Here is a 105564-nt window from a genome sequence, read left to right as displayed (position 1 = left end):
GAATAGATTTCGCCCTCTATTGATGCATTGTTTGTCTAAGTTCAACCTACATAATAAAAATACTGGACAATTTTAATTTAAACACCAACGAAATATGCTATATTGCTAAGTGTATTTAATTTAAGTTTGAATATCATTACAATAATTAATAATATCTTAGTATTAAAAGTTTGAAATATAGTAGGGTAGATATGTCTCAAAAAGGGTTTGCTTCTTTTGTAATTTTTGCTTACCTTTAATTTTGTTTTAGTTGCTTTCCTAATTGTCCAACCAAAAAGAAAATGAAAAAGAAACTAGAGAAGTAGAGAAAATGCACATGGGTTTGTGAAGTACAAACCACAAAGAATACCATATTAAATACATAATACTTTATATATTTTAACTAACATTTTATTTAAATTTTGTCAAGTTATTTGTACTTCTAAGCTGATTAATCATTCAAAAAGATTTTATAAGTAAAGCTGATTAATCATTCAAAAAGATTTTATAAGTAAAGTAATTTTGAATTAATTATTAGTTAAAGTAGACAATTAAGGCTATTGCATGCCCTTAGCTAAGTGCTAAGTCAGACTCTAATTTGTCATCTTTAGTGATTAAGCTAAGTAAATAATTAGGTAAAAAAGAGGAAAGAATGTTTGAGGTTGATAATTAATTAAAAACCTCCGTTTTAGACCCTATATAATGCAAAGAGTATAATGTCAATTTCATAAGCCGAAAGTTTTGCATATTTTAACAACTCATTTGGCTGCACTGAAATCTTTGAAGTTGCTTTAAATGATCTAGGATTAAAGCCAAACAACATGTGACAAAATTAGCTTAGGTATTACTCGTACATTACACACCAGTGACACCACTTTATTACTAAGTGTATATAATTAATAATCTCTCTATCTACTTGTCATATTTTCAAAGTTTAAAATTTCTCTTTTGAACAAAATCCTAATTATATTAACAAAATTTTAATCTTTTGCATGATAATGAGGTTAGCCAACCCTTTAATTTACTTCCAAATAACTTTTTCATTATATTATAATTATAATTAATCATCATTCTGGATCGTCATTATCTTCCATTCATTATATTCAATAAATTACCCTGTAATACTTACAATAAAGTGCACCATCCGATCCTCTAAATATATTTTTCCTTGGAAAGCTTTTACTTGCACTAACCTAATCCATAATTAACTTTTTATGTTTGATACTTCCTGCAATTTTAATAGTAATTGAAACGCTTGCTCTTTTACATACAAACATGTCAAACCTCAAATATTGATCCTAATCATAAATTAGGATAATCTAGTCTAGTTAACTATAATCACCTAATCTTTCCCTCTATTGGAATTTGAAATCACAATAATACTCCGGAGTTTAGTTTTTGTTGGGTCCAAGAAATAAAACGCCAAACACAATTCTGGTTCCTCATCATTGCAAGAAAAATGGAGGTGTTTGGACTTATATGGTTTATTTTGTCTCTTTGTTACTCTGATATTACAGTATATTACCAGTTCTTGGACTGATTTCCGCTGAAATTGTACAACGGCCAGAACTAAAAACAGCTAAAAATTAGTCTCAATTCCCAAAGAGATTATCCATGAAATTAATCAATTCATATCCTTAACAGAACTATTTACCATATAATTACAATTAACACATGCCAATATTGCCAAATGCAATAATTATACTCCAATAATAGAATGGTTAAACTAGGATTAGATCATTACAGATTGGTTTAATCACTTTAATGCTGTTTTCTCTCAGATTTGGGGGTCCCTTAGAAGTAAAGTAGTCATATTGTGAAGAAATGCTTGTCCTTTTTACTAGCAAAAAGACTTGCGTGGACCTGGTCCACAATAATATTATTGTGGACCCGAGGTCTATACACACGCAACTGACATTATATTGAACATAGTGACCATTATTTTTGACATAGTAACCTTATTTTTAACCTAGTAACCTTTATTAAAACTACTACAACGTTTAATAATATTGTGAACTTGAAATATGACGCTATTACCCTAATTTTAACATAGTGGCCTTTATAGTGGTCTACAATAAATTAGTGTGAACCAGGTCCATTTAAGAATTCGTATTTTACTAGAACTAAGTATCATGAAATTATCTCTTTTCCTAATAGGGAACCAACTTTAATTTTATGAATTGTACGAGTTTGCCTTTAATAATTTCAAACCGACAAATTTAAAGCGCGGTTTCATCCAATAATGTAAGTTACTTTGGTGTTCACGACAGTTCTTCGAGCATAAAGTAAGCAAAGTAAGATTGTATCACAATGATTTATTGTAAAACTACATATAGGAGGAGTCTTTTTAAGTTAAAGATTTACTTTTACTGTTTTAAGTAGTAAAATTACTATTACTAACTAACAATAATTAAACGAAAATGCTCACTCAGAAGTTTGATAACACTAAAAATGTTTAATCATAATTAGGTCGTAGAACGTAAGCTAGTTAAACCCCTTCTCAAAACAAATTCTAGTAAATGACTAATGATTAGGTACAACGATTTCATAGAGATAAAAAGTCAAGAACCTTTGAAATTTATAATACGTTGACAAATAGCTACTCTACTATAAAGTCAACAATAAAATACTCCAAAGGTCTATATAATATTTGGTAGGCTTCGCAACTAATCAAATTTTCAAATCTTTCAACATATCTCCCCATTATTCTATTCATGCTTACTACCAAGAGTCAAGAAGCAAGTGAAAACTTCATGGTAAGCTCAACATATAGTGACCTGGAGGCTGGAGTTCATAGTCGGGTAATTTCTATCCTCGCCCTAACATTACTACAGAACATATTAGGGACCAGATAACTTTTTTTCGACATCTTTAAGGACTGCTTTGTATATTGGTTATCCACACGGAGGAGAATCAAGCTATATATCTTTCCCTTTCTAAATAGCATCAACTAATGCACAAAGTTTGTCCTCAAAAGAAGGGGAAAAAAAAAACTAATGCACAAAGTTTTCTCCAGTAGTGGAGTTGATGGGTTAACAATTGACACCATAGCATTACAGCTGAGGTCATATAGCTCCTATACAACAAATGATTCAAATGGTGAATTTTCTAAAAGTATTCGGGACATACAAATTTTTAGGGGTTGTTTGGTTGCCAAAGAAAACCATGGGAATTTGGAAATCCTAAGAATTGAAATTTTTTGAAGTTGTTTGGTTAACAAATTCATAGGAAGTAGAAATTCCCATGAGTTTCCTTAGTTAACCAAACAATTTTTAGAATTTCCTTGGAAGTTCAATTTCATGGGAAATCAATTTTCCAAGGAATTTGCAATTCCTACATTCAACCAAACGAGCCCTTAGATAAAACAGAATCTTTTCAGAAAACAACATTGCGACTTCATTCCATGAATAAGGTTATACAAATAAAAATGTCAACCTATGTATCATTAGTAAACTGTTTGTATTTGGTGGTTTTCTTTCTGCTAAAAGTGTTTGTATGTTACAAATAGGTCTACAGAGCTAAATAACTACAATTACAGACATAAGAGAAAGATAATTTACCAGGCAGAAAAATCTTTGAAGTCTCCTACTTGGCCTGCTTTCCTTTTCTTGGAACCAACAGCTGGAATACTAATGTCAGCAATAACTGGTTCGACTGGGGCAGTTTTTGATTTAAGGTATCTCCCAACACCGCTACCAACAGCACCAGAATCTGTTGCACCAGTGCCTGGGTTGCTGTACCAGGATCCCACCTTTTCCTAAAGTTCACAAAAGCAATATTTTGAGACTCGGTTTTCAAATTGCTCACCCAAAAAATAGAGTACTAAGAAATTAAAGAAAGAAATAATAAAATAAAGAGGGGGTGGAGAGGAAAGAAACGGGTGATAAGTTTGCATATGAACATGAAAAAATAAAATAAATATATACATAAAAAGAGAGAGAACTGCACACTAATGTACTTGCAGTTCTGTAATGAAAATGAGATGATAGGTAACATAAAGACACAGGAAAAGTCTCCAACACTTACATTTTCTTCATCCTCAGCCTTATTTTCTTTGGTTTTCTCTTCATCCTCTTCATCAGGTTCAGCATAAGGGTTGACAAAAATACTTACTCTATTTATTTTAATCTCTTCCTGGTAAAACAGCACAAGAACAAAACTGTTAAGATCAACAAAAATGGAAAGATCCTTGCAGTCAATACATATAAAAGGGCGAAGGGAGGGCAGGCAGAGGGGTCAGGTCACCCATAGTTGCATCGCTTAAACCGAATAAATGAGCCTGAAAAGTGACACCGCTAATAAGTTCAGGCATGAAACCAAGTTTTCAGAAGCAGTCCATTACTCAGCCAATTTGGAAGACACCCTGTGTTTGTTAGTTTTAGTGACCAAAATATAGGTAGCAATAGCATACGTAAACACCAGGATCTTTAAAACAATTTAAATTTTTTTATACTTCTATGAGATTTGCCAGGCAGCCCAGGTTTACGGTTTCCTTTATATATAAAAATAATTACCAGACACTTCTGGATTCATTGAGGCTGCGATGAGCAAAGTTTGTAAATTACCCTTGTAGACTTATCATTTTTCATTGCTATGATAGACTGATAGTTAGTCACTAGTCACATGGATACAACCACCAAAGCTTAATCCCAATATGATGGGTCAGCAGCAAGAACCTAGATTTAATCTCCCTCCACTCCCTTCTACCAAGTCAACTCAAAAACACTAACAGATGAGTCTATCATGAAAGAAACCAGATAACAATTTGAGGACATGTTGACATTTGACCAACCCAGTTTTCTTATATGATAATCAATCATTTCACATAAGTATCCATAAGTGTTACTCGCAAAAGAGAAATTGCCAATCAACTTAAGCTATTACAACTTGGAAAATCATCCAGCTATGGCACTGCTTGATCACAAAAAGATAAATTACGACCAAAGAAAAATTGAACTCACCAGAGGTCGATCTTCATCATCCACAGGAACTTTTTCCAATGTTGTAAGTGTTGTCATGCCACCAACTACCATTCCAAATACAGTGTGCTTATAGTCTAGATGCTTTGCAGATTTGTACATGATAAAAAATTGAGAGCCATTTGTGTGAGGTCCACTATTTGCCATACTAACAACACCTCTTCCAGAGTGAAGAAGCTTTGAGTTCACCTCATCCTTGAAAGGCTTACCCCAAATCGATTCACCCCCTTTTCCCGTACCAGTTGGATCACCTCCTTGAATCATAAAATTCCTAACATTATATTACCAGCCTTTAGTTTGAGCATAACAACAATAAAGGCAGTAAAAAAAAATTGAATATTTACATACCTTATGTTTCTGTGAAAGATTACCCCATTGTAGTATCCTTTCTCACAAAGACTGATGAAATTTTCACATGTCCTAGGAGCAATATCACAATGCAACTCAATATTCAAATCACCATGAGATGTATGCAGTTGTACGTATCCTTTTTTCTTGGGATTTTTCTCAACTTTGATGTATTCATATTCATTTTTGGTGACAGGATCAAAAGAAGTCGACGTGAAGGATCTTGAAGCAGCACCAGTTGTGTAACGGCTTTTCACCTGCGTCACACCAGAAGCAAGTTGATGACACCTTCTCTTTCAAAAAGCAATTGGACACAATATTAAGACACTGGAAGAATAGATGAAATCAACCATGAAAGTAACAAATAAAAAAAAAAAACAACTCACTCTCACCCACAGCATGAATAGGAACATGTGAAAATATAAAGGGGCGGATGGAGTAATTGAATTGGAATGTTGGATTACTGAAGGTTCTAACAAGAGTGAGACGAGAAATAAAGGCATTCAGGTATAAGTGTGTTGCTGTGTTAAGAGGCAGATCTAAAAGCTGGAAGAGAAGGATAAGCGCAACCATAGACAGAAAACCAACATAGATGGAAAGCCATATAACTAAGAGCCAACAGGAATGGAAGAAATTGAGAGTCTTAGGATGAGCAGGGACCCACCAAATTGCAAACCTTACAAAACCTTTATTGAAGACACAAAAGGTCGCAAAAACATCTCAAAAGCCAACCTAAAATTTCTGCTTAAGGCATTTCGGGTAATTCATAAATAGAAACATCTCACTATCTCAGACATATAAATAATACAGCAGGGAGTGTTTTTCCATGCCTCATGCATGAAAATATCATCAATAGCACAAAAAAGAAGAATATTTACAGCTGAAAAGGCTGTGTCGCAAAGCCAGCAAGACAATGGCACGTAATATATGTAACAAAAGCAGCACACCAAAGATCTAAGGAAAGCAAAGGGGAGAAATCTAGCTTAATAAAACTAACCAGCTTTGCATTCACAGGAGCTCTCTCACCAGCCATGTGGGAAGCTATACGAGCAGCAGTTTTATCAGCTGAGCCAGATTTTGCAGCAGCAGCACTTCTTCCGTGTACTGAAGCAGATGCAGCATCTACAACACTAAACCCCTGTCTGCTTTCAGTCTTTCCATTAGATTTAGAATCATCTACAATACGTGATCTTGCATCTAAAATAGCAGCAAGTGCTGCAGCTCTTTCTTGTTGTGCCTTGCTTCCGCCTCCTCCAAGCAATGCTGTTTGTTTTCCTTTCTCAGTTCCAAGTTCTGCAAGCATTTGCTTGATGTCCCCACTAACATTTATGTTATATGTTGGATCCGATTCCATTTTTTTCAGTTCTGACAGAGAACAAACATGTCAAATGTGACCGCAGAAGCAAAACAAGCCAAATGCAAAAGAATTTTTACACGAAAAGGATACCTTCATCATCAATTTTCAAGCCTTTCTTGACATGGTCAAATTCAGCTAGAGCTTTTTTGGTATCAAGTTCATTAGGATTCTGCATAGGGATAACAGAAATGTCAGTGTGGGGCTTAATGGTGACTAGGGACGATATGAGTAACTTAAAAACAGGCAAGTAGAACATAATAATTACTCTAGTTACCTGGATGGTTATGAGATCATCTCTAGTAAATGGTTCATCTGTGAGTAGCTCCTTCCAATTCTTTGTTTTAATATTCAACTCTTTGATTGCCTGTAAAAGAAAAAGCACAAAAATTAAGGCCAGCTACTGTGAACATGAATGTAACTCAAAAGTGTATGTGTATCATTAGAAGCAGCAATATCTCTGCTACAGTGGTTTTCTATAGATTATATCCATCTAAACCCTGAAAATTTCGGTAAATTATAAGTATTATGCCTTGTCTAAGAATGTTACACAATTATTTGTAACGTTTGTGTTTATATGCAGGGCAAAGAAAAGAACCAACCTCATAACAGAACACGTTTCCAGTGGTCTTCACAGCAACTATGTGGGTGAATTCAGTAAAAACCTTGTTCAAAACCGGGCAATGAAACTCCCCTAGGAAAAAAAAAAAAAAAAAGAAAAAGATCAACAGATAATCAAACTCAATAAAGACACAGACACACACACACACAATGCAAACATCACACAGACACACACATATATGAATTTAATCATCCAAATGCAAACATATAAAAACAAAAACACTGCAGTCATCTGGAATATGAAGTCATTGCTCAACCATCTTCTCCTCACTCCTTTCCGTCCCATACAAACTACACAAGTAGTAAACTCTTCTCCTCACTCCTTTCCGTCCCATACAAACTACACAAGTAGTAAACAATTTGTATAAATAAGAAACCCTTCAAAATCATAAGTCAGTCAACATTCTCTGTTCCTAAGCCAACAATGAACCCTGCTTACCATGATGGCAATAGCTCATCAATGCATTAAGGAAAACAAACTTTAAGCGCTGATGGCTTTTTCGTTATTTAACAACGGAATAGCTAAACCTTCACCCCCCCCCCCCCAAAAAAAAAAAAAAAAAAAAAAAAACCCTGGCAGTGTGCAGTGATCAAAATATGAAATGCACTATAATCCCAATTCGAAATTACCATTGATCGGTGATCGAATACACACTTATCTATTCTAGGGCTACATAATTAAGTCTCATTCATGTTGAAACAATGAAAAACAAGCAATAAAAGGCATAGTAATAATAATAATTATTATTATTATAAATATAATGTATAATACCTTCAGAATTCTTATGGAATGCAAGAGGAATAAGATCCGCAAGCTTAAGTGGAGCTCCAGTAACTGGGTTTTTCCCATACTTCCTAATATATGGTATTATATGCCTATCACCCAATAAATTCACACCAATTAAACCTTCAAATTAACTCAAAAAACAATCGAATTGCGAATAAAATTAACAAATTAAATCGAAAAACTAACATTGTTTCAAAAACGCAGCCATCCTGAGTGCAAGTTGGAATCTCAAAAGGCGTAAATGTGAGACTGCAAAATCAAATTCAAAAAAAAATCTGGAAATTATGACTTGAAAATCATAATCAAACAATAATAATCAAATTGAAAAGATAGAGAAGATATAATTACGCGCAGCAATAGAAAGGAAGACGTTTGAAGGGAGTACGAAGATCTTTGGACTTGGCACCTCCCCATTCAGTAGCCCACTCTGTCTTCGTAATGTACATACGATCTTTGCTATGCTGCTTCTTCCCCATTTTTCAATTTCTCTTTCAATTCCTCTCTCCTAGGTTTTGATTTGGGGAAAAATTGAATTAATAAAATTTTCTAGGGTTCCGGTGAGAAGTCACCGGATTTATTATGTTTACGATGAGGCGGTTAAGGTGACCTTGACTAGCTAGGCGGCGTTTACTTACGAACAACGAGACAAGTGAACAGCGGGTTGTTTCGAGTCATTTTGACGCAATTTTTTTTTTTTTCTTTTTTAATCTATCTATCTATTAATAACTTATACTAAAAGCGAACCTATAATGACACTTGGCATAATGTCATTCATTTTTTTTCCCGCCAATTTCATTATTTCCTTAATTATTATATTATATTTTAATTTTATTATATAATTATTTCCTCATTTAATTATTATATTTTATTATATTCTTATATATTCTTATCATATAATATTTATGTATACATAGTAAATATATACACCGTATCAACCATATCATTCACAAAACAGAAATAATGTGAAAAGTAGTATAAAATCTTTTCAAATTTCCAATATTCACAATACTATCTACATATAGTTTCAATTCACCATTAAATATCAAATTTATGCATGATTAACAATGCATACGAGTAAAAAAATTAATTTTACATATTTATATAAAAAAAATTCTCCAACTTTTATCATGTGATAAAAAAAATTATTTTAATTAAAAAAGAAAATTCATTTTGGTAGCATAGATTCTTTGTATAAATTTTAAAATTATACATAAGGTTTATAAAAACAAAATCGCTAGCAAAAGTATGCTTCATACAAACGTACATAACATATATTGGAAAACTAAATCTAATTATTTGATTGAGTATAAAACATATTTTTTTGGGCCTTAATCAAAACCTTGAACTGAAGGTTTCTAAGGATAATTTGACCTAAATTTCATATTTCATAATTATATTAAGTTTTACACTATTTTTGATAGTTTCTAAGCATAACACGAAAGCAAACCGAAATCTGACTCGAACTCGACCTGCTGACCCAAATTGCCACCCCTAATTGGTTTAAACTAAAATTCAAGTTATTTTTATTATAACTAATTTTTTTGGATAAATTATTGTTGAATTAACACCACTATTTATTATTTATTTGTTCTAAAATTTAATTATAACCATGCATGGCACGGGACTTAAACAAGTACTATATTACTATATACTAAAAGACACACCAGTAATGACATGTGTCATCTCCTGGTGTGTCCTTAATTATTATTATTTTTTATATAAAAAAAATCTATTAATTAAGGAAACAAATCAATTTCAAAAATAATTATTATTTGTGGTACATATTCCATATTAATGTAGTATATTTAGAATAAAAAGATTTCACAAATACTTTTTCTAAAATAGAAAATTGGACAACTATAAACCAAAAATTATATTCTTAAAAATATTTTGTGATTTTTTTTTACACCAAAAAAAAAATGCTCGGATGCCTACTTTTATTTTTAATTGTGTATTAGAAGCTACAATTAAAATTTAACATATCACATACTTTTATTATTCCTCGACTAATTTGTGATTATAATAATTATCTATTAATAATCAATAACGATCACCGTGCATGGCACGGGATCTAACCTAGTATATATATATATATATATATATATATATATATATATATATATATATATATATATATATATATATATATATATATATATATATATATATATTTACAAAGTATATATATTTTGAGAAATTCTAATTAACTTTTTTGTATGATTTTTTTCTTTATTTGGAAAAGAAAGATAAAAAAAAGTGAGGATGACCTATTTTGATTTACTGAATTGAACCGAATTGATTGGAGCTGAACTGAATAGAACTGAAATGAATATTATGAGGAAATTAGGAAGTAAACTGAATAGAACTGAAATTAAGCTAAAGAGAACAAGTCATGTATCCTAACTTATTTGATGAATTAATAAGACAAATTTGAACGTCTATGAGCTAATGTTTTAATTTGCAAATTGATGGCTTAAAGCTGCAACATAATTTGTTGCTCAATTGGCTTTTCGATTAGGTTACTTATTACAGACCAACTTCACAAAGAGACTTCCTTTTCCGTCCAAGTCATTATGATCAATGGACCAAGTTGCCGAACAAGTGGATGTGGTTGACATGTTAGCCTCAAAATCATGTACTAGTATAACTTATTTACCTCAGGCCTAATCAAGTAACCATTTTAGAGCTTCTCAATTGACATTTCTCATGTTACTAAACTTTTATCAACCAAACAAGCACCGAAACAATACACTTAATTAATAACTATTAAAAAGTCTCATTTTCGAAATTTTTTATATCAACAAAACAAAAACCGAAACCATAACACTCAAGCCACTCTGAAAAGTCTTGCGTAACCAAGCTTATCGGGTTTGTTGATGGAACCGGACTAGAATAAGCCCAACAAAGAAAAAAAACAAGGTGGTAGAGACAGCAGCATACTCCATCGAAGAAAATGGAAGAAGAACCCCACTGCAGCAGCAGCAGTGATGACGAAGACGGTGATGATGAATGGAAAGCCGCCATTAGCGCCGCCGCCTCCACCCTTCTGGGTTGTGCGCAGCCCAAACAAACACCCACTCCTGCGCTTGATAACGATGATGAAGACGCCAAAACTCTTCAACCCCAGCCCATCAAGCACTATCAAATCAAGGTCATTCCCTCCTCCTACCTATTTCATCGTAATATCATCATCAATTTCTTCTACTTTTATGTCATTAAATATTGATTCTTGTTCATATTTACCTGCTTTACAAATTCCCCATTTGATAGAAGTTATCAAAATTGTGGTAGTTTCAACTCTTACCATTTATTGGATGGTATTTTATTTGTTTATTGGCTTACTTATTTTCAAAATGTATCTAATTGTTAGAACTGTAATTGAATTGAATGTAAGCTGTTATTAGTCCTTATTACTACACTAAGCAGGTTCAAATTAGTTAGCAAGGTGGTATCTTTGAAGCTTTTTGGTTGAAATTAGGGTGGTGATTGACTGATTGTGAATGTGATTGTGATTATCTTTTGATTGGTGATTTTTTAGTTGATTTAAGACTTGAAATATAACTTTGAGCAACTTCCCAAGAACTGAAAATTGCAATTCCATTAGGTAGAATAAACAACTACTTTGGTGTCTCAATCTAGTAAGTACTAGCAATAAGCCAATAATCCTATTTTATATTTTGAGATGTATAATGCCATAAGTGGCTGAATGTTTACCATATGTCCTTAACTAGTTAACTAGTAGTAAAATGAAGTTCCCAGTTCATCGAAGATATTCCTAAGAAACCCCAATATTCGCTTTGCAAGTAGCTGATGTAAAATGAGCAAGCTTGAATAGATCCGTTTGGTTCAGAACAAACTCGGTGCAAAGAGCGCTTATCCCCTGGCTCATTATCTTAGTGACATCCTAATAATCTCTTTTATGCCTAAACCAACCTATAAGACCATCTCTGTTATCAGCCGCAGCATCAATTGATCCTGATTAGGGTTTTGTTCTCGGTTAGGATACTGATTCCAGACCAGCTTCGCTAGGAGACTTCCTTTTCCATCCCCAAGTCATTCCAAAGATCAATGGACCATTTTTGTCACTTTTCTGAGAAAAGAAAGTCTGGTTGACATGTAATACTCCTGTTCCTTAAGCTTAGCCTTCTTAGAGCTAGGAAACTAGGAGGGGGACTTGTAGACGAGTAAATATATGGGGGATTATCTTAACAAAATTGAGAAATTTGTCTTCTTGACTCCTAAATTATTCTGTATATAATAAGATGCCTTAGGTTTGTATTGACCAGTGAAAACTGAAAATTAAAGATGCCACTGAATATGTACTGACTTAGTGAAATACTAAATAGTATGCCATGCTCATTAAGTTGTTATGAGTATAGTGGAAGCTCTCAATGGAAATAGGAGAGGAAGCCTTCTTAGACTATACATGATCAGATGGAACCGTGTATGACAACAAGCTACGATTGATTGACCTAATGATTAGGATATTATCATGCTAAAGCCATATTATTCTTCAAAACCCCTTTTGCAATACTATACCTAATGTTTGTTAGAGGCTAAGAAAAGAAATGTTCATCTGATTTGCGTCTTTTGTTTTTACTCAGACTATTTGCTATGCAATGAAAATGAAAAGAGTATAGGGACTTGAAGCCTTGAAAGAGAAAACTCAAGTCCAGGCTATCAAACTAGAACAATATTTGCATGTTCAAGTATAGGGACTTCGAGTGTCATTGAGAGACCTTTTTTTTTTTTGAACTACTGGGAACTTATTTGCATGTCTCCTAAGTAATCACATTATTCAGCAAGGAAAGTGGTCTGAGTGACCTGAGTAGGTCATTGTTTAAGCTGTTTGCTGAGAATTTGTATTGTAACTAACAGGCACAGAAGACCTTGGATGAAATAATGAGAAAATCTTTAGATGTGGTGAAAACTTCAGATCCCATCGACATCAATGATGATCATCCTGTCGCAAATGACGGTGGGGTTCGTTTATTCAAGCAAGCTCCTGTTGGCATAGTGTTTGATCATAGAGGTATAAATAGTTGAATACGTTTCTCTTGTATCTTTTCCACTTGTTCAAAGGCTCAAATGCTGGAATTTAGATCTGGAAATTATTCAGTCAGAACTATTTCTTTGTTATCAGTTGAGCTAAAGGGACCAAAAAAGAAACCAAGAATTCTCCCGGGTGAAGCAATTAATGAGAAATCAAAGAAGGTTTTTATTCTTCTTACTCTCATTAGCCTAACTTCTCCCCCTCCCCTATAGAGAGAATATACGTTATGTAAGAAGGGCTACTGATTCTCTGGCTTTATTTATGTTTGCCTGCAGTTTAAAAGAGAATTGCAGTCTGTTGTGGTTGAGGGAATGGATATCTTAGCTACTGCAAAGGATGCAAGCTTAAAATCTCTATCTAAATTGAAAGCCAAAGAAGCAGCTGCAAAAGAAGCTGCTAAGAGAGAGGAAGAAAGAGTTGCACAGCTGAAGAAAATCAGGGGGGAGAAATGGCTGCCATCAATCGCTAGAGAAACGCAGAAGAAATATAAAGTTCGTTAGTTTAAGCTTGAATATGAGATTCCCTACTGATTGTCTCCTTCTGCCAAAAGAATACTTGGTTCCTTGAATGCACCTCCTGTCTGATTTGGGACATTAGTTGTATTAAACTTTTTGTAGGCTAGGAAAAATGTATTTGAAACAAAATTTTTTGAAATTGAGTTTCCTAAGATATCTAGTATAATCAGGTGTTATCCTGATTTCTTGACTAGTTGACTTGTTGCGTTTCAATCAGTCATATCTACAATTTTTTTTTTTTTCGTTTTGGTGCATTCAACAATGTGCTTGGAACATGTCAGTTTTAATTACCTTTAAAGAAAGATATTATAACAAATTGAGATCGGCTAAGAAAAAGTGTTCCTCGGTTCCTCTTCCTCTACTTCCTCCTTACTAATTCAGAATTTTACTTCGAATTCTATTTATACTTTTCCATCTTGTTATGGATTCTTTATCATCTTGAGATAGATTGGTTTCCATTCATTCATTCCATTATAAATTAACAATTGTAGACTATGAAACTAAAATCAACTTTGATTGGTGTTGAGTGACAAACACAAAACCAATAGAGTATTATAAGTAGTAGTACAAATAACCTATGTTATTTATTGGTTTTATGGAGAATTTGGGTATAATTAATTGATAACACAATGAAGACGAAGGATTTCCAACACGTTAATATGATCTCGGGATGCCAAGTTGCTGATAAAAACAATCATCTCAATCTTGCAACTCATCACTACAATTGTAACATAATTTTGAATTTGCCAAATAGTTTCATGGCTTGGGCTTGCATTGTCTTGGCTACAGTTGCTCTATTTATCTAACAGGATCAATTATGGTTTTTTTTTATGTAATCCGTACAATAATCTAACCTAACATGATCAGTTGGCAACAAAAGAAGAGAATCCAATTTTCTATTAGTGGTAAATAATTAAACTGACATTCTGACAAAGACTTCTAAAATAAAGAGCTGAATGAATATTTCCGGGAATGAAAATACAAAAACGTTAAATTATTAGTGGTAGAATGAACCCAGGTGTTGATTAATCCGATAAAAATCAAACAAAAAACTGAAGGAGCACAAAACAAAGCATGTGGCATTGCATTTCTCAAGTCAAGTTAACAGTTTTTTTTTAACATGAATTTTGCAGATTTTAATGATAAAGAAACTGATGGTCCCATCTCTCAATTTAAAGTCACTTTCTTTGGAACACAGAAATTGCTAAATAACAAAAATTTTCAAGATAATATGCTCCTAACAATTAATTATTACGGCAGACCAAAGGCTCTCTTTAGTGGAGTGATAGTGTTACTAATCTTACTATAAATAATTCCGCCTTTTTTGTGTCTTCAACCCCATTTTAGGTGAAAGAACTCACAGAAAAAAAGCCATCTTATGCTTGAGATTTAAGCTATCCAATATATCATCTTCACCCTCTTAATATCTGTCTCTCTTTAAGTTTCTCATCAAGTGAAATGGCGATCTTGCTGTCGAGTGTGTTTGGAGGTCTGGGTTACTGCATGAACACACTGTGGGGGCTGCAAGAACGGAGATTTTCTGCTGTGTTTGAAGCTGTACGCTCAGGTGCAAGATACATGACTATGGGGCTCATTTTCTGTTTCTTTTCGCTTCAGACTAGAGGGGAGCTGAGTTATGCCTTCATATGATCCTCTGCATGTCTGTGCAACCAAATGTAACTCTTTTGCAGCCTCTGTTGGGTGTCTGACGGATTCTGAAGTAAAAAGTAACAGAAAACGACTCCGGCGGTTGCTCCCTCCAGTTGTCTATCTGATTTGGCAAATAGAATTTTCTTCATGTAATAGTTCTATGCATGGCAGAAGGATTTTGGCCATTTTGCTCATAGCAAACTAAAAATGACTGTCACACCCTTCCCAGCTCAAATATAGATTGTTACTCATTAATTTACTCATACAATTGTAATGCAGTCAGTAAACAGTTGGTATGTTCGCATCTTCATTGCTGAATTTGGATTCCAAGGTAAATATAATTTTATCAGCATTTTCATGTGAAGCTCACTTGTGATACTTAAGCGTTTATTATTATATGGATACAATAACATACGGTCGATACAGAATGTTACATAAACTAACCACAAATAATTTCTTTTATTCATGCATCCATACATACAGAAAGTATTGATTCTCTGTTATAATCTCAAGCTACAAGAGATTTTAACACAACCAAATAAATTAACTACAATAAATGGATTTAACATGACGGGACGAGAATAAAGAACTTGCCTAAAATTACAGGGTGTGGGAAACGAGTAGTTTCCAATTTGGCATTTCAAAAATCGGTGGCGAAGAGGTTTATTTCTGATATAGACAGGTACAGAGGTCTTGCACCAGGACATAATGATCGCATTAGGCCTGCAAGTATCCATGACCTTCCAAATACGATACTACAGTTTCGGCCATTTCACATGGAGAAGAGCAAGCATCTGGCTTCTGTTCTAAGGCGATCTGCAAAATTAGCGTTCATAATTTCATAAAGAATGAGGACCATGACCTTGTATAGGACTTGTAAACAAAGAAACAAACAAAGATGTCTATCTATTTTAAAAAAATTGTAAGCTGATTTGTTGGTCAGCTGAAAAACTCAAATGAGATCAGGGCCTTGAATAAATAAGCATTAATGCACTGTCGAGATAATTAGAACAAAGTATAACAAAGAGATTGTACCTCACAATTTAGAGGTTGTTCATAAGGATCATCTATCCCCGTGAAATCTGAAAGTTATGCACAGTGGAGTTCACTCCGTCAAAACAACAATATGAAGAAAAAAAAAAAGCTATGTGCCATTGCCTTACAGTTACAGACTTGCCAAAAGCAATCGAAGAGGAGAATCAATGGCAACTGTAATATCAAGAAAACACAAGCTAGAATAGAGGAGACAAAGGCATTGATCCAATCATGTTCTCTAGATAACAACCATAGCACAGAAAGAAGACAGGAAACAAAAAATAGGTCAAGAGGCTCAGGTCCCACAAAATTACCCTCAAAACATTCCAGGGGCTGCACGTAGAGCAATTCATGGACAATCTAAGAACAATTAGCTAAATGTTTAGTTTGATTAGCTAAATATTTCAAACTTCAGCTTGACTGTGAGATATTGACTATACAGGCTGAAATCAGGATTTGCCGGAGCCTGGTTAAAAGCTAGCAAAACCAGATCTCCTATACTATATCCACATAATTCAAATTTTCCAAACATTTATAGAAATAAACATATCAGGCTTTATCCTTTTTATTGCCACTCAAGTACAAAAAACCGGAACTAGTATATGAACCTGAATTGAGTTTAAGTATGACAAGTTTCGGCGTAGAGCAGAAGCTAACAGAACTTGACCCTTACCTTGTGCAAGGTACTTTAAAACTGAGCTCCAACTCCATTCCAGGATTAGTGAGAACCGACCAACACTCATCTAGTCATGGCCTTCCTTTAACCATTCTGGAACTTCAGTCAGCAATTCAATCCTTACTAGTTACCACTAATGCAGATTAAGACTCCATATGGCTATCTTTACAGTTTTATTTAGGAAAACTCTCTTGGTTTTACCTTACTCTTAAAGTGAGATTTTACAAATGAACTTTAATTACTATTGGACTTATTATGGGTGTCTCAGGCTTTTAATTAGTTTCCAAGGTGTGAGGGTTAATTATTGGCTTGAGTTCATTAATCAATCCACTCGTTCGATAATACCTATCCTTTTATTTAGTGAAATGTAATTACCTGAAAATATAAGTACGTTTTGATAGTGTTCCACAAGACCAATATAAACAACCATATCTAACTTTAGGCCTAACCCTAATGATCAATATCCTCATAGGACTCAGACACTCAATAAACACCTCTGAAATACCCAGATAGGTTCTCATCTACTAAGTTTACATAAAATCTTTTTAGTCCATTAACTTTCATCTAGCTTTGGTCAAAGGAGAATCATAGAAGAACAATGGCAAGCAGTGAGACAAACACCAACGCACACCATTTAAAACACACTACAGAAAGTACCTTTAATTTTTCCAGCTCGTGCCAACTTGTACAAGCCCTTTGGGTCCCTGGCTTCACAAAGTTGAAGTGGAACATCCATAAAAACCTGTGAGTTGATAGCTGAGTCATTATATAAATAAGAGTATGGCCTTTCTTTATCGTTTTCAGACAAGCAAAGACAGCAAGAAGAGAAAGTACCAATAAAGGAGAAGAAATACCTCGATGAAGTCCCCCTTTGGTAATAGGGCGCGACAAGCATCTCTGTCCTTTCTATAAGGAGATATCAAACTAGCAATGCAGATGACACCAGCATCAGCAAAAAGCTTGGCTACCTCACCTGGAAGCATAATAACTTAGTTATGGTTAAAGAACGGGAATAAAAACAATTTTTGGAACAAAGAAAATTAATACAGCACCCACCAACTCTTCTAATATTTTCTGCTCGATCTTCCGCTCCAAAGCTTAAATTCTTGTTTAAACCATGCCTAACATTATCACCATCAAGGACATAACTTAACTTTCCCCTTGAGTGCAAGCTATGACTCAATGCACAAGCTAATGTGCTCTTCCCTGTGACAAAATATGAGGTCAGAATGAGGAAGAATCAAACAACAATATAACAACTTTTCAAAAATGAGGAAGGTCCATAGAGTTAAAAAAAACGTGGATTATACACCATAAAATCATAGTTTCGACATCACCAAGCGTTATTAAGTATGGAATCTATGGACTATGATTGCAAAATGTTAAAATTAGATTCATTGATTCAAATAAAAAAAGACGGCATAAAATTGTCCATATGCTAATAGGTACAAGATTGCAACTTTCAACATAGAAGGGTACAAAGATTGCAACTTTCAAAATAGGAGCCTACAGTAAAGTGCATTAAAATTGAGTAATGGTGATTTACAGCTTCTATATAGATCAAACGATCAGATAGCATTAAATATGTTATAACTAGAACCACCAAGTTAATTCCAGCACAGCAGAGCAAAACAACACCGAGCAACTAGAATTCATTTCCTCAATAGTTTATCCGAAAATTAACCAAGGATAAACAAAACCCATCGTTTTTAGTGCTTAATTAACTCATACTATTAACCTATTTTTTGTAGGGTAACACTGTAACATGAACAAACAAAAGTGTTCAGAAAGTGCAAGCACAGTGATGGTTAGGTGAATCAATGAAAATTATACCAATAATACAACTCAAAACATGTGGTGCAAATAATACAAACGTGCAAATAAAATTGTACCAATAATATAAGTGTCAATAAGATAAGCAAACCTGAACCACTGAGACCAGTTATCCAGATGACACAACCTTTCTGTTGTAGTAATTGTTCTCTATCATGTTTGTTGACCGAGCATTCATGCCATAAAATGTTGGTAGATTTCTCAATTGTTGACATCTGCTTTCGAAATGTACCTAGTCATTAATCTCTTATCAGTTCCTCTAATCATTAACTCGTAATTCATCCAAATAATCAAGTATATATATAGGCATTACAGTCTGCATTGAGGCGATGAAGAAAATACAGTGCTTAGGTTGATCTATACAGTGTTAAAACCATAAAAACCCTTTTGCAACAGCATACTCAAACTAACTAGGTCCACAACATAACTACATAATAAAAACAGCAAAAATCAACCTAAATCACATAAAAATTGAATCTGAAAAATATGATAAACTCATAATTTTTAATTAATTGGTGAATGAAATTCAATTCATGTGATAACAAAGATCTGGAATATATTCTAGAAACATAATAAAAACGAAAACTTTGTAATAATTTAATGTTGACCAGAAAAATTAGATTACAAACAGAAAAACCCATCCAAGAATACGACAAGATTTCAGCTCATCAACTAATTTCCTATACCAGATACATAAAAAAAAAAAAAAAAAAACCCCAGATTAAATCAGCAATATAAAAATCATTCAAAAAATATAAACAAAAAAATGATAAAAACTAACCCCAAATCCAATTTCGCTTAATTGACAAGCAGTAGAGGAAAAACAGAAATGTTTTTGCCAAAGATAGAGGAAGTCAGACAAAATTCGATTTTTCCTTTTTTATAAAGAGTAAGTTCTAAACGAATCACTAAAATTCTGGAATATAATTCAAAAGTAAAAAAAAAAATGGAGAAAAAAATAAGTTACCCTTTCCGTTAGGAAAACCGTTGGTACAGTCACAATCTGATTGACCATTAACGTCATTTAACGACGACGTTTCATCTAATCTCCCCACCGCTTTGACCAGCTGCCCAAATTTCGATTTTCGATTATCAAAATGAGTACCAAATCGGATCCTATAACGACCCGAATTAATCGGAAACCCTAATTCCGGCGATACATTTCCGATTAACGACGGCAGCAGCTTGAAAGCCACCGTCATCTCTCTGACGCTTACTCCCTAAATTATCGGCGGATAGATCGGAAGATTGAAAAGTGCCGACAAAAATCGGAAATCCAATCAAAACATTAAAATTGAGAGAGTGAGTGAGAGAGAGAATTGAAGACGGAAGATTAGGGGAAAACGCCTGGCGGGAAATTATTTGTCACACACCCATTTTATTACAGATTATTACTACTTCTACTTCCGTACCTAATTAGAGATTTAGAGCTCGTTTTCCACGATTACAAAATTTATCTTTACAACCTTTCATTTTATAATGGGTGGTTTATACACACGGTTGTACGATGCGCATCGTACACACGCCCCAAAACGACACCCCTTAATAAGTGAAACGCAAAATAGTAATTCATGGTTAAAAAGGCGGAAAGAACATCAGTAACAATGCAAAGAACATGTGGATTTTAAAGAACATTACGATGGAAACAAAGAACGCGTGAAATAAGGAGGTAATTTTGGGTAGTTACGGCCCACGTGTTACTGCCCACAGTAATTGTAAAAAATCATTTGGTAAAAATAATTTCCCAAAAAATCTTTCTCTCTCTAGAAACTCTCTCTCTATATTCTCTCTAGAATTCTCAAAAATTCAAAACCCTAAGATTTTTTGGGTTTTTGAAACAATAGTATTGAACAAGAGAAGGGAAGTGAGCATGAAATTGGAGCTACGAATGAACCTCAAAACGCAGACGCAAGGGTCGAGGTTGAAGACGATGCTACTCTAAATCAGTTTCTGCAAGGTAGTGGTAAAAAACCGTACACTCCATCTGTAATTGGTCCAATTGTAGATCCCGCGCTTCTAAATGAGATTGCAAAAGAAGATGATGCTTCAAAGTGAGTTAAAAAAGTTCTCTTTTTGGATTTATAGTATGTCCTTGTTTTGTTTTTTTTATGTTTTTATTTTTTAGTACTTCAATGTACTGTCAACTTCATTAAAAATGGTAGATCTGTATGGTAGGGTCAATTTTTAAAGTATTATTTAAGTGTATGTTCTCTATATGAAGGTGTTATGTTCTTTTGTTAAATCGTTGTGTACTTTTAATTTGAAAACAATTAGTATTGTTCAATTCACTTTTGATGTTCCCTAAAATTCAGCATTCTATTCTTTTTAGTAGGCATATATGTTCTTTTAGATTGAATCTATGTGTATTCATTTTTTATAAATTGATTGTTCTTTTTAATGCATATGCTATGTGTGTTGGTGGTTTTATGGGTTTTAGGTTGGGGTTGTGGCTGGGTAGGTATGGTGGGATTTCGAGTTGGGTTGGGGTGAGAGGTGGAGGTGGTGGACTGGTAGGGGAGTGGTGGGTGGCTGGTTTGGTTCAAGTGCAAGGGAGTATTGGCCCCTCAATGGTTTCCAAAGATAATTCCTTGAAATTCAATTGCAAGTTCAAGTTATATTCCAAAGTAGTGGTTCACAAAAAATTCTATCCTAAAGCATAAAATAATTTGACACTGTGACTACATTTTAACATAGTTTACTTATAGTAATCTGATCAAAGTATGCTTTGTCATAGAATTTCATGTGATGACTTATTAATTATCAGATTAGCTTCTGTCCAAAACTTGAAATTCCACCCTAAAGTTCATAGTCAACCATTCAAGGAAGACAATATCATGGCATGTCTGCCGCTAGAATCCCAAGTCTCCTACTGAGTCTATTCCAAAGTAGAATCCCAAGTCTCCTACTAAGTCTACATGTATGTCTTGTAATGCCTATGATATATTAGTTCTTTTGTAATGCCTATGTCATGTATGTTTAGTGTTCCTTTTTATTTGGTTTTACACATAAGTTGAGTGCGTTTTTAATTGTTGTATAAATATTTTTAGGAATTTAGATGTTCAACCATTGGAAGTGAAGGATGAAAAGGCAGAACAACAACATGAGGAGAAAGGTTCAAAGAAGAAGAAAGACTATCATTTCAAACAAATTGCTACTAAAAAAAGGTGTGTAGAATGTATATAATTTTCTTTTTAATAGGTTTGTATGTTTTTTTTATTTTAAGACATGTTCTTTATGATTTCATGCACATAGCAAATATATTTAAAACATATGTGTTCTTTTTTTTTTTTTTGTTCTTAATATTACAGGAAGAAAGTTGTTGAGCATACCACTGAAGAAAAAAGGCAAACTGTTCAACATGAAGGAAAAATAATGCTGAAAAAGAGGAGGGCTCCATTGGGAGAGCCTTACTTTCCAGTCAAGGAGAAGCCTGAAGTTGGTGCTGCTCAATCAGCTTCACAATCTAAGGCTCAAAGTACAATAGTGGAAGTGTCAAAGGACATTCCAAGAAAGAACAATAAGGATAAAGGACTTGTTGTTAGAGAGAAAAAAACTGATGTAGCTGAAGTGGATGTGGGTGAACAAGGAGAAATAAAGGAGGAATTTACAACATCCCAAAGGCACACTGTACAACCTTTGCTGAATCTAATAAGGGGATTGGAGGAACAAGAAGAGAAGTTGCAGGCTATAAGAGATATGGGATTTGGAGGTATACTACACCTTGATATGCCTAGGAGCTCCCCTAATTTTAATGCCACATTGGTTCTGAATGTGGATGCTAATGAGGTGTGCATTGTATGTGCTAGAAATAGGACAATAGACATCAAACCTGTTGATGTTCATTTGGTGTATGGTTTACCTATGGGAGGGAAAGTGATAGTTGAGGCTGCAAATGAGAATGAGGAGATGGTGATGGTGATGAGAGAATTGAAAGCTTATCATGGTGGTGGTGGAATTCCAAAATTCTCGGCTTTGGTTGATGACTTGTTGGAACCAAACAACCTACCAGATGATAGATGGAAGAGGAGTTTTTTATTGCTAGTGGTGAATTGTTGCATTAAGTCTGTGGCTAACACACAACCCTTATTCAAGTAATGTTCTTTATTCCCTAAACTAATGTTTTTTTAGCTAATTATTTGTTATGTTCTTTTATATACATAACATGTTCTTTATATGTAACTGTAATGTTTTTTAGAATAATATATCTGTTACTTATTATATATTGTATGCTATGTTCTATTTTATAAAACTATATGTTCTTTTGTTAATTCTGACATGTTCTTTAGTATTATATATGATGTTCTTTCTTATATTTTGTTATTTTATTGGCTAGATTCATGCACACAGCTGTTGACACAAGTCAAATTTCAAGTTTTGATTGGTGTTCTTACACAATACAAAGCTTGATTGACAGTTCTATTTACTATCAAGGAGATGTGAAGAGATACTTTCTTGGTCCACTACCATTCCTTATGGTAGTTTCCACTTTTATTTATTCTTTTATTTAAATATTTTGTATATAGATATATATGTGTTTATCGTACTGGGTTTTTTGTTAACAGGTTTGTTACTTTGATCGACTACAAAGGAAAAATATCATTATGCCTAGACAAATTCCTTTAATCAAAGAATGGGATAGTGATAAAATAGCAAAAAGAATTGTTATTGAGAGGAAGCTTGACTTTGGGCTTGGCACACTGTTGGATAGAATTGAGATCCAAGATGGTTGTGGCCAGCCTTTAGCTATTGAAGGTGTAGTGGACCAACAACAGCAACCGCAGCAACAACAGCAGCAGGAGGAACAACAGCAACAACAACAACAGCAGCAGCAACAAGTTCAGGAGGAACAACAACAACAACCTCAAGAACCTTCTAATTTACAGGTAAGCATTTTATAATTAAATATATAAAGTATGTTCTTTAATGGTTAAATATTATGTTCTTTAATGGTTAAACTTGTGTTCTGTAATGGTTAGACTTATGTTCTTTTCCAACTAATTACATGTTATTTTGCTTTCTAATTAAGCATGTATTTTTTTTAATTTTTAGTGTTCTCTAATGACTATGGTTATGTTTTTTTTTTTATTCCTTACATGTTCTTTTATTTTCTAATTCAGCATGTGTTATAATTTTTAGTGTTCTTTCATGATTATACTTATGTACTTTTTTATTAATTACATGTTCTTTTTTTTCTGTACTTTGTTCTTTTGTAGGAATACACCCATTTGCTACGCCAAGCAACAGAAACAATTGCTTCTGGCTTTGTGAACCTCTCCAAAATTCTTAAGATGGGAGAGAGGTTCCATAATAGACCTATTGATGGGGATGCCACACTGTACAATGTAGCTGCAATGTGGTCCAGACTTTCTGGCATTAAATTGTCGGAAAAAGTAATAAATAATGTACCTTCTCAAAGGGTTGAGGGGAGTTCCATCCTGAGCCAAGATACAGAGTTCTTTGCATCTGACTGGTTTGGTGAGATGGTTGACAATGTTGTCAAGAATTCTGGAGTGGAAGGAATCACTGTGGAGAAAGAGAAAGAAGGAGGTGAAGAGGAGGATTCTCAACCCACTGAGTTGGAGCCATTGGTATTCAGTGTGGTTACCCCTTTGACTCCACCAACACAATATACAGGTGATCTAGACCTGAAACTGGCATTGAGCACAACAAGTCCCCTCAATCTGGGAAACCAACAATTTTCTGACATCGGTGAATTTGATTCAGCCTTCACTGACCAACAGTTGGAACCAAGTGTACCAGAGGAGATGTTAGATGGTCAAAAGACAGGGTAACTAATAATCTCAAAATGTGATTTCAGATTTGTGTGGTATATTTATTTAGATTTGAATGATTTAGAATACAAATCTGTAATATTTATGTATTATTTAGATGAATGTTGTAATGTTCTTTATGATTTCCTAACTTGTTCTTTACAATTTCATATGTTGTTCTATGTGTTGTCATATAATATTCTATAAAGTGTAATGTTCTGTTTGATGTTATATAATGTTCTCTGAGATTTTATGTGATGTTCTTTGATTTTTTATTTGATGTTCTTTATGGTATCATATCATTTAATGTATGTTTTTTTTTATTATTATTAATGATGTATAATATAACTACCTTTGAGTGTAAAAAGGATGCCAGATGAAAACAAGGATCAAGGTAAATTTGAGAAGGTGGTAGAAGAAAATGTAGCTGAAAATCAAAGGTATATACATATATACATAGACTTTATAATTATTATGGGTTATTGTTGTTACTTCATAAATATTTTTTGCTTACAATTATTGATTAATACAGTGATGCAACCGAAAAAGAGATGGTATATGTTAGAGCAAAAAGACAGAAAGGAAAGGAGAAAAATAAGGAAAAAAGGTATATGTTCTTTTATAAAAACTGTATGTTCTTTACGTTTTGTTCTTTGTTCTTTTTATAAAAATTTTATAAAAAAATCTATAAAATATAATTATTATACTGAATAGTATGATTAATTATATATGTGTGCCTTTTTAGTGATGCAACTACAGAAAAGGTAGATTGCAAAAAAAAGAAACAGAAAGGAAAGGAGAAAGTGGAAGAACAAAGGTATATGTTCTTTTTTTTTAGAACTATATGTTCTTTTTAAAAGTATTGTTTGTTATTTCAAATGATATGTATGTTCTTTTACATAAAATTTTATTTGCAGTGTTGGTCCAACACCTACAAAGAGAGCTAGGAAGTTGGGAAAGGTGTACATGTCTCCTTTCCTAGTGCAATATTCTCATTTGATAGAGGGCACTGATGAGTTCAAAGAAGCTATACTGGAATATGCTTTTTCAGATGTACTTGATGAAGAGTATGATTTTATTCCTTGTACTAAACTATGCTTTTTCATATGAAATTGATGAAAAACAAGCTTTATTACCCTTATTTAATATTTCTATATTTTTTCTTTTTATATTTTTTTTCTTTTTATGTAGTGAGTTATTTTATGACGATGGATTTGCACATTTGTCAAGAAAATTGATTAAAACAATGGGCGACAATGTATACATCTACAACGATATAGTTGACGCTTTTTGTCTCATACTTAATGCAAAAAATTCTGCTGATGACAAAAGGAGGATTTTCTTCCCAAATGCAACCATTGTAAGTGTAATTCAATTGGTTTTGATCCCTATTTTTTTTAAGATATATTATTAATTTGATTCTAATCCTTTTGTTTTTATAAAACATAGAACTTGTTATGCGTGAGCGATGCGTATGTTGATGATAGTCAAGAAGCTACATATGGTATCAAATATGTTAAATTCGAAGAGACAATCAGATATTGGCTAATTGATTGCAATATAGAATCAGTTAAAGGATATCAGCTAGTAAGTCATATAATGTTCTTTTATTTTAAAGTAGTGTTCTTCTGAATTTAGTATATGTTCTTTAATTTTTAAGTAGTGTTCTTCTGATTTTAGTATATTTTCTTTTCATGGATTAGTTACACATTTTCTGTGACTTCCTTCACTATGTTCTTTTTATTTCTTTGATTGTTCTTTTATATACGTGTGTTGTTCTTTCATGATTATATCATGTTCTTTATAGTATATTCAATGTTTTTTTTTATCTACCTGTTTCAGTTGTTTTTCCCTGTGTATGCGCACGACCACTTTTATGTGATGGTCTTAAATACAAAATCAAAGGCTGTGGAAATTTTGGATAACAGACCACTTGTAGAGGGTGTTCCTTTTTCAGAAAAGTACCATGACTATCCAGAGAAGTTGGTAAGGATGTTATTTAACTTTTATAAATAATGTATGTTTTTAATTAAAATATATAGTGTTCTTTTTGTCTAACTTTTATATTCTTTCGTTGTGTATGGTAGAGGCATGCCTTCTCAATGTACCTGAAACAACATGGGATGAAGTTATGGGAAAAAGTCCTCAACTATGAAATAAAATTGGTAGACATGTCATGGAGAACATTGGACAACAATGTTGATTGCGGAATATACGCAATGCGCCACATGGAGACATACTTCGGGAAGCGTAAATGGAATTGTGGCTTGAGGGCTGATAATGTAATATTATCATATTTTGTATTTTTTTTTATTTAAGAAAATAACAAACATTAATGTTATTCTTTTGTTTTTTTTTTCTTTTTTGTGGGTGAACAGTTTGATGCATTGAAGGCACTTAGAATGCAGTACGCATATGAGATTCTTGTGGATTAAGTGAATAAGCGCCATGCAGATTTTAGCATGAAGGCCAAGAAATATTTCAAGGAAATTAGGAATGATTAGAGACACTTGTGTTAGTTTTTGAACAAGTATGTCTTTTTGAAAATTTGGTGGATGTTGAACAATTAGCACTGTTTATTTTTTGTATAGTTGGGGCTAATAAACTTTGGAAGCATATTGATTTGGAAGAAAGAATAGAATGAACATGTACAATGTTCTTTATACAACATGTGTTCTTCTGATTTTATGCAATGTTCTTTTGATTACAAACAATGTTCTTTTATTAACATATAATGTTCTATTGATTACATATAATGTTCTTTTAAAAACATTTGATGTTCTTTTTGTTCAGTGAAATTTTATTTCTAGTTATTTTGCATCATATGTCTTATAAACTAACACAAAATATGTCTTTTTATAGGCCACAGTAACCACCATTAATATGCAAAATATGTCTTGTTAAAAAAAAAACTGAAATAGAGTGTTCTAATTTATAAGATCTTATTAAAAAAAAATTTAAAAAAATATAAGGACAAATATGAAATAAAAAAAATTGTTAACGTAGACTAAATAGTACATATCATTTATAATTCTCTAATATTCACTCCAAAATAGTCATCAGGCTAAAAAAACTCCAAAGATCCTCCAAATTCGTTGGAATGTGCCAGAACATTTCCATCAGGTACAGGGAGGAAATCCTTCCAAAAAAAAAATAAAAAATTATTTAAGTAAAAGAACAATATGTATAAAATGAAAGAACAAGTTGTAACCATAAAAGAATGTAATATAATATAATTAAGAACAATATATACCTTAATCGTAGCCTGTGCTTTTTGTTTCATCTTTGAAACACCCTTTGCGCTTTTCTTTCTCCATGACTTTATCTTTTGACCTTTTAGCTTGTTGGAAACCTTTTCCTGTGTGCTTTTCCACCTAGTATTCTTTTGACCTTTTTTCCTTTTTTTGATAGGATCCTTGACATCTACCTGAACCGTGTGTTCTTTAACAATGCCTCCATGTTCTCTTTCAAAACCTCCATGTTCTTTTTCAAGTCCTCCATGTTCTTCAGCCAATTCCTCAAATATTACTGCTGGTTCTAATAGACTGCCATCACCTTTTTCTTGAGTAACATCTTGTTCATTCGTTTTTGATAACTCAGGTGGCATATCTTTATCTTCTCCCATCAAGAGATTAATCCTAGCAGTGCATTCTTCAATTGCTTCCTCAATGACAGCTCGAGCACTCAAGTCATTATGTGCTCGATCTACAAGTGTGATAAATGTACGAATATGATACAATCTCCATACACTACAAGGAGTGACACCCATTTCAGCAACATCATTGTCATCAACTCTAGTGCACATAGCAGCTTTTGTCCATCTCTTGCAAATGTATCTTTTCGGGATATAAGTAATGTTGTTTAAGTGTAAGACACGAAGTGAGTGCTTGCACAACAAACCTACCTCACCAAAATATTTGCAAGTACAATCAACTGTAATTGTTGTTTCATCAAATGCAACAGTATGCATGATCAAATCCTTTTTTGGATGTCCAACATGATATTCATAAAGTGGAGGTTGAAATCCTATTACCTTTGTCGTGCAGGGAACACCATTGACAAAATTGTCTTCAAAATGTAAATAGATTTGAATAGTATAAATCTTCCTTGCATGCTCCAACAATCCAATATCTGCCCAAACTAAATGACGATTTCCAGTCATACTATCATAATCATTACTACCTTCTCTACTCCTCCACTCATCAACAACCTCAATAAAAGTAGTGTAGAAATCACATAGACCATGAGTGGCATGTAGTCGACGGGAAACTGATTTGTTAGTAGTTTCACTCCTCTGAGATGACATAACACCGCCACTAAAATAATCTTTGGAATATGCAGGACACCACATCTCTTTGATATTATACAGATTTTGCAGCCATTTATTATCTGTGCATTTGTACGTTTTCTGCGTGCTGTAAAATAAAAGAACATCATACTAAGTGAAAAGAATGTCAAATATAATAGAAAAGAACATCTGTCTACTTAATTCCAGCACATTAAGTTCACTTCAGAAGAACATCAAATATATGATAAAAGAACATTAAACGAACAACACAAGGAACATTATTTTAAGTAAAAAGAATGTCACATGTAATAAAAAAGAACATCTCTCTATATTAATCCAGCATATTGGGTGTACTTGAGAAGTACATCAAATAAATTACAAAAGAACATTAAACATGAAAATAAAGAACATCGTCTAGCAACTTAAAGAACATTGAATCAGTAAAATATTTAAATAACATAATTTTAAAATTATTAATTCATAGCGTTACCTTGACCAATAGTGCTCGAATTCTTGAATAGTATCGGTATACTTCAAAACAATATCAAACAAATCATTAAAACCTTCCTTTGCTCTAAGTCCTTTGATATTTTTCTTTGCATTCTCCCCAATATGCCACGTACATAGTCGATGTCTGGAATTTGGGAAGACAACCTTAATTGCTTTGGCCATTGCTTGAGCTTGGTCAGTCATTATTGTCACAGGATGTTTGCCACCCATGGATTTCAAAAAAGTATTGAACAACCACTCAAAAGATTCCCATTTTTCATTGATCAAGAAGCCAATACCAAACATGCCATTATTGTTATGATGATTCATACCAACAAAAGGTCCACAAATTTGTTTGTACGGTACGTTGTATCATGGACTAATAAATCACCAAAAGCATCATAATCTACCTTCATTCTATTATCACGAAAGAAGAAAGATTGCAAATGGCCTTTTTCATCAACATCAAAGTCATAAAAAAAGTCATACTCACTAGATTTCCTCTCCTTAAAATAGCTAAGCAAGCGCTTTACATCACAACCGTCAAACATCATTTTCTTATGTTGGGATAAAGCACCATACGCATCCCTACAAAGAAATGAAAGATTTGCCTCTCCACCAGCTTGATGTTTTAAAACACGCACTGCATCAGCAACAAGTATACTACTCTCAGTCAAGCTACTCATCATCACAACTTGTTCATTAGTAACCTGTGTACATACAAAAAAACACATTGTTTCAAAAAAAAGAACATCATGTATTTGTTAAAGAACATATATTGCGCATTTAAGAACATGATTTAAAATAATTTTAAAAATTGTACCATTACCTTCCTATGAGACCTAATCAAATGTCTCTTTGAAACAGGAACCCTACTATGATTATGAACCATAGTGTGATTGACCACGACATACAAACCAGACACCTTATCAATATCAAACTGTATATGAGCCTTGCAACCTGTGCGGAAATTCCTCTTTTGGTAAACTTTTGATTGTTCACCATGCTTCTTCTCTTGCTTAAAGCCAGCAAAAGAACACACCAAAAAGCGTTGCCTAGGTGTCCTATCTTTGTCATCTCTACGATTCAACCTATCTTTACGTATACCAAAACCATGTTTAAATGCATAACTATTATACAAATCATAAGCCTCTTCATCAGACTTAACTTTTCTGTCAAATAATTCTGATTCAGTTGCCTCGGTAAAACCTGAAATAGGATATCAAAATACATATATATTAAGCTGATGTTCTTACATAATAACATGATGTTCTTTTAAAGGTATAAAATGTTATTTAATATATTTGTAATGTTCTTTATTAAATGCACATTGATAACGGCACATTAATTACAGAAAATACAAAACAGAGTACAACAAAAGTACACGACTCTTTCAGGAAAGTACATTCCATTACAATAAAAGTATATAAAGAGTACTACAAAGTACCTATATAATTAACAATTGCACATGCACTAATAAATAAAATCAACATTGATTTCAAATTACATATAATAACAAATAAAAAAGAACATATGTAAATAATAAAAGAACTTCATCTTCAACCTCATGAAAATCACTGTGAAATTAAAAATATAAAGTAATTCGATAATAAAATTAAAATTATTAGTAATAACTAAATCTAATAATCAAAATTAATGATTAACAAATGAAAAATATAATGAATTAAACAATTCACCTTCATTGAGGTTTACGATACCCTCGACTTCACCTTCATCGTTGATATCATAATCATTTGCATCATCGACAAATCTAGCATTAGAATCATGGCGAAATTCAGATTGATAAACCATTATTAACTTCTTCTACAATGAATTCAAATGATTGATCCTCAAAATTTTCTCTGTAATTCTCTCTCTGTAATTTTCTCTCACTAAAAAGTTTGAAATCTCTATGATTTTCCCTCTCTAAATCTTTTTTGAAAATATCAGTTAACAAAAATTAGCAAAAACTGAAAGCTATAAAATCGGCAACAATTTAGCAAAATCCACGTGATGTTAAACTGTCTCCTTTTTTTTTTTAAAATTCCCGTAATTAGAAATTAATGGAATTAATCCTTCCAACTCAGCAGGTGTACCATGAGCATGGTACACCCTTGTGTACTATCAAACTTTCATCATTTTATATGGTACGAGTACTATTTATCATAACTAGGGCCACTAACGTGCACGTCATAGACTCACCACTCACCAGGCACCAACTAGCTATGTTTCGGGAGCTCTTTTGGATTGGTAGCATTAATTAATTGATATATATAAAGAAAAATGTTTATGGGTATAAATGACTGCACACTATTCTTAAAAGCTTAAAAAAAATTGATGATGGTAAATAAGTAATAATTATATATTTATATTGCAAGGTCTAATTATCCAAACAGTATTTATAAGAGTGGTGTTAAAAAAAATACTATTTATAAGAGTCATCTCAAACTTTTATAGGGGGTAGCAGATCGATTGAACTTTAAAGTTAATTTTCGCCCAACGTACTCTTGGACATCTGTGCAACCAAATATATATTAAATATTTCCCACCATTATTAATTCAATTAAGCTTATTTAATGAACAGGGTCGTTTCAATAAACATGGAGGCCCTGTGCAATTTAGACAAAGGTGCGCCCTTTAATTATTATTATTATTAATTTTTTTTTTTATCTATACTCCCTCTTTCCCTTTTTTAGATTCCTATTTTTAGCATTTAACAAAATAAATTATGTTTTGAGCTAGATTTAAACTCGTGACCTCCAACACATAAAGGTCATATATTTATCATCTTAACCAACTTTTATTACTGTTTTGAATTTCACATAATTAACATTATTATATTTCTTCATTTATTAAGTAAATTAGTGTTTATATAATTTTATTTATTTTCACAAGATTAGAAAACAAATACATATGGAGTTAAAAGAAAATAAGAAACAATAGAGGCAACGCCCAAACCACACACCAGCAATACAAATTGTTGAACATAATTATCAAATTAAAAAAGTATAAATTAGCAATTTGGGGCATCACTTTCGCCATACACTAGTTCTATATTAAAGATATGCACATGCCCTCATATATTATTGCCCTGGGACGTCCCCGTTCATTTAACATGACTAGTTAGAAATTGGCTAGCAACTAATAATGGTGGGAAATATCTAATATTTGGTAGACCAATAAGATCTCATGCATAAATAATGCAGTGTCAATTGTCAAATACAGACTTCACACATTCCACAAGCTTGTGAGTTGTTTTATTATTGGAGTTGAAACCTCTCCAATTTTGTATTTATGAAAAATAATTGGTTTATATAATTATATTCTTTAGATCAACCGCTAGAAATGCATGAAATAAAATAAAATAAATTAAAATTATACGTTATATTATACTCTAGATTTATATAATCTTTGCTATCTAAAGTTCATAATATTAACGTAAACAATCAAGATTAAGAAAAGGATGATGACCGGCCTTATACACACGTTTAATATGACTTTGTTTTTAATACTCCTAGCTAGCTATCAATTATATTCTTACACATACAACATGTATTTTGCTTTTAAGGTCATTCGTTTTACAATAGTAAATTTATATTACGCAAAACATGAGCATTAATTAAGCAATCAAGCATGTACTGTACGAGTGTACGTCATCAGATCATAGGATTATTGAATTGTAGATTATTGTAAATTGTTGTATAGTGAATTCTGCATATTTTTCCACTTATTAGTTGGATGATTGCATAATTGTTATTTAGTGGTGTCCCCACTTAAAAGTTTTATCTGAAACCATTTTTATATGTGACAAACAAAAGTTTGATGAAATGATGATCGTACAAATTTGTTGAAGTCTTATATTTTTTTATTAAAAAAAAATAATAAAAATACTCCAAAAAGCATGAGTCATGAGAATATGAGATTGAAGAAATATAATTGTAGGATTTAATTAATAAGCATAGATCACATGAATTATGAACTTAATTATGTACATTTGTTGATTCAATGTAGACAAGTAAACCCTTACGTAAACGCAAAGACAAATCGAGAGATATATATAATTGAAAGTGAGAGAGAATTATCTATGCATTTGTATTGATGATTCATGCATATTGGATTTGCCCAAACAAATGCTTCAATTAAAAAACACGGTAAGATACTGTTCTATTGAGGTTATTTGTCTCATTAATATATAATCATTTTACAATTTAGCTTCATCTTGGTAGCATGCATCTTCATTATAGACACAATTTAGCTTAGCTTCAAATTAGCTAGTGTGTAAGTGTGTTTTATTTTGATACTTCATACTTTGCATGTCTAATTAATGTGGAAAAAACTATCTACTAGGTATAAGATTTTTTTTTTCCAAGATTTTGAAGCAATTCAAATAATTCATATAATTTTTTTACAAGTAAGCAAAAAGAAGGGCCATACACGTCAATTAAAGAAAAACAATAAAGGTATCTATGTAGTACTTGTATATTACCATATTACCTCGCTTTATTTTATAATTTTATTAATCTCACATGACCTAAGGTATCACAAGTATGAAATACTATAGAGCTTTTTTTTTTCAAAAAAAAAAATGAGACAAGTAATATGGGACAATAGGAGTATCACTCTTAAAATTATGGTGCTTGTTAATTGGGTGAATTGGTTTAAGCAATCCCTTCAGACTAGGTCATCATTCCTTACGTGCTCAGCCATACGGACTCGTTTGGTTGCAATGGGAATTAACTTCCCATGGTAATTTTCAATTCATGGGAAATTATTTCCCTCCTCAAATTCCTAGGAAGTTGTTTTAGTTTGTTTGGTCAGCATTAGGGAAGTCACAATTCCTAGAAAATTTGAATGATCTAGGGGGAGGTAGGTAAATGAATTTCCTCCATTTTGCAATTTTTTGGCTAACTAAACAATAGTTCAATGTATTTCCTAGGAATTTTGAGTGCCTACATATTGATGCAACCAAACAAGGCAGGAAATCTTAAGCTGAACCTCAAGTTGGACGGATCATATATATGGCTTAGTTGCTCAAAGTTGGAAAGCCCAATATCGTGATGATTTGGGCTAACATTCTGTTTTAAGCCTGTAGCCCCGTTAACTGTACATGTGACAAGAGTTGATCCATAAAAGTTGGGCCTTTGCGGTCAGGCCCAACTTTATAATTGGAGGTTTTTGTGAAACAACTCAGCTAACTTCAAAAATGATCTACAAAGATGTCAAAATTAAACCAGTACAGGGTATCTATTGTTTAATCTCTAATGGTATGGTGTACATTAGTGAATCTCAAATACTTCACATCATCATAACGTTATACTCCATACTTCGTAAATTGTACTCCATAATCCGAACTCGTATATAGATAATGCATTTTAAGATATTGTACATAGTATTGGATGCAAAGAAAATATGAAATACGAGGTTATGAGATACAAGAGTTACAATATTATTATCTGAAATGTAACATAGAGTCAAGACATATGTATACACACATGAAACATGCAATAAGACTACTAGACGAAAATTGTAAGTTTTAAATCAAAGCAAAACACACTCAAATTTATCATTGTACTTACATTTCCCCCCTGAAAATTTGCTTTTATACTACAAACTAATTCAACCAATGGCTCAAACAAAGTAATTAACACAATAATTAACCCAAAGAAATCAAAGAGCCTTCAACTAATTCAGTCTAATACTAGCTAGCTATTAAGAACTCTTCCTCTTCTCACCCCTCCATCAAATCTCCCATTGTCTTTAACCTTAGAATTACTACTAGAAACTCCAAAAGCATTTCTTAAACCCCTAATTAACCTCTGCCTTAAATTCCTCTTCACAACCTTATTATTATTCTCTTCACTATTGTCATCCAAACACGAAGATGATCCCATATTCATATCACAAAATTCACCATTATTGTTATTATTACTACTCCCTCCGAACCTCAAAAAACTCGAAGAAATCGACCCTCTTTCTCCCCTCTCCACCTTATTATTATTAAAGCGACAACTCGAAGTCCTCCTTTGATCATCCATCAATGAAGCACTACCACCACCCTTTTGTTTCTCTCTTTCAGACTCCATAAGAAGCTTCTTCATACCACATAATTCCTTCTCTAGGCTTTGTATCCTTGAACACGTCGTGTCAATTGCTGATCGTAGTTGTGTAACCTGGCGTAGGGCTGCATCCCTCTCTAGGATTGCTCCTAGGGTGGCCGGGGAGTCGGTCCGTGGGTCATATTGGGAGTGTTGTAGGGGATTCGTAGTTGTGTTAGGGTTAATGACGGAGAAAAGAGAACGATGAGTGTTGAGTTGTTCAATAAGCATGGCTTGGACTATGAAACGAAGAGGCATACGTGGGTTTTGTACGGCGTGCATTAGGAGTGTTGGAGATAGTATGCTACAATCTATGCAGCTTGTTATTTGTGTCTTCTGTTCTTCTGACATTTTTCCATTGTATACCTGTGTAATGTAGCATAGACTCATAGTTGTTGTGTAATGATTGAATTTATTTAATTTACATGATGAAGATATGAAGAAAACGCATGGATGCATGACTAGTGATATCAAATATTTACGTATATTCTCTATCACACTTATTAGTTGTTACATGTTTAACCGACTCATCTATATATCATTGTCATAGGTACTGTATTGTCAAACGTTGCAATTAATGAAATTGCATGAGTATATAGTACACTTTGAATTTTGAAATTTTGCAAAGAGACATCACATCACAATGATATAGAAACGCATGAAAAGGGGAATTAAAAAAAGATGATCAATAATGCAAAATTTTTTTCCTGAAATTTGGATGTGGATTGAAAGTTGAGATTTTAGAGAGCTCTCATGAAACACAAATTTTGGTTTGTAAAATGGGATGAAAGGTAAAATGCATACATTCAATAATCTATATTTGTACACACGATAAATGATGGACAATGTACAACTTATTCAGTTATTTGCGCCATGTCCAATAGTTGTTGTACACCTTAGAAGTGTAATTCCTAGAAGTTTCTCATGCTCTCTCTTAACAATAATATAGTACTGTACATCTTTCATTTATGCTATTTTGTCTACTCTAGTACTTCACTAGTAAAAAAACAAACAGTAGATCGAATTCCTTCAACTTCTCAATCAAGTCAATTATGTTTCAACCAAAAATTGTCAATTGTCATATATACAATTTATTTAAAAACATTCGTATATAATTCTACTTGTCATGTGACACTCTCATTAGACTTCTAGAACATGTGATCAATGTAAAATTGTACATTCTAACGTTGTCAATTATTCTATTATATGGTCACACTGTAAATGATAACACGAGTATAAGAGTGTAATGTATAAGAAAACTTACCAGAAAATAAAGATCGATGACTCTATAGAGAAGATCATGACTAGCCGTATATCTCCCCTGCATAGAGTCCGCAATCACTTTGATCCCCTCAGGCGAAACCGTCTTAAGTCCGTCAGCACAACTAACAGCTCCATCTCCTTCGCCGTCATCCAACAATGCTTCAATACATCTACTAGGAAGAAACGCCGTTTGCTCTGCCTCAGGAAGCAACGACAAACTCGAACGAAAAACGTTACATATTAACGTTCTATTTACAATAACCACCTCACGGAAGTAAGACTCCGTTAACTCACGGAGGCTTTCTTCACCTACAATGCCGTCCATTTCTAGGAGTTGGGCCGTTATACGAAGAGCAACGAGATTGGACGGTGTCATAACGGCGAAATTGCTGTAACAGAAATCGGCAACTTGTTTGAAGGTGTCTGCCGCAACTTTTAACGGTGGAGAAAGAGTGAGTTCGGAAACCCTTGTTAAATGGCGCTTAAAGTAACCACTTTTTGAAACTAAAACATCCTGTTACAAAAACAAATAAACAACTACTTTAATATATACGTACTGAATTTGTATTTATTTCATTGATAGTGATTTTTCATTTGCATTTATTGCTTGAAAGTACATTGGTTTTCACCATTTTTTTTGGCCCCTTATTGTTTATGTTTGTTTTCCATGTAATAAGGGTATGTTCTCTTCTTATTTTCAGTTCAGTTCAGCTTCAATAAGTTTAATTCAATTTTTAATTTTCTTCTCTCACAAAATATTCAGTTCAATTCAGTTCCAATCAGTTTAGTTTAGTTTAGTTCAGATCAGTAAATCAGAACAGACCCTAATTCAAATGATCGATCAATTTCCCAAATTATGGAACTACAACCGATTCTCCTATAGCCCTATACTCCTATTCATACATGATTGCATTTGTAAATTGTTGTATATGCTTTCTCCGTGTTTTAATTGCACAATTTCCCTCATTAAAGTTTGACTGTAATTTTATCGATGTGGAATCTTAAATCAAATCAAAGTTATCAATACAAACCCTACTAATTGGTTCATAACATTATTTCATTATGATCTATCATGTGATGCAACATTGTAACTAGTTCTATATCGACTACATGGTCATGTGATGCAACATTGTAACTAGTTCGCAAAACTTATTAGCTTGTGTTTAAGGCGTAATTAGAAATCTTAGGTATTAGTCATATTACTACTATACATTCATTAGGTAACAAAATGAAATTGCTTGTATACTTATTTGGGAATTTGATACTGTAAAGATATGAATCAATGTAATAATGAATTGACCTTACATGCAAACAAATGATTACTTAAAGATAATGAGAACATAATGAAAGACAAATTTGGTTCTTAATTTTCAAAAAATGTCAACAGATTATAACAGCTTTGGTAATGACACTTAATGAGACAATTTTCTATATTTGTTAATCTTTCATATTGTCAACATCATACAATTTCTACTCTTCATATTTTCTTGTTTTTTTGCCCTTCTTCCTTAATCTCTTGGGTTCACATATGCATCCCAATTACACATTTACATTAATACAATCCTTTAATTAAGTATATAATCTTATTTATGACATAACATATTAGCAAAATTCTCATTATAATGTGAAAACAACAAGATAGACGTGGCTAATTTAGTAACTTGAGATTTACAAAGGGCTAATGAACATAGTATGAATTTTGGAAAATTAAGCTTTATCACAATAATAGTACTATTAAAGTATTAAATCAAATTTAATAATATCAGTTTCAGACTTTAAAGGTCATATTAATTTATAATTAAGTAAAATATTATTACTATGAAGTAATTTCTAAGGAAGGGCAAACGTACAGTACACACACCTTGTGCAAGTGAAAACATACGCCTCGTACTTGTATCTTAACGTCTGGTTTCCTTCCCGTTGCTTCCGTCCTTAATTAGAAAAAAAATTAAATTAAATTACAGCAATTAATTAAAGAAATGCATAAACATATCACAAATATAACAAAAATATAATAATAATACAAATAATTAGTATATACTTTCTCCGTTAAAGGAATATTTTATATCTCACAAATAATACCCCTTTTTGCAAATAATAGTTAACAGAGGTAGTAATAAAATAAAATAAACGTACCAAGCGTCAACACCGGACTGAAGAGGAGAAGAAGGAGAAGAAAGAGGAGGTGAACCAAGAGACTCTAGTTCATCCTCATCGTCTTCGGTTTCATGTTCGTGTTCATCTTCATCTTCAAAGATAGTCTCTGAAGCAACCCCAAAATTTCTCCAACCCACCTTCATTTTTTCTTCAACTTCTTTTTCATTACAAGCAGTAGAGGACATTGAGATTTAAAAGGGTATATAGTATAGAAAATAAAATATGAAATTAAACAAAAACAAAAAAAAGAAGGGAAGAAAAATAGTTGTAAGTTTTTTTTTTTTCTCTTCCTGTAGGAAGGTCTGAAAATGGGCCTGATAAAATTGTAAAGCAGTAAAATAGTGCAGAAGTGTTGGGTAGGGTGATAAATAATTTGCCTGTTATATATAGAATTTGGTTGGAAAAGGGTATTTAATGTCATTTCCCTACTGCTTGTATTGTGGGAGTATTTAATGCAATGGATCTTTTACATTTTATTTGTGATAAATAATAATATAAATAAGATTCAAAAATATTATTATTATTATTATGGAAATAAATAAATGTATAATAATAATAATAATAATAAGAGTTGAAGATCTTTCAAAAAAAAAAAAAATAATAATAAGAGTTGAAGTATTGTTATTTTGTGGGGATCATATGACACGAAATTTCTCTAAGGTTGGTAGTTTCAGACTTGGTTTGGTGAGAAGAATTGCTAAAAACAAATTGGTTTGGAGAGAGGTTCATCATTCCTGGTTAACCATTATTGTTTTGGACTTGGGTAGTTTGCACAGAGTTTATTTATTTTAATGCTCTATGATCGATTAGATATAGTGACTCAAATGGCTGTAATTCTTCGTGGTTACATTAATACAAGTATTACGTATGCTGTAAAAGTTGTCTTTGTATTTGTTGTTAAAAAAAATAAAAATTGTCATTGTCTAATCTATCCTTTCTCTAACACTTTACTTAAATGTATGACGGGGACCTTTGATATTTTAAAAAAACATTGGTGTCATTGAAAATCTAATGACTAGTTAATTATTTTGCCTTATTTGGTCTACCTAGCATTCTTGGATAATTTTATTGGTTTTTTTGCAAAGATTATGTTTCAAAAAAATTGATCAATTGTTGGATATTAGGTGTTCATGTGTTTATTAACTAACTGTTGACCAAATAATTCTAACACATGCTATTGAGAATTGAAGAGACCTTTCTAGCTGATTAATTAATTTTTAATATTGGATGAAAAGATGGCTCAACAGCCATCAACTTAACATTCTTTTCATTGCTTGGCCACAAAAAAAAAAAAAAAAAAAAAAAAAAAAAAAAACAAAATCTAATGGAAAAATGGGCAAAACTTATATACTGTATATCATAATGGGTTATATATGAATCATAACCCATTATTTAATTTAATATAAGTACTAAAATATCATCAAATTCACCTATAATATTTATGATAATAATTATCTATTTAACCATTTGAGTTATTGACCTATAGACCAAGAATTATTTTTGTATATCAAAAAGTATGTACTTAGCATCAATCCAAAGTACAACAAAAAAAGACATAATTTATTTTGTCTCTTTTGAAATATTTGGTTGAAGGAAGGTAAGAGGTGGCTCTCAAACGACATATAATATGGCTACTGGCCTGGCCTCTTATAGGGTGTGAGGATAATAATAAGATATGGTGGTTAAAAGGTATCCAAATTATGAAATTAGTAATAATATTAATTTATTTATGAATTTGATTGGATTTGGATCATTACAAATTGTGTCAAGAGAGTACGTTTTGTCATAATATATCAATCCCTATCAAATAAATAAAAAGAAAAGAAATTTGACCAACCTAATTGTTATTTAAAGTATACATAAATTTGTTTTCAAAAAACTATTCATGTAATACATAATTACTAGTAGATCATTATATGAAATAAGCAAAAAAGAAATACTCCGTATCTAGTACATGTGCCAACTATAAAAAACATATATATACATTACTCTATATATTAAAACTGTCAAAGTAATCACGGATTACTTCACGAGTTTGAAAAATTTGAGTATTTGACTATGTCTTTGGCATACAAACTAGCTAGGTAATCATACTCACATCACACACTACTCAGCACTGACATATTTATATGTATGCATAATGCAATCTACGATTAATGGTAATGGAGTAATTACTTTGAAAATAAATGGAAGAGTTGCTACGACTTTCACCCCTTGAGTTTAACTAGTAGCTAGCTAGTGTAATCATAATAATAAAACAAAAATAGTGCTCATCATCAATACCTTATCAATCAACAACAATGGCAAATTGGCAATGGAGTGTGTAACACCAACCCATGCATCAACATTCAACAATATGTTAATTTAACAGAAGATCGTAATATGACCCTCGGTATGTTAAAGTTGATGATTGGAAGTAAAATTTCTTACAACTTTTGACTAGCATTATAACCAATTTCGAAACAATCATATAATGGAACTAACTCATTCTTAGGAATTTATAAACCTATTAATAGGCCTGTTATGGTTATCAACAAACACTTATGACCACGAAGGACATCCTCAACACACATTTAAATTTTGAAAAAAAAATAAAAAAAATCTCGAAAAATTGATCTAAAAACGTGGATTTTAGCCTTGTATTTCAGACACTTACACTTTTTTTAACACTTTAGAGCTTGTAATGTAAAGTAAATATTATGAGGTGTTTTAATGGAGCCCACGAGATTGATAGGTCATTTGGGAGGTTGAAACCAACTAGTTTGCCTCTTAACTATCTAGTTACGTGCACACCCTCTATCGTAAACTCAAGACCACTACAAGCTTTTATGTGCTGACTAATGACCATATATAGTATCAAACAATATTGTATTACCTCGGGACGCATCTTTTGCTAACTCTTTAATTTTCAACACCGGATCCAAAATTTCCTAAAATGCTTCGATCTCGTGTGTTATAGCCTTGAATTTAGCCTCAGAAGATCATTTAGTTCATAACAAGGATAAGCATCAACCTATTCCCTAGTTTCCTAAAATGTCTTGAGAGCCATACTTGGTGGCTTGGTGGGTGCCTAAAACCACCTCATTCATTTTTTGGTCCACCCCTTGTTATTTCTTAAGATGTGCTACCTTGCCACCGCTTGGCTTTGTGTTTGCCTTAACTTAAGGCAAGTTAAGACATTACCTTCAATAGCCATAAATAAGTGTTTTTGTGTTTTTATCACAACCAGTCGATCGAACCAGCCAACAACCAACAAAGGTAACAACCGATTGCCAAACAAGACCATTTAAGTGTTTAACAATTCACCTTTATCAAAGACCTTTTTTACAATGGAATTAACCAAAACATGTACAACCAATCTACAATATTCCATGTAGATTTATAAAAGACCAAAACCCAAACTTCTCCAAAAGAAATGTTAACAATACACAAATGGGCCAACAACCCAATCAATTTTTTTTTTAAAAAAACCTCACAATCCATTTTTTCCTCAAAAACAAACCAAACAAAAACGAGTAAACCCATAACATTTCACAGCCCAACAACAACAACAAAACCCTTTCGGCACACTAACAACACTCACACTCTCCCTATTATAAGACCCTCTCAAACCCTAAATCTTCATCCTCTTCATCTTTTCCGCCCCCTTTCAGAAAACCCTAACCCCAGAAAAAAAACCCAGAATCCGAAGATGAAGCACAACCCCAGAGTCTCCAGCTCTCGCCGGAAATGCCGCAAGGCCCATTTCACGGCCCCTTCAAGCGTTCGCCGCGTCATCATGAGCGCACCTCTCTCCGGCGACCTCCGCAGCAAGTACAACGTCCGATCAATGCCGGTTCGCAAAGACGACGAGGTCCAGGTTGTTCGTGGTACCTTCAAGGGTCGTGAGGGTAAAGTTGTCCAAGTTTACAGGAAGAAATGGGTGATTCACATTGAGAGGATTACTCGTGAGAAGGTTAATGGATCGACTGTTAATGTCGGAATCCACCCTTCAAAGGTTGTGATTACGAAGCTGAGGTTGGACAAAGACAGGAAGTCTCTGTTGGATCGCAAGGCTAAGGGTAGGGCTGCTGCTGATAAGGATAAGGGTACCAAGTTCAGTGCTGAGGATATTATGCAGAGTGTTGATTAAACTTCATTTTGAGAGGAGAGAGAATTTGAGAGAGGTAATGGAAATCAAAGGGTGTTTTTGCTCTTTTGGTTTTTGTTTTTGTTAATTTCTGTTGTTTTTTTTTTTTTGGAACTTTTATCAAGTTAGTATTATTATGTTATAAGAAGATTTTGGATCTAAATTTATGGCTGCTTAGTTTATTAATTAGGGTTTTTGTTGAACCTCTCGATTTTCTCTGATTTATGCGATATATTTCTACGTTCTAATTACTGTTATTAATATTGTTTAAGTTTGTTTGATGATGTGTTATTATGAAATGGTTCTGATTTTGATGGTTTTCTAGGATGTTGTTAGCAATCTTGAGTAATGCTAATATGGAATGATTTGTAAGGTAATTTGATTAATTCAAGGCAAATTTTGTGTACTGTGTTCTGTTTTTGATAGGAATTTTTTAGTATTAAGCTAATCGAAATGGGTCGTTTATTCAAGTTTAGCTCTTTAATGTTCTGTGATTAGTCTAATTTATAATGACAATCATAGTTGATTCTTTCAGTAATAGCAGTAATAGACTAAGCATTTGAATATTAAGATATCGTAATTGACAATCATAGTTTGTTTTCCCAAAGTTAAATGTTGTTGTTTTGGTGCAAGTTTAGCTCTTTAATTTTCTAAGTGAGTTTCTTATATGATGATAGACAGCAGTTGTATTCCCTGTAATTGACTTAACTCTTGAACATTTTATCCTTTTATGTGCATATAAAAGTTTTGATAATTGAGTTGAATTTGGTTGTATGATCTCAAGTCTTGCGGCTATTAGTATATATGAGGCTAGAATATTAAATTAATGTATTATGATCTAATCGTTGAACCTATACACAGTAACAGATTAACCGAGCTTGTGCTCAGTTGTTCCTTTGTTGGTGGTTAGGTTCTTTCGAGGATTATTCTTAGATGGATTGTAAAATTGTTATAGACTTGTAGATGCAAGGGATTGGCTTTAATGTTTAGTGTAGCATCAAGGGTTGCTTAGGTGATTCTTTGTTTTGGTAGTTTCGCTTTTTTCTTCTCTTCAACTTACTCTGGGGAAGGATTTATTGGGTGTTTTACAGAGATTGGCTGTAATGCTTAGGGTAGTAAGCATCTGACAATATTTCTTGAATTATTAAGGTGTATGTGAGGTATGTGGTGGATGTGCACAATTTTGAAAATTGGATATGTGCGTTTTGGATTGACAATTCAATGCTTATGGTATGATGTGGGATTGGACAATAACTGTGATCCTGTGAGAAGGTAGCTAGGTAGATGTTTGATGTGATTCATTTAGTATGGTTAAATCTTAGTATTTGAGAATGGAAGGAATTAGCTATACAAATCTGGGTTATTGTCATTGGGTTCTGCTCCTGAGATGATTTTGTATCCGATGTCATATATGATTATATAAAGTGTAAGGTTAAATATAGGGCTTGTTTCATATTGTGTTACTAAATGAGTAGGCTATGTATGATATGAAGCGTAAGGGCTAATGTATCATAGGCAAATGAGTAGGCTATGTATGATATGAAGCGTAAGGGCTAATGTATCATAAAGTTGGCAAATGAGTAGGCTATGTATGGCATACAAGCGCTGGCAAGATTAAGATTTGATAATGTGGTTGTTTTTGTTTTCTATTCACATAATTTGTCGAAGGCTTTTAACCTTGAACGGAGTACAAATTTCTTCAATACAAAATAAGAGCAATAACAATCAAATCCTTAATCCTGCAATTGAACTACTTGCGAAGATTTTAACGGATCCTACCATGAAATTGGTGTAAGTCATATTATACGGAGTAACTACATTTGACATTTGCAAGATTAAGAATCTATCTTCCTTCAGTTCCTTGTATTGTTTGAAGCCTGTTTATTCGTACTTTGGTTCCAGCTCTCTCCAGATCAATAATTCGGAGTCTTTTTAGAGTTGGGAGGCTAGTGTCTAGCTTCTCTCTGAGCCCGAACCTTTATACGCCAAGTACGAGTACCGTTTAGATGTTTGTTTCCTCGTTGATTTGCTAAGAAAGATTAAGTTGATTTTGGCTCTTAATATAAGGCGATTATAGTTTTTGTTGCTATATGTTTCTTGGTGCCTTAAGTTCAATTCTTGCTTTCAAGTTTATGAAGATTTAACCATCCCATTAAAAAATTCATAGAATATTTAACTCAGCCTTCAAAACAAATAACACGGTAACATACCCTTAACTCATCAAGGGATCACTTCAAAACATGCATATTTTACTTATTTAGAACATTTCAATCTTACCGCTAAACAAGAGCTCCCAATTCCTAATCCAATCTGCCAACCTTCAACCTCAAAACAATGGCTTAAACTGAAAATTTCCACGAACATAATACATTCGTACAGAGTGCTTACTAAAAACACACTCAGTTTATTGCAAATTATTGGCAATTGAGCAAACAATGTAATCCTATGGGCTATGCCGCTATGACAATACTGAATATAATTCATTCTAATGATATTTGTTGTCAGCCAATAATACAAGTGTAACTCACCACACTCCTAAACAACTAACCTGGTAAAATGAAACTTACTGATGAAGCACCCAGGATTAAACAAGAGTAAGAAATTACACGATACATAGAAAACACTGAACATTTTAGTCAGGCCAACAACCTATTCCATTTCATGTCTGCATTCAAAATTTCAAAAAGACCAGTATCAACAATTAAAACTTCTTCCAACTAAAAAAAAAATGCTACCAGGAGATATCTTGGCAAATTACAATGCCTCCTTGCAGATCGGACAGACCCGAATCTATAGACAAGTATCAACAACAATGTATTATAGCAACAAAACCTCAACCAGAGGGAACCAACAAATGAATATATCTGTATAACTACTTATTAATAGCTCCAATGAACAGAGCCCCATGGGGGACGGGGAAAGGGAGGAGATGGATTGTAAAACGTTTTCCGGAAGAGAAGCATCAGGTTATCAAAGCTTAAGAGCAAGCCCCAAGCCAAACCTTGGAGTTTTATCCAAGGCCAGGGTGTCAAATTCACTGGCGACAGTGAGCACTGATTTAGGAATGACCTGGTGCTGGAATACAGTGCCAAGTTTCCCATGGTTGTTGAGTTTTGCCTTGACTGTTGTCAAATGATCAAGTGCATATGATCCTCCAACTGTGAACGTGTTCTCATTAGTAGAAAACCTTCTGCTGATTTCAGCAACTGCAGCACTTTTCTTCAGCTGATCAAAATGGTACAAATATGATGCCTTCACTGTGTCACCCTTATCGCCCCTGTGTAGGAAAACATTCTAAGAGTTAAAATTGTACCGTTCTCATTACACCAACTATGACATATAAATATTAGTCAATCAGACGAGGACTTACAGAATAATAGAAGCACATGACTCTGGCTTTGAAAGATTAACACCAGCAGTATACTTGGTAAAGTCACCAGAAGTGGTGTCATAACCAGCTTCTACACCAAAGGCAATAGTTGGGGTGCCAAGGGTAGCCGTAACATCAACAACAGGAGACTTGTTTAAAGCAACAGCTGATGTAAATGTTGCATGGTTATGGAAGTATTGAACCTCCAGCTGTTTGACAAATGGCAAATAAATTAAGATAGAGGAAACAATAAGAGAAAATCCATTTTCAAAGGGCATATTATACCTTGCCACCAGATGTATCTGGTATCTTGAATGAAGCGATAGTTTTTGTTGATGGGATTATGTCAGCAATTGTGATGGTAGTGGAGATCTGCCAAAATAGAGTTAAGAAACACGAGCTTATACACCAATAGGATACTATGAGATATAGAACACATTTGCCATTTGATCTTTGCTAGTAAAAAACATTTGGAGAAAAGTAAAATACCTTTGACTCTGTGTCAAGTTTGACATCAATCACAGTGTTCTTGTACTTGTACAAGGCAGCCACATCTCCATTTGAAAGTCCTCCTTTCTTCACAGCAGTTGAGGTGAATGCCTAAAGGTTTGGAGAAGAAAATGACATTAAGATATGTTCCCTTCCTATTTGAGAAACTTAAAACTTATTCTTCTTCGAATAAAATAAAAGATTAGACTACAAAAAACAAGAAATTATTACTTGCATAGTTGCATGCATAAACTAATACCAATTCTTGTCAGAATAAGAAAATTTTGGACCACCACAAATGAGAACTTATTTCAGGAGCTTAATATTTGTACAGCTTCAGACGATAATAGATCTATATTTTCATCTAATAGTTACTCCCTCTATTCTTATTTTAATTATTAATTACACTTGGTTTTACACAATCTCCAACTACCAACGCACATAACCTTTTACTATGTACAAGTATATCATTATTAGTGTATTAGCAAAGAAACTACAAATTTGATATTTTAATTATGCATTGAGAATACAAAGCCAACAAGATTCACATGATAATAGCGATGATTCATGATTAGAGTTATTTATCTTTGACCCTAAAAGCAAAGTGTAAGATTTTTTAACTGTTTAAAAAATAGAGGATGTGCGGAATACAATAGATTGTGGGGGTAATTGATAGTTAAAAAGATACATATAGAGATGAATAAGATCCCGCTTGTAAATATTCTTTCTTAGATACTCCACATTTACATAAAGTAACAGCATAACACGATCAAACCAAAATATAGACCAACCTACCTTAATAGTTTCAATTCAATTCAGGTTAAGAGAACACAACCCTAAACTGGTCAAATAAAATTTATGAAGATGACACAACATGACATTTTTTTTAAATTTAAACATTAGCATCAGAATACAGTAAAACTTTGGTCATTTCAAGACAGACCACAGCAAAAAGATTCAGACCAGACCTAGCTTGACCTTAACTAAAATAAGTTCAAATCACCTAAATCTAAGTAATGTAAATATGAAAACAATTTTAGATGAAAGGTCATGAAACTACATAAACAAGGAAATGAAGCAACCAGAAATCAATTATAAGGCAAGATTTACTACTTTTATCAAACCACAAAGGGCTCATTCTGTTATTAGACTCATTATATATTTGTGCAAGAGTTAGAAAAAAAGGTAGACCATTGGTTCAAAAACCGAAGGATAGTATAATTAAAGTGCACCACATATGTCTAGAGCACTCATAAGATCTCCTGCACAAGTCATTCTTCTTAAATCTACCTTGCATTTCAATCCTTCAAATTTTCAAAGTTAGCAAGCTGCAAAAAACTTCAAATCACTATTGAAACAGCTTTCAAACTTTCTAATTTTTAACCTCCCTCATATTCTACTTTCTACTTAACAAGAGCTGGCAGGGAATCAACTTCATAGCCAAAAAAGATTAGCACCAGGCCTAATAACTAGTAGTTTCTTGGTAGATTTAACTCATTTAAGAGAAGATGAGGTCAGAGTCCTCAGATAGCTTATGTGATCAAGGAAGCTAGCAGCCTAGCCCCAATGTGAAAGCGGCTCAAACAACAGGATATAATTCAGTATAGAAAGTCATGCTGCATTGCTTCCAGTCACAATTTGAAAGTCATGCTGCATTACTAAACTAGGGTAGGATACATATTGTTAAAGGAAAATAGTAGTCAATTAGAAAGTAAATTTGAAAAGTACTTTCTAATTGTTAAAGGACAACAGTAGCCAGACCTAGATAGGATACATATTTGATAGGGGTAGATGAGCACAAAAGAATAAATTGTGCAGTAGCCATTGATTGTTTAACTATGGAGTTTACAGTCAACAAGAGTGTAAACAACTTCATCCATGAAAAAAAATTGAAGTAAGTTTCATAGCATAAAGAGCTTAAAGTAGATGTTGTAAACATGCCAGCATAAAGAGCCTTAAACACTCCAAGAGCTATTTTCCAGTATCAGGATTTCCTCCTCTTAGTCAAACAATAAGGATAACATAGCAGGACTATAGCTTCTCTGCAAATGGACTTTAGCTTACAATGGGAAAGAAAAGAAGCACAAGTGGACAAACTATAGGCAAACTGCTAGTTTATATACTATCAAATGCTTGCAGGTTAGATAGCAGGAAATGGGAGCAGATGACACATCAAATCAGTTAAATAGATATGATAAACAATGGACAGCCTTATATCCTAGCTATGCAAACTCTGTCGATGACTAAATGCTATAACACTGATTACAAGAAGATGTGCATCAGAAAAGTACTCAGAGTGAGGATCAAGGCTAGCTTGGTGCTTCAGGCAAGTCAGCTAAATAAACCTGTCGAATGCAGAAGACTATCCTTGGACCTCGCTTGCTTAAGTGAAAAATTCTATTCAAAAACCAATAGTCTAAGTTTGTAAGATCAACTACATGTATAATGTTATATCTCCTTATCTCCAAAACCGGAATCGGACAACTTATTGCTTACAAATGTGCACGCAATTGGATTACAAATGTGCACGCAATTGGATCTAAACATAATGTAGTCAAGCATATTCATAACATCCAAACATTGCGCATTTTGCCACAGAAATTCACCAAACCAAATTCAAATTCTGTCTACTACAAAAGTACAAATGTAGTAGAAGCGATTGAACAAATAACTTGGATATACTTGATAAATAGAACATCATGCATCAAATATAGGAAGAACAAAATCCGATTACATATATTATGAAATGAGTGATGACATCAAGAAACTGGACAAAATGACTTTCGCATACTACGAATCGATCGTAACTACATTAACATCAGCTCAAATTCCTCAAAATGACTATTGCGAAAAAAAATAGGGCAAAAAATAAAAAATAAAAAATAAAAAATAAAATACCACGCCATTGACGCTGAATGATGAAACTGAAAACTTCTGATCTGAGACGTAATCCCTCGTAAGAAGATCTGCACTCGAAAATTTGAAGAACGAATTATATTTACAAGAATCGATTCCACAACAAATCTAATCAGAAATTCTAGAAAAAAAGAGCGAAAATCGAAAGCGAAAATGGAGATGGGAAACGGTTGAAGAACCTTTGGGACGCTTTCCGATGTCGGAGAAGAGACCTGGACCGTTGGCCATAGTTGCAGCGACGAAGGAATAGAGGAGAGAGAAAGGGGTAGAGAGAGGAGAAGGTGACGACCAGTCGATGAGTACCAACAAAATGACAAAGAGGGAAATAAAACACGAGGTGTAGACTTGTAGTGAGGAACGACGGAGACTCAAAAGGTGGCGTTTGGAGAAATATTGTTACCGAACTAGTTTTTTGACCCGTACGATACACAACCGTTAAATCGAAAAAACTTCATACTTCATTAAATTATTTTCATTTCATGCTTTGATTTAAATTTAATATTATTCATATACTAATTCTTACTAAACAATAAAGGGTCTAATAAGATGAATTTTTACATTAAAGATATTTGGTTTTAGAGGGAAGTCACATAAGATGCTAGATATGTTTGGTGTGCACATTCAATTATGAAATTTTCATTTTTTTTTAATAAATCACAATAATGGAAAATTAGTCTTATTAGATGAGATTTGAGGGAAGACTAATAAGATGTTAGATTTATTTTTGAGTGCACATTTCAATTATGATTTTTTCATTTTTTTTTTTAATTCAAAGAAGTGGAAACATAGTATAATAAGATGAGGGAAGTCTTATAACATGTTATGTTTGGTTTGGAGTGCACATTTCAATATAGGTTTTTCATTTTTTAATCACAAAAATGAAGGCATTTAAAGATAATACAAAGTATACCACAAATAAAAAGATACGGTCTCACCTAATCTATTGCTCTAATCAGTTCTCAAATAAGCAAACTTTGACATTAAACTGATGCTAAATGACACCTTTTCTTTTTTTGAATGTTTATAAATAGTTCTAGTAGAATATAGATATGCTTAAGAATCTATCTTTTCAACAAGTAGTGTTTGTACCTGAAAATTCTTCGTATGTTTTATGTCATTAAGTAACATAATTGCAAAAAAGATCAACATATTCATTATACCAACTCTATCGCTATTTTTACGTTGTGTATATGATCTATATTCCAAAAAACCTATCAAAGAGGGGAAAGAGATACCCAACCTTTAATATTAGCAAAGCAAAGACCAAATATCTTTGGAAACATTCTAGCTTAATTTCTAAAGTTCTATTTGTTATGAATTGTCATTAAACAATGCTTAATGACATAAATTATGATTGCAACACCTCATTTGTTACTCTTTTGTGGATGATCAATTAGCTTAATTGGTTAGAATCTTTAATGGTGGTACTGAAAACCTAAGATCAAATTATGTTTACATCATTTGTCATTACAGCTCTCTATATATCTATAAAAAATGTTACATAATATGATACATTAGCTTCTCCTCAAGCTTATGTATTGACTAATTACAACTTCCCATGTTACAACATTATTCAATATCTAATATAAAATGTGCGTGATCCGGTAAGTAAACACTCGAGCAATTCCCTAACATTTTTGCCTTTTATTTCTTCTTAATTTCTTAGTTATGAATTATTACATATAGTTGAACTAATTACTTTATAGGAAGTATATATGAGAAGAAGTTGAGAGCTTAGTGAGTTTATGGCTTATAGATAGTCTAACTAGTATAAACTTTAATATTTTAAGGATGGTTATGTTATAAAGCAATATATCTATATGATTAATTTACTTTTTGCAACTTTGGGATGTTGTTTGGGAGGCATGGTACTTTCCATCAATTATTTTTGAGATTTTCCAACTATCAAGAAAGCTTGGAAATAAAGGGTCAGCTAGATATAGTTATATATATAATCTAATATATATAAATAAAGTAGGCATTTTTGGAGAGCATTTGGAGCGCCACATAAGAAAAGGTTTTATTTTGACCAATGAAAATATAGATTAATAATTTATTTTAGGATTAAAAAATTCACTCGCCACCTACGAAAAAAGTGACGAATAAGATTTAAGAATTTTGCCACATATGTAAAAACAACGAATAGTAAATAATTAAAATTTAAACTTTTTTAAAAAAACTAATAATTATCTTTTTTACATATATGGATGCAAATATTTGATCGCAACTATCTTTAATCTCTCCCTAGAAAATATTATGAAGATTACATATTAATTATGTACTCATCGAAACGAATAAAACTAAATCTCATATGACAATGTTAGAGAGAAATTTAGAAGATTCCCCCTAATTTTAATAATTAAAAGATTTTAAGTGAGACTAACATTTTAAACCAAAACGAGTATATAAAAAAAAAACGCATAAGCAAAGGATTTATTTTAACCAATAAAAAATAAAGATTTTTCATTTATTTTTGAATAAAAAAATTTAAATTGTCACCTAAGCAAAATTAATGAATAAGGATTGGGATTTTAATTCAAGCGCCACATAAAATATATAAAATAATGACATATAATGTTAAAATTAAAAAAAATATCTTATGATATTAGGAATCTTATTCAAATTTATATTTCATGAATGATCTTCATAAATATACAATATGTTATACTGTATTTAATAAAATAATTTACTAGAACCGTGCATCGCACGGGCTTATATCTAGTTAATTTTGATAGAGAATATCCATATAATATTCTCATCTTAGGTTTAGGATATATTTTGTATAAGATTATCTTTGATATCCATACATATCTAATGTTACCTAATATGATTAGGTTTCTCATTGTAACCCTATAAATATTGATCAATGGAAATCACTCAGGAGTTTCATATTATCTGACATGGTATCACAGCTTAGGTGAGATCTTGGGATCATATACAAAAAATTCTCACCTTGCCGGTGGGTTAGAAAATTAAACCCACCGGCAGGATATACAAAGTTTTTTATGCTTCCGCAAACACACATATAGATTTTTTTTTTCTTTTCTCAAAGTTTTTTTTTGAATCTTTATGTAATCTTGCGCCTCCTACAACAGTAGCAATCGCGAAAGCCTCCTCCATCGTTGTTGGCAATCGCATACACTACCGCCTCCCACTACTGGCAGTAACCACATCTGCCAACCTACTCCATGTGCTGCACTCTATTTCCACCTCCCCATGACCAACAATGATTCTTACATTGCCTCATTTTTTACACATAATCACATAGATTTTGTTTTGGTGGTGGTATATCACAATAAGGTCAACTTTTGCACATCTCTTTTGCTATCAAGTTTGCTCCTTTTATTGTTGCAGCACTTGGAATCTTTGTGGAGTATTAATTCTTGCTACCTGGTTTCTCTTTTGAGAATTGATTAATTTCAAACGGTGGGATTTAATCTTTTCTTGGGCAATTTTATTTGTTTTTCTTCAACTGTGATTTCACGTAGTAGTGTAGTGTCTTCTCCCCGATGATGGTTTAATCCCTTAACTTCTTCTTCTCTGGATCTGCAATAGCCCAAGCCTGTGTGCGACTCTTCTCCTTCTCCTCTGGCCTAGCAGTGCTTATCTATACTCTACATAGGTCGTGGCTGTTGCTTCTCATCGTCATCATCGGCACATGTCTACTACTTCCCTTTTGATCATAGGTTACCATACTATCCTTACTGCTCGATGCGTGATTCAGATCCAGTCTGAGCATTCGATTTTCTCCCGCTCCAATTGCGGGGGTGTGATAGAGAATATCCATAGAATATTCTCATCTTAGGTTTAGGATATATTTTGTATAAGATTATCTTTGATATCTATACATATCTTATGTTACATAATATGATTAAGTTTCTCATTGTAACCCTATAAATATTGATCAATGGAAATCACTCTTATTGAGAAGTTTCATATTATATAACAAATTTTATAAGGAACAAAATCCTCACTTATTGGATTGAGGCTTTTGATTGAACAAAATGATTAATACTCCATATCAAATAATTATTTGCAAAAACACCCAATTTCCTTTTTTTTTTTTTTCAGATCATTTTCTCAAAAGAGATCGGATCTTCACATAAAAATGTTATTTTAACATTTAAATAATGTTATCAATCTTGGCAAACAGTTGAGTTTGTCTTTAACACTGCGCAATAATGGTATCATACTGCCATGGTATGTGATTGCCATTTAATCAATAACTAATTTTTCTTAATGAGAATTGATAACTATTTAAGCCCTTTAATTAAATTATTTAGGCTTGAAAAATATAGTGTGGGGTTTAGAGGGGGCCCATAACTTTATATTTTCTTAGTTATTTTCTGGGTTAGGAGTATTAGGAAAAGGGTGGTCCAAGACAATTATCCCACATTCATATTAAATTTGCAGACATGTTCGAGCCGTGTATAATTAGTAGTTTCCATGACTGTTTAGTTCGTTACGCGTAATGGACACGATCTAAGACTTCTAGTAACCACTGTTTATGCTTAAATTAATTTATCTATTTTATTAATTTTTTCAATTAGAGTCGACTAATTGAACTACAATCCTTATCTTATTACTTTAAAATTTTGATGAATATTTTGGGGGTTGAAATAACTATGTTTTCCTTACTTCGTGAAGATGAAGATATTTTGGATGGTTGAATGAACAATTGAACATAGAACATGATCACGTTCATGTACTCCAAAAACAGAACACTAGAGCCTAAACATTCAACGACGAGAGGAATAATATTTTCGTAAACAAGATTGTTATTATCTTAAAAGTATAAGATTCACATATAAAAAGGCGAGTAAAGCATTGATAATAATGTAGAGCTATAGGTAGTAGATGAAAATGACAATAGGGCCAAGTTGACACGGGTTAATGATGCCCCATGAAGTTATTGTCTTGTGGTACGAAAAAGAGTGGTAGTCTACTATTGTGGATTATTATATAAACAATCTGAATGAAGTCTCCGAGCAATTCGTTCTAATTTACGGGGAAACTCTTTTTTTTAGACTACAAATTTCTCACCAAATTTCGGATCACCTCATCTTCACCTCAAAAAAGCAGCCAAAAAAAATCATAACAAAAAATGGCATTTGTTATTTCTCATTTTCTTTTCAAGTAATGCTATAATTTTGCTACTTTCTTTTTAGCCTCTCTTTCTTTGATGTTTCATAAATAAAATAGAATAAACTTAACCCATACACGTTTTTACCTTTTTTGAAAAATTGGGTAAAAAAAACAAAACGGAAATATTATTCTCTTGTTCGTAGAAATTTCTCTTCAACGCTTCTTTATAATATTGAACTCGGTTTCATGGGTCAATGGTTGTTATTTACATGAAGTATAAAGTAATGGAGAGAAGAAGCTGAATCATTTTATTTTACTTTATCTTTTTTTTTTTCTGGGTAATTTAAGAAGCTAGAAATAAATTCGAAGTACTCATATATAAGATAAGAGCATAGTTGTAGTTAGAGAGAGAATAGAAGAAAAAAATGGAGAGTTATTTGAGTCAAAACTTTGAGGTGAAACCAAAAGGAACATCAGATGAAGCGTTGGAAAGATGGAGGAATTTGTGTGGCGTCGTCAAAAATCCAAAGCGTCGTTTTCGTTTTACTGCCAACCTTTCCAAGCGTTATGAGGCGGCTGCTATGCGTCGTACCAATCAGGTTTCTCTCTCTGTCATTTTTGAATGTAAATTTTTGTGCGAACCAGCTTGGACAATCAATCGTATTTTCGTATTGCATCATTTTGACTTTCACGCTTACAGTGTATTATTATTACTGCGAGTAAATGTTGAGACAAATCTAATAAAATTAATTTGACTATATTTTAGTGTTTGATTTTTTGGTATTGGTAAATTGTAAAAGAGGTTTAAAATGTGTACTGTTTTATGAACTTAAACAGGGAGAACACATTTTGGATGCTATGCCATTTTTATAGAAAGAAATTTAGCTAGATTAATACAATATATTTTGTGTGTTCTAGAGAGAGACTTTATTGCTAATCAAGAAGCAGTTTCACATATTTTTTTTTTGGAAGCATTTTAGTTGTTGCTTCGTATTAATTTCTGGATTTTGTTGCGTTACCAAAAAGGTAAGCGTGACAAATATTAATGTAAAACATAAATCCTGTATTGTTTTGATGAACTTAAGAATTTTTTAGAAACAAGTCATGTTTGTGTTTGATTGATTTCACATTAATTTGAAATAGTTTCCAGTTTTCAATAATTTAATGAAATGCAAGATGACAACAATTGGTTTGTGTTTGAATTTATGTCAAGAACGAATTTATGTAATTTCTTGTTGATTTTGGGTTGGTTTTGCCTTAGTCAAGATTGTCACCTCTGATTTGAGGGTCAATCATCAATATGCTATATATTGGTAGAATTCAACTGACTTTAGCTTTTCATTTTTGATGTTACAGGAGAAGTTGAGGATTGCTGTTCTGGTTTCAAAGGCTGCATTCCAGTTTATACAGGGTAAGTGCTTTCGAAAGTTTATTTATAGAAGTCTTACAATCAAGGAGCTTAAGTTGAGTGTTAAAATCGTTGGCATATTTCGTGTGTGTAGGTGTGGCACCGAGTGATTATGCAGTCCCTGAGGAAGTGAAAGCAGCAGGTTATGGAATATGTGCTGATGAGTTGAGTTGCATTGCCGAAGGCCATGACCTAAAGAAGGTTAAAGCCCATGGAGGGGTAACGGGAATTGCAGAAAAGCTCTGCACATCAACTGAAAATGGGCTTACCACCGATCCAGATACTCTTGCTCGTAGGCAGGACTTATTTGGGATCAACAAGTTTGCTGAACCTCAACTTCGGAGTTTTTGGGTGTTTGTTTGGGAAGCCCTTCAGGATATGACATTGATGATTCTTGGAGTTTGTGCTATTTTCTCCCTGATAGTTGGTATTGCTACAGAAGGGTGGCCTCTGGGGGCTCATGATGGGCTCGGCATTGTAGCTTCCATCTTATTAGTTGTTTTTGTAACTGCAACAAGTGATTATCGTCAGTCCTTGCAGTTCAGGGATCTTGACAAAGAAAAGAAGAAGATTGCTATTCAAGTTACTAGGAACGGTGGTAGGCAGAAAATGTCTATATATGACCTACTTCCTGGTGATATTGTGCACCTTTCTATAGGGGATCAAGTCCCTGCTGATGGGCTATTTGTCTCAGGATTCTCGGTGTTGATTGATGAATCAAGCTTAACCGGAGAGAGTGAACCTGTTATGGTCAGTGATGAAAACCCTTTTCTTCTCTCGGGGACCAAAGTCCAAGATGGATCATGCAAGATGATTATAACAACTGTTGGGATGAGGACTCAATGGGGCAAGTTGATGGCAACTCTTAGTGAAGGGGGAGATGATGAGACCCCATTACAGGTCAAACTCAACGGGGTTGCCACCATTATTGGTAAAATTGGACTTTTCTTTGCTGTGGTGACTTTTGCAGTACTTGTAAATGGCTTAATTTCTCGCAAATGGAGAGAAGGGACTCATTGGTATTGGGCTGGGGATGAAGCACTGGAGTTGCTAGAGTACTTTGCAATTGCTGTTACCATTGTTGTGGTGGCTGTTCCTGAGGGGTTGCCTTTGGCTGTGACTTTGAGTCTTGCATTTGCCATGAAGCAGATGATGAATGATAAGGCCTTAGTCCGTAACCTGGCTGCTTGTGAGACCATGGGATCCTCTACTACTATCTGTAGTGATAAAACCGGGACTCTAACTACCAATCACATGACTGTGGTAAAATCTTGCATTGGCTTGAATGTTAAGGAAATTACCAATGAATCTAGCTTGCGCACTGAGTTGCCTGAGTCTACCTTGAAGCTTTTGCTTCAATCCATATTCAATAACACGGGAGGAGAGGTTGTTGCCAATAAAAATGGGAAGCATGAAATATTGGGAACCCCCACGGAAACCGCTCTCTTGGAATTTGCCTTGTCACTTGGTGGAGATTTTCATGCTGAGAGGCAAGCATCTAAGCTTATCAAAGTTGAACCATTTAACTCTACAAAGAAAAGGATGGGTGTAGTATTAGAGCTTCCTAATGGAGGAGGTTTAAGAGCCCACAGCAAAGGTGCTTCGGAGATAGTTTTAGCTACCTGTGATAAAGTGATCAATGCAAATGGAGAGACAGTTCCCCTAGATGCAGAAATTTTGGAGCATCTTACAGTTACAATTGATCAGTTTGCAAATGAATCCCTTCGAACCTTGTGTCTTGTCTATATGGATATGGAGAATGCAGGATTCACTCCAAATGACCCTATGCCCACTGAAGGGTACACTTGTATAGGGATTGTGGGTATCAAAGATCCTGTTCGACCTGGAGTCAAGGAGTCTGTTGCAATGTGTCGTGCAGCTGGGATAACTGTAAGGATGGTTACGGGAGACAACATTAATACAGCCAAGGCTATTGCTAGGGAATGTGGTATCCTTACTGATGATGGCATTGCCATTGAAGGTCCGGTTTTCCGAGAGAAGAGCCTAGAAGAATTAGAGAAAATCGTTCCTAAAATTCAGGTTGGTCCACTAACCAATTTTAATATATTTAAACTGGTTTTTAACGACTAAAATTGATTTTTACTAAATTAATGTGATTTTTACTAAGCAATAGGTTTATTTTTACGCTTGAATAGAACAGGTTTTAATTTCATCTAAACCTTCTTTTTGCAGGTGATGGCAAGATCTTCTCCCCTAGATAAACACACACTAGTGAAGCACTTGAGAACAACATTTAATGAAGTCGTGGCAGTCACAGGAGATGGGACAAATGATGCCCCTGCTTTACATGAAGCTGATATTGGACTTGCAATGGGCATTGCTGGTACTGAGGTATGTACTATATAGACATATTTGTATGAAATTGGCGTCATATAGATTCCAGATCATTTTGTTTACTCGCAGTGACATTGATCTGTCTCTAAATCTTCAGGTGGCTAAAGAAAGTGCTGATGTTATCATTCTAGATGACAATTTCTCTACTATTGTTACTGTTGCTAAATGGGGACGTTCAGTTTACATAAACATTCAAAAGTTTGTGCAGTTCCAGCTGACTGTTAATATCGTTGCCTTGCTTGTTAACTTCTTTTCAGCCTGTTGGACCGGTAAGAATCCTTCTATATGAATAGTTCGATCTTTTGGCCATATGTAACATCATTACGAATTAATCTAAAAGCTGGTTAATTCAAAAAGTTGATCAATAGTTTGGTTTATCTAAACTAATCTTGCCTATTCAAGGTAATTGTACTGTGTCAATTTCCTAGATGTCTGACACTCTGATCTGGCTATTTCAGGGAGTGCTCCGCTCACTGCTGTTCAGCTTTTATGGGTCAACATGATCATGGATACCCTGGGAGCTCTTGCATTGGCTACTGAGCCTCCTAATGACGACTTAATGAAGCGAACACCAGTTGGGAGGCAAGGAAATTTCATCAGCAATGTCATGTGGAGGAATATATTAGGCCAATCCTTCTACCAGTTCATGGTAATTTGGTTTCTGCAAGCAAACGGAAAAGCTTTATTTGGTCTTCAAGGTCCAGAGGGTGATTTGAGCTTGAATACTCTGATCTTCAACTCCTTTGTGTTCTGTCAGGTATTTACAGTTACTCTATGCTTCAAGGTCTATTTAATGAATTATACGGAAAGATCTTTATTGTTTTGCAAAATTTGACTGTAAAGCATTTTTCTTCATGCAGATATTCAACGAAATAAGCTCAAGAGACATGGAGGAGATAGATGTATTTAAGGGCATATTAGACAATTATGTTTTTGTTGCCGTCATCAGTATTACCCTCTTCTTCCAAATTATAATCGTCGAATATCTTGGTACATTTGCCAACACCACTCCCCTCAGCTTCATGCAGTGGTTCATTAGTATCTTCATTGGATTCTTGGGCATGCCAGTTGCAGCCGGCTTAAAGAAAATACCAGTTTAAGGCTCCTGTATCACACAAGCGCAATATGTATGGATCAAGTCCAGAAGCATTGTTTGCATTAAGCACTAACAGTCTAACATCTTTTGTTACCTACCCGCTGCTAACTTCATGACCTGCAGACGCATTTGATTGGAAGAATTTAAAGTAAATGTTCTAATATCAGTATCATGAGCAGCAGAGCAGGAGATCACTTTGTTTTCTTAATTTTTTTTTAAGGTTTTACAACCAAGGCGCATTTGTATGGCAGGGTTTAGGAAGTAGTTTGTTATTTAGATTCCTTTTAAGTTGACTACTTGTAAATCAATATGATTTCTCTGTAACTAGGATCTTGATTTCATTCAGTCAAACTGTAATGCTTATCACCATCTATGTGAAATTCCAGAATTCTCAGGGTGATGTTTCTCTTTAGATACAAAATATTGCACGCTTAGAATTTTGATGTTATAGTTGCACTCCATCACAAAAGTCATCCTCTCTGAAAATAGAAGTAAAAACACACAATAATTGAAACACTTGCTAGCATATTATCACAATATCACCCATGTTAGTAAGTTACTGCTGCTTTAGAAACTTAGTAATTGGAAAGAGAGACAAAAAATTTGATAATGCAAGTTTGTTTTTACATGTCGCGTCCACATGGGAAACTTCTAGTACTATTACATTGCATATAGTCGAATTTGGGTTTTTTATTTACAGAACTGAACTATTCAGAGTGCATAAGAAAAAACCAATATTTTATCACGATATACATCAGGTTTCACATGAATAATCCCAGACAGGATCAAGCAATGCTTTGATACCAAGAAGTTCTTGTAATCCTTCACTGTTCTCTGCATCCTCAATACAGCTTTCAACTTGTGGGTATAGCTGTTTCAGATAATAAAGTATCATACTGAGCTTTGCCAACTGTATGTCTTCCGGCCTCAACAGTTTCGTGCAAACAAAGCGCACAAGTCCCAAGGCAGAGGGAAATTCCTTCCTTAACAAATATGTTGTAGAGCCAATCAGAAATATTAGTCCCACAATGTCTAAAACTTCGTGATTCATCCGAATTAGTTGAACCATCATTCCAATTAGCTTGCTAAAAGCTGAAAACTTTTCATTTACCACGTCTTTATCATCTTCTTCATCGCCTGATTCAGAGCACTTAGTTTCATAAAGCTCAATACTCGCTAAAATTGAGAGCCACGGATGAATATGCATTTCACCATCACTAGACAAGTGAAGAGAGATATTCTCTTCCACTGAATGTTTAAGCATGTTCCTAGATCCCAAACTTAAAATCACATCGGGCAGCCATTGTTTTGCTAAACTTACCACGCGTGCTGCATAACCAGGTCCACAATATAACTCAATGGAGGCTATTAGATCAAGCAGATTATTTGCAACTTCAAAGACTTCTCCGGGAGCAGGAGAATCTTCAGTTGAGCTTGCAAGAACTACATTAAGCAGCTTCGCGGCATAAGTGAAAGAACTCTTGAAGCACAAATGAAGTTCTTTCAATTGTTCCTCCCGAAACTTCAATTCGCCATGAAAGCATCGTTTTAAGATGGATATCATATTCTGCAAATAGCCAGATGTAAAAACGAAAACCCTGTGTCTGTTATGAAAGATAAGGTCCATGGCTGCAACATCGACTATGAACTTCAGAACTGCGGTGCAAATTTTCACCGAATTCAACAATTTTCGTCGATAAGAAAAGGCAGCTCCTACAAGAACAAGCAGTTCGATAGAAATGATTAAAATAAATCTGAGCTTATCAATGAGTGCAAACATCATGATCCTTCCAGTTGTAACAGGGTGATTATTAGAAATCTAATAAGAAATTTCAAAATGATTTACCAGATTTATGAAAGAAAAATGGAATAGTCATTGCAACCACTTCCCAAGATAGTGAAATATGTAGACTTAGCACCAAAAAAGTTTGTACTACACATCCAAGTTAAGCTAGGTCAACAGGAAACTAAACAAAATCCGGGATGGGACACAGTTTCTAGAACACTGTTTCCTATCTGTTTACAGTCTAGCAAGTTTGGAAATATACTCATGAGAAGCACTATACATGTAAAACAAAACAAGACACAAAAAACTCCTTGATTATGTTACTAAAACCAATCTCATACCGAATGCCAGATTAACAGGAGCTAGTCATTCTAAACCAAATGGATATAGACAGCAATAATATAGAAAGTTAAATGGTTCATAAACCCTCGTACGTAACAATGTCATTCTAAGTTCAACAAATTACACAAATTTTATCCTTTTTTACCTTGTTGGTTATGGTCACTATTCTCACTAATATGGGAAAAGAGAGCATGTTGCTTACCATCATCATCTACATCGGAGTCTTCTTGCTTTTGCCTGCGAAGCTGAACAGCCATGTTTTTACATAATTTACATCCTGACAACATTGATCCAATTTTTGCCAAACCCCCAGATCTAAGTACTTTCTCTGTACAGATGAGAAGATGATCCAATGTCTTGTCCACTAGTGTTTGCTGAAAAGGAATAAAAGGATATTGCCAAACAATCATCAATTACATTATATTATTGCAGCTACACTGATGTCACTGTAAAGAGCTTCTAGTACAACCTCAGACTACTATAAACTTGAGACCTAATATCAAAGTTCACAAGAATGTTCAAGAGCAATGACCTCTTCCAAAATAGTAAAAAACTTTACAAAAATAAATAAACAAATAAATAAGCAAGCGTGTAAACTTTTCCTGCTAGTATCTAAGGTATCAATCATATACATTAACAAAGGTTAATATGCAGAAAAAAATACAAGTAAAACATATCCAATAAAAATAAATCTATCAGCTTAATTATTTGAAAAACCTATAAGCATTAAGATTTATAATTACTTACCTCCTCTTCCAATCCAGAACCTTGCGTATTATTCTCCCTATCATTATGATCATCAACGTCATTGACACTAATATGTTGTAGGGTCATGTGCAGAGAAAGAGCCATATATGCATCAACCAACAATGAATCCATAAATTCACAACACATAGTGTGCCCAATGCTTATTTCTGATATGACCTTTAAGGAAACAGTCACCAATTTTAAGTGCTTGGATTTGAATATAGCTTTTCGGCTGATCTCTGAAGCTAAGAGATCTTTTATTTGCCATGCTATTCCTACTGAAATTTGGTAGCTGTTCTTGAATGCTAATGGTCCTTTTCCATTAGCACATTTCCCTTTTCCCGATTCTCTTGTGAGTCTGCTTTTCTTCCTCTTTGCAGATTGCGTTATCTCCCTGGGTACTTTTATACTGAAGTATTCATTACACTGGATAACAGTGTCTCGCAGGAGCATTGATAGAACCTCAAACATCTGGTCAAACCATTTGCAAGAAATAGCCAGTTTATGTGCAGAGCGTATTTCAGCTTGCTTTTCTTCATTCCCAGACAAACCACGACAGTTTGAGACAGAAGCTAAGCATTGTTCAAGTAGTCCATTTGCACCAATAGGAGAGACAACAGAAATGATATCAAAAAACGAGGATTGAGCATTCCCAAGCATTGCAGCAGCCAACAAACCCTCCAGTATTTCACCTGAAAATAGTTTCTTAAGAAGGTCTCTGTGAGATGAATCGTTTACCAGGTTTCTACAAAGGTGGCCTAAAGCAACAAATATCCCCTTAGTATGATCTTCATCAAGTTCATCAGAAGAAAGGACTAGATCAATGAGAAATCTGACTAGTTCTGTGAGAGACTTTGAAGATGCTCCTTCTGAAGCAAGAAACTCACAAAATCTTGCACCAGCCAAAGGAGACCTTTTAATTAGTGTGATTGTACGAGTGCATGCTTCTCCTACATTGAGCTTTGATGGAAAGTATGACGGTAAAAGCAACCGTACAATCCTTTGAGCAACTTGTGGTTGATCATTTGCAAGAGTAGTCAGTAAAACATCTAAATTGACCACCTAAAGATTAAAATACAACAGCATTAGTCAACCAGCACGGAGAAAAGTAGGTGGCAATAACAAAAAAAAAAAATACTGATGCTGTGTATAAGCCTATAAGGCACTTTTCTCTTACCTTATTAAACAAGAACCCTCGAACATCCATAATAAGTAGAAGGAGATCAGCCATAGCAATTCGAATTGACAAAACTGAATCCAAAATCAAACTATGCAATCTTGGCAAAAGTACTTTAAGGAGTTCATGAGCTTGAGCATTGCCCATCAAATAAATTATGCCATTCAATGAGGAGAGTCTAACCTCATTGGATATATCATGTGACATATCATCAAAAATGATGGTTAACATTTTTGTAATAGTGGAGGAAGGAATGATTTCCCAAAACAAACGTAGAATACGACAACAGCCTTCTACTGCAACTACCCTCACATCTGGACAATCATCTTTAAGTAATTTTTCCAACAAGAAAGATTGCTTTTCAAACAAAGTGTCCTTGGCCTCTTTTGTAGCATCTGGATTTTCAAGAGGAAACATGTCCAAGAGTAAATGAAGTGCATTCTGCCGAACATTTGAATTTGCAACCTGCAATGGTAGACATACATAATTCTTAATTGATTTGCAAAAGTTTTCAGTTACCAGTTCATACAGACAATAGCAATGCAGACATTCTTATGCCCTTGCACCACTATGCTTTAGCACACAATTGTTAAAAATAAATTTTACATGACATTGATGTTTTAAACCCTTTATTTGATGGTAATTTTAAATTTTGAATTTCACATGATTTAGCAAACCAGCACAATTTAGTTGAGTGTCAACCCCATGTGAATACTGAAATAAAGTTTTCTACAAGATGGGAAACTTCAGAAAAAGGGGCTATCACGTAGAATTTCTTACCCTTAAATTAGGCAAGATTGATCAAATGCTCAAACAACTTTTTACACGAATTCTCCAAATAATAAGCCTAATGTCTTCCAGAGAATAACAACTTAAATCCCAATTTATACCCTACCTATTGAAATAAAGAGGAGCCAATACCAATTGGAGTGTCCAATTCACAACCCTTTCCCTACATAGTATGAAAGATCATTACCAGTAACCTATACTACCAATACCATTTGGAATGTCCAAAAATTACAGAAATAAGCAGCATAGTACTGATGTTCAGACACCAAATGCATTAGTTATATAAAAGTATAACATATGTTAAATAGCAGTTAACTACATAAGCCTAATGATACGACTTATGTTGTTAACTGAAGGAAACCACAGAAGCAATATAGCAGTAAAACATCCAATTCATTGCAATTAGATGTCTAATCACAATATTATATCCCCTTAACATTCAAGGATATCACAATTGGGAATAACTAATCATAAATTATTTCTATTTCAGAATAAAGGAAAAATCTTAACGATCAACCATTACTAAATACTGGAATAGCATCCAAAATACCTGCAATGACCGAAAAATCACAGGCTCAGCGAGGCGAAAAAGGATCTTCTCTACCCCATCAGTAGTCCTCTGATTGATGAACTCTCCTAAAACCCTGCGAACAGAAGCTGCAAGTGAAGCAGAACTAGCAAATGTTGCACTTTCAATCAAACCCTGTAAAAACCCATCTTCAATTTCTGTCCTAAGATCACCTTCCAAACTCTTCCACCCTTTAAATAAAATCTCCCCATAAGCCTCCAACATTGACTTCCTTCCAAAAGGAATTTGGGATTTGATCATTGCCAGCACCTCCTTCAGAACCTGAAGACTTAAACCGAACAAAAAGGCGATAAACCGCCTTCCATCTTCGGTTTTTAAGTAGAGAGGACTAATCACACATCTAATTAGCAACAATTTCAAGTCCTCTATACTCACATCCTCAAAATCAAACAACAAAAAAGCTTCCCTCAATACATAGACCCTATGAATATCAACCTTTTTCCTTAAAGTTAACGACCTCGAAACAAGAAATGGGATGAATTGAGAGATTATCAATTCTCTCCCAACAAGCTCCTCCTTCCACCATAACTCACACAAGCTAGAAATGTCGGATAACAGGCCATTGTCGGACTCAAAAAGGATCAAATTATCGTGCAATTCTTGAACAGCCGGGAACAAATCATCGGCAGAGAAGGCATTTTGGGGATGTTTTGTACAAATTAGGGCAATGTAAGCGTAGATTTGAAGATTGTGAAGATGGGTTTTTTGTTGGGGAGGTTCTTCGACTTGGGTCGTTGAATTTCGAGAAGATCTTCGAGGTTTTTTCAATGGCGGAGAAGGCGGAGTTTTGGGGCAAGATGGGATTTTGAAGGAAGCAATTGAGTGAGAAATTGAGGAGTGGAGAGAAAGAGGGAGAGAAGTAGAGATGTCTGAAGAAGGTTTAACGGAGAAAATTAGGGTTTTGAGTGAAGGTCTAGCTGATTTTAGAGGGAATTTGATGGCTGATGCTAGAAATGAATCTGCAGAATTTTGCAGAGAAGAACGAAGCCGTTTCTCCATTTTTTTAGGAGAGAGGGGAAGAAGAAAGACGAACAAGAGTGCAAATTTGAATGGTTGAACGATGGCGCTCAACTCTAAGAGACTCAGACTCTATATTCTGGGGCATTTGGTAATCTTATTTCCTATAAAAACAAATTTTTAAAACAAAAACTACTGATCCAGGTCTAGGTTGGGAGTTAGACCTGGACCCAGATCCGTTTTTTTTCAGCAGGACTCGGATCCGTCAGGTCCAAGATTTGAGGACCCATATCTGTGAAGAACGGATCTGGATCCACGGATCCGGGTCGGGTCTAGATCTACTTCTATTTCAAGATGTTACTGTCAAGCTCGGTAAATACAAAAAAGACCATGCACTATATCTTTTCATGACAATTATACCCCCGTGAGAAACAATTTTTGTTGACAATTACAAAAAATTATGTGGAATACTATTGTTTGTGGTTGAATCCGTGAGCTTTATGTTGTAATTTGAGAGAATTGGGAGCACTTGATGTTTTCCGATCGTTGAATGATTAAGCAATGGTTTTATAGGCCGGAAAATCGTGACCAAAACGAACAAAAACAAAAAAGTAGTCATTGTAGTGGGACCCATTGCGTTTTTCAGTCACCGGAGTTGTAATTTGGTGGTAAAATAAAACTTTTAAAATAGTAGGTGGTAAAAAACAATTTGTCCAAATTTTTTTTAGTGATAAAAGTCAAATTTTTTTTTTTTTTTTTATTATATATATGTACAAAATATTTCAAGCATACCGATCCACCTGAACTCATTTAAAAAATATTACTGCAATTTGGTTACTCAAACCATTTAGAACCGATCCACCTCAGCTCATTGAAAAAATGTCGTTTGAGTAACCAAGTAACACAGTTTGGTTACTCAAACCTGGGCATTTCAAGAAAAAATACTCTATAAAAGAAGAAATTACAGTACGTATAAGGTGAAAAAAAAAAATGATCACACATCATGTACTTATTTATTTATTTTTTGGAGGCAAGAGTTTTCCCCACTTTGTCATCTGTAACATTTAACATGCCTTTCTATGTAACATATTACGGTCTTACGGATATGAACCTAGTGAATGAACTTGTCCCTTCACCATTCAGTAGTTTGGTTTATTACAAAGTGTCTCTTTAACATTCAGCAGTGACTTTTTATTTTTTTTAAGAACGCAGAGCACTCACTTTGATATGATGGCACTTCGAGAACTAGAAAGAACAGAGGTAGATATAAAACATCATTTTAGACATCACTTTGATATGTACTCCCTCTTACTACTATGAAAGTTTGTTACAGCAGTACGAAAAGAAAAGAGGAATAGGAGCAGGAGATAGTGTAGAAAATGAAACCGCAATGGCATGCGAAATCAAAAAGCATGCCAGACTTTATATATATGTTAATGATTATGTTTATGTTCCAGGCTAATTCTCATCACCTGCACAATATTCTCCAGGGCCGCAAACACAGAAATACAAAGAAAGAATAAGAGATTATTGCAAATAAAATGCGCTGCTTGCATTGCTGCTCTAGACCCATATATACAGATAAATTAGAAGTTAAAAAGCATCAATATAAAACCGGCCTCCTCAATTGTTTCTGAAAAGCCACCATCTTTTCTTCTTTTTCATCTCCCAGGGCGGCGGCAACTCTGCATAATGTATTCAACACCTTAATTAGCTACTTTCTCAATGTTATTAAAATCAGTTCATTTTCAAGCAAGCACTAGTATAAAGGAATAGAGCAGAACTGCAGACAATTTTATCATGCTCAACAATTAGCTCCCATAACAGATCCCAATCTTAGGCAATGAAGTTTTAACCCATGGGGTGTCACACGTAAAATGTGCCAACATATCACCATCCATTTTGGTAAAGGTGCTACACAACTGCTACTGGGATTCACCACAGCATTCAGGCTTAAAAAGCATATATCAAGATCTGTGGGGGATTACGAAAGGAATATTGGTTGTGACCCTATAAAAAGTAATGTCATTACAACTATAAGAACGTAGCTGCCTTGAAAACTCTCCTGCTTATCCTAATTTTGCACACTAATACAGCCATTAATCAGTCCCTAATAACCCAACACTCATAATGACAATTATGGACCTTCAACTTCACAATTGGAGGATATAAAACACAAAGGAATTTGTAGATGATTCTAAGAAAGAGAGTTCACCTTGATCTTTAGTATCATAAACAACCAAGAGATGTTGAATGGACACTCCAATTCATTGCATTTCCACGTCTACATAAAACAAATTACTGTAAAACAATGTGTTTCTTATCATCCAACACTCTTCCATTGAGAATTTGATGTCTTTCAAATTGCCTCCCATCCTCTCCACCCACCCCACTGCCATTCCCACCCCCCCCCCCCCCAAAACAACCAAACCAAAATATTTACGAATAACAATTTAAACAACTATAAATTTCGTAGAGAATAAAGTGCTTCACACCCACTTTTCTATAGTACACAGACGTCAGCGGGTAACTATGCAAGACCATGATGCAAACTAAACCAGACAGATTAGTAAAGGGTTATGAAGAACTGAATTTACCTCCTTGCGGATAGATTGAATTGTAGTGCACTTCTGCCCAGAAGCTAAGGAAGATGACTGCATTCCAAACGAAAAAACAAAACAGAACCCAGAAAAAAAAATAAACAAGATTGATTCTTCATGAGCAGAAACTTAACATTACAATAAAAATAAGGTTATAAACAATCTTTACTAATGATTCGATTAATTGCAACAGTTTTTACAGGTTTAAGGACAAAAACAGCACACTTAACAACATCAGAAAGCAGATGGACTTAATATTTTAATCTTTATTTAATTGGAATCCTTTCAGTTTGATATATTTGTTGAAAATTCTGTAGCATCAGTTTGTGGGGAAAAAAAATACCCATTGAGATATTCCATATTCAAAGACTTCAACAATCCAATAATACTAATTAGTAACTGAGCCACAATCAAACAGATTTGAAACCCAATTAAGATAATGTGAATTAAAAAGGTATGTACACAACAAGCACATAAAAGAGAACAAAAAAAGGTAAGTTAAATTATGCAGGGAATACTAAAATGCTGCCAGCATGTACTCAAAAGACACCCCCAACAACTCACCTCGCTTTGACTTCTGAACCTTCGGAATAATCTCCATATAACAGGTGTCCTTGAAAGAAGTTATGAGGAATATCTTAACACCATACTGCAAGAATAGGCTCCACTTATCAGTAAAGAAAAATATTTCAATAACACAAAAATGGGTCAAGTAGACAATTCAACAAAACATATGCAATGGTAAGGCATGATATAATTTTAGTGGATGTGAATATACAGGCCAATTGACATCAAGGGAAAAGTTCAAAAACAAGACTGACAAAAATCTCACCTGTAATCCATGATATAAGGATATAGTGAACTAAATTTCTCTGAAGTTGTGACGTGTCAGCAGCAAGGAGGTCTAATGGTGACAACAGACAATTTCTAAATTGGAACAGGCTTGCATGCACATGATTTTGAGTAAGGATTCAATTTTAACCATACTAAAAAATACAGCAATACTACTATGTTTATAAAAAGCATCATGATTCAACAACTTTGTACTCAATGAAACCAAGATTTTAAAAAATATGTCTCCAACTTCTTAAAAACAAGCACCGTGTTTCTTGTTTGAGAATCCAACATTTAAAATAAAAATGTAAAGAGCAGAGACATACCGAGTCAGCAGCTGCCTGCAAGGTGACATGATCTCCCCATTCACCACTCCTATTTTCATATACACACAACAAAATAAGTAAGGCAAATATAACATAAATGATTTCCCGATATAAGATATACAAACTACTCTCATACAATCATCTGTCGAACAAAATGAAAAAATAACAATTTAAAAAAAAAACATCCTTAAATAAGGAAAAATTCAAAGGGTATTCAAGACCCCAACACATAAGGGGAAAAAACCATTCAGCTTAAGAGAACCCAAAAACTAAGGAACCTGAATAAAGTGAAGCAAGTTTGTGAAAGAGTCAAAGAGATGATAATAAAAGCGTTTTTTAAAAATTAAGTATAGCACACTACAAATAGGACATTGTACATCTTGGTAGACCACCATACCCCAAAAGAGTGAACAAAACCCTATAAGCACATAACCAGGTGCCAATTCTTCTGACATTTACAAAAATCATAAAATGGTTCTTCAAATAGCTGAGGATTTAAAAAGGAAGTTAAGCAAACTGTACTTTGACATCTTGTTTAAATATTCACCATACTCCATGGGCACATATCCCTCGTAAACCTCTGAATCTGACTTGAGCTGAAATATCCAACAGTTGAGCAAATAAGAAATTACACTACCAAAGTACCAATGGAACGGTAACACCAGCCAGATAAGAAAGCTAAAGTAAAACAATTCATATTTTGTTTTCTCAGGAAACCCACCTGAGTGACAACCTGTTGCCTCACAAACTTGTGGTGTTCTGGGGTGCGATAGAATTGATCTGACAAAGCACGAAACTGAAAAAGTACATTAAAGGTTGAAATGATTATCAGTTGTTAGTGATGCAATGGTAACAAAATCAAAGTCTAGAGGGTATTGATGATTGATGAAACTTGCAAGCAGTAGTTTTTAAACTACCAATGTGAACATATGCAGTATTAAATTTTAGATTTTATTCTAAATATTAGCAGATTATGACCATACTGATTTTACGATATAAACATAAACATAATACAATTATGGAATCTAATAAGAACATTTGATGAGTAATAAAAAATTAAAATAAGCAGCAAAGTTATCAAAATTTTCAGCTGGTGCAGGAACTAACAAGAGCTGAATAAATATCAAGGCCAAACAACTGACCTGACAATTGCCATCCCCCTGGACCTTGCGCTCAACCAAATCATACAACTGCAATCTGATCAAAAGTGCCTCTGTTATCAAAGCCATAACAGTGACAATTGGATTGTAATTACTGACAAGAACCACCAATAACAGGCAACATAACTAATTAAATATCTCCAAAGTGGCACCTTGCCGCCACTGTAACAACAGTCCCAGCAGCCAGTACTACATGGTAACATAAAAATATCTACGTAAATTTAATCATGAAAAAGCTCTGAAGGCAACAAAAAAAAGGAAAACTGATAAATTGCAGTACACTTTGATAGCCCCCCCCCCCCCCCCCACCCCCCCAAAAAAAAAAAAAAAAAAAAAAAGAGACAAACTCTACAGATATGTCCATACCTATCTAGTAGTCTTTGATGATCTGAAGTTGCTTCATCCATTGAAGGTATTTCCCCATTAATTCGAGGGACATGCTGCATAGGCAAAAATATTCTTCAATTGAATGGTTATGGTTCCATTATATAGCTTGAACAAGGATACACAAGCGCATAAGAATACTTAATAATAACATCGACTTCCACTAACTAAATCATAGAGCAGAAGACCATGCAAAAACCATTGATTTAATAGAAAAGGCAAAAGTTGTCAACAATCACATTACTCCAATGCCGCCAAATGCTTTTAATACAGTAGGGGAGATCAGCAGTATGCAGCCTCACCCCCCTCCTACTACAACAAAAAAAATCTTAATAATTATAGGCTGCGGGTTATATTCACGTTGGGAAACAAAAAAAAAATCAATTTTCAAATAGCGACTAGATAAGCTTCAGGCCTCCAGCAGAAAACACAATTCTTCGTGGACTACAGTGATATCAATGAAAACATTATTCAAGTACATAAAGAAAAGAGTATGACTCACTCTACATCAACAACAGCTACAAGATTCAAGGCAGTGTCATTGTTGATTATAGGACAAAAACTCCATTAACTCCTATTCGCTACTCCAAGGAAGTATGTGGATGGAAAAATCACAAAAATATTTACACAGAAAATGCAAACCTCAGAACAAGAGAATCATCAACTATCGAAGACATGCACACAGATGAGCAAGAAATGTGTGAAAGAATTCTAGACCTAAGGATTACTTACTGGCACAGGGATCATTTGATTTAACCTCTTCCCCAGTTCTCCATCAAGTGCAGACTCGTCTGCAAATTCAAGAGAATACGAATAGTCTTCACCATCATTGGACCTTTCTCCTGGACTGGAACATGAGCTTGAGTGTCCTGTATCATCTGCCTCCTGGGAATTCTCAAGAGCTGCAATTTGATATTATCTTATATAAGCACACTATAAGAATATGCACGTGAATACGTGATAATGGAAGAATAATAAGGAGATGAGTCACCCTATAAGCAATTATTAATACCAGGACAGTAATTGGCAGAAGATGGTATAAGCCAATCTGATGAAACATTTGATGAATGAAACTGCTGTTGTTCTGCATGCGAAGATTGAGCTGCATTATCAACTTCTAATCGTGAGAATTCTTCTTGTAGACTATGTGCAAGTATTGCATCACTTTCTACATAGTTACAGTGGGAATTACACGCTGTATCATAATTGTACTCTCTCATATATTGTTGATGGTAACTGCTCCCATCTTCTGTATTATAATCCCCACCGTACGTACTATTGAACAAAGGTCCAAAATCAAGAAGATTCAAACCCCACCGGATGACATCTTGATCTTGCTCTTCAGTAGTCATCTTTGTACGTTAGATCAACAAAACCTGCATAAGTCGTCAATGATAGCAGAGGTCATATTCCAACAAACTGGCGCCCACACACATACTCTGAAATGCCTCAAAAATAGTGGGACAATCCCTGAATATCAGAAATTCCTAATTTAATGATTCCTTAAGCGACATATAACACAAACAAAACAAAGGCAAAAAGTTTCACAAAGTTTAATAATAGTAATTGCAAATAAGGGAGAACTTAACCATAACAAAAGCCATACATAGAGAGCATGCAAATAGGCAAAAGTCTATAATCTAGGAAAAGCACAACAAGTATGCGTTTATCATAAGAAGATTTAAAAAAAAAAAAGAAAAATCAACATTTTTGGCAAAGTAATTATGGAACCTATATACAAGAAAACAAAAGTCAATTGCCATTCTTCACAAATCAGTTGCTTATAGGAGTTATCTTCACATGTTCCAATTACTTTCCCGTTCTAACATGCAGCTACAGAACTTTTCAAATTTAGATGGCATATCAAATAATTACGAAGTATAATTTCTGAAAAAGAAATAGTCACTTTTGTTTTTTTGTTAAGTCAAATTGTCTCAATCCCAAACAGATTGAGATTCACCATAATTCAACCAAATTAGTTATGTCTTTTACTTAGGCCGAATACACAAAGCATGATGAGGAGCACCTAATTTTTTAGGAGAATATTTAAGCCACAAGCAAACCTATAATATCCATAATCTGAGACTCTGAAAATTAAGGAGAGCAATCGTAACTATAAAATATAGAGCGACATGAAGTTCATGAAGTAGCATCATTCATGTAATATGGCATATGCCCATACTGCACATGAAATTAAAATCAATGACTCTACAATGGCTTACTAATAAAGACCACCATTGTAATGATTAAATCTTGAACAATGATTTGAGTAATGTTTGCCATTAAATTTTTCCTCTTTGAGAAAAATAAGTAAACTCATTAAATTCATTTTAAATATAAATTTAAACTTTCATAAAATAGTCAAAGTGATCAAGTTTGGCATATTTTGGGTGAACGCTTAATTCCTACTTCTTGGCAATTACTAGTACTATTACTATTACTCAGCATAATATTTAGTAATGACCAAACACAGAACAAGTATAATTTGATGAATACACTTGTGTACTTGTATTTTTTTTTTTTTTTTTTTTTTTTGGTAATTGCCAAACATCATTCTTCCCAAAAAAGAAAAGCCCCTCCCTCATTCCTTTTTCTTTCTCTATATAGATCAAACACCAATGAAAACAACGATGGTGCATCAAATTGACACTCATATATTTCCACTCTCCATCCAAATGAACTATGCAAGAAATCATAACTATGCGAACGACTTTGATCAATTACAAGCTACCTCCCGCACCCTTTCTATACTCCCATGGAACACATTTTTATCATCTATTTTCCAACATGGTACAACTTAATGTTAAAATTAAATATAACTGATGTTTCAACAATGATAATAAGAAATTTGGTGATTAACATAATGATCACTTAAGACAGATCAGTGGCCAGAATAAGAAAAATAAAGAAAACCATCTTAGATTGAACTTCAACAAAAGAAGAACGACAATCTGACTAAAATATTAAGGGATAGAGGGAAGGAATGTAGGACTCTAGCAAACATACAGTATGTAGCATTTCAAGACAAAATCTTCCTTCAAGTCTGAAGTATCAAACCTTGACCAAAAACAAATCCTCAGCAAAATATACGGGAAGACTATTTTTTCCCAACAAACATAAAAACAGCGTCCTTATCACCTTCCTTCCCTATCTCAACAATTTAAATGTCCAGCAGCATTTTCTCATCCCATAGAAAACAAATATTCACCTTTTCCTTTGAAATGCCCTTTGAAGCAACTTGCCTTCAATCAAAGATAAGTATTTTATAGTTTACCAACCACAATCAAAGTGAAATCACACCTAACATTCTAATTCTCTTAGGAATAGAACACAGAAAGGAGTAACCAAAAATTTACTATCTGCCACAGTGATCATACATTAAATTTCTCCGTAAGCCTTACATATGAAATAATCCTCTGCCACAGTTATCAAACATTAAACTAGTACCGCAAGCCTTAAATATGTAATTATCATCTGCCACAGTGATCAAACATTAAACTAATCCGTAAACCTTACATATGTAGTTATCATCTGCCACAGTGATCAAACATTAAACAACTCCGTAAGCCTTACATATGTAACTATCATCTGCCACAGTGATCAAACATTAAACTACTCCGTAAGCCTTACATATGTAACATAAATGTTCACAAAAAAGGAATTAATTGAATACAAGCGATATGCTCCAAAATATAAAACTACACATTCAAATAATAATGATTACTAATTCAACTATTAGGTCCACAAGTATAATATAAATAAACTGTTTCTACTTTTAACTTTAATAACAACTAAAATAAAACAAAGATTACATTATGAATCAATTAAATTATGAAAGAATTACAAGTAGCGAGTAAATAACTATGTAAATTAAATTCCATGAGGCAGCAATCAAACAGCATCAAAAAATTAAAGTGCGGACGAAATTGATCAGAATTTAATCAAGCTGACATAAATCACTCAAAAAAATAATCAAAAACGATAAAAACAAATCAAAAAGAATAAATCATCAATCAAAAACCTAATTGAAAATCAATCACGTCGAATACAATAACTAACCTTCAATATTCAAAATCGATGATAAAATCAACAGAAAAAAGAAAATAAAATGGATTAAAAAAATCTAAAATAATGAACAGACATGAAAATCAAGAGATAAGAATGATTAATAAAATACCTAAAATCGGCGATCGGAGACGATAATCGGCGAACGAGATCTGGTAAATCGACGGCAGAAAAAGAGAGAGAAAGAGAGGAGAGAGAAAATGGGCTTGAATTGTGGGTTGAAAAGACGAACTTAGGATGAGAAATTTTATGGGCGGTGAATAAAATGAATGGTACTTTACGTAATGATGTGTGTTATGAAACTTGCGGAAGGTTTGGGCCTAAGGATTCGGATTTTCATGTGAAAAAGATGACTTTTTTTTTTGGGCTTTTATTTCGTATACGTATTATTGTACTCCTATTAATGTATTATTATTATTTCTTCTTGGTTAAGCTACAAAAAGGCAATTTTATTTTAACCTCTCCTAAATTCAATTTATTGGTACTACTTTTTGGTTTTTTTTGCTGATTAAGGTAGGTGATGTGTGCTTTCATTAAAAAGAATTTTCTTTTTGGGTTTTAGTGCATAACATCCAATTGGACAATTGAATTATTTGGTTTTCTATTTTTAAATTCTTGAATTCCAAATAATCACCTATAAACGTTATTGAATTGACAAACTATTGGATTTATAGGATAATGGATTTATCACCTTAAAGTGATCCCCGTGTAATTTTAGACTAGTTCTTTTGAGGTTCTGGGCAAGCAAAGTAGATTTCAGCAGAGTAGCGCTGATTAAGTTAGTAGACCAAGACTCAGTGGAGTAGAGTAGAAAAGGGTCTTATTAGATGAACTAATTAAGTGAAAACAAAACATTATATTCTATAGGAATAATTAAGGTAACACATAACGTTGTAACCATTCAAAATATTTTGAGTTGGCTAGTTATAAATCTGGTGTTGGTTCGCACGTGAAATTGTTAAGTTATGTTTTATAAAGAGATACTCCGTATAATTTTTATTGGCTCTGGAAAACTAGACGCTAGAAGAATCGATAGGAGTAGGTAAGTAGCACAAAATATATATATATATATATATATATATATATATATATATATATATATACACGACGCACATAAGTCCAGATAAGAAAATATTTAAGTGAGAAAATTGTTATCGTCCTTGAATCTTTATATCTGACCAAGTGTCATGGTGGAGTAACTGATGTAAGGAAAGAAAGAACAACAAAGCAAAGAACAAAAGATTCAATCATGATCAAGTGCATTCTCATATTTGTAATTTAGCACATGCATAAACTGATATACTCTGCAACTATGCAAGCTAAGGTCCATTGACTGGCACAGTGAAAAAATGGTGTGAAGTGGGATACATCACATATACAACCATTTCAGTGAAACATAAAAGCCCTTTTGATGGCATAAACAAGCACTCATCACTTCAATTCAATTCCAGTGGTATAGTATGGTATGGCCACTCTGTTATGGGCTAATGGAAAAAAATTATGTATATACTGCTTATTGCATGTATGTTGAGGCAGTGAAAATGACTTTGATTAAATTTTCATACCCTTTTTTTGGCTAAGTTATAAATGAGAAAATGGCTCCTTTTTCTGACTTGTATTCCCTATGAATTTCATTCATACCACTCTTTTTGTGCTTGATTAATAATGGCTTTAAATTTGGTCTATTTCTACCCACTACTATAACAGTATTACCTCATGTACTGTAGTCAATGTGATATTTACAAGATTCACACTCAATCATTTGATTCACATGCTTTCTTCATCAATTCTTTTACTACTATATGGAATAATGGATGGAATTAATGGATGTCTTTTAGTTCCATATTTCATCGAACTGTGAATTTCATGAGTATCATGAATATCACAAATGACTTCTAAACTCGCTTGTTATTCTAGCTTTAATTTAGTTTCAATTGTAATTACCTGCACCCAAAAAGTAACACAATCAACACTTATTTCTGTGTCGATATTAATTTTAAACATAGTCTCATATAAATGTTTTGATTGGATGCAAAATTTGCTATAGAATAATTTTCGTATATTTGTATTCTTAAATGTGATTCATCTCTTGAAAAGTGTTGGAAAAATTATTAAGCAATTTGTTATGTTAGAATTTGCAAGATGTTATCATTCTAGTATTTAAGACAAACAAGTAGACCTGGTTATTGGGCGGGTCGAGTCAGGGTCGATGCGGGTCGGTTGTGGGTCGGGTCAATGTGGGTCACATTTTATAGGGTTAATATTGGGTCGGGTCAATGTGGGTTGCGGGTCGATAATGGGCAGGCCCAAAAAATATCAATTAAAAAAAATATTAGACAAAGTCATTATTAAGTATATATGAATATAAATTTATCTATGTAATTATTTTTAAATTATCTATTTTCTTTATCAATTAAATTGGAAAAACATTTTGGCCCTATATTGACCCTGTCCATTAAAGGCCCTGTCCATTAAAAGCCCTTTAAGCTTGGCCCTAATTCTATTATCATTGGGCTACCCTACCCAATAACCACCTCTACAAACAAGTGACGTTCACATATGTGATAAACCTAGTTATCGATTTGATTTGTCTTTAATATATGTGATAAACCTAGTTATTGATTTGATTTGTCTTTAGTCACTAGCCTATAGTTTTTGACACCTTCACTAAGAAAAAAAAAATTTCTATTAATTTTGAGTTCTTAAGCACGCCAATTATCTAGCTAAAGAAGTTGGTATAACTAATTTCTTCCACGAGGAGCGAGTATTGAATATTTGAGTAGCGGCAGCAACCCCATTAGTCGTAAATCCAATTGTGATTAACAACTAATTGACATTAAATTACTACATAATTAATCTAATGTTCGAGCTCTCAGAATTGGTGGACAGGTGATAGTGGACTCTTCAATAATTTATAGCCGTAGTAATATCTTGAGCAATTTCCAAATCTTGTATTTATACTATAATTTAGTCGTTCTAACGGTATATATGCAATAATTTTTATCTGTACTATTTCTACCAATGTGTACATCATAATCAACCCTTGTTTGAGATTGATATAATACAAAATTATGTACACCTTTTTTCGTCAATTTACATTTTACATGCAGTTCATAAAGTTCTAATTAATTTTGAGAGACCGAGTCATTGAGACATTTGATGTTTTATACGTCGTATTAAGTTATTAATACTAAGTTTGATGATTTATTTTTTAGTTAAACCCTCCAAAGAAGGGAAACGGGATGTGCCTTTCTATATTTTGACAGATTAGTCGTTATCATATTGTCCAATAATCTCCGAAAATTGGATCAATATGTAGCACAAAAACGTCAAATCGAGCCAAAGCAAGAGCTTAGTAGTGTATATATTCTTCATAGCTCTCAATCTTTTCGAAAGGCACATGAAGTTACATATAATTAAGAAGCACGTCCAACCAAAAAAAAAGGGGTAGGGCAACACTACCAAATACCAGCTCATATTTACAATCTACCTTAACAGAAGTAAATGCCTTACATTCATCACTACTTTCATTGTTCAAGACCTAAAAACTTCACCATACTTTATTCCTTGGTCCCTTAATAATAGTGATTATATATAGTATTAAATTGAGTAGTGATTTTAATTGATTCTCCTCTATGTAAAGTTGTACATTTTCACTATATATGTTACTCCACAAGCTTATATTCTTTTCAATATTTCGAAAAAAAGGGTATTATGAGCAAGTCTAAAGTAAAAATTCCAAAATCAAAAAGTAGGCCTTAAATAGTAATACGTGATACTATCTACGTGCAAATAGAGTAATTTCATCTGAGCACCGATGATTTAGGGTTAGATCATTTTCAACTGATGAATCACTAGAGTCAAGGCTGAGGCCGCATAATCGAATCTAATTTTAGCAGTTAGCTTCTTTTAATATAGCAACCTATACATGTAACATTAGTTTTCAACTATAGTCAATTTCATTTCGAGTCAAAATCAAGCCAATATAATTCCATATACTTTCACATTAGGTAAAATGATTAGGTATGAGTCAACTTTATCAAGTTTACATGCACAAAAAAGACGTAAGGGAAAGGGACGGCTTTAATTTGTAGAAATCATACAGTAAGGAGAAGGGATTTTCATTGAAAAGTATTCCATACATATTGTAAAAAGAGTATGTATGCTTATATGAATGCTCAAACAAACAATACGAGCTAGAATACATTTTATATGATCAACAAAAGTCTGAGAAAGCAATATAAATATAAATATAAAATACTACTACTAGTTTACTACAACAAAATATGAAAAATGGTTAAAAGGCAGGCATAGAAATGAAACAGTATACTAAGAATGAACTAAAGAACAAATAATTGGCCCCCTATTTTTTCACTTCTGCTATTTCTTACTTGATGACTTTTGGCCTTTCAGTCAACCTCTTATACCTGGATGTTCTGAAAAATCATCTATTTCTCTCTTTCTCTCTCTCTTATTTATTTACTTCCATGTTTCTGGTCCAAATGCTAGGTTGTCCCTGCCAGACCCTTTTGTTGGGTATAGGAAATTTGTAACCCCACAATCAAAAAAACTTCCCTTCTTTTTTTCTGTTTATAAGAAGGAAAAACTAAAGCAAAAACAAAAACAAAAATAATGCAAGTACCATTTTATCAACTAAGATAAGAACCTTCCTTGCACTAATCCATCCCCATCCTAAAACAATGCTTAATCATTGATAAACTCGATTATTATCCCGGGATTGGTTATTGATCGATCGATTGAGCTTTGTCAGTCTGGCAGATCAGGATTTTGGTCACTGTCTCTGAATGTTAGCTTTCTCTTTGTGCCTGATGTACTTGGTTTATCAGTAGTAGTAGTTTGTTCAACTTCAGTTGTCAAGTTAGGAGTACTAGGAATTTCCCTAGAACACAATCTCTGCATCAAGCTATAACAGGAAACCAATTGCTTCTCCTGCTGCTGCTTCTGCTGCTGCAGCATTACAATCATGTAAACAGAATCAGATACAGTTGCTCCAATCTACTACATTTCACTCCAAACTCTTCATCTCAACTCACGTACTAGTGTAGTACCCATATCGGATCCTCAACACTCCCACATTGTCACATGAGTATCAAAACTTCTCAAAAAACACTATATTCAAGTCCAACACTTGGACACGTACCCATGTCCGAGTAACACAAGTACTAACAAGTAACAATGCATTGATTAATCACGAGTTTAAAGAGAAAGAAATCTTACATCGTCTGAAGTCTGCCACAATGAAACAGTACTAATCCTAAGCTTCAAAGCTTCTTGAGTTAATTGCCAATCAATGGCAGCCATCACTGCCGCGGCAGCAACCACAAATGGATAGTAATCACCAACCGAATTACTCTCTGCATCATCAAATCAAACCATATATTATACATGAATGAACAATACAAATATACACTAACATTTGAATTGAATAACATAAGATTGATAAAGATTATACCTTTAATAAACCCCATTACTAATTGAGTTCCTCTTGAAATCAATGGATCAACATTTTGATCATCCAACTTAGTAGCATAGTAATGAAGGTAAACAAAAGGAGTACTCAAAGTCATGTTCCATTCCAAAGTAGTTAAAACAAGAAGCTCCATATTTTGCATCACATTTCTTTCGAATTCGAAATCGGGTACTTGATATTCTGATAATGCAGGCACTTTACATTCGTCCATTTTCGCAGCCAATGATAAACATGCTACTCCTAGTAATGTAACTGCCCAAGGTTGATGTTCCTACCATATTATAAAAATTAATCAAAACCAATTAATTAAATTGATTCAACATTTCATTTTCAACAACCAAATAAACAAAAAAGAAAGATAAAGATAATGATAAAAAAGAAAACTCACATAGATGTATCTTCTTGATAAGAAACGGTCCAAGTACAAGATTGATAAATAAGCAGTTTGATTTAGAAACCCAAATGAATCTTTAGCCTACATTAAAGAAACAAGAAATCAAATTAATGATTAATCTATTAATTGAGTGATTGATTAATTAAAAAGGGGGGAGAACAACAAACAACAACGCACATACATTGAGAATCCAATTGATGGAAAGAGCACGAGAATTCTTTAACCAATAAGGGAAATTGGAAGAAGAATTAGACGATGAATTAATCTCTCTTCTAACCAACATTTGAAGATAAAAATCATCTTCAGAATCCAAATCTTGATAGTACGGAACTAATTGAGAATTCTGAAATTGGGTTTCCCGATTTTGTTCATCCCCTTCATTTAAGTAAGATTTATCTTCTCGACAGAGTAGATTAGATGATGAAGGTTGAGAGCTTGAACCCTCCATTATTTTTTTTATAATTATTTTTTTAATTTAATTTTGTGGGGTTTGGGGGTTGGATTCCATGAAGAATTTACAGTAGTAGTAGTATGAAATTAAGGAGTGAAGAAAGAAGAAAAAGTAGGAAAATTGAAGTGCTAAAATAGGAGAGAAAATTGGGATTGAGGTAATCTAGGAAGAAAGAGGAGAGAGGATTCTGGCGCTAAAAGAGTGTCTAAAAGGTGTGGGGGAGGTGTTGAGACTTGAGAGCGGTTTTGGTGCCGCCAAAATTAGCGGATGTGATATACAGATTGTGTTTTTTTTTTTTTTTTTTTCCAGCGGTTATATATGAACTAACTGTTGTTTTTTTTTTTTGCACTCACTTAAGTTTCAGTTTCTTCTTCCATTTTTAAATTTTTTTTTTTTTTACTTTTTGATTAGTGATTGACTGCTATGTAAAATGTGGGTTAATGGGTTAATTGATGGTAATAAAGTCAACTAAGTCCGACTTTGAAAATAGTGTGTAGGCATGTATGTCGTATTGTAACGTATATATGGTGTCTTTAAGTGTATACACCAGATAGGTGATGTTGATCTAATTAATATTCGCATGCAGTATATAGAACACGTGAATGTGTAAAAATTAAAGATTTCTTTTATGTATTCGTAAATGCATGGTAGACTTTTGCATTTGGTATCAGATTTTAGTGTCTATAATATACCATAGTACCAGTATGTATATTGCATCCTATGTTTAAAAAAGGAGATTCGTAATATATTGCTGACTAATTCATGTATTTAGAAGCTAACTAACACTTGACACTATATGGTCAGTATTCGAAAATAATTATAGAGAAGATTAGACATCAAGCTATTTTTGACAAAGTATATAGAATTGATTTGGATTTTGGAGAATATTTACAAAGATAAAGCTTGAATATTCAAAATATTTAATAGATAACACGAATTTCACAAGGGTTCTCAACTCAAAAACATGGCCTCGTCTCTTTTTGGAGCAAAGTCATGAAGGAGAAATCATACGAATTACAGTAATTAAATTTTATAAATCTTGTTTTTTTTTAAATAAATATACGCACTAATCCAATTATCTAAAAGGTGGTTAATTAAAGTTTGACGACCGATATAGTTGAAAATTTTGGTTTTTTTAGAAAAAAAAAAATTCAAAACAAAAATTCAATAAATTTACCATTTTCATTAACTAAGTATATCTTTCTGATGAAGATAACAATCAAATTCTTATCTCTTTAAACAAACTATACTCTATTAAGCTCTGTTTTCTGCCTTTTGAAAAAAAAAAAGCTCTGTTTTCTACTCCAAATACTCAAGTATATCCGTGGATAAATTTGGATTTAATCAATTCTAATTAGTAAAAATCATCATTATTGAAAAATACGAAAGTAAGGGAAATAAGTAGTAAGAAAATATACAAATTAATTAGAAAGATTCCTCTCAAGTTTCCATATAAAGAATATTGTTTTTTAGGATAAGAACTCAAGATGATTTCATGTTAGCCATATAGCTGGTTTATTTCTTAAAGGTGTATCATGTGAGGATTTGATAATAAAAAATAAGAAAAGTTGATCATGAAAAATATATAGTTAATTATCTAATGGATGACACATTATACCATATATACATATTTATCGAGATCGAACCTATGCTAATATTTGTTGTAAATCTTGTAATACGATGTACGATATTGGTGAGAATGTACGGTGGCTAATTGTTTGAAGCATATATTCCAAAAAATATCGTAGAGAGTATGGGGAAGTATTTGACATTCTTTCAACTATGCTCCATATACATATTACATACATAACACTATTTATGAAATAACGAGAGCTAGGTACATTGAAAACTTGTATTGCAGTGATATTTTAGTTGAACAATTGTCACAAATATATTATGAATGCATTAGTTTAATATTATCGTAGATTTTTTATGATATAATCGACTGATGACTCATAATTTATCATACTTATAATTAAGTTGTGTCACATAAAATATATCGTACTTTCACTAGTTAAAATTTTAAATCATAAGAGATTCTTAATCAAAAGCTTTTTAGAATGATGACAAATTAATTCATGCAAGATACTCCGTATTACTCTTATACGAGTACTCTGTACTCCGTAGTATTTATCAAAATATACTACTCCGTATTATACTTGAGCGATCGAGATGAGTATAATTAGCAAAGACGAGCATCATCCCCGTGGGAAGAAAACAGAAAAAAGGGTGGGACCACAACGTCATTGCATGTTATAATTATTTTGCTTAATTTGGCGCCAAAATAATGGAACATTTCAACTATCAATATTGACTACTCTAATTCCCAACTGGCAAAATACCCCTTATTAAAATAATCACACTTTGCCAGTTGGTATTTGTTTTCCTCTTTGGTTGGTTTGGCCGTTTGGGACTGCTGCTTTCACAATTTCACTACTACTCGTATATTTGTGGACTTTTCACTCTTATTATCTTTTACCATTATCCAAGGGTGCATCTCATTTTCAAAGGTCACAAATGTTTCTAACATTTTTACTTTATATTATTGTGTGACCAATTAACTGTTAAATTTGTCATGGTTTGACCATAAGTCAACCTTAAATTATAAGTATGTTGAAAAATAGTACTCCACTTATTAATTGATCAATTTAACATTGTGTATGATATCAATGAAATTAGAAGTTTATTTGCAACGATGAATACATGTAGTTGAAGCCTACGTAAGTATACTTCATCGTTAACATGATTAAGTAATTGTCACATCAATAACTTACTTTAATCTACGGAATTGACTCCTTAAAAGATAGTTTTAATTAGTGTTTATTAAGCGCAAAATGACTAAGGTTGTTGTTTGTTGTCTTTACTCTACATATAATATGGTTATCAACTTGACTTGTTGGTACTTTATGGGAGAATACACACACATAAACACTACCTAGACATGTGAGAGTATGGCTCAAGCTCGATTTTTTCTAAATGCAGTATCTACTCGTCCTATAATCATTTTTAAATCTGTATGAACTAATCAGCTAATACCATACAAATTAGACAAACTCACAAAAAATATAATTACTAAGTACATCAAAGTAGGAAATATATTTAATATTTACACATAACTATGTGTGAAACTTAATATGACTACCAATTAGTGGGACATAACTCTTTCTTTACTAACATTCACTACATTTAAGATGTAATAAGACTTTTAGTTCGTTAATCAAGTCATTCACAACACTTTTCTTACAAATTTATATACTAAAATTTTCATTCATAATTAAAACATGTGTGAAATCTACTTAAAAACCTAGTGACTTTTAAGGAGAACTTGTAGTGTCTAGTGAATTTAGGTTCCATATTTATCCTTAAATCATGTTTCAATTTTGGCAACAACACTGTAAATTGTTAGTTAGTTCAAGCTAAGTCACCAACCCAAATTTCCACCCTACTTAAATTTAGATGCTACACTATTATATAATTTATTGCAATTTTATTAAATTAGTGTATTTGAGTCCCCATTTATCTTCCAGCCAACCTAGCCATAAACGTGGCTGTCAATATATAAAATTGAAAAATAAATAATAGTAACAAACGTGTGACATTTATACTATCACTCACTTCACAAAATCAATTTGCTGTCTACCTAATTCTTAAGCTACAGTATCTCGTGTCTCTACCTAATTTAACTAAATGAATATAATGTTAGTAAAAAATAATACAAATATAAGTCAATGACACAGTTGCTAGTTGATATTCGATCTGATAATTAAAGCTTATAGTAACTCTTAAGATTCCAAAAATACAAGTAGATTAAAAATAAATGATGTAAAAATAAATAGTGTTTGGGTCCAATTTAGTCCAATTGGGCTTAGGCATTAAATTATCCAATTAAAAGCCCAAGGTCAAGGTTCATCTCTCCAATTGTGCTAAAGTTAAAGATCAGTCCTCAAGGCAAGCCAATTGGGCTAAGGCCCAACTTCTCCATGTATGCAGAGGTATAAAAGCCATCAATATTACATTTGTACATTCATTCAAGCAAAGCCTCAAGCAATTAATTCTCTTGCACAATGTTCTCTTTCTACACACTGTACTGACTTTAGCATCGGAGGGGCCTTCCTCGGCAACACCCCCGAGGCTAGTTTACGTGTGTTTACTGTGCAGGAAACCTTCGGCCCAACATTACTTGGATCGAATCTAGTCTTCTCCACTTCATCGGACCTTCGACAAGGTCCCATTGTTTTCACCCGAAACAATTTGGCGCCGTCTGTGGGGAAAACTTTCAAAAATCTTTAAGCCAAATTTCTAACCAAGATCATCTTGCAATTATCTTAGTAGCAATGGCTAAGAACCGCAAGAGCAAAGACCTCCGTCAAGGAGCAGGCGAAAAGCCTAAAACCCCTACACCATCACCCTCGCCGGACCGGAACTCTCCCAAGGGTGCCAGCTCGGGGGGAGGATCATACAGGGAGGATTCCCTTTCTCCCGTAATTCATAACTCTCATCATAGGCCGAGTCACTCTCGGTCTAGTAGGGGTGAGTCCGATCATAGGACACATTCAGTGCCCCAAAGCCAACCATCGACTGTGCGCCCTCATTCCCATACTCGGCCGAGGACCCCTTTGACGGGGCCCAGCTCGGAGGAGGTGGAAAGAGCGCTGGCAGTGCTCATGGAGGCAATGAGGGCACAAAATATGCCACCACCTCGTGATCGAACTCCTCCGCATACCCGGCATCAACGGAGGAAGCTAGACCATGATGGTGGGAAGCTTCCTTCCTTCCGGGAACTGGAAGAGTGGGAAGAGGATACCTGGAAAACTGAAAAAGAGAGGAAAAAGAACCCTCAATTTTTCAAAGGATCCTCATCCTCCCGACCAGAAACGCATAAGAGCAGCAGCTCAGCTTCTCGGCCAGAATCTACTCACCGAGAACAACCTGAGACTGTTCGCCGAAGCGTCCTCGACCGACTCGGCGGCAAGGAACCGAGCGTGCACAGTCGCCTCTCGTTCCCTGCGGCCGAGGCCCAGACTTCCCAGCCAGGGACGAAAACCACTCCTACCTCTCTAAGAGGGCAGAGCGCGGTCCCTTCGGCCAGGAACAAGGACAAGGTCGTTATGCTACCCGCCAGTTCGTCATTCGAGCAATGGATACTGGAAGAGCACGTGCCCACGGTTAAAATACCGTCGCACATCACATATGACGGGACCTCGGATCCGAAGGACCACGTGGCCTCGTATGAGACTCATATGCATCTTTGCCCCAGATCCGAAGCGACTTGGTGCAAATATTTCCCAACCACTCTCAAGGGGGTCGCGCAAGCGTGGATCTCCAAGGGAGTAAAGTAAGGCTCTATAACAGGGTGGGATGATCTGTCCTCCAAATTTAGGAGCAAGTTTTCCACGGCAAACCGCCGAGAGAAGACTACTGCAGAACTCATGGGTCTGCAACAGGGGGAGACCGAAAGCCTCCGAGACTATCTGACCCGTTTCAGCAACGAGTCATCCAGCGTCTCTCAGCTGGACCAGGGGCTAGCCGTTTTTGCAATGCAGAATGGCCTTCAGCCCGGGAAGTTCCTAGACTTCATGGTCATGCATACCCCGCAGACCTTGGAGGAAGCTCTGAATGCCTCGGATAAGTTCATCCGAGCCGAAGAGTGGAACAAAACAAAAACCCAACCTCAATTCGGGGGAGGGAAACAAAGACAAATACCCTTGTCTGAAGGCCAAGGCCATAAGGCAAAGGGAAAGTCAAAGGCCTCGGAGCAATCTTCGGCAAGCGACCCAAAGAAGGAAAAATCTGCCTCATACACAGGCATATACGAGTCCTACACTCCGCTCTCTCTTCCACGCGCCAAAATTTACAGCGTGACGATGGAGGAGCAGAGTTACCGAAAGCCGAGACCACTCCCAGAATGGTATCAGCGAAAAAATAAAAATCAGTGGTGCGAGTTCCACGAATCTCCGGGACACAACACTGAGGAGTGTATCCAACTGAAGGACCAGATAGAGGACATGGTCCTGAAGGGATACTTGAAAAAATACATCGCGGATCACCGCGAGAAAAAAGAGTCCGAGAAGTCAGCAAAGGACTCTCGGCAAGACCTCGACTTCCCCCGGAAGAACAGTAAAAAGCCGGAGGGGAAATTCTCTCCGATCAATGTTATCTCGGGAGGAATATGCTCTCGGAGGGAGCACAAGCGACACCTTAGGGCTTTGACTCACCAGGTGAACAACGCTGACATTCAGTCTCCCCAATCGCCGGTGCCGAACATGACGTTCACAGCCGCCGGCTGCCGGGGGATAACGTTCCCTCACGAGGATCCGTTGGTGATCATCGCCACGGTGGCCAACCACGACGTCAGTAAGGTCCTTGTTGACGGTGGCAGCGGAGCAAACATTCTGTTCCGAAAGGCCTACAATCAAATCAAGCTGAAGCCCAAGCACCTTACGCCGGTACCCTACCCGGTATCCGGGTTCAACGGGGCTTCAACTTATCCAGATGGGAAGGTGACACTTCCTATCACCATCGGCTGCGATGAGGCAGCCAGGAACGTCATGATTGAATTTTTGGTCATTGACGCTCCTTCAGTGTACAACGTGATTTTGGGGAGACCCATAATTCATGAGATCCAAGGGGTCGTCTCAACTTATCATCAGCTGATGATTTACGTCTCAGACGCTGGCTTCCCTGAAAGGATACAGGGCAACCAAAAGGACGCCCGAAGGTGCAACTACCTCAAGCCATCCAGTAGTCGCCCAGATGACGACAAGGATGAGGAGGAGAAAGAAAAAGAAAGAGAGCCAAGCACAAAAAAGCCGAAAGGCCTAAGTGCTTCGGCCCAAGGATCTGTACCCAGAGGTAAAGGGCCCGAAAGGGAAAAGGCTAGCTCTTCAGCTGAACAGCAAGACTCAGAGAGCCAGCCGAAGAACAAAAAGACTGGGACACCTGCTGACATAGGCAGCAGGCCAGATTCTGAAGAGTCCAGTCCATCAGCAATGGACATGGACCAACAGACTGAAACAGTTGAGTTGGCCGAAGGAGACGTTGAGAAATGTGTAACAATCGGGATGGACCTTGATCCGAACACCCGTTGTGAACTTATTCAGCTCCTTCGGGACAACAGAGATGTGTTTGCTTTCTCGGCAGCTGATATGCCCGGGATAAGTCCAGACCTCATCTCCCATAGCTTAATGTTGACCCAACGTGTCGACCAATTAAGCAAAAGAAGCGGAATTACTCCGCTAATAAGAACCGAGACATCGCAACCGAGGTCAAAAAATTGCTGGAGGCAGGCTTCATCGAACCTTGCCAATACCCAGAATGGCTGGCAAATGTGGTGATGGTTCAGAAGGCCAATGGTACCTGGAGGATGTGCGTTGACTTCACGGACCTAAATAAGGCTTGTCCGAAGGATTTCTATCCCTTGCCGAGGATCGATCAGCTAGTCGATTCGACAAGTGGCCATGCCTTGCTTAGTTTCATGGACGCATTCTCGGGGTATCATCAGATCTTCATGCACCCCGACGATCGAGCAAAGACAGCATTCGTCACGAACGTTGGGGTGTACAATTACAAAATGATGCCCTTCGGATTGAAAAATGCGGGGGCAACCTATCAAAGGCTGGTGGATCAAGTTTTTGCCGATCAAAAGAGCCGAAACATGGAAGTCTATGTCGACGATTCGATCGTCAAAAGCAAAAAACCTGAGGACCATGTTAAGGACCTGGCTGAAACTTTCGCCACCTTAAGAAAGCATCAAATGAAGCTGAATCCGAAGAAGTGTGTCTTCGGCGTGAAGTCAGGGAAATTCCTTGGGTTCATAGTCAGCAAAAGGGGGATTGATGCCAATCCCTCCAAAGTCAAAGCAGCGCTCGACCTTCCTGAGCCGAAAACAAAGCGGGATGTTCAGCAGCTCACCGGAAGAATGGCAGCCCTCCCGAGGTTCATTTCCAGAGCTTCGGATAAGGGGTTACCTTTCTTCAAAGCCCTGAAACTCCCGAAAACAAAAGAGCTCGTTTGGAAGGAAGAGCAAAAAGACGCCTTTAAACAGCTTCGGGAGCATCTGGCTCAACTCCCAACGCTGGCTAGCCCAGCAGAAGGAGAAACTTTGTACCTGTATGTGGCCGTTAGCCCGGCCACCATCAGTGTAGTACTGCTGAAGGAAGAAAGTAAAAGTCAGCAACCGATCTACTTTGTCAGTCATACACTGACGGATGCCGAGACTCGCTACCTTCTACTCGAGAAAGTCGCTTTCGCGGTAGTAGTAGCTGCTCGGAAGCTGAGGCCCTATTTTGATTGCCATCAGATAGTGGTCTTAACTGATCAGCCGTTGGAAAAAGTTCTCAGCAAGGTTGAAAAATCTGGTAGGCTAGCCAAGTGGGCTTTTGAGCTCACCGAATTCAACATCAGCTACCGTCCGAGGGCTTCCATTAAAGCTCAAGCTCTAGCGGATTTCTTGGCCGAATGCTCATACCAAGAAGCGCTAGACAATGAAAAGAAAGTCTGGACCGTGTTTACGGATGGATCTTCCACCGAAAACGGTTCGGGGGCAGGAGTAGTGATAACTTCTCCCGAAGGAAAATCCTTTGAGTATGCACTAAAATTTTCTTTTAAGGCCTCGAACAACGAAGCCGAATATGAGGCAGCAATCGCCGGCCTAGAATTGTGCATCTCCCTGGAAGCCGATCATGTCTGCCTGAAAACAGACTCTCAGCTAGTTGCATATCAGATTAGCGGCAGCTACGAGGCCAAAGAGCCCTCCATGATAGCTTATCTTGCCAAGACCAAGTCAGTCATTGCAGAGCTGAAAACTTTTGAGGTTCAGCTGATCCCAAGGGGTCAAAATACTCAAGCCGATGCACTCTCCAAACTTGCCAGTTCAACTCTTACCGAGCTGAACAGATCTGTATATGTAGAAGTGCGTCGAGAGAGAAGTGTCGACGAAGCACCTGAAGTGTGCTGCGCTGACCCAGAGCCTAGTTGGATGGACCCCATCCTAGCTTTCAAGCTTCGGGGAAAAACTCCCGAAGATAAAGCTTTGGCCTCCAAGATGAAGAGAACCAGCTCAAGGTTCATTGTCTTCAGGGGGGAACTTCTTAAAAAGTCCTTCTCAGCCCCATTGCTGAAATGCGTGGGACCAACAGATGCAGATTATATCCTACGGGAGATTCACCTCGGCATCTGTGGGAACCACATTGGGGGAAGGACCTTAGCCCACAAGGCATTGAGGGCTGGATATTACTGGCCCACCATGATCGCAGATGCTAAGGAGCTGGTCCGGAAATGCGAAAAATGTCAAAAATACGCTCCAGTTATCCACCAGCCAGCAAGGGATCTTCAGCCGATCCTTAATCCACTCCCGTTTGCCCAATGGGGACTGGATATACTAGGACCATTTCCAAAGGCTGTGTACCAGAAAAAATGGCTGATAGTTGGTGTTGACTACTTCAGTAAATGGATCGAGGCCGAAGCAGCCTCGAACATTACAGAGCAAACTGTCAGAAAATTTATCTGGCAGAATATCATCACTCGTTTTGGCATCCCGAGAGTATTTGTCTTCGATCATGGGAGGCAATTTGATAACTTACCATTGAAGCGATATACAGATCAGTTCGGCATCAAACTGGCATATTCAGCGGTATGCCACCCGCAAAGTAACGGACAAGCCGAAGCTGCAAATAAACAGATCCTAAATGCCCTCAAGAAGAGGGTGGAAGATCAAAAGTCCAAGTGGCTGGAGGAGCTCCCTGGAACCCTTTGGTCCCTTCGGACAACTGAAAAAGAGGCAACGGGCTATTCACCTTTTGAACTGGTGTATGGTGCCGAAGCCGTTCTTCCAGTGTAAATTGGCTCTGAGAGCCTACGAGTGCACCACTTCTCGGCTGAGAATGAGCGACTGATGAGGGAATCTCTCGATTTCCTCGACGAAGTAAGAGACTCAGCCCGAGACAGAATGGCCGCTTATAAGCAGAGAATCAGCAAATTTTATAACCGAAGGGTCCATGCAAGGCCTCTTAAAATTGGAGACCTTGTCCTTCGGAATGCTGCTGCGGTTCAGAAAGGCCGAATCCATGGGAAACTCTCAGCTGCATGGGAAGGGCCTTATGAAATCTGTGATGAGCTTCAGCCAGGGACATACCGACTTCGGCAGTTGGATGGAACTGAGTTGAAAAATCACTGGAACGCTGATGTACTGAAAAAATATCATGTGTAAACCCTTCGGGGCAGAACAATCTTTGTAAGTAAATTTTGAACTAATGAAAGGCCTTGGAGCCGCCATTTATATAAATATTTGCAAATTTTTATCCTTTCAAAGTTTTCTCGATTCTATCTACTCTTTAAGGGTTTTTTATTCAGCCTCGTCTGAAACCTTCGCCTTCGGGTAACCCGGTTTCAGATTGCTGACAAAACTCGTCTTTTTAAAGAACACTGGTTTTTCAGCTGAAGTCAAACTTTAGTAAGACTTGTTCTCCAAAGACATGAGTCCATGGACAATTCTGGGATATTGCCTTAACTGAGCCTTGTATCCCAGAAAGCCATTATCCGAAACATTGCCTTCAGTTGGCCCTGTGTTTCGGATATCCATTTTTCAATGATAGACAGAAAATCAAGGATAACAGCAACTGTTGGAAATTGTTTATTCAGCCTCGTCTGAAACATTCGCCTTCGGGTAACTGGGTTTCTGATTGCTGGCAAACTCGTCTTTTTAAAGAACTCTAGTCTTTCAGCTGAAGTCAAGCTTCAGTAAGATTTGTCCTCCAAAGGCATGAGTCCATGGACAATTCTGGGATATTGCCTATCCCAGAAAGCCATTTTCCGAAGCATTGCCTTCAGTTGGCCCTGTGTTTCGAATACCCATTTTTAAGAAATAAAGAAATTGTTTATTCAGCTGAAGCCATACTTCAATTTCTGGGGGGGGGGGGGGCAAGAAGCACTACCAGTGCAAGTTTATGTTCAGCAGAATTGAGCTACAAGTTCAAATAAGTTAAGAAACTATATCGGCAGCCGCCCACAAGCGGAAAATAACAGCTGCCGAAATACGTACAGAAGCAAAAAAAATAAACTGTTTTGTACGACAAGGCAAGCTGAAGCAAAAAACAAACAAGAAAAAAATTCAGAAAGCGGCAAGTCTAAAGTTGAGCGCATGATGAACCGCAAGATTCTGAAGACGACTGCCTGAGTTCCTATGCTTCAGCCCGAGGATCAGACTGGTCAGCATTGATGGGCCCCATGGTGGTCTCAGCCCCAGCAGCAGAAGAAGCAGGCTTTGCACTCTGCCGAGCCTCCCTTTCCCTCTGTTCAGCCTCCAACTCCATTCTCTCAGCTTCTTCTTCGGCTTCCTCAGCCTTAAGGATTTCAGCTTCGACTGGAGTTGCATACTTCATATGAGGGTCTTCGGGATCCTGGACCCATTCAGCACATTTGGACCAGTCCAACTTCGGCTCAGCATGAAGGCAGACTCTTCGGCACACTCTGAACCCGTTTTGGAAACCCATTTCATATTCTTCCTGGGTATAGACACGGACTTTGAGTAGAGCCTCAGCATCAACCAACTTCTTCTGGGTCTCCTCCAAGTCTTCCTTGGATTTCTTCAGCTCATCGGCGAGCTTGAAGGAGGAACCTTTTAGCTCATTCAGCTGCTGCTGAACTTGGGAAGCCTCTGTCTGGGCCTGGGCCACTTCTTCCTTTTTGGCCATCAGCTGATCCTCAGCTTCTTGGAGCTTAGCTCTCTGAGCTTCAGCAGCAGCAGCAGCCTCTGAGTTGGACATCCCTGGCTTGGAGCATCTCTTCAGCAGCCATTCTGCTGGCTTCAAGAGCTTCTAGCCGTTGCTGCACTTCAGTTTGTGCAGCAGCTCCTTCCTGGATTCGGCTCTCAATGGTAGCCTTGAATTTGGAGATGTCCACTCCCATGTGCTCTTGGAGGAATTTTTCCCCTTCCATCAGTGGGGGAAAAACTTCCTTCTCCATAGCATCGCAGAAGGTTTTGAAGGCTTCAGCAGCTTTTTTCTCATATTCTTCACCCTTCTGCTGCTTCTCTTCAGCTGTTGCTTGCTTCAGCTTAGCAAGCTTTAACTCCTCTTCGGCTACATTTTTGTCGTGCTCGGTAGCGTCTACCCTATCTTGTAGGGTATCTATCAGCTCTACAGTGAGAGTCTGATTGTGCACGAACTGAAAACAGGAGCACAAGTTAAAATAAAAAATATAGCTGAATTTTAGAGGAGATAAAGGCAAGGAAAATCACCTGCATCATCAGCAGTTGGTTAGACCTAGCTGGGTCAGGAACTGATCTGCTGGATTCGCCCATTCCAGCAGTGGCCTTCAGCGACCAGATTCTTGCCCGATCTACTTCGGACGTGCCAGCAAAATCGCCGAAGTAGGCTGCAGCACCTTCTCGGTTCTGACCCCATATGAGGTCCCAGATGTGATCTGGGATTGGAATTCAGGGGGCTGAGAAACCCATTTCTCCAGATTGCAGAGTCTGGAAGGAAGGAAAGGATGACGACGGAGCTTCTTTAACTTTGGATGGCTCAGCATCCTCCTTCTCAGAAGAGTCAATTATTATGACCTCTTCTTCTTCAGGGGTGAGGACGAAGGCCTTAACCTCTCTTGCAATGTCTGCCGTGAAACCCTCAGCACTGGGCATCACGACATCCTCATTCTTGTGCTCAGCAGCACTCTCTTTAACTTTTTCTTGGACCCCTCCCTTAGGTTCGGGAGTTTTCTGATCCACCTCCATCTCGGGAGGTGGCAGAGGGGTCTTTGGAGGTGATTGAGGTGGTGGCCGGGGAACCCTCGGCGATCTATTGCCTTCCTCGGGTTCCCTTATTTCGACGCCGATGGTCATCGGCCTCCGCTGAAAGTCATGGGGGCCGATGATGGCCATTCTTCGGCGCCTTTTCTGAAGCGGTTGCTCGTCCATGTCTGAGTATGAGGACTCTTCTTGTATCTGGTCTTCGGGACGAATAGGGGCTTTCCCTTCTCTGTGTCTATTACTCTCTTCAGACTGTAAAAGACAGGGGGGAGGAAGAATGTGAGTAAAAACAAAACAACAAACAGAAACAGACAAAATTAAGTCTGAAAGCTCACCGAGGTCTTCAGCAAAGCCTCGTCTTCTTCAGCTGCCCTAGCTGCAGCTTCTTCTTCAGCAGCCCTGGAGGACCCTTCTCCTCCTTCACAAGATTCAATAACCCGTGCAACCTCTTCGGTCGTACGGGCAGCTTCAGCGTCTTCGTCCAGCAGCTGAAACCAGGGATCTCTCTTCTTCCACCAAGGCTTCTGCCTTTGATACAGAGCAACAGCCTCAATTTGGAAGTGGGAAGAGTCTAGATGAACTTCTCTATGCCACGGTTCAGTGATAGAGGGGGCCCGATCAGTTACAACTCGTTCTCGGTTGACGCAAAGACGAGCGTAGTTAATGCCGACGTTGGTCTCGTCCCGCTCTGAAAAAGAAAAGGGGAAAGGTCAGTTCAGTTAGGTTGGCACAACATAAAAAAGCGAAGTGAGAGGAGAAAAAGAGATAATTAAAAAAGCCTCGGCCCCAGCCGAAGAAGCTTACCATCCTTAAACTTTCGGCTGAGGCCGACAGCTGCTAGCATGTTCTCTTGGAAAACATAATGCGTATCGGGGAGCCAAGTCTCCGGGATATGCTGCATTCGGCCGCTGCCCCCCCGGTTCGGCAGCTTGCCGAAGATATTCTGTTGATTAAGGTTTGGATCTGGGCCGTTATCTGCGGGGGGACCTAAACTTCCCATGTCGGGATCAGGCTCAGCAAGGTACCGGGGAGCGCTGAAGACGCAATGGTGGCCCGGGTCCGTGGGTGCCCTAACCCAAATCCATTGACCTCTCCAGTCCTTGTCTGAAGAGTCGTTCGGCCACATGGTTAGGTACTGGGGCCGAGACTCAATCCGGTACCACCCAGAACCATGACTTCCGTGCCCACTTTGAATATTTGGCACTAGCCGATGAAGCTTTTTGAAGCAGTGCAGGTTCGGCACATACCTGAAGAACTTGCAGACCCATAAGTATGTCATCACCCTTCGGATGCTAGTAGGAGTTAGCTGACATAGGGAAATATTGTAATGGATCAGCAAGTCTCGGACGAATACGTCCAAAGGGAACCTCAGCCCATACTGAAGTTGTCTTGTGTACACCCCCACATACCCCGGGGGTGGACGATGGATTCTATCGGATGCCACGGGAATTCGGCACCAATACCCATCAGCTTAAAGGATGCCGTAATGCAACTCAATTTGTTCGGCAAACCGATATTGTTCGGCATTCTCCACCCACCATGAGTAGGGGCGGTTCTTTATCATGGCCGAAGCTACTTCGGCATCCTTCCACTCTGAAAACCCGGGAAGGATATCCCAAAGGACAGCGGGAACTTCATCGTCCCGCCCAGAAGCGCTCGGCCCCTCCGTTCTCTGAGGAGGAGCCGAGGAAATTGGAGTCGCCCTAATCACTTCAGCAGGGTCAGACTCTGCTCTTTGTCCATTCCAGGTCCCAATCCTGTTCCTGGGATCGGGAATTGGCCTTGCTCTTCTTGGAGCACGGGCTCTACCCCTAACTCCTCTCGCCATTGATAATTTCGAAGAAGAAAGTCGAAAAAAGGGAAGGAGTTCAAATTCGAAGAAAAATAAACTAAAATCAAAGGAATTTACCTTAATCTGAAGCAAAAGTTGCCGATTTACGAATTGGTAGTGGCGAGTCTCAGTTTCTAAGCTTAATGCTCAGGGAATTTGCGAAGTTTTGATGCGGGTTCTTGGGTTCTCTCGAGAAATCTGGGTTTGTGTTGGTGAATAAGTGAGGAGAGATGACGCGCCTCTAATTATATCTCCAGAAATGAGAATACGGGGAGTCCGCGTTTCAATTTCTCTTAAATACCTCACTAAGTAACCGTTAAACACACGACCTTGCCATTAAACTGCCCATTATCCGTCCAACTTCCACAATTATCCGCCTTAACTGTTGTTATCTCATTAATTACGGTTTAAATTCAAATTTTTGGATTAATTAAATCATTCACTTCCCTCCTTTTCTGATTAAATCAAACCCGACCCGTCATCCTTCCAAATCGGGTCTGGGGGGCAAGTTGTTTGGGTCCAATTTAGTCCAATTGGGCTTAGGCATTAAATGATCCAATTAAAAGCCCAAGGTCAAGGTTCATCTCTCCAATTGTGCTAAAGTCAAAGATCAGTCCTCAAGGCAAGCCAATTGGGCTAAGGCCCAACTTCTCCATGTATGCAGAGGTATAAAAGCCATCAATATTACATTTGTACATTCATTCAAGCAAAGCCTCAAGCAATTAATTCTCTTGCACAATGTTCTCTTTCTACACACTGTACTGACTTTAGCATCGGAGGGGCCTTCCTCGGCAACACCCCCGAGGCTAGTTTACGTGTGTTTACTGTGCAGGAAACCTTCGGCCCAACATTACTTGGATCGAATCTAGTCTTCTCCACTTCATCGGACCTTCGACAAGGTCCCATTGTTTTCACCCGAAACAAATAGAAATAGAGGTAATTTTTTTAAGAATATGATAAATTTAAGATATTATCTTTAGTTGAGAAAGTAGGTTTATCACAGAGATTCGAAGAGGAAAAGGTATGAGTCACATGAGTATGAGTGCATTGGATCCAAATTCTTCCAGGTACCAAATCATGCCTTCCCCTTTTATTATTCAGGATGTTCTCATTAATCATAATGCCTATTATGTTTAACAAAGATTTAAAGACATGTCATGCATCTATTAATGATCCCCTTGTTGAAAAATTAATTAAGGGACTTGAAGGAAAAATAATTAATAGACACACATTTTGGAAAATAATTAATAGACACACATTAAAATATACGTGAAAAAAAAGGACATTAAAAATAGAATAAGGAACATTCATGTGAAATGACTCAAAAAGAGAACAATATTTACGAAAATATTAACCTACTATAAACATTGTGCTCTCGGATATATAATTTAACAATTCTAATAAAAGAACATAGGGAGTACATAATATCATAAACATATGATGTCTTTCTTAATTTGGTATTAATTTAGGAACACGGGACCAAATTATGCGTAATTTCAATTTAGTAAATTTAAATTCCATGCATTTTTTCAATTTTTAGCTTCTTATAGATATGTAGCCCTAAAAACTATATACCCCTCCAAATCTCAAAGTTCAACTTTATTTGCATTTACACGGTCGTCTCCAATGTGCACCTTTAACCATATATATGTTCGGATATATATAAATGAAAATTATAAAAAGTTGATATTTGGAGAATATATAAGGAAAATCTAAAAAGATCGATATCACATGCTAGTTTATATCTATCTATTATATGGTTTTAAAAAAATCTATCTATTGTATAAATCAAAACATAAGGTCAAAGTTTGACCACGTAAATGATGAGCTAATGAGACGAGCTTTTAGAAACAGCTAGATGCCCCTTATTTTGAGATGTTATGCTCTGTTGAAATCTGCTCTGCCGAGTATTAATAACGTGCTATGCTGACAGCTATTCACCTCAGCTCAGCTAAGAAGGGTCAACAGAACATAGTTGTAATACATCATTTTTCATTTTATAATACACATTACTCAGTATTTATTAATTTTTTTTTCTCTAGTCTTAGTAGTTGTAAATTGGAAAGTGGCAAAAACAATGCAATGTGTAACGAGCCCCGTGCATCGAACGGCAAAGATTGAGTTGTCAGGTTGTAGAGAGAGTCGAAGTATCATGATATGGAGTTACTTGGGATTATCCAGGAATGAATGAATTCAATTACGAGTACTGAAATACTCCAACATTGAACAATGCACCTTTGACTTGACCTCTTTATTTTATTCTCTTTTTATGTTGGAGATAGAGCTATAATTTGACCTTACCAGCCCACATGTTCAGTGAAGCCCATTGACGGCCCAAACAGACTCTGACCCCAAGCCTAAGTAGTAAAATTAAATATGCATTCGGTGATTAGGCTTTTAAGTTTAGCACTTTCAGCCCACCTGTAATAATTGGGGTAGACGCGCTTCTGGCCTTTTGGGCTGAAAACCAAGTATTTATGTTTCTTCATTCTTTTCACATTCAATCCCAATCATCCATTCTTAATTTCTTATCATGAAAGATTGAAAAGGGAAGCTACAACTATTCATAAAGGAGTCCAACTAACTCTTTAATGTGGCATTCTAGACATTGAAATTGAAAATAAAAGGCATTTGGGGAGTACCTTGGCAGATATTATCGAAGACACTCGTTCTCTTTTTTCTCGGTTTCACAATTGGAGTATCTAGCACATCTACCAAGAGGCAAATCGTAACGGATAGTAGTATGGATATTGATGTTTGTAATGACTCTAATTTGTTTTCTATTCTTTCTTCTGATACATTAGGAATTCCCCTCGTGAGGAGAACTTCCTAATGTTATTTGTTCTTACCTTTATTTTTTTTATAAAAAAGGTTGTATCACTTGTATAATTGTATCTTTTTCGTTCCGGACCAATTTTTTGAACACCCCTTGTATATCACTAAAGTATATGATCAATTGTTATGTTTTTTATTTAAGCATATTTCATATGACAATATGACAATTATATGTGTGTTTAATGCTTAACCAAATTCAACATGGTTTAATCCTCGGACTCATGAAAAAAATACCAAAAAGTAATAACTGCTTCAAAAGCTAGTTGACCAACAGATTGACTTGTTAATTATTTCCCTTCTCCATGTTTATGTGAGGTAATTAACCTTAACTCACACATGTTATATTGTTCAAAAATTAAGACATTCGTAGTAAAGGAGATGAATGTTAATGAAACATAGTTTAGTTGTTTAGATTTAAGGCCGGTTCACATTTACTTAATTTCAGTTCAGTTCAGTTCAGTTCAGATCCAATCAGTTCAGTTCAGTTCAACTCTTAATTTTCCTCTCTCATAAAATATTTATTTCAGCTCAATTCAATTCAGTTTAGTTCAGCTCTAATCAGTTCAGTTCAGCTCCAATCAGTTCAGTAAATGTGAACAGGCCCTAGTGCCGGCAATATTAAAGGATTGACTCGACCAAAAACTTAAGCGGATGGTTGAAGCCCTAAAGTGGTTTATATAACCTATTAGACAACTTATTCCCTTGGTTGTCATCTTGTTTATATAACCTATTATGTTCACATTTACCTAATTACTTCAAACGTAACATAATTTTGATTGTAGTGACTTAAGTAGATACACGATGTATTGTCATCTTGCACAATTCAAATGACAAATCCCTCACGCATACTTCTATTATTCAGATAATACGAAATTGCGAATTGAAGCCGCTTGCACTTAAAGCTTCAACTTCTTTCACACTATTCGCAAAGCGACGTCTATCAAAATTGTCCAAATTAAAGATCTTGACAACATTTATGGATTTTTTTTTGGAAATACATGTGTTACATGAGGCAGGTGACCGTGTGGGGCAAGGGCAATCCCTAAGTAGCAATGCAACGTAAAATACTTGTATATATGAACATACGTAAGGCTGTCGAACTCTCCTTTCCACCGTCCATCTTAAATAACTACCACTATTTAAAAAACTGTTAAAAGTGCTGTTGTTATATACAAGTATAAATATAATAATAAAAAATCTCATAAGATAGCATGGAAATATTATTAGGTGTTGACAAAATAAAAATTGTAAGGTTGCAATGACTTGGATCCACGCCAACATGATGATGTTCAATTTCTCGTGTACTATCTTACCAGAAATGCTATCCACACATACAAAATTAATTAATTATTTCTAACTGAAAAACTTGCGACAGAAAAACTTTATAAAGTGGTTTGATTAATTATCATTTTTAATGGATAAAACTAACGTATTATAGATTGTTTTGTCAATTTGAACGTACCTTTTCGTCTACTAATACGTGTACTTTACTACTTCAGCATACAATTTGTTCATGACTAGATTATGAGTAGGATAATCCTTTTTCTTATGTGGATAATGAGGACCAAGCACTTTTTAAATAGTATGAGCACCAAATATAAAAATAAGAAAAGTAAATATATGAATAAGTCCACGGATAAATTATTGAAAAGTTCGCAAATTTTGGAGGAAGAATCATTTAATCTTTATATCAATTATACTGGATATATAAAGCACTTTTATTAATTACGGAGTATAATTATCATTTATACTCCGTATTAGTTAATTACGGATAATTTTTTGACATGTCTATTATAAACTCAGATATAATTAATTACGGATAATGTTTTGACATGTCTACCATAAACTCAGATATAGTTGGATAAAGTTTTGATAAACTGCTAGGGTGGGGCTCGGCCTTCGAACCGTACGTGAGACGAGTTTCTGCCTCATTTTATCCAAAAACTGGGATTAAAATTGTGAGATTGAGATGCAGTATATTAATTGTTAGTAAGAGATTAAAATGTAATGATTTCACACTTGCACAAATAGTCAACATTTTAATATATCATCAAATTTGTATTTTTTTTTTAAAACGGATCAAATTTGCATTTTATAAGTAAATTAAGGAGATTTTTTTTTTATTTTATTTTAAATATGAACTTATTAACCCTTATCGTCTCAGTAGCTTTAATTAATCAATTGGATCATGGGAATTAAATAAAGGGAACTAGGATAATTAGGTTTTACAGCAAAATCGCAAAGGACAAAAGAAAGGAAGCAGCAATAAAAAGAGTAGGAATAGCCAAAACAAAACCCAGAAACAGCTAAGATTAAGGAAGGTGACAGGAAGTAGACGAAGATCATATAGTTTTTTGATAAGTACCCTGTCTTATTACCTTTTATCTTGTATTTTCCAATTCAACAAAATGCTAATAATGGATTCAATTAATATTATTATTATTTGTTAATTACACAGTCAATTCATATTCATGACCCCATCACAGATTCAATCAACCCCACCTCTCAAATCTTAATCTCCCTCAACAACTACTACTTAAGGGAAGAATGAGAGAGAAAGTAACATTACTCTTTTATTTTCTGGCTTCAATTTTCTTCATCAAAAATTAATAGCAACTGTTCATAATTCAGGCATTCTTTTTAGTCATCAAATTGTAAGTCTTCTTAATCTTCTTTTGTTTTAGTTGAGCTTTGTCATTCATCTGGGTATCAACTATCAATGTATTTATGTATGTGAAAAGTTTTTTTTTTTTTTTGGTTGGTATGATCTTATATGAAATTAAGTGTAAAGTGTTGGTTCAATTATGCTTGTACAATATTTAACCAAAAAGGGATTTTTATTATGTTTATTAAGTTTGTAGATTTATAATTTTTTGGGTGGAATTTTGGGAAGGTGAAAATAAAAATTATGTTAGACTAAATTTAGAAATTGATTTTAGGTTTTGTATTTTTATTGGAGCCTTATATAGTCAATATAAGTTGTGAGTAGAAGATAAAGGAGTTTTGAATTATGATTGAGAAATTGAAGATTTACTAAAATTGAGTAATTTTCAATATTAGCAGGAGTAGAAATTTCAAAAATGTGTAAAATGGAAGATGTAGTAGACAATTCAGTCAATGTGACTCCTCCACCAGCACCTCCATTGCCCTGTGCACAATCTAAGAGGGTTTTGGTTAAGTCTAAGGGCATGTCATCTAACAGAGACCAATGCTCTGTGAGCAATGCAACCACGGCTTTGTATGACCGCCTTTTCGATGAAGCTTATCGAGCTGATGTTGTCGTTCATACAGATGATGGTGGCCAGATTTATGCCCATGCTAATATTTTGGTAAGATCTTTCAGAACCCATTTGACTTTTTGCATTATTTCGTTTTTTGTATGAAATTAGACAATTCTCAATTCAGCTTATATTCAATATTGGCTTGTAAACTTTGATTTTTCAGTATATCATTGTTGAAAGAACACGTGTTTTGATTGATGTTATTGTCGATGCATGGTCCAATATACCCAAGTTACCTTGATGGAAAGAAGACTTAGGATGGATTTTATGCTGTCATTCAAGAAGATGTTGATGTTCTTGATTCAACAACTTTTTTGTAGTCTTTTGCTGATGATAGTTGTCTATTGACAGGGCATGACATCTCCAGTGATCAGACACCTGGTGAAGGAATCCAAAAGCAAAAATCGACGAAGATCCATCACAATTCGTGGTGTTCCACATGATGCAGTTCGTGTTTTCATTAGATTTCTCTACTCTTCATGGTAATATATTGCAGAGTTTCATTTTTTTTTTAATTGTATATAGTAATATTGAATCTTGTGAAAGCACATTAGTTAATGGATGCTGATTGCTGAATTTCTGCTGTCATTCTGCAGCTATAACCCAGAAGATATGGAAGAATATATTCTGCACCTTCTGGTATTGTCTCATGTGTATGTGGTTCCTCACTTGAAAAGAGAGTGTGAGGTGCAGCTAGAGAATGGCTTGCTTAACATAGAGAACAGTGTCGATGTTTTCCAGCTTGCTCTTCTATGTGATGCCCCAAGGCTCAGCCTCATTTGTCACCGGATGATCTTGGACAATTTCAAGGCTGTCTCAGCCACCGATGGCTGGAATGCGATGAAAGAGGCTCACCCAATCCTAGAAAGAGAGATTCTAGCGACTGTGGCCGAATCTGATAGAGTAAGTATACGGAATACACCTTTATGGCTGATCAATATATATTCATCTTTAATCTTATATGGTGCTCCATATTTGTGTACATTAATTATTTATTTATGGGTATATTTTTCATTTTGTCAATTCTGGACCAAGCTCTTTTGATCTCTTATAAGTAGTTAGTTTATATGAAGGGATCTGGAGAAAATGGGAGGAGAGGAAAAGTAAGGGATTTATTTTCCATTGTTTGGTTAGATTAGGGAAGGCCGGAAGGGGAGGGAAAGGAACGGGATAGATCCATTTTCCTTCTATAATAAACTAACATCTTCCAAACTTGGAATGACTTGGATGTAAATAAACACCCCTTCGGCATTGCCCATAAGCCCTCTGGAGTCCCATCCCAATCTCCTCACAGAAAAATTATCCAAATATTGGCCTGGCAACTTGGCTGTTATCTTTCTGATGCCTGACTTGAATAATTAGATAACCAGGCTGTAACGACCACCAAATCGCCAACAATGAACTAGAAAAATATCATAACTATAGCATTTACTCTTCATAGATCTTGTCATTGAAAATGTTGGGGAAACATCTTTTATCTGGTTTTTTCATTCGTAATTTAGTTTTGCAGTGTTTTCACCCAGCTTCATGTCCTCAATTTATTCATTGTCATTATTTGACCTGCAGAGACAAAGGGTACTCTTTAGAAAGAGGAAGGAGAAGGAGATGTATGTACAACTGTACGAGGTCATGGAAGCTTTAGTCCATATATGCAGAGATGGATGCAAAACAATTGGCCCTCATGATAAAGCACTAAAGGAAGACGAACATCCTTGTGGGTACACGGCCTGCAAAGGACTCGAACAGTTAGTCCGACACTTTGCTGCCTGCAAGCTTAGAGTTCCTGGTGGTTGCGCTCAGTGTAAGAGGATGTGGCAGCTCTTTGAATTACACTCCCGCCTTTGCATTGACTCTGAAGCATGCAGAGTTCCCTTATGCAGGTACATTAAGATTTTCCTTTCCATCTTCTTTTCTTATAAGCTAGTTAAATAGTAAAACTTGTCAATTATTGTTAATTGTCCATATACTGCTCTCTTTACATTGCACCTTGTTAGTTATAGCTGAAAAAAACACGCTCATATATCAAGAAACATACTGTATCTGTTCATATCCATCATTCAGCTCATGTTAAAAAACACTTATGAACCTAAGAGCAGTTTGCATTGTATGACCAAGTGTGATTTTATTTCCGGGATTCACTGATATAGAAAGCAAAAACTATGGCATATACAGGACAGTGAAGCATCATTCATGTTCATCTTGTAGTTACGCACCCACTGCTTTACTAATTAAAGAAAAAATTGGTGGTTTCAGGAACTTCAAGGACAAAAGTATGAAGCAAAACAAGAAGGAAGAAATGAGGTGGAAAATATTGGCAAGAAAGATAGTTAGATCCAAGAGTGTCTCCGGAGCGCCATTCTTTTCTTTGGCTAGCTCCACATGACAATGTAATGAACAACTTTCAGCTACTTGACAATTGAATATATAAAATTCTTTATTCTTTATTCTTGGCACGATTATTGTCTCTTGATTACGTGAGGGGTTAGAGTATTGTTCATTAGAAGTATCAACTTTATTCAAAGGGCGTGGGCGAAGATATACTCTATTTTTTTAATGGGCATAGCTTCTTCCTCCTTTCCCTTTGGACCTTGTAGGATAGTAAGGGTTTCATTGGGTTGTTGGATGATTAACTGTACACGGTTCGTAGGAGTCTTTTGTATGTGAATGTATATGATAGAGCATCTACGTATAATATATATGACAAATAGGGGTATTATGAAAAAAAGTACGGTAAGATCCATGATACCTTGCGCACCTACTTGCACACGTCCGTCTCACCCGCAAACTCAAGCAATGTGTCCGTAGGTGCACATTATAATATTACATTGTGAATTTGGGTATGTAGTAAATTACTACCTCTGTTAACTATTATTTGTAACAAAGGAATATCTTATATCTCACAAATAATACCCCTTTGTTACAAATAATAGTTAACAGAGGTAGCACATCGTGCAAATGGGACTACAAATCTACAATGTCTTCAATCGTCATGCACATTAGTGAAGGACTTACGCCTCCTTCACTAGTGTATGCATTGTG

At 35.0% G+C, this 105564-nt stretch overlaps 13 protein-coding genes across 20 annotated transcripts; 4 read left to right on the top strand and 9 right to left on the bottom strand.

Annotated features, from left to right (window-relative positions):
* Positions 1 to 3351: 3351 nt before the first annotated feature.
* LOC110682436 (peptidyl-prolyl cis-trans isomerase CYP65-like) lies at positions 3352 to 8770 on the bottom strand. Its single transcript, XM_021858775.1, has 11 exons — positions 8417 to 8770; positions 8255 to 8317; positions 8054 to 8157; positions 7263 to 7354; positions 6938 to 7027; positions 6754 to 6832; positions 6304 to 6671; positions 5307 to 5563; positions 4941 to 5229; positions 4006 to 4113; positions 3352 to 3736 (listed from the first exon to the last, which is right to left on the bottom strand). Exons 1-11 carry the CDS (start codon positions 8542 to 8544, stop codon positions 3536 to 3538), a joined length of 1779 nt encoding a protein of 592 aa, XP_021714467.1. The 5' UTR covers positions 8545 to 8770; the 3' UTR covers positions 3352 to 3535.
* Positions 8771 to 10837: 2067 nt separating this feature from the next.
* LOC110682435 lies at positions 10838 to 13829 on the top strand. The gene is made up of 4 exons (XM_021858774.1): positions 10838 to 11219; positions 12947 to 13100; positions 13212 to 13282; positions 13397 to 13829. Exons 1-4 carry the CDS (start codon positions 11022 to 11024, stop codon positions 13619 to 13621), a joined length of 648 nt encoding a protein of 215 aa, XP_021714466.1. The 5' UTR covers positions 10838 to 11021; the 3' UTR covers positions 13622 to 13829.
* A 1887-nt stretch (positions 13830 to 15716) lies between these two features.
* On the bottom strand, positions 15717 to 20288 carry LOC110682434 (adenylyl-sulfate kinase, chloroplastic-like). 3 transcript variants are annotated; one of them, XM_021858772.1, is made up of 7 exons: positions 19798 to 20288; positions 18922 to 19062; positions 18054 to 18203; positions 17852 to 17970; positions 17655 to 17753; positions 16322 to 16368; positions 15717 to 16102 (listed from the first exon to the last, which is right to left on the bottom strand). In XM_021858772.1, exons 1-6 carry the CDS (start codon positions 20030 to 20032, stop codon positions 16354 to 16356), a joined length of 759 nt encoding a protein of 252 aa, XP_021714464.1. In that variant the 5' UTR covers positions 20033 to 20288; the 3' UTR covers positions 15717 to 16102; positions 16322 to 16353. The 3 variants fall into 3 exon arrangements, with proteins under 3 accessions (XP_021714464.1, XP_021714463.1, XP_021714465.1); XM_021858771.1 differs by having other exon boundaries at positions 17655 to 17739; XM_021858773.1 differs by lacking the exon at positions 19798 to 20288 and adding an exon at positions 19612 to 19759 and having other exon boundaries at positions 17655 to 17739.
* Positions 20289 to 27122: 6834 nt separating this feature from the next.
* LOC110682433 (protein FAR1-RELATED SEQUENCE 1-like) lies at positions 27123 to 28582 on the bottom strand. The gene is made up of 2 exons (XM_021858770.1): positions 27855 to 28582; positions 27123 to 27740 (listed from the first exon to the last, which is right to left on the bottom strand). Exons 1-2 carry the CDS (start codon positions 28569 to 28571, stop codon positions 27666 to 27668), a joined length of 792 nt encoding a protein of 263 aa, XP_021714462.1. The 5' UTR covers positions 28572 to 28582; the 3' UTR covers positions 27123 to 27665.
* Positions 28583 to 29704: 1122 nt separating this feature from the next.
* On the bottom strand, positions 29705 to 31190 carry LOC110682598 (protein FAR1-RELATED SEQUENCE 5-like). Its single transcript, XM_021858953.1, has 3 exons — positions 31076 to 31190; positions 30208 to 30587; positions 29705 to 30088 (listed from the first exon to the last, which is right to left on the bottom strand). Exons 1-3 carry the CDS (start codon positions 31188 to 31190, stop codon positions 29705 to 29707), a joined length of 879 nt encoding a protein of 292 aa, XP_021714645.1.
* Positions 31191 to 34889: 3699 nt separating this feature from the next.
* On the bottom strand, positions 34890 to 39370 carry LOC110682432 (BTB/POZ domain-containing protein At3g49900-like). Its single transcript, XM_021858769.1, has 4 exons — positions 38873 to 39370; positions 38598 to 38667; positions 36738 to 37250; positions 34890 to 35839 (listed from the first exon to the last, which is right to left on the bottom strand). The coding sequence occupies exons 1-4, from the start codon at positions 39076 to 39078 to the stop codon at positions 35081 to 35083; spliced, it is 1548 nt and encodes a 515-aa protein (XP_021714461.1). The 5' UTR covers positions 39079 to 39370; the 3' UTR covers positions 34890 to 35080.
* A 3103-nt stretch (positions 39371 to 42473) lies between these two features.
* LOC110682431 (60S ribosomal protein L26-1) lies at positions 42474 to 43279 on the top strand. The gene has a single exon (XM_021858767.1). It carries the CDS (start codon positions 42585 to 42587, stop codon positions 43023 to 43025), a length of 441 nt encoding a protein of 146 aa, XP_021714459.1. The 5' UTR covers positions 42474 to 42584; the 3' UTR covers positions 43026 to 43279.
* Positions 43280 to 45652: 2373 nt separating this feature from the next.
* LOC110682430 (mitochondrial outer membrane protein porin 2-like) lies at positions 45653 to 50170 on the bottom strand. The gene is made up of 6 exons (XM_021858766.1): positions 49977 to 50170; positions 49780 to 49847; positions 46882 to 46992; positions 46678 to 46764; positions 46393 to 46601; positions 45653 to 46299 (listed from the first exon to the last, which is right to left on the bottom strand). The coding sequence occupies exons 1-6, from the start codon at positions 50023 to 50025 to the stop codon at positions 45993 to 45995; spliced, it is 831 nt and encodes a 276-aa protein (XP_021714458.1). The 5' UTR covers positions 50026 to 50170; the 3' UTR covers positions 45653 to 45992.
* Positions 50171 to 54769: 4599 nt separating this feature from the next.
* LOC110682428 (calcium-transporting ATPase 2, plasma membrane-type-like) lies at positions 54770 to 60153 on the top strand. The gene is made up of 7 exons (XM_021858762.1): positions 54770 to 55481; positions 56239 to 56293; positions 56385 to 58330; positions 58484 to 58642; positions 58743 to 58914; positions 59104 to 59402; positions 59506 to 60153. The coding sequence occupies exons 1-7, from the start codon at positions 55308 to 55310 to the stop codon at positions 59743 to 59745; spliced, it is 3045 nt and encodes a 1014-aa protein (XP_021714454.1). The 5' UTR covers positions 54770 to 55307; the 3' UTR covers positions 59746 to 60153.
* Positions 60154 to 60320: 167 nt separating this feature from the next.
* Positions 60321 to 66308, bottom strand: LOC110682427. Its single transcript, XM_021858761.1, has 5 exons — positions 65133 to 66308; positions 63794 to 64258; positions 62617 to 63678; positions 62072 to 62243; positions 60321 to 61454 (listed from the first exon to the last, which is right to left on the bottom strand). Exons 1-5 carry the CDS (start codon positions 66168 to 66170, stop codon positions 60496 to 60498), a joined length of 3696 nt encoding a protein of 1231 aa, XP_021714453.1. The 5' UTR covers positions 66171 to 66308; the 3' UTR covers positions 60321 to 60495.
* Positions 66309 to 67503: 1195 nt separating this feature from the next.
* Positions 67504 to 76053, bottom strand: LOC110682429 (OTU domain-containing protein 5-like). Of its 5 annotated transcripts, none has more exons than XR_002503413.1 (12): positions 75610 to 76049; positions 72445 to 72808; positions 72165 to 72334; positions 71415 to 71488; positions 71031 to 71085; positions 70610 to 70684; positions 70411 to 70484; positions 69889 to 69937; positions 69293 to 69377; positions 68726 to 68782; positions 68344 to 68412; positions 67504 to 67813 (listed from the first exon to the last, which is right to left on the bottom strand). XR_002503413.1 is itself a non-coding variant. In XM_021858765.1 (12 exons), the coding sequence occupies exons 2-12, from the start codon at positions 72782 to 72784 to the stop codon at positions 67752 to 67754; spliced, it is 951 nt and encodes a 316-aa protein (XP_021714457.1). In that variant the 5' UTR covers positions 72785 to 72808; positions 75610 to 76045; the 3' UTR covers positions 67504 to 67751. The 5 variants fall into 5 exon arrangements, 3 of the variants coding, with proteins under 3 accessions (XP_021714457.1, XP_021714455.1, XP_021714456.1); XM_021858765.1 differs by lacking the exon at positions 68344 to 68412 and having other exon boundaries at positions 72445 to 72534; positions 72625 to 72808; positions 75610 to 76045; XM_021858763.1 differs by lacking the exon at positions 68344 to 68412 and having other exon boundaries at positions 75610 to 76044.
* Positions 76054 to 79810: 3757 nt separating this feature from the next.
* Positions 79811 to 82029, bottom strand: LOC110682425 (cyclin-D5-1-like). Its single transcript, XM_021858759.1, has 5 exons — positions 81564 to 82029; positions 81377 to 81463; positions 80971 to 81259; positions 80736 to 80872; positions 79811 to 80465 (listed from the first exon to the last, which is right to left on the bottom strand). Exons 1-5 carry the CDS (start codon positions 81828 to 81830, stop codon positions 80265 to 80267), a joined length of 981 nt encoding a protein of 326 aa, XP_021714451.1. The 5' UTR covers positions 81831 to 82029; the 3' UTR covers positions 79811 to 80264.
* A 19100-nt stretch (positions 82030 to 101129) lies between these two features.
* Positions 101130 to 104978, top strand: LOC110682424 (BTB/POZ and TAZ domain-containing protein 4-like). Of its 2 annotated transcripts, none has more exons than XM_021858757.1 (6): positions 101130 to 101898; positions 102308 to 102573; positions 102877 to 103007; positions 103122 to 103428; positions 104092 to 104405; positions 104779 to 104978. In XM_021858757.1, exons 2-6 carry the CDS (start codon positions 102325 to 102327, stop codon positions 104906 to 104908), a joined length of 1131 nt encoding a protein of 376 aa, XP_021714449.1. In that variant the 5' UTR covers positions 101130 to 101898; positions 102308 to 102324; the 3' UTR covers positions 104909 to 104978. The 2 variants fall into 2 exon arrangements, with proteins under 2 accessions (XP_021714449.1, XP_021714450.1); XM_021858758.1 differs by having other exon boundaries at positions 102305 to 102573.
* Positions 104979 to 105564: the final 586 nt, after the last annotated feature.

Source organism: Chenopodium quinoa, unplaced genomic scaffold (assembly GCF_001683475.1).
Source record: "Chenopodium quinoa cultivar QQ74 unplaced genomic scaffold, ASM168347v1, whole genome shotgun sequence".
Taxonomy (NCBI): domain Eukaryota; kingdom Viridiplantae; phylum Streptophyta; class Magnoliopsida; order Caryophyllales; family Amaranthaceae; genus Chenopodium; species Chenopodium quinoa.
This window is presented reverse-complemented; position numbering and strand designations above follow the sequence as displayed.

Excerpts from the sequence above, each read along its gene's own strand:
- LOC110682436 (XM_021858775.1), bottom strand. The coding sequence starts at position 8,544 with ATGGGGAAGAAGCAGCATAGCAAAGATCGTATGTACATTACGAAGACA. Across the intron at positions 8,318-8,416 it reads CTTCCTTTCTATTGCTGCGC|TCTCACATTTACGCCTTTTG; the intron begins GTAATTATATCT and ends TTGATTTTGCAG. Across the intron at positions 5,564-6,303 it reads CTCCTGTGAATGCAAAGCTG|GTGAAAAGCCGTTACACAAC; the intron begins GTTAGTTTTATT and ends GGTGTGACGCAG.
- LOC110682435 (XM_021858774.1), top strand. The coding sequence starts at position 11,022 with ATGGAAGAAGAACCCCACTGCAGCAGCAGCAGTGATGACGAAGACGGT. Across the intron at positions 13,101-13,211 it reads CATAGTGTTTGATCATAGAG|TTGAGCTAAAGGGACCAAAA; the intron begins GTATAAATAGTT and ends CTTTGTTATCAG. Across the intron at positions 13,283-13,396 it reads TTAATGAGAAATCAAAGAAG|TTTAAAAGAGAATTGCAGTC; the intron begins GTTTTTATTCTT and ends GTTTGCCTGCAG.
- LOC110682434 (XM_021858771.1), bottom strand. The coding sequence starts at position 20,032 with ATGACGGTGGCTTTCAAGCTGCTGCCGTCGTTAATCGGAAATGTATCG. Across the intron at positions 16,369-17,654 it reads ACGAGCTGGAAAAATTAAAG|ATTTCACGGGGATAGATGAT; the intron begins GTACTTTCTGTA and ends CATAACTTTCAG. Across the intron at positions 16,103-16,321 it reads AACAACCTCTAAATTGTGAG|ATCGCCTTAGAACAGAAGCC; the intron begins GTACAATCTCTT and ends CTAATTTTGCAG.
- LOC110682433 (XM_021858770.1), bottom strand. The coding sequence starts at position 28,571 with ATGCATACTGTTGCATTTGATGAAACAACAATTACAGTTGATTGTACT. Across the intron at positions 27,741-27,854 it reads AAGCACAGGCTACGATTAAG|GATTTCCTCCCTGTACCTGA; the intron begins GTATATATTGTT and ends TTTTTTTGGAAG.
- LOC110682598 (XM_021858953.1), bottom strand. The coding sequence starts at position 31,190 with ATGGTTTATCAATCTGAATTTCGCCATGATTCTAATGCTAGATTTGTC. Across the intron at positions 30,588-31,075 it reads TATCGTAAACCTCAATGAAG|GTTTTACCGAGGCAACTGAA; the intron begins GTGAATTGTTTA and ends ATCCTATTTCAG. Across the intron at positions 30,089-30,207 it reads TGATTAGGTCTCATAGGAAG|GTTACTAATGAACAAGTTGT; the intron begins GTAATGGTACAA and ends GTATGTACACAG.
- LOC110682432 (XM_021858769.1), bottom strand. The coding sequence starts at position 39,078 with ATGTCCTCTACTGCTTGTAATGAAAAAGAAGTTGAAGAAAAAATGAAG. Across the intron at positions 38,668-38,872 it reads CAGTCCGGTGTTGACGCTTG|GACGGAAGCAACGGGAAGGA; the intron begins GTACGTTTATTT and ends TTTCTAATTAAG. Across the intron at positions 35,840-36,737 it reads TCATCGATCTTTATTTTCTG|GTATACAATGGAAAAATGTC; the intron begins GTAAGTTTTCTT and ends TACATTACACAG.
- LOC110682431 (XM_021858767.1), top strand. The coding sequence starts at position 42,585 with ATGAAGCACAACCCCAGAGTCTCCAGCTCTCGCCGGAAATGCCGCAAG.
- LOC110682430 (XM_021858766.1), bottom strand. The coding sequence starts at position 50,025 with ATGGCCAACGGTCCAGGTCTCTTCTCCGACATCGGAAAGCGTCCCAAA. Across the intron at positions 49,848-49,976 it reads CATCGGAAAGCGTCCCAAAG|ATCTTCTTACGAGGGATTAC; the intron begins GTTCTTCAACCG and ends TTTCGAGTGCAG. Across the intron at positions 46,602-46,677 it reads CAGATACATCTGGTGGCAAG|CTGGAGGTTCAATACTTCCA; the intron begins GTATAATATGCC and ends TTTGTCAAACAG.
- LOC110682428 (XM_021858762.1), top strand. The coding sequence starts at position 55,308 with ATGGAGAGTTATTTGAGTCAAAACTTTGAGGTGAAACCAAAAGGAACA. Across the intron at positions 56,294-56,384 it reads TGCATTCCAGTTTATACAGG|GTGTGGCACCGAGTGATTAT; the intron begins GTAAGTGCTTTC and ends TCGTGTGTGTAG. Across the intron at positions 58,915-59,103 it reads CTTTTCAGCCTGTTGGACCG|GGAGTGCTCCGCTCACTGCT; the intron begins GTAAGAATCCTT and ends TGGCTATTTCAG.
- LOC110682427 (XM_021858761.1), bottom strand. The coding sequence starts at position 66,170 with ATGGAGAAACGGCTTCGTTCTTCTCTGCAAAATTCTGCAGATTCATTT. Across the intron at positions 64,259-65,132 it reads TGATTTTTCGGTCATTGCAG|GTTGCAAATTCAAATGTTCG; the intron begins GTATTTTGGATG and ends CTACCATTGCAG. Across the intron at positions 61,455-62,071 it reads CTCCGATGTAGATGATGATG|GAGCTGCCTTTTCTTATCGA; the intron begins GTAAGCAACATG and ends TTGTTCTTGTAG.
- LOC110682429 (XM_021858763.1), bottom strand. The coding sequence starts at position 72,784 with ATGACTACTGAAGAGCAAGATCAAGATGTCATCCGGTGGGGTTTGAAT. Across the intron at positions 70,685-71,030 it reads AGGGGGATGGCAATTGTCAG|TTTCGTGCTTTGTCAGATCA; the intron begins GTCAGTTGTTTG and ends GTACTTTTTCAG. Across the intron at positions 68,783-69,292 it reads GGTTCAGAAGTCAAAGCGAG|TCATCTTCCTTAGCTTCTGG; the intron begins GTGAGTTGTTGG and ends TTTGGAATGCAG.
- LOC110682425 (XM_021858759.1), bottom strand. The coding sequence starts at position 81,830 with ATGGAGGGTTCAAGCTCTCAACCTTCATCATCTAATCTACTCTGTCGA. Across the intron at positions 80,873-80,970 it reads AGTAATGGGGTTTATTAAAG|AGAGTAATTCGGTTGGTGAT; the intron begins GTATAATCTTTA and ends TTGATGATGCAG. Across the intron at positions 80,466-80,735 it reads TGTGGCAGACTTCAGACGAT|CAGCAGAAGCAGCAGCAGGA; the intron begins GTAAGATTTCTT and ends GTAATGCTGCAG.
- LOC110682424 (XM_021858757.1), top strand. The coding sequence starts at position 102,325 with ATGTGTAAAATGGAAGATGTAGTAGACAATTCAGTCAATGTGACTCCT. Across the intron at positions 103,008-103,121 it reads AGATTTCTCTACTCTTCATG|CTATAACCCAGAAGATATGG; the intron begins GTAATATATTGC and ends GTCATTCTGCAG. Across the intron at positions 104,406-104,778 it reads TGCAGAGTTCCCTTATGCAG|GAACTTCAAGGACAAAAGTA; the intron begins GTACATTAAGAT and ends TGGTGGTTTCAG.